The sequence below is a fragment of the Primulina eburnea genome, chromosome 4, assembly GCF_022965805.1.
Source record: "Primulina eburnea isolate SZY01 chromosome 4, ASM2296580v1, whole genome shotgun sequence".
Taxonomy (NCBI): domain Eukaryota; kingdom Viridiplantae; phylum Streptophyta; class Magnoliopsida; order Lamiales; family Gesneriaceae; genus Primulina; species Primulina eburnea.
In genome coordinates, this window is record NC_133104.1 from 38,842,811 (window position 1) to 38,986,006 (window position 143,196).

The 143,196-nt window shown below is 32.9% G+C and overlaps 17 protein-coding genes and 1 non-coding gene across 40 annotated transcripts; 10 read left to right on the plus strand and 8 right to left on the minus strand.

The window, feature by feature from the left end:
- Positions 1-894: 894 nt before the first annotated feature.
- LOC140831189 (putative aluminum-activated malate transporter 3) lies at positions 895-3,955 on the minus strand. Its single transcript, XM_073194998.1, has 6 exons — positions 3,442-3,955; positions 3,195-3,335; positions 2,844-3,113; positions 2,350-2,489; positions 2,103-2,249; positions 895-1,563 (listed from the first exon to the last, which is right to left on the minus strand). Exons 1-6 carry the CDS (start codon positions 3,737-3,739, stop codon positions 958-960), a joined length of 1,602 nt encoding a protein of 533 aa, XP_073051099.1. The 5' UTR covers positions 3,740-3,955; the 3' UTR covers positions 895-957.
- An 858-nt stretch (positions 3,956-4,813) lies between these two features.
- TRNAG-UCC (transfer RNA glycine (anticodon UCC)) lies at positions 4,814-4,885 on the plus strand. The gene has a single exon. It is a non-coding gene; the product is annotated as a tRNA-Gly (tRNA).
- Positions 4,886-5,084: 199 nt separating this feature from the next.
- LOC140831190 (calcium-dependent protein kinase 1-like) lies at positions 5,085-9,954 on the plus strand. Of its 2 annotated transcripts, XM_073194999.1 has the most exons (8): positions 5,090-5,984; positions 6,732-6,875; positions 7,071-7,223; positions 7,924-8,039; positions 8,116-8,283; positions 9,116-9,243; positions 9,329-9,428; positions 9,641-9,954. In XM_073194999.1, the coding sequence occupies exons 1-8, from the start codon at positions 5,327-5,329 to the stop codon at positions 9,722-9,724; spliced, it is 1,551 nt and encodes a 516-aa protein (XP_073051100.1). In that variant the 5' UTR covers positions 5,090-5,326; the 3' UTR covers positions 9,725-9,954. The 2 variants fall into 2 exon arrangements, with proteins under 2 accessions (XP_073051101.1, XP_073051100.1); XM_073195000.1 differs by lacking the exon at positions 9,641-9,954 and having other exon boundaries at positions 5,085-5,984; positions 9,116-9,253.
- A 4,882-nt stretch (positions 9,955-14,836) lies between these two features.
- LOC140829860 (glycosyl hydrolase 5 family protein-like) lies at positions 14,837-17,056 on the plus strand. The gene is made up of 3 exons (XM_073193140.1): positions 14,837-15,431; positions 15,744-16,335; positions 16,549-17,056. Exons 1-3 carry the CDS (start codon positions 14,853-14,855, stop codon positions 16,977-16,979), a joined length of 1,602 nt encoding a protein of 533 aa, XP_073049241.1. The 5' UTR covers positions 14,837-14,852; the 3' UTR covers positions 16,980-17,056.
- Positions 17,057-24,593: 7,537 nt separating this feature from the next.
- On the plus strand, positions 24,594-26,442 carry LOC140829861 (probable membrane-associated kinase regulator 2). The gene is made up of 2 exons (XM_073193142.1): positions 24,594-25,976; positions 26,066-26,442. The coding sequence occupies exons 1-2, from the start codon at positions 24,731-24,733 to the stop codon at positions 26,185-26,187; spliced, it is 1,368 nt and encodes a 455-aa protein (XP_073049243.1). The 5' UTR covers positions 24,594-24,730; the 3' UTR covers positions 26,188-26,442.
- Positions 26,443-34,295: 7,853 nt separating this feature from the next.
- LOC140830283 (late embryogenesis abundant protein At1g64065-like) lies at positions 34,296-34,970 on the minus strand. The gene has a single exon (XM_073193565.1). It carries the CDS (start codon positions 34,968-34,970, stop codon positions 34,296-34,298), a length of 675 nt encoding a protein of 224 aa, XP_073049666.1.
- Positions 34,971-37,679: 2,709 nt separating this feature from the next.
- Positions 37,680-38,611, minus strand: LOC140829862 (late embryogenesis abundant protein At1g64065-like). The gene has a single exon (XM_073193143.1). It carries the CDS (start codon positions 38,495-38,497, stop codon positions 37,832-37,834), a length of 666 nt encoding a protein of 221 aa, XP_073049244.1. The 5' UTR covers positions 38,498-38,611; the 3' UTR covers positions 37,680-37,831.
- Positions 38,612-40,662: 2,051 nt separating this feature from the next.
- On the minus strand, positions 40,663-41,265 carry LOC140830284 (late embryogenesis abundant protein At1g64065-like). The gene has a single exon (XM_073193567.1). It carries the CDS (start codon positions 41,263-41,265, stop codon positions 40,663-40,665), a length of 603 nt encoding a protein of 200 aa, XP_073049668.1.
- A 1,328-nt stretch (positions 41,266-42,593) lies between these two features.
- Positions 42,594-51,019, plus strand: LOC140831191 (uncharacterized). 12 transcript variants are annotated; one of them, XM_073195012.1, is made up of 10 exons: positions 42,594-42,846; positions 43,733-43,846; positions 43,939-48,986; positions 49,076-49,139; positions 49,454-49,914; positions 50,036-50,105; positions 50,189-50,205; positions 50,314-50,398; positions 50,621-50,725; positions 50,852-51,018. In XM_073195012.1, the coding sequence occupies exons 3-4, from the start codon at positions 45,698-45,700 to the stop codon at positions 49,114-49,116; spliced, it is 3,330 nt and encodes a 1,109-aa protein (XP_073051113.1). In that variant the 5' UTR covers positions 42,594-42,846; positions 43,733-43,846; positions 43,939-45,697; the 3' UTR covers positions 49,117-49,139; positions 49,454-49,914; positions 50,036-50,105; positions 50,189-50,205; positions 50,314-50,398; positions 50,621-50,725; positions 50,852-51,018. The 12 variants fall into 12 exon arrangements, with proteins under 12 accessions (XP_073051113.1, XP_073051111.1, XP_073051110.1 ...); XM_073195010.1 differs by having other exon boundaries at positions 50,314-50,725; positions 50,852-51,019; XM_073195009.1 differs by having other exon boundaries at positions 49,454-49,711; positions 49,776-49,914; positions 50,189-50,725; positions 50,852-51,019.
- Positions 51,020-57,012: 5,993 nt separating this feature from the next.
- On the minus strand, positions 57,013-65,121 carry LOC140831192 (respiratory burst oxidase homolog protein A-like). 2 transcript variants are annotated; one of them, XM_073195015.1, is made up of 14 exons: positions 64,149-65,117; positions 63,844-64,003; positions 63,436-63,484; positions 62,322-62,435; positions 60,558-60,980; positions 59,651-60,037; positions 59,472-59,567; positions 59,157-59,272; positions 58,735-58,902; positions 58,487-58,646; positions 58,217-58,414; positions 58,006-58,134; positions 57,801-57,879; positions 57,013-57,721 (listed from the first exon to the last, which is right to left on the minus strand). In XM_073195015.1, the coding sequence occupies exons 1-14, from the start codon at positions 64,813-64,815 to the stop codon at positions 57,612-57,614; spliced, it is 2,856 nt and encodes a 951-aa protein (XP_073051116.1). In that variant the 5' UTR covers positions 64,816-65,117; the 3' UTR covers positions 57,013-57,611. The 2 variants fall into 2 exon arrangements, with proteins under 2 accessions (XP_073051116.1, XP_073051115.1); XM_073195014.1 differs by having other exon boundaries at positions 58,217-58,646; positions 64,149-65,121.
- A 17,208-nt stretch (positions 65,122-82,329) lies between these two features.
- On the plus strand, positions 82,330-83,016 carry LOC140830285 (uncharacterized). Its single transcript, XM_073193568.1, has one exon. It carries the CDS (start codon positions 82,330-82,332, stop codon positions 83,014-83,016), a length of 687 nt encoding a protein of 228 aa, XP_073049669.1.
- A 2,829-nt stretch (positions 83,017-85,845) lies between these two features.
- Positions 85,846-86,933, plus strand: LOC140829863 (protein LURP-one-related 8-like). The gene is made up of 2 exons (XM_073193144.1): positions 85,846-86,212; positions 86,433-86,933. Exons 1-2 carry the CDS (start codon positions 85,916-85,918, stop codon positions 86,814-86,816), a joined length of 681 nt encoding a protein of 226 aa, XP_073049245.1. The 5' UTR covers positions 85,846-85,915; the 3' UTR covers positions 86,817-86,933.
- Positions 86,934-92,965: 6,032 nt separating this feature from the next.
- LOC140831193 (endoglucanase 20-like) lies at positions 92,966-97,680 on the plus strand. The gene is made up of 8 exons (XM_073195017.1): positions 92,966-93,203; positions 93,276-93,488; positions 93,942-94,142; positions 94,245-94,322; positions 94,723-94,875; positions 95,139-95,247; positions 95,554-95,720; positions 97,285-97,680. The coding sequence occupies exons 1-8, from the start codon at positions 92,976-92,978 to the stop codon at positions 97,678-97,680; spliced, it is 1,545 nt and encodes a 514-aa protein (XP_073051118.1). The 5' UTR covers positions 92,966-92,975.
- LOC140831194 (WRKY transcription factor 22-like) lies at positions 97,566-99,947 on the minus strand. 2 transcript variants are annotated; one of them, XM_073195019.1, is made up of 4 exons: positions 99,257-99,947; positions 99,047-99,160; positions 98,323-98,773; positions 97,566-97,702 (listed from the first exon to the last, which is right to left on the minus strand). In XM_073195019.1, exons 1-4 carry the CDS (start codon positions 99,661-99,663, stop codon positions 97,691-97,693), a joined length of 984 nt encoding a protein of 327 aa, XP_073051120.1. In that variant the 5' UTR covers positions 99,664-99,947; the 3' UTR covers positions 97,566-97,690. The 2 variants fall into 2 exon arrangements, with proteins under 2 accessions (XP_073051120.1, XP_073051119.1); XM_073195018.1 differs by lacking the exon at positions 97,566-97,702 and having other exon boundaries at positions 97,735-98,773.
- Positions 99,948-118,497: 18,550 nt separating this feature from the next.
- On the plus strand, positions 118,498-120,954 carry LOC140831195 (1-aminocyclopropane-1-carboxylate synthase-like). Its single transcript, XM_073195020.1, has 4 exons — positions 118,498-118,837; positions 118,943-119,074; positions 119,155-119,315; positions 119,634-120,954. Exons 1-4 carry the CDS (start codon positions 118,667-118,669, stop codon positions 120,631-120,633), a joined length of 1,464 nt encoding a protein of 487 aa, XP_073051121.1. The 5' UTR covers positions 118,498-118,666; the 3' UTR covers positions 120,634-120,954.
- A 4,571-nt stretch (positions 120,955-125,525) lies between these two features.
- Positions 125,526-131,600, minus strand: LOC140831196 (monodehydroascorbate reductase, chloroplastic/mitochondrial). The gene is made up of 17 exons (XM_073195021.1): positions 131,443-131,600; positions 131,158-131,335; positions 130,954-131,053; positions 130,097-130,174; positions 129,843-129,914; positions 129,234-129,352; positions 128,675-128,759; positions 128,492-128,581; positions 127,694-127,795; positions 127,434-127,523; positions 127,198-127,278; positions 126,810-126,881; positions 126,642-126,736; positions 126,480-126,568; positions 126,302-126,364; positions 126,172-126,212; positions 125,526-125,866 (listed from the first exon to the last, which is right to left on the minus strand). Exons 1-17 carry the CDS (start codon positions 131,450-131,452, stop codon positions 125,735-125,737), a joined length of 1,497 nt encoding a protein of 498 aa, XP_073051122.1. The 5' UTR covers positions 131,453-131,600; the 3' UTR covers positions 125,526-125,734.
- Positions 131,601-133,568: 1,968 nt separating this feature from the next.
- LOC140831197 (mitogen-activated protein kinase 4-like) lies at positions 133,569-140,160 on the plus strand. 9 transcript variants are annotated; one of them, XM_073195023.1, is made up of 7 exons: positions 133,569-133,910; positions 134,339-134,468; positions 134,598-134,735; positions 135,735-136,067; positions 136,594-136,777; positions 136,860-137,018; positions 140,043-140,160. In XM_073195023.1, exons 1-7 carry the CDS (start codon positions 133,738-133,740, stop codon positions 140,141-140,143), a joined length of 1,218 nt encoding a protein of 405 aa, XP_073051124.1. In that variant the 5' UTR covers positions 133,569-133,737; the 3' UTR covers positions 140,144-140,160. The 9 variants fall into 9 exon arrangements, with proteins under 9 accessions (XP_073051124.1, XP_073051127.1, XP_073051123.1 ...); XM_073195026.1 differs by having other exon boundaries at positions 133,570-133,910; positions 136,860-137,002; positions 140,043-140,132; XM_073195022.1 differs by lacking the exon at positions 140,043-140,160 and adding an exon at positions 138,864-139,402 and having other exon boundaries at positions 133,570-133,910.
- LOC140831200 (uncharacterized) lies at positions 137,030-138,600 on the minus strand. Its single transcript, XM_073195032.1, has 5 exons — positions 138,480-138,600; positions 138,266-138,347; positions 138,133-138,184; positions 137,955-138,009; positions 137,030-137,744 (listed from the first exon to the last, which is right to left on the minus strand). The coding sequence occupies exons 1-5, from the start codon at positions 138,598-138,600 to the stop codon at positions 137,566-137,568; spliced, it is 489 nt and encodes a 162-aa protein (XP_073051133.1). The 3' UTR covers positions 137,030-137,565.
- Positions 140,161-143,196: the final 3,036 nt, after the last annotated feature.

The following is a 143,196-nucleotide window of genomic DNA, read 5'->3' on the forward strand; positions in this document are numbered from 1 at the left end:
TATTATTTGACACTAACAAAATTAACATGTGTGCATATATCACAAGTCAAGAGAAGCTAGCTAGTTTTAATCAATCAAGAGTAAAAAGGGAAAAATAAAATTGAATAGCAGAATTTGTTTGGAACAGTTTGATCATATGTAATTTTGCAGACATGATAATCGGAGCAAAGTTCCGCAAGATTATGCTTTATTATGTGGGTCCGACGTGTCGACTGATGGTAAAAGGTTTTAAATTTAAATAATTTAGATAGGTTTTTTAATTACAACTAACTTTTTTGGGATAATCTTTTCTAAGATTTTAATAAGACGAGTCATCAGACGATCTTGTTTGACACTTCAGTTTTCTTTTTCTTATTTTTTTTTATTTTTATGTAATTGAGAATCCGCAACTACTATCTTTAGTCCGGACGGACACAACGAAAACTGCGTTAGTCAGACAAATTGTGTAATAAACTTGTCCGAAAATGGACGCTGGTTGGACAAATGAAACTCTTGGTAATTGGTTTACGTGCATCTGATACTTTCATTTTGTTCGCGAGTGATGTGTATTTCTTTGTATTTCTATAATTCTATTAAGTATTGATTTCTTTTTATCTACATTAATTTATAAAACAAGCTAAATTTTGGCAGAATATAATCTGGAATCGGTACTAAAATGCAAGTTTTTCCGTCCTATACATGACCAATATATAAACTTGGGTCAGAATATTGATTTTTGAGATTCTTTAATTTGTCAAAATTATTAATTTAGCAAACTCACTGATCGACTTATATCTCTTTAGATCGAGTTTTTTTTTTTTTCTAAAAAAAAATTTAAATACATTTAACACCCACTGCCATTGGTGAAACGAGATATTGAATTTATATATATTGTTTGTTTACTTTACGTAATACAAATTTGTGTATTTCATGAACCACCATAATCTTTTTTATAGTAAATATATTGCCTGAATATATCTATGCATCACCTTGTTTGAATTTAGCCATATCTGAGAGTTCATCTGCTGCTTCAACCAAGTGATCTAGCCTAGCCACAAATTCTATAAGCAACGAGGTAAAAGTTGCAAGTGACAGATTTGTAGTAGTTTCTAGTGCCTGCATTTTAGGAATCGAATCCTTGTTAATGCCACGATCGTCTTCGAAAGCATCAACTTCTCTTGATGGCCAAGAATATTTCCTTCTCGACTGCTTTCTCATAATCTCACGATACGATTCGACCTGCAAGCGTACCGTAGTTCCCAGAAGTTGATTTGGGGTATACAAATTTTGTTCTAAACTTTTCGTATCAAGATCAGAAAAGGTTGATGACGATGCATGAGTTAGCTTTGTTTGTTGCATAGACGAATTATCCGGTGGGTCGATGGTAGATGCTAGGAGATACGAGTGCATGTCAATGGCCCTTTGCAGTTTTTCTGTGGAGCTGTGAACCCGTTTAAGGAGGCAAGACTTGAGGCTCCATTGCATGTGGTCTATATCTTGGCCTAGGTATCGGACTAGCTCTGCTGCCACGCTTGATGCTTCTTGGATCTCCTTTTGGAATGTGATTCTAAGGTTATAATGGGCCTGATACAAAGAAAATAGTATGTATCAGACAAAGGGTTTTTTTTTTTTTTCGCGAACTTATCAATTATCATCTAGCTATTAGTGTTAATAATGAAATTTGCATAAAAGTCACAGCTTCTTACTACGGTTTGTGTGTAAAGTTCTCCAAATTTGGGTTTTTCCTACCAAGTATTACAAAATTTATATCTCTACTCTTTTCCGAATATATTCTTACCACTGATTCGTTTTTTTAATCTGATTCGCCTTTGTTATCGAAGTTGATTCTTTATGTTCTCAGGTAATTAGAAAGGCCTTATATTATGTTTCGGCTTTTGTGCATCATCAAAAGCCACTAAAGGTATCGCCAAAAGCAAAAGAAAAAGGAAAGCCACTAAAGGAGAATCATTGACATGATGATCATCTGTGTTTCTTATATATGGCAGGCCTGTTTCAGACATATTTTAGGTTTTAGGAATTCGTGTTGTATAGATTTGGCTCGAGCTCAATCATGTTCGAATGTCGTCATTATCAAAATTTACGATAGATGAATGTTCCGAGACCTGAATTTCAGAGTGTAGCACACCGTGAAGTGCCATGACCTCGTATGCACAATAGCGTAGGACCGCACCCACTTTCACGTATTCAGACCATGGATAAAAGAAGTGATTGAACCTTCCATGTGGTGGCTCCCATTTAGCAGAATTGGCCTAGACAGAAAACAGATGCAGAAAAAATCATGAGCATTTGCTGATTATATTTCTTTTAACCTCATCCATCCACAAAAGATCATCTGATCAAATATAATACCAAAGTTTCAAATTGTGAGGCCGAGTTCAGAATTGACCGGAATTTTCTATAGGCAGGTTCATCTGGAAACGCGTCCATGACAGTCTTTGTGAACTCGGGTTGTTCTGATCCATCTACTTCTAAGTATTTCCGAACACATTCTAAAATACAACGAATGCCCAAAGCATTAACGATTAAATCAAACAGCAATAACAAGTAGTAAAAGTTGGATTCTTGACAATTGGTAGGACGTAGCTGATGTTCTTTTATGAATGTATTAGGAAGGATTTGATTTCTTGATTCATCTTATGCCCAGTGTACTTGTAATTTAACTCTCTTTTACCATTAATGATTGTTTCATATAAAAAAAGTTGGATTCTTGACACCTTCTGTTTATAACAGGACAGACTCAACAAACGTGAGTAAAAGTAAAGGTATTTTAGGTTGCAAGTACGCGCGCGCACACTATTTGGATGTATATATGTATAAATATGGTGGTTCATAACTTGAAATACCTTCAAGTGCATCAGCAACTGAGGCAAAGTTGTTGACAAGTTCTTTGTGCAACTGTTCCCCAGCCCATATAGGAAAAATCAACAGATTAACTAATACTGCTACTATCACTCCAATGGCGATAGAGTAGAGCCGATCCATGGCTGTTCTGAACGGGCTTCCCATTCGATAACCAGAAATGATGATCAAACAGTAGGTGAAAAGTATTACTCGAAATCCATACTCGTATGGAACTAAGGATGGCCATAACTTCATGAATGATGTTATCGTTCCTACAAAATGTTAAAACAACGTTTCTTAGACTAATATACTCAGCGGCAGTCGAAGGGGATTAAGAGTTGAAAAATACTTACCAACAATGAAGATGCTAAAACCAATTATGATTGGTTCAGCAACTTGGCCGGTACTTAAAGCAATCTGAGCAACGGCTATAGCCATGACTCCAGCCAGAAGACTACCCAGTGCTCTGTTGAATCCTCGATTAAATGTGGCACCTAGCATTCATGTCAAAAAATGCATGGAATATGGTCAAATAAGTACTCAGAAAATAACAAAATTTGAAAAACTTTTGAGCTGGTTTTATGCAATGTTTATACACACCGACTGTGTATTCAAACATGATGGCAACAGTTAGGATAGACCAGATAATATTGGTGCCAAAAACTTTGTAAGAATCTCGACATAATATCAAGAGCGATACAGCAAGAACCGCGAGGCCGACTTTAAGAGAAAATGTTACTCTATCAACATCTTCTTTGCAGAATTCCCAAACACTCAAAATGAAGCTTTTGCACAACAAGTTAACTCCGTCTACATAATTTCTGTTAAAATCTGATATCTTATTATCTTTCTCAATGGGAGTCATTTCGATTTCAACACTACCCTTTTGGCCATTCATTCTCCAATGAAGAAGTACGAACACTTTTGAATTCTAACTCTTAGTCGACTCTTTTGTTCTAGTTCTTGATCTTCGTCGGCTAAAATAGAGGTGCTGCCATCTTTAAGGCACGGGGAAAAAGATGAAACAAGTGAGATGAGGCAAATTCGATTTAAAGAAGGGATATGGCTAAGTGGCTGATGCAAGTAGGATTAGAAAGGCATGAGCAGACAAGATTTGAAACAATGTTGGAGAAAGAATAAACAGCAATAATAGAAGAAAGAATGGGGCAAAAACCTTGGATAAAAGATGCTTAACAATAATGTGGAATGGTCAGTAGAGAATTAGAATCTAAAAATTTTACTGTTTATTCTTCATAATTGTTTCCCTATAAAATATCTTTTAAATTTTTTCATTTATAGAATGTGAATTTTTTCCGATAGATCACTATATTGGAGGTGAGATAATGACAATTTACTTTGATGAAAATTCTAAACAAAGAACAAAATTTATAAACAACAATATCTATAACAAGCTTTTGAATACATGTAACATGAGCTATAAGACCACAAATTTCATGTTATTTCTTGATCCTCACAGATGAAACTTCCAAATTCCATAACCAAAGCTTGCTAGTTCTCACATTTAATCACTTTCAGAAACGACACGTCTTTGTTGTGATGTAATATACGTCTAACATCGCAATTCCACACTATTAAGGGTTCTTTAGCGCAAAATCGTTGTTAGTAATATTTTAAAAACCGTGTTAGAAATGTGTTGCATGGCTTCGAGACAATGTTATGTTCTTCACCATATGCTAATGCTGGAATTGGATGCCTTGGAGTGCCATATCCCTCAAATGCTGTTTTAAAAAAAATGTGCCTGACCCACGTCAATATTCAAATCCGGAAGGGACCGTCCTCGAGCTCATTTGCTGGTGGAACCTTCTGTTGTTTGAGTACGATCTCCATTGAATTTACGTAAAATTAGAATTTCGACTGGAATGATACGGTTTTAATATAAGCGTAATTTCGATCTTTTAAAAAAACGAATGTTTAATAATATATAAATAACTAAATGAGACAATTGCAAGTCGCGTTTGTAGTCCAACGGTTAGGATAATTGCCTTCCAAGCAATAGACCCGGGTTCGACTCCCGGCAAACGCAGTTTTACCTTTTTCCTTTCGCTAACATGCCACAGGTGCATGAGAAAAATGTGTATATTTATTTATTTATATATTATTTTTTGAGATCAAAAGATAAATGTGAATAATTTGGATCCACACAGTGTCGATTTGAAGATTCCGAAGTAATACCACGCTACAAACGTGATGGATTTTTTAAAAAATTTGAGCTAAAATTGGATTAATGTAAAATTTGGGAATTCCATGGAAGTTTCCCCTTTTGTTAAAATAATAATCGAGCCACGGATTGATCTGCCAATCACGCGGCGGCAGTAGAGTCATTTCGTCGTAGATATTCAGACAAAAGCCGTAAAACAAGCGCAAGTTACCAAGAGTCTGAAATCGTTCCAACTTCAAGCTAGGGGACCTCTATCTCTCTCGCTAGAGAATTGTTTGACTTTTCAGTCAACGTAAATCCGGCCCAATGGGTAACTGCAGCAGCCTTCACACCACCACCGCCACTTCCACCGTCACGCCACCGGCCCAGGCGAACGGTGGCGGGGCAGATCCCGCCATCACCGTCCTGCCTTCGGACGCGCCACCACCTCCCCGCCATCCCCTCCCCGCCGGCCCTGGCCGCGTCCTCGGACGACCCATGTCGGATATCCATTCCGTCTACATTTTTGGCCGGGAACTTGGCAGGGGTCAATTCGGGGTGACCCATCTCGTGACCCATCGCGCAACGCGCTTGACCTACGCCTGCAAATCGATCGCTACAAGGAAGCTCCTGAACGCAGATGACGTGGCCGACGTCCGCCGTGAGGTTCAGATCATGCACCATCTCACCGGGAACCGTAATATCGTGGAGCTGAAAGAAGTATTCGAAGATCGGCATAATGTGCATTTGGTGATGGAATTGTGTGGCGGCGGCGAGCTCTTTGATCGGATTATTTCTAAGGGACATTACTCGGAGCGCGCGGCGGCGGGGCTTTGTAGGCAAATTGTGACTGTGGTGCACGCCTGTCATTCCATGGGGGTTATGCACAGGGATTTGAAACCTGAGAATTTCTTGTTTTTGAGTACTCTCGAGGATTCACCGCTTAAGGCCACTGATTTTGGATTGTCCGTGTTTTTCAAACAAGGTAGTGTTTTATGACCAAGTGATATATTTTTTTGTCTATGAAGATGTTTATGCATGGAAAAATGTGTAAGAGTGTTTTTTTTATCTCGTCAGATGATAAATGTTGCGAGTTTAGAATTGTGAAGGATTACATACTGAGCTATTTCACCTTCTTTGACGGGAAAAGAGCTCTTTTGGTGGTTTAAGCAATGCTGTGGTTGAAATCAATAGCAATAATGGAAATTTTTTTATCCTGGAGCTAGCTTGTGATTCGTGGATCTTAGTTTTCATGAGCTTAATCCTAGGTCTTTCATATCATTACTAGTTATGCGATAAAAAAATGTGCACGAGCACTATCATATGAAAATTCACTTGGTTAATTTGATTGAAATTTAAATAAAAAGATGGCTCTCCATATTTTCTTGATCACTTCTTGATCGGGAGTTAAGATAGAAAACAGACACTTATTTGGTTTTTCTTCCTTGTGCGAACAGAAAGCCAGCGTTGAATTTAATGTTTTTAAGAATAGTCTCGATCATGGATAAACACAGGTCTTATCGATGATAAGTCAAATAAACACCGAAAGACCACTTAAAAATAATTTATACGAAATGTTTAAATATTTTGTTGACAAAGATTCTCTTCTTATATTCTATTGCTTAATGTTTTGAATCATGTATCCAAGGCAAAACAGATTTGTAACGAAAGTAGTTCTATTGAATTTATTGCGGAAATGCTAAATCCTATGTTCACTACCTACCGACTGCAGGAGAAGTATTCAAGGATCTTGTTGGTAGTGCGTACTATGTGGCTCCTGAAGTGTTGCGTCGAAATTACGGCTCCGAAGCTGATATTTGGAGTGCCGGAGTGATACTCTATATTTTACTCAGTGGGGTTCCACCCTTCTGGGGAGGTATCATTTTTTATATATTTTCAGCCACTTTTTATTTAGTTATTAAAATAGGCTCATAAATCTGAAGGTAGAGGGCGCAGAATGGAAATGCTTGACTGACAAGTGAAGCACAAAACTAATTCATCTATTAGGATTGTTGTCAGGAATTCCTGTCTATTTGTGATATGTTGGTGATGTTTTCAATTGTATCTCCAGAGAATGAGAAGGGAATATTTGAAGCTGTTTTGCGTGGTCACCTTGATTTTGTATCTGAACCTTGGCCATTGATATCAAGTAGCGCCAAGGACCTTGTGAAAAAGATGCTACAAGCTGATCCTAAGGATAGGCTGAATGCAGTTGAAGTCTTAAGTAAGTGTCTTTCTTTGTTGCTTCAGAATGTTAAAATGTCTGTTCAGTGGAAATGGGAACCAAGGCTATTGTTCATCGTTTCTCGTATATTATAATTTGTACCGAAGATCTATAAGATGATGAATACTCGTATATCTCTTTCTTTGAAATATTTGAAATCCACCGTAGTCATGAATTGAGCTCAAAGTTTGCGATATAGACTATATAGAAAAATTCATACAAATCTTTGGTAACATTTGTCCGGTTATTTTCTGGAATATGTTATCGGAAATTAATTATAGAATATATTGTATATTTGAGTTTTTTTTTCAGTGAGCCATCTTTTACTTTATATGTCACAGTTGTTAGAATGTGAGGGCTAGTAATATCACATCGGATATGTCTGGTTTCTTAATGCTCTTTTGAGTAGCATAAAATTTTTAAATTTATTTTTTGAGCAGGCATTAAATAATATTTTTGGTAAATGACGATAAGGTGGCTGAAAAGTAATTATCAGGTCTGGAGATTTGAAAATGACGAGAAAACATATTTTTTGGGGAATAGAACAAAAATTAAATGGCAGTGATTAGTTTCAGCTCTAGAAATGGAAATTGTTCGGGATAAATGATGCAAAAGATAGCCTTCTGATTAATTATTCTTTCATTTCATTATCAAAATGGTCCCATACTTATATAACAACGTCCAACTTTAAAAATTACAGACCATCCATGGATGAGAGAAGATGGAGATGCATCTGATAAGCCTCTTGACATCGCTGTTTTAAGTAGAATGAAGCAGTTCCGAGCGATGAATAAGCTCAAGAAAGTAGCTCTCAAGGTCGAAATATATCCTTCATATACCAGACTGCACTTTTTTGTGCTTCCGACTAATTCTAAGCTGCTGCAATTTCTAGGTAATTGCAGAAAATCTTTCTGAAGAAGAAATCATTGGCTTGAAGGAGATGTTCAAATCCATGGATACGGATAACAGTGGAACCATTACTTTTGAAGAACTAAAAGCTGGTCTACCAAAGCTGGGTACCAAACTCTCTGAATCAGAAGCGAGACAGTTGATGGAAGCGGTACCCATCTGATTTTATTTATCAAAGCTATATAGAGGGCCATAAACTTCACTCTTGGGTTGCCGGTTGATTAACTTGTCATGTTATCTCATTGTGAGAGATAACTATTGAAAGTTGGTCGTGCATAGGTGCTTTACAATTGTTCAAGATTGAAGATTCGGTTTTATTAAAAGCTACAAACTTTGGTTAAGTGACAAATGTTGGGGTTTCAATTGCTATTAGAGTTAAAGTCACTTGTTCAATATGTTCTGTAAGTGGGAACAATTGTTGGGTAGAGTATTAAGCTCTGAAGAGAGAGACCATAATGGAGAAAATTTTGATCTGCATTATTCCTCAATGATCACAAAAGAGTCTTTATACACGAGCATAAGAATAAGATGGTTGCAACATCCACTAACTGAATCTAACGTTTTAACTTACTACTTAACTATCCAATTAAGTTCTAGTTGGCCAACTAAGTTCATTTAACTGGTATTTGATCCTGATATAGAGAATTGTTTGTTTTGGCAATTCTTCGTGTTTTTCTGTTCAGCTGCCCGTAGCATGATGATTCAATTGAGATGTTTAGGATGTGCTATATAGCTGAAAAGATTTGAGTTTTATTGTCAGTAGGTGCTAAGTCTTATTATCACTATTAGTTTGGGGTCACATTCAAATTTTTCTCGTGGTAAGTGAAAAAGAGTTGCAGACAACATTTTTGGGTATGGAATCTGTGGTGCAGTTTTGTGGCAATTTTCTTCTCTTCAGTATATTTTCTTGCAGTAAAAATGCCACATTTCATAATTTCTGAACATTGTAAGATGCTTCTTGATTTCATGAGGTGTGTTTCCAGGCTGATGTTGATGGAAATGGAACAATAGATTACATTGAATTTATAACAGCGACAATGCACATGAACCGAGTCGAAAGGGCAGACCATCTGTACAAAGCTTTCGAATATTTTGACAAGGACAAAAGCGGGTAACACTTGGTTTGCATCCACCTTTCTGCTTATTGTGTTGGATAGTAGCATTCACAATTTTCTAATACTTGCCTCTGAAATTAGGTATATCACGATGGAAGAACTCGAGCATGCGATGAAAGAATACAACATGGGTGATGCTAAAACGATTAAAGAAATCCTTGCAGAAGTAGACACAGACAATGTAAAGTTTTCTTTTCCCAAAAGTTTCTTTTCCTTCAATAATCTCTTATTTACACACAGGAACAAGTTTTGAGCTCAAGATTTATTTACCTCTCAGAAAGTTGGAAAATGACGAGAAAATTATGCTTAATTGTGTAGATATAAGAGAATATAAAGAATAAACTTTATTTTTATGAGAAAAATCATATATTAGTTATCATTGTCCCATGACAGGATGGTAGAATAAACTATGATGAATTTGTTGCAATGATGAGGAAAGGTAACCCAGATTTGGTCGCAAATAGACGGCGAAAATAGAATCAACACTGGATTCATGACCAAAATTATACATGTACCGAAGAGCTGGATCATGGATGGTTGCTTCAGTTTCCCTTGAAGCCACTGGAGGTTGGGAAATGATCTTTTTTTTGTCTGGTTTTTTCCTCTGTTAATTTTCTGGAAATTGTCCCACACTTTGATGATTTACTGGTGAGATTGATGTACAGGATGTGGTTGGTATATATTTTCCCAATGGGTCTTTTCTAAAAGCTCGAGTTAGCCTTGAACCGAAGGCTTCATGTGGTTAAAACATAGAAACTTGTACAATTAGTCGGTGCAATAACTTTAATTCTTTTTTTAAAAAATAAAATTAAATATCTATTTCATTTCATAAAATATTTTAAACAAAAGCTTTGAAACCCATCAAGACAAAACCAAATATGCTCCATCTGTTTTGACAAACCGAACCGAATTAAGAATTTCGGTTGGTTTAGTTGGTTCTTATTTGGATGACTAATTTTAAATTTTGAATTTTATAGTGAATTAATACATAAATGTTGTAATTCAAAAAAAGAAGTGGTTGATATTTTATAGAAATTGAGTGAACATTTTATTTGATTGTTGACTAAAATGATTATGAGCAAAATCATATATTAAACACTTATGAATGCTATAGAATTTTACAGCTTATAGAAAAACTAGACTTTTATGGTTATAATTATGTTTTTTGGACTAAAACATAAAACAAATAATTTATCAATGTAATTGGACTGTTACAAACTCACAAATAATATAATATAATCTAAAATCAAACAAAATAAACTTATATTCAAGAAAAACTTGTGTTATTTTGTTATAAGAAGAATTTTTATGTTCTTGGGATAAATATTAGCTAAAAATGTTCTTTTGTATTACATTTAAAGTTGTTGATATGAACTTTATGGAGGATTTGGAGCAAAAAAAATTCAGAAGTGGACTTTCTACAAGGCATGACTACGTCGTGGTCACGCCTTGTGACATTCTTCAGCGGCCTGTAATAATTGAATCTGGCGATAATTTCAAGCAGTGAAATTCGAAATTTGTGAAGATAATGCTAGATTTTAGACTCCTAATCATGTGTTTGACTTATGAAAAAAAATTTGGAGAGAGATTTTGTTATTGAGTGAAATAAATATAAGCTAGAGTTTTATTCTACAAGAACTCTATATTCTTTTTTTTTTTTTTATCTTTTTTTTACATTAAGTTTTCTTTAGTTGATGGATTTTTATCCTTTGACCCATTCAATAATCTACACATGTAAATCAAAAGTGGGGCATACAAAAATGAGACATAATTCCACGTCTTCAACGTGAAGATCAAGAAGAAGACGCAAGAATTTTTTATCTATTCTCAAGAAATCTAGACTAAGTTTTATTTATGATTCGATGGATATTTCAATCTTAACAATGTGAGGTTTTTTGTGCTTTAATTTAACAGTCTTGTTTTGTTCAAATATTTGTTGGTTTATGATTTATTTATATGAAGTTGTATGTTGATTAATCTGACATTTTAATTTGATATATGATTTTATATTGTTATCTATGAATTTAACGATCCGTAATTGTCATGACCGATTGGTATCTAAGTAGCACTAGATTAGGTGTTTTGTACTATCATAACATATTTAGTCTAAATAAATCAGCCAAACTCGATCTATCAATTGCTGCTATATCAGTTATTAGATTTTAGGATTAACTCTTTTCACAAAACGAAAATGCTATCTTGAATTAATATGGAACACTATCTTGCTAATTTGATTACTGATATGTTTTGACTTGATGCTGAATTCGGTCAATTAAATTAAGATAACACAAGTATTTTAGCGGTTATTCATACAATTCTAATGCTAATTATTTAGAACTACATGAGTAAATAATTTGTTAGTCAATTATCAATTGTACCATTGAATAGTAGAACACTATTAAATCATAATTTAGCAGGATTGAATTATCTCCTTTGTTAATAATTCATCGATGTTCTTTAATTCTCTTTTAGATTTTTATTTCTTCTTATTAGCTAATTTTAGTTTTAATATTTTAATCAGCTTTTATCCAAAAATATCCTCTTTTTATTTTATTTCATCGAAAGAAATAAATTTTTCGTTCCCAGTGGATTTGACTCTACTCACCATAAACTCATTTTATTTAAAGAATATGAATTTAAGTTTGGTGGCTCAACGACAGCTATCTTTTGAAATGTCTATAAATATTTATATTTTAACAAACGAGATACATGAAATTTAAATATAATTTATTTTATGTGCTACCAAATGATTCTTGGGTCCTACAATTTCACCTCATTGTGTCAAAAAATATTTTTATGTTTCAGTCAGCATTTAAACTTCGGATTTGATTTTGTTTCAAAATAATTTACTAAAAAGTTACAAAAGCATTATTCTTTATATTATTAGCAACACATAATGTGTGCTTCATTGCTAGCTGAAAGCGAAGAAATGAATGACATTAAGAAATGTATTAAAAACGATAGATGCAAATTTGACAAATGAAGCATTTAGATGAGAAGACGAGTTTTCATATGCGTTTTTATAAGAACGATGAGCTCCCCTCATTCAGAAATCATTTATTTTCACCGTGATCTGTACAAAACCGAAAAATGCTCAAGCAGTTAGAGTAGTTAGTTGGTACATGACGAATCCTGAACGAGAGCATTGTAATACAGTTAAAAGGATCCTTAGATATATTAAAGATACCTCAAATGCTGCATTATGTTTTGGAGGATCAGATTTTACACTCAGGAGCTATGTCGATTCAAATTATGCAGATGATCCTATTTAGAGAAAATATAATATTAGTTATGTGTTTATATCTGCAGAGGGAGTAGTAAGATGAGTTTCAAACTGCAAACAGTTATGACGTTATCTACAACGGAGACAGAATATATGACAGCGACTCAAGCTTGCAAAGAGACAATATATATTAAAGAGTTATTGGTTGAGGTCAAACACAAACAAGAGAAAGTTTATTTGTTTTGTGATAATCATAGTGCCTTGCATATCACAAAGAATCCTGCTTTTTACTCTATGACTAAACACATTGGAGTTCAATTTCACTTTGTTCGAGAAGTAGTAGATGAATGAAGTGTGGATATGCAAAAGATTAATACAAAGGTTAACATAGTTAATGTTATGACTAAGCCTATGAACACTGATACATTTGAGCGGTGTGGTACCTCAAGTGACCTAGTGGAAACATAAGTAGGGGGTAATGTCAACATTGGAGGGGCGTGTATAGATATACTTAATTCTAAATCAAATTTTCAAGTGGGTAAAATGTCATCGAAGAAATGAATGACAGTAGAAAATGCATTAAAGACGGTATATGCAAATTTAAAAAATGAAACATTCAGACAAAAAGAAGTGTTTACATAAGCCTTTTTACGCAGACAAAAATAAAGCTCCTATTATATAGTACACATTAAAATTCATCTAAAAATCAAAATGACCACAATACTTCAAATTGTTGTATGTTACGGTACCAATTAGGCGCACATTCTGACCACGTGTTATTCAATATTTCAGACTAGTGTTTTGACATTAACATCAACTGAATTTAGCCTTACATGAAGCACATTCTTTTCTAGTATAATTAAGGAATTCCGTCTCGCTCGTTACGACATATTTATAATCTTATGTTGGTCCACAAATCAAGATAATATGTCACTATAATATTCTGTGGGTACACCCTTTCTATATAATATTATAATAAGAATAAATTAAAATTACTTGATTTTTCTCTTGGTAATTGGAGAATACTACCTGATAAAATAAACAACAAATTTTTTAATGAACATTTCAATATATTAAGTTGCGTTTGGTTGGATAATAAAATAAATTAATGATTAGTATGTAAATGATAAAGAAAATGATTGTCGTAGAAATATAACATATGGTGTAAAATAATATTATGTTTGGTAAGATTTTTAAGTGTATGATAATTTTGAATTTTTTTTGAAAGGACAAAATTGCCCTTTTTTCTTTCTTTTCTCTTCTTCCACTCCGACGACGGAGGTCCGCCATTCCGACGGTGGTCCGGCGACGAATCCGGCAGCCAAGGTGGCAGCGACGGTCCGGCGGCGGTGGTACGGAGACGGCGGTGCGACGGTGGTACGACGACGGCTGCACGGCAGTGGTACGGCGACGGCGGTGCGACGTTGTCCGGCGGTGGTACGGCGACAGTCCGGCAGTCGAGATGGTTCAACCATGGTGAAGGAAGAAGGGTAAAATTGGAAAGAGAGTAGGGATAGAGGAATGATTAATAATCTTACATAGGAAGGAGTCAATTATAGAAGGGATTGAGTTGATTAAATAAAAATCATACCAAACATTGGATAAAATAATCTATCCTACTTAATCCTATTAACCAAACACAGTAAAAAGATAAATTTTGAGATGATTGAAATGATGAAATGAAAGTACTCTATCCATCGGGAGCTCGCCTTCGTATCAAAGCGCGTTAAGCATTTTCCTCTTTTTCCAAATTAAACTCGTATTTTGACCAGAGGCTGCTGATTAAATGTGAGCATCCATTCACGTTTGAAGTTCAGCTATTCACATGTTTCTATGGGTGTTATAACATTATATGTTACACTTATAAATAGGACTAGGTCTATTGTCATATCGTCTTATAGTTCTTTATTCGTGACATTGGTCAATCATGTCTATATTTATATAATAAAAAATAATACTTTCGATATAAAAAGTAATACTTTTTAATTTGTGACTCAAATAGAATATCTGTTTCACAGAATTGACCTGTGATACCGTCTCGCATGAGTTTTTGTGTTTAAATTTATACATCACTCTACAATTGATATATTTTTAAAATATATAATATATGTGAGATGTAATATATAGCTGTTCGCCATTTAATTTATGGGCTAACATGCAATAAGAGGATTATACTCGAAGTTGTATGATATGATAGTCCTGAATTAATTTTGAAACAGAAGACTGGTTTCAAGAAAAATATGATTTGACCTAATCTTCAATACTACCAACTTTTTTCATTTGTTAATGCACCTAACTTTCGAATCACACCCTTTGAATTCCATGTGCTATAAGTACGCAAAAATGCTACCCGGCCCATACAACACACTTCTTTGCAAAATCATGAAGTTCACAGAAGCAATTATTTTCGTGTTTCTTCTTCTGCAAACAGCGGCACTCTGCAATTCGGTCCCTCTTTCAACAAACTCCAGATGGATAGTAGATGAAGCAACAGGAAAGCGGGTGAAACTCGCCTGCGTGAATTGGGCCTCACATTTAAAACCAACTTTCGCGGAAGGGCTTGAAAAACAGCCCCTAAATTACATAGTATCACAGATAACCGCGACTGGGTTCAACTGTGTGAGATTCACCTGGCCTACATTCATGATCACAAGACCTGAATATGGTAACCTCACAGTTTCACAATCACTTGATAAACTAGGATTAAAAGACGCGAAAGCCGGGGTTGCTAAAAACAATCCACAGTTTTTGAACATGAATGTGATTGAAGTTCATAAAGCTGTGGTGGATGAACTTGGGAGGAATGATCTGATTCTGGTGGTGGATAACCATATCAGCGAGCCAAACTGGTGTTGCAACGGCGGAGATGGCAATGGATTCTTCGGGGATGCTAACTTTGATCCTAGTGAATGGTTACAGGGATTGGAGGCAGTTGCAACCATGTACAAGGGTAATCCCGCGGTGAGTTCATAAGAATATTCTGAATTTTTTAAAATATTTCCGAGAATTTAACTTTGTAGTAGATTGATAAAAGATACACGGGCTTATAGAATCCCGAATGTGCAATGCGAGTATTTTTATGTCTATATATTTATTTTATACTTTAGCATCTAATTCCATTTTTCTAGGTAAAATTCTTTTTCAGGAGGGATTATGTTTTGAATTTTAAAAGGCTATATATGGCATGCAATTTTCCCAATTGCGATACGAGCAACTTTGTCTGGAAGAGTTTGCTCAGATATTTAATTCTAAAAACGTGAATATATATTTTAGGTTGTAGCAATGAGCATAAGAAATGAGCTCCGAGGTGACAGACAAAACGAGCCGGATTGGTACAAGTATATGCAACAAGGAGCCGCCCTCATCAACAGAATAAACCCTAATCTTCTCGTAGTTATCTCTGGTCTAAACTATGACACAACCCTAGGATTTCTAAAATCGAAAAGATTTGGGACGGCTATAGCCAACAAAATAGTGTTTGAAGCACATTGGTACACGGTCGGAACCTCAGATGAACAATGGGAGGCTCAAACTAACTTAGTATGCGCAAATATGCTACAAGGTGCTGAGGACAGTTACCTATTCTTGATCCGAGGAAACAATTCATTCCCATTGTTCTTGAGTGAATGGGGTATAGATGAAACAGGTGCAAGTGAGGCAGATAACAGGTATATGAGCTGCTTCTTGGCGGCTATAGTGGAGAATGATATTGAGTGGGCATTATGGGGTATTCATGGAAGCTATATGCTTAGGGAAGGAACAGTTAATATGTATGAACCTAATGGGATTCTGGATTTTGATTGGGCTCGTCCTAAGAATCTTTCTTTCGTGAAGAGATTGCAACTTGCAAGACAGGTCAACCAAGGTATCATTCAAGTTCTTTAACCATATTCGAATTAATGTAAGTAATTAGGGTAATTGGTTGGTGTAACTCATATTTGACGAGATACTATAGAAAAAATTAATTAGAATAAAATAGTAACATTTAAAAGATGGTACATTAACATATGCATGTCAAATATAGTTCATGGTGAACATATGTCACGACCTCATCATCATTATAATTTCTAATTCCCAGATTCTGATCCAAAACATCCAACGTCTTACGTAATGTTCCATCCTTTAACCGGCCAATGTGTTCAAGTCCGCGAAACCTACATTTTTTTATCTGAATGCACCACTGCAAGTCGATGGGAACACCAAGACGATGGTCCGATCAAGTTGGTGGGGAGTCTACAGTGTCTAGTGGTGGCTGAAGATGGTTCTACTGCACATGTTTCCGACGACTGCACCAGCAATAGCAGCAAGTGGAAGATCGCTTCGAGGCCCAGGCTTCATCTAGCTGCCCAAAATCGCCAAGGGAGTTATTTGTGCTTAGAAAACAATGCAGCTGATGCCACAATTGTCACTAAGAAATGCCTTTGTCTAGGAGACGACCTAGCTGATACTCCAACTTGTGATAAAAATCCTCAAGTTCAATGGTTTAAGCTTGTCCCCATTAACGTGTAGACTGTAATGCGAATCAAGAAAATGGAAGTTATTGAGGTGGATTAATAAAAACGAATTTTCTTTTGGTAAGATTTACATATCTGTATGTAATTTAATTAAATACTGGGATCAAAATGTTCATGTTTTTGTTTGGAAATTGAGGTATTGTTAATTGAAATCCGTTAATTATTATTATTAGTAATCCAAACGCATGTATAGTTATATGAAATGTAGGCGTATACATGCAATGAATGAGTAGTGAAAATGTAAATTCACGAATTGAAGACTTTTGATATACATCAAGATATAGCTAGATTAATTGAATTTGAAATAAGAACAATATTTGTTTATATTTGAAACAGTGTTTATCTCAATTCGGAATACATTTAATTTATACAAGTACCTACATAGTAGTAGTGCATATATAGGTGTTTAAGCCCGCATGGGCTTAGCTCAGTTGGTCAGCAGCAGTGAATCTTGGAGCAATGACCAGGGATCGAGTCTCGCAAGCGGCAGTGTGGGAGTTAAATTCCCTCCAATGAGAGGGAGCTCCTTGTGCGCGGCGTAGCATAAGGTCTAGCTGCTGCTGGTTGACTGAGTCACCATGATTTACCTCCTCTCACATTCCTGTCGGGCCGGGGGTGAGGGGCGCCTAAGGTGAGCGATTTCACCTTTTTGGAGCAATATATAGGTGTTTAATATTGTGCAAATATTCTCTTAATTTAGATTTTGATTTTGATTTCATCCCAAGAAAATTGAAGGGGGGAAAGGTTATTAGCCAGCGTTTATTAACATAGAATGGATGGTAAAAACAATTATAGCAAATATATTTCGTTGATCAACATATAATGCAGAAATATTTGGTTTTACCTTGATCAAGCTCCATTGGAGTCAAGATGCAGATCCATCGCTTTAATTGCCGTCGCAGCTCATTTTCTTGATCAAGCTCTTCCGTGAACGCGTATCAAAACAAGTCATTAACACGACAGAATCATTGGCAAAGCTTGAAGTTGAATCCAGCCTCTTCAGGAAAAATGGTTTAACAAGTCATGCTAACATCATGATCAGTCAATCTGATGTTATTCGAACTGTCTCTGATCATGACTCGTCTCTTCGCTCAGTCTCAACTAAAGTTGAAGCTACAGATTCGAAACTTGAAACCATCGATGCCAAGATTGAGTCTCAATCTCAATCTCTTTAAGACCTTCATGATCGAGTTTCGAATCAAGCCCCATTTCTGGAGATGTTGAATGATGGAATTATCAATCTTCACTACAAGAAAAACGGGCTACGACAACGGATAAAATCCGTTGTCGTAGCCTTTTAAAAACTGTTGTAACTGAGGGTGTTGTTGAAAGTCCGTTCAACGACAACGATTTTTACCCGTTGTGGTAGGTAGCATTCGCGACGGTATATAAAACCGTCGCTAAATCCATTCGCGAAGGTTTTAATCATAACCGTCGCTAAATTTAGCGACGGCCGACGGCCTACATATAACAACCGTCGCTAAATTTAGCGATGGTCAGCATATAAAAACCGTCGTCCTCGTAACATTTAGCGACGGTCTTTAATCATGTATTCCGTCGTTAATTTGTTTCGAAAAATAAAAAAAATTCTTTTAATAATTTAATAAATCTAAAAGGAACTAACAATCGAAACTATAATCGTGTGAAAGAGAAAAATTTTAAGTGTTTTAAATGTAAGAGAAAAAAATTTTAAGTGTTGTGAAGGGATAAAATTGTGTATGAGAAAAATTTTAAGTGTTGTGTGAAGTGATAAAATTGTGTATGAGAGAAAAATTTTAAGTGTTGAAAAATTTTAAATGTTGTGAAGTAGTGAGAAAAAGTTTAAGTGTTGTGAAAGAAAATGGAGTGGAACGCGGGTATTATAGTGAGTTGGCGACGGTTTGTTGTTAAACCGTCGCCAAAATTTAAATTAGCGACGGTTTGGATTTTATCGTCGCGAAATTTAGCGACAGGTTTTGAAATACTGTCACATGTTTAATTTGGCGACGGTTGCAATTCACACCGTCGCGAAATATGGCGACGGTGTTTTAAAAACCGTTGATAAATTTAGCGACGGATAAAATTAAACCGTTGCTAATTTTAAACATGCGACAGTTTGATTTAAAACAATCGCTATAATTAACGACGGTTTATTCAAACACGTCGCTGATCTTAATTGAGCGACGGTTAATGTCAAACTGTCGCTAATTTTAGCGACGGTTGTTTGAAATTCCGTCGCTACATTTGACAACGTCTTCCCCTGCCGTTGTTATTTGTCCAAAAACCACGCTATTCGACAACGGTTTCTTAAAACCGTTGTCTATTTTCCAAAAAAATACGCTAATAGACAACGGTTCATAGAACCGTTGTCATTGACCCTAAAACCATTGTCTTTGACCCCCCAAAGACAACAGTTGTTTAAAACCTTTGTCTTTGGCCCCTCAAAGACAACGGTTTTAAAAAACCGTTGTCTTTGATCCCCAAAAGACAACGGTTTTGGCTAAAACCGTTGTTAAAAACTCTACGACAACGGTTTTGAATAAAAACCGTTGTCGTATGTGTGTTGTCGTATGGCGTTTTTCTTGTAGTGCTTACTGGCCGAGTGGATGATTTTCTCACTCTTTTTTTGCCAAAAAGGGGGAAGCAGTAGGTAGGACAGAAGAAAGGACAAAAGAAGGTAGATTTGAAGGACATAATCATGTAGAATCCTCCTTCAGAAACCAAGATCCTCATGATGAGAAAACTTTGTACAGAGACATTGAAACGGATGATTAAAACTCTCTACCGTTTTATTTTAAATTCTGTTTAACTGTTTAAATATCTATCGATTATTTGGTTATAATTGCTATATACTTTCATATTCATCGTTACTAACTTCTAGGTTTTTGCATCATCGCAAATGGGAAAATTGTTAGACTTAATTTAACTATGTCGATGAGAATCAAAACCATAGGAATAGCAATAACCAGAAGACATTATAAGAGCAGAAGCTATCGTGTCGCTTTAACAGAAGCAGAACTTGGCTTACACTAGTTCAGTACTTAAAGGCTTTTAGTTGATTGTTTCAATATTAAATGTTACCGTTACTTTACCTAGTACTAGTATTAATTGCGTCATTAATTCTGTACGAAGTCATTTAATACGTCTTACCATTTTTGGTATACTGATTAATCTTAAAGCTTTATGCAGGATCCTTTTTAGGAAATAAAGTTGTTTCTATCAGAAGTCAAAGGAGACGTTTTTGATTATAGACGTTGGATTCAAGTTTTCTATATATATGGATCAAACCCATATAGAGAACAACGCTGATTATTTTCAAGGAACAATTTATCTACCCAACGTTATTTTGAGCAACCACGAACCAATCGTTGTCCTCTAGCTCAACTTATAGAAAAGCAGTACACGCTTCATAATATGCATCTGATCTTCTGAGATCACTTCGTACTGATGTTTCTTCACCTCTTCTAGCTAAACACTTTACTATATCTTTGAGAAGAGTTTGTAATCTTGAAAAGAGTCTTTTCCAGAACTTTGTTGTATTGAATTATATTGTGTTGAGATACTAAGAGTTTCAGTAGGCAAAAGATAAGTCCTACTGAAGTGGGTGTGTACAAGTGTGTACATTTCAAGAATTGTTGTTATACGTTCGTTCCAACTCTCAACTCGCTTTAAAATTCAAAATCTTTTAGTGATATCGTTTGGAAACAGAAGAAGGGGAGACATATAAGATTTCGTCTTCGAACTTCCATAAACAACCACTGTCTACTGCCTACTGTTTTACTATTTTCACCTTACTTCATTGAATCGTTTCCCGCTTATATAAAGATCTACTGGACTTACATTCGAACAAGATTAGCTACAATCTCTAACAGAATTCTAGCACCCTTTGCAAAAACTATCAGTAAAAGAAAAAGTTTATTCGCCCCCCTTTCTAAACTCTATACCGATCCCCAACATTTTGCCATCATCCAATTGTTTTCGAATGGGTCCATTCAATGATGTAATCACTAATCAATAAAACACCGAAGTAAATGATACTTGCGCATAGTGGCGGAGCCAAGAAAATTGGGTTATCCGAGCTATGATTTTAAACTATCTAATTTTTTAATGTTTTAAATTAAACCATCCACACTAATATCAAATTAATTCAAAATTTTCTATGATATATGTCTCCCTGCCCTTGCTTGCACAAGATAATGAAATGCATATGCATACACAGTTGTATCAATCCATCAGTCAGCACACATTTATACATTCAAAACAAAATTAAATTTTTAATGCTTTGTTTTCATGTTCCATTTATCTGTGCGAAGTGTAAATCTTCTACCTAAGTTAGTGACAGACCATAGTTATTCCTCCGACCAAGAGGAAATTGTTTCATTTGCATGTGGTGATGTGCATGTACAGTTCTTTTTTCTGTTCGTTTAACACACACAAGAATAAAATCTAAAGAATTTTTGCGGAAAATTAGATGCACAAAAATCCCAATTTCATAAATTGCTTTTGCTGTCTAAAAAGAATGCATGATTTGCTCCTTTCAGATTTCCAGCGAGTTGGATTGCTAAAAATAAGCATTTAAATGTGTGAAATGTTTTTTAAAAAAATTAATGTTAATGTCTTCACATTAATGCTAACCAAATCCTAAACACCAAACTATTTAACGCACATGAAGAACATTGATTAATCAATATCCTCTTCTCTCGATTGCTGATCGGCCGGGATTCAGGAATAAATTTGAAAAATACTGCTAGCAACAATGTAACTCATATCTGACATCAACGGTATGAAATCACTAAATATATCAAATAACTTGTCAATATTTGGTTTTCATTCAATAACTAGGATTATTTTTTGCTTTCATCATTTTTCGTATGAAACTACTAAATCTATCAAATATTGTTTATTTTGAACTGATACGCTCATGCATGATAAAAAGGAAACAACAAACTTTTTTCCTCACATTTTGAAATAATGAATGTCGTTTTACTTTATATTTCCTTTTTGTTTTTGTTTAGATTTATTTTTATGTGTGTAATATAGGTTTATTCACTAAATAAGCTACACAAGGGGGTATCATTATCAAATAAACAATATTCAATAGGTTAGTGACTTTTTGGCCAAAATGACCTAAGTAAAAAAAAAAATCCAAGTTATTTGATTAAAACCAAATATTGACAAGTTACATGACTAAAATTCAAAATATGTCAAACTTACAAGACGAAAATTACAATTTCTTCTATCTTTAAGATTTCATGAATGTAGATGTAATAATAAAATTAACAAATGTCAGAATTATTTTCTTTAACAAACTAAATGAATTGAGGTAATTTTTTTTCAATTCTAACTATGAACTACCTCATTGGACGTCTAACCTAATACAATAAAAATTGGATACCCGATCCAAACATGTTACCTTTAGTATACGTAATTCGATCGATGTGAAGCTAAATTATTAATGAGCATCATTTTTTTGCTTTATTTCAATCGTACTGTTATGTGAGTTGCTAGGTTTACAGAATTTATTGATTCCTAGCTAGCTAATAAAAGCTTTGTCCTCCCCCATTCAGCATATTCGTTCATTGTTAAATTTGTAATAAATCAATATTGTGGTAGCTACCAACTCGCTTCTCGTACATTTATAGGATCAGACAATTGCTTTTTTTTTCCCTTTATTTTCTTTTTATCAAAAATTAATCAAATCTTTTAAACCGGATAGCAATTCAAGATCATTCATAATTTGATCATTCTCTCTAACAAGAACAATTATTATTACATCTCAAAAAGTTCTTTAGACATTCTTTGGAGAAGAAGGGGGAATGAGATTTTACAAAGATGAAAGTGTAAAAGAGATCAAATAAAGATACATGCAAGATATCACATATATTGTGTTGTGAAAGCGTCAATTTGGTGGTGTGTGAAATTAAGGAGAAATACGGAATTGTTCATTATGTGTCACATTGAGATGATGTTCTGTTAGTATCATTATATTCTTTCTAATTTCAAGATTTTCAATGTTGGTCGTGGATACACATTCAAAGATTGACGTCATTCCTCAAGAGAGAACAATCCTCACTTCGAAAGGAGTTCGAGAAAGCGTAATCAAAGTCGATCGGTGCTTGTTAAGTGAAGTCTATTAAACGTGTTGACCATAAAGACGTAGTAAAAAAACTGCAAGTCATGAATGTAACTTTTGAAATTTAATGAATTCAGTACTTTATACGTGAGCTTGACATATTGAATTATGATGCATTAACAAATTTTTTTAAGAAGAAGATGCATTAACGATTATCGTAATGTTACATTAGTGCTAAACTTATAGCACAGCGAGCCCCACGGCTATGTAAAAAAAAGCTCGTATATCTGTTATCGCTTTCACTACTTATTTCCTACTAAAGCAAAGACAAACTTGTACTCCTGTTCATTAAGGCTGTGTTTGGTATTACAAAGATGCTGGGGTCAAGCGAATTAATGAAAACTGTACAAGATTCAAAAAAAAATATCTTCCGATTAGGATACTGAAATCATTTTCTCAAGAAAAAAGGGTTTTCAAAAAAAATTATTGCTTTGAGGTAATTATATGTATCATTACTTCAATTATCAAGTTAAAAAAGATTTACTTTTTACTCTTCCCAGGTTAACCAAACAAACATATAAAATTTTCAACTCGATGTGGCTACATTCGAAATACACGATATTTGTAAATTTTCAAAGTATACGATAACTTAACTAGTAAAATGAGAGAGTATGAATTAAATGACATTCACGCAAAATAATAACTTCATAAGCATTGCGCCACGTGTATTATTTTCGTATAAAAGAAAAAAAAAAGAGAAGAAAATGTTAAAAAATTTCTTATGGATTACATTGGCCTGGGATGTATTTTAACATGAGTTTGAACTTACACCCTCCTATCTTGATAAGGTTTATATCATTGCACTAGGGATGATGACAAAACAAATATTAATGCATGATACTTTTGTGAGATTGTCTCGTGAGTCATTTTTGTGAGACATATGTCTTATTTCAGTTATATATGAAAAATTATTATTTTTTATGTCAAAAATATTATTTATTATTGTAAATATGAACATAATTGATTCATCTTATGAATAAAAATTTATGAAACAGTTCTCCAATGTTAATCAAGGGATGAAATCATGAAGGAATATCTTACATCTAATGATAATAGTCAACTTTTTTTAATGTAATTTTAGGATACTTTTTTTAACCGTAATGTTGATAGGCCTACTAGAAGAATTGTTCAAACGGGGGGTACCCTGGAATAGTTAGTTAGATTTATTATTTATAATAATTTACTATTTTAAAATAAAAATCTGATAAAAAAATAAAATAAATTTAAAATTTTTATTTTTAAACTTAATATTGTGCAATTGGCTAGGATCATTTATTAGGATTAAGAATAATAATTCGGACAGAAGTTATGATCGAAAACCTCTCCCCAAGTTTGGTGTCGTTGAAAAACTGTGTTGGATTTTCGAATTTTAGTTTGAAAAACTTCCCGATCCCCATTTACTGTATGGTCAAACATGGACTTTACCAGACACACCTTAGCATTTTTACTATTACCATCCCTGTCACCCGCTTGTCTGATCTGTGAGCCATCCCCATTAAAGCTCCACAGTTCAGCTTCCTTCCCATCTTAAAGTCGTTGTCTTTAAGTCTCTTTATACACCTTCAAAAGTAACTCTGTTTTCCTCTCGAAAGCTATTTTCACCCCCCTCCATCACTATACTGGCTCTACCAACCATGGAAGCCTTCAGTTTACTCAAGTACTGGCGTACCAGCGGTGGAAGTGGAGGCAGCGTCATCACTTCAGAAGCCACTATTGTCCATCCAAGCACCGCCACGAAAACCATATTCACTTCTACCGCGGCCGTAAGCCCTGACTCTTCAGACGGAGAGGACGGGCCGTATTTTGACCTGGAGTTAGCCCTGCCGGAAGATGAAAGCGAAACCGAAGAAGAATCGTCAGAAAAATCCGAGGAAATTTTTCAAAGATCCCCGAAGACTTCAAATGGAAACGAAATGGAAAGTGGATATGGTGGTGAAGAATTGTCAGAGAGTGAAAATGAAGATGATGATGAAGAAGAAGAAGGGGAGGTGAACATTTCTCTTCGTTCTGATCAGAATCATGACCTCGCTCTTTCCCCTTCGGAAGAACTTCTTTTCAGAGGGAATTTGGTTTCGGTTGAACCGACTGGCGTTATTTTGAATGATTCGGAAGAGAACTCCAGATTCCCTGTTTTTCTACTGAAATCAGCAACCAAGTTCCGGGTGCTTCTTCTGAAGCTCAAGAAGTCAAAATCTGTAAATGGGGTTCTTGAAAATGTCGAGAAAATGGAGAAATTTGAGGCTAATGGGCATGGAAAGTCATCTCCTCGGGAAGGTCAAGTGAAGCAGAGTACACTGAGCGGTAAGTTTCTCACCGTGATGTGTAAAGCTGAGGAAGTAAGAATGCCTCTTGTTTCTTTATTTACCAGAGATAATAGCTCAAAGAGTAAGCATGGCGAAAAAAGTACGAAGAATAATCAAGAAGATTCTGATTCAACGGCGGCTCCAGAAGAGAAAAAATTGACCAAAGAAATGGTGCAAAAGTACATAAAAATGGTGAAGCCTTTGTACGTTCGCGTCTCGAAACGTTATGTGGAGAGGTTGAAGTTTTCTGGGCAGTTGAACTTTTCAGCCGGAGCTTCCAAGAGAGACAGAGTTATTTCTCTGCCGGCGGCGAAAGGAGAGGAGATGACAAAAGCCTCGTCGTCGGGCGGCAGCGTGAATACTCACCCAAAACATGCTACGATAAATAACAACCTGCAAGCAGGGCTAAAAGTAGTGCGTAAGCACCTAGGCAAAAGCAGGTCAGCTTCCGCCATCGTAACGCCCCCGCATCCCGGGAATGCGGCTTCCAGCCGCCGTGATGACTCGTTGCTGCAAATCCATGACGGCATTCAAGGCGCCATTCTCCATTGCAAGAAATCATTCAACGCAACAAGAGGTAATTTCCAATTGACTTATCCCAAGCTCTCTAAACTTTTAGTTGAATTAATCAATTAATACCCTCGATATAATTAAATTACATTTCAGATGTGGAATCTTCGGCATTGTCTCGCTCAGTGAGTGATCCATCGTATGAGAAATCTGTAATTATGTCATCGGATTCTTCGTCTTCAACAGTCGTCTTCATAATTTTCTGGGGAAGAAACTAAAGACAACTTAGAATCATCTCAGCTTAGATAAAACAAATTAATAATATTATTATTATATTGTTGTAAATTATCCGTATTATATTTAGAATAAATAAAGTGTAAAATGTAAATTAGTGAGGTCAAAGACTCAAAGTGCTTGGAAGTAGGGAAAAAGCACGTAGGTTATGTCTGGTCTTTTCAGATTCTCTTTTCCCTCTATTTAAGATATTCAATTGAATAGGAATGATTAATGAATTATTATGTATGCTCGCTCTTTCTATTGAAACCATGTCAAAGTATTATAATATCACAAAATTCGAACGACAGAATTGATCTGTCTCACAAATAAAGATCACTTTAACATTATACTATATTTATATGATGATTCTATGTCTTGAGATTTTTATTTAGACTTATTTATTCTGCGTATTTACTGTTAGGAAGCTTAATGGGACATTATTAAAGTTTGAGCAGGCAGGAAGCGTGATAAACTAATGTACGCACAATAAATCATTTTCTTGTATGCTTCGTTGAACGCCAATTTGTCTGATTCGGACATTGTCACAATAATAATCTTATAAAATATACTTATTTTTTTGGATAAAGTAATATACTTTTTCAGCTTTATAGTACTGATTTGAATTTGATTAAATTAAATTTAATGATAACTAATGACAAATTAATACTCATTGACACGTGCTTTCCAATGTTAATTATGAAGAGTGATTGAAAGTTGAGATATGGTGTTTGAATTATTATATGATTTAAATATTTAAATTGTCTTGTTTATGAAGAACCGAGACAATCAATCATTTTTTCCTCTAATTATTATATATATATATATATATATATATATATATATATATATATATATATATATATGATTAAACTTACTTTTATAACTTTTTTATGTTTCAGTTACTCATTTTTTTATTATAAATTTATGGCACCGATACTACCATCTCACTTGATATCGAAACTATTTTTTTGTGAAACCCAAATAAGTATTCCTTTTCTTTATGTTCTATTATAATATTTTTTGCGATTTGTATCAAATCATCTCCTTAAACACTCCATATTCCGAGATGACAAAAGATTATGTTTTCTAAAATAAACAAAAATTTGTCCACCTCATGTCACGTTTTACTTTTTTAAAAAAACGCCTAATTTGGGGAAAAAATATGAATATAAAGCTAAAGCGGTGCAAAAAAGGGTATAAATATTTTTAAATGGAAATGCAGAGACGTAGGGAAAAGGTTGAGCCATGATTGAAAACAGTAGAAAATTAAATAACTTTCCTGCTCTTTCCCACTTCCTATTCTAGTATTAAATTTTTAATATTTTAAAAAACCAAGAAACTTTGATTATAACGATAAAGTATAGTGACATGATATAAATTTGATAGGAAAAATGATAAGAGTCGTGATTGTGTTTGGTTTTTTCTCGATTCATATTCATCTCTCTTGATGGTTCTAATATGCTCAGGCTTTGTTTGGTTACAGAATAAAATAAACTAATGATTAATATGTAAATGATTCTCGTAGATATGTAATATATGATAGTATGTTTGGTAAGATTTTTAAATGTAGGATAATTTTGAAATTTTTGATGAAAGGCAAAATTACCCTACCTCTTTTTTTTTTTCTTCTTCCACTCCGGCGGCGGCGGTCCGGCAACGGGTTCGGCAGTCGACGTGGCGGCGACGGCGTCGGTCTGACGACAGCGGTGAGTCGGCGGTCCGATGGCGGCGATGGCGATCCGGCGAAGGTCCGGCGACGGCTGTGTGGTGCGGTTCGACGTATGTCCGGCGGCGGCGGTCCGGAGGTCCGGCGGCGGCGGCGGCGGCGGTCCGACAACCGAGGTGGTTCGATAGCGGTGAAGGAAGAAGGGTAAAATTGAGAAGAGAGTAGGGATAGAAGAGGGATTAATAATCCTACGGAGGAAGGGGGTATTATTTTATCACACGTAATACCACCTAATCAGTCATAGGAAAGATTGAGCTTGTTAAATAAAAATCGTACTAAACACAGGATTAGGTGTGATAAAATAATTTATCATACCTCATCCGCCCAACCAAACTCTGCGTAACTATTATAAGGTACTTGTGTTTGTATAGTTAGTATCATGTCTTTTAAGAATAAAATTTAAAAGGTATTTTGGTGATGAAAAAATTTATTTTTTTTTAGGATCGAACGTTTATCGCTTTATCAAAACTATAGATGATGGTAAAAATGTAACTTAAATTTTTTAAACATTATAATAGCTCAAACACCAAGTTTTAATTGCTCTACCAGCTGGACAATTATTGCACCCAACAATCTTCCAACTAATAATTGTATTCCTTGCAATCAATGAAAATCCAACCAAAAATATTGATTGTAAGTCCAAAAAGATAAATTGAAAATTTTCAAGAAGTGTGCTAGAGACAAGATCTTGAATTTACCAAAAATTATAGCTGGTGGTAATGATGTAACTCAAATATTTTAAACAGTACAACAACTCAATCACCACGTTTTGATTGATTACTCAGCAGAAACAATTATTACACCAACAATCTCTATTCATATAATTACACTCCTTGCAATTAATGAGAATCGAACTCGAGATGTTGGCTCTGATCCCAACTAATAATTGTACTTCTGACAATCAATGAGAATCAAACACTTGACATTGATTGTAATACCCAAAAAGATACGAGTAATTAAAAAAAAAAGATAATGCAAAGTGAAGCCGTTCAATCACTGATATATTTAGAATGATTTATATTGTATCTTACCAACTTTCGAATAATAGAAATATGTCTTCATATATGGTTTGTCAGCTTTTTAAAAGCAATGTGTTGTCACAAAAGCATAAGGAATATTAATGAGCTTTTAATGATACACATGGAAATCGTAAAAGACATGTCAATTTTGTCTGGTAAACAATGCAGATGATCGTTGAAAAGCAAATTCGACCGTTGAAATTTTCCAACTATATATGTGTAGACTTTAAAGAGAAGCGATCACCGAAAAACTACCTAACTATTTGATTATTTTCTCAAGTCTCATATTTCTAAGAGTTTCTACAACACTTAAATCTTTCATATTTCAAGTTGCTCAAAGCACATGTATGGGGACCCGGACGCTAATTCATTTCGTAATCGTTCTTTGTAATAATTCAATCAATTAAGATAAATAGGGTCTAATTTTTTTAAAAAAAATACAAGTACGGAACGTAATGGAATCACTCTAATATAAACATCAATATAAAGTACAAATATTGTAAAATTATATTACAAACAAACTAGGGTTCAACTACTATGTATCAAGTGCTGAATCCTATTTACTTCTGATTCGGATCTCCACGCTAACTTGTCCTCTCTCATCCTCTTCTTGACCTCGATCATGTCCCATATGGTTGCCATGCACATACAAACACGACAATAACCGGATAACGCCGGTGAGGATATAATCCCAGTATAAACAATGTATACATACAATCATATAAAACATATATAAAAGCATGAAACAATTATCAATAACATGTATCAAATCTGAAAACATGAATCGATATAAAACTGTAAATCAACTAGTGACATGTCATCTCCGAATCGGACTCATCTCTAATCTAGGAATTCCGGTTCCTGGACATTGGAACATATATCGAATCTCAGCGATAGGAGTCGATCTACTCCTAAGCAACATCGATATTATTCAATCTTCCAGTGTCTTAGCATATCAGCTACAGACTTGGCATATCCGCCAATGACTAGGCATCTCCGCCCATGACCCATTACAAGCTTTGCTATAAATCAATAGACTAAGCATATCAAGTCTCATTCAGTTGCAAACATCAATGCAAGAAAGTAAAGTATGTGGTTTTTGGGAAACTCAAGTCCAATCTGACTTGAGTCGATATCCCGGATAACATTGATTTATACCTTTCTTTCTGTCAATCTGACTTTGTCGAAGTTCGAACTCAAAGCTTGTCAATACTCAATGTCCGTGTGAAACCGCTAAAACGAGGATCACAGAAATATATTTAGATCGAAATTCTGACGGACAGATTTTGCGTAACCTTCAAATTCCTAAAATAAAAGGCGTAAGGATTTTTATGAAGTTTTCTTCGTCTCTTCCAATTGAATTCTGAAGGAATGAATAAGATTATATATATCTTGTGCATGTCAAAGCCCTGTGGCTAAGCCTTTGTACTGCACGTCTCGCGCATATGCGCGACCCTTCTCGGCACATATGCGCGAGACCTACTGGTCTCCGTAATAATCTTCTCTGCAGCTCGCACATATGCGCGCACCCTCACCGCGCATATGCGCGAGGTTCTCTGGACATGGCATAATATCCCTGCACGTGCTCGCGCATATGCGCGTCCTCTCTCGTGCATATGCACGAGGTCCTCTGCCTGCCTCGCGCATATGCGCGCATCAGTGTCGCACATATACGCGAGGGGTACTGTCCTCGCACATTGAATCTTCTCATGCAACTCAAATCAAGTCTCGGACGATCCTTCATAATCATATCGATTCAAAATCAATAATCGTAGATTAATAGCAAAATAAATCTCGGACATTACAACACGTCTTAGACACTATATTATATCTTCAAGGATCAATATATGTTACATTACAAACACAAACCATCAAGCTGACTGCTAAATACATCAAAATATATTTTGTCTTGTACTCTTCATTTTTTTTCAACCAAGGGATGACACTTGAATCAATAGAGATCTAAAAAATTCTACTCCACGCAAATTTGTGAATTTGATGTCCATATATTTGATACATGAAAATGTATGCACATATTCTCAAAATTTGTATGCTTATGTACTATTTACTTTATTAATTACTTGATATATGTAAAATTATAATACAAACCAAAAATATTGTTTCACACTTACTTTCGTATTAAACTGGTTTAAGCTACTAAGCGTGACCCTGGATGTACTGCTGCTGTTTAAAACTGGAAACATATAGTAGCTTGCTTGCTATAGTGTCGTTCTTTCATCGAAAGATGAGTAATCAGCTCATGCATGCGTTTGCTGTGCTTTATATGTCCAACCAAATCTTTCATTCGCATTTATGTCAATCACGATCCATGTTTCGTGCATCTACTTTATTTTCTTTTCTCTTACGTGACCTTCATTTCGTAACAGGAAAAGGAAATATCTCTTTTTGGATTTCATTCACATTTCCTGTGTGCGGTCTTCATATTTTGAGAGTATCTCTCTTCTGAGACGGTCTCACGAATCTTTATCTGTGAGACGAGTCAACCCTACCGATATTCACTGACGTAGCTAAAAAAATGAGTCACGTAGACTGGATGGTAAACGGATCCACGTAGACAATACACAGTTAATTTGCGAGGCGTCACCTGCGTCACAAACACTCGTCAAATAGGCGTCGGGAGGGTTTCCGACGTAGGCACTCCGACGCTCAAGTCAGTAATCAGTTCAAAGAAAACTCAGAGAACAAGAGAAATTTTATAAAAATGATAGCATACCCTGAATTGTGTGGGAGTTTTTCTATTTATAGATTTGTAGGAGTGCTTAATGTGCTTAGGCTTTCGCAAGCACAATCCAAAATTTTGGGCCTAGATAATGTTAAAACTAAACAAATAACTGATTGAATTAATCTTATTAAATTGGGCTTATTCTTATTAATCCAACAAATAATTAATCGAGTTGGATTAAATAATTATATTGAGCTTGTACCCATCATTCACAATAAAAAGTAATACTCTTACCATAAAAAAGTAATATTTTTTCATGGATTACCCAAATAAGAGATCTGTCTCACAAAATACGACCCGTGAGACCGTCTCACACAAAGTTTTACCATATTTCCATAATTAATTTATTGTCAATATAATAGATGATAATCATTAAAAAAAATTAGAACGTGAACCAAATCTAACAGAACGATTCCAATTATCGGCATCAACAAACTATTATTAAGAAATTAATCATATCTTAAAATCCATAATAAAAATAATGCAAGTACATGTGAGGCAACTGTCCAATTATTTGAACTCACATGACTAATATTTGTGCTCAACTTGTTGGTTTGATATTAAATGTCTAATTAATGAATTGATTCATTGAGTTCGTCATTAAGACACCTTCTTCTACAACTTATATTTAAGCCATCCTTTGTCCTAACTAACCATTATTCGAATCTTCGTACGTTAACCTTAATTTAAATAATCGGTTAGTAGAAATTCGGTGAAGCCATTGCCTGTATATATTTGTTTGTGTTACTTATTTTTTAATTGTCAGAGAATCCATTTTTTGAAGAAAATAAATATATGTTTATTTGATAAATAATATACCGTTGATTAAAATTAAAAATGACTTTCTGTTTTAGAAATATGGTAAAAAAAATAGTTTCATTGCTTGTTTTGTTTTTTTTCGAATTTACGTGTGATACCGTTGAAATTAAATAAAAAAAATTAAACGGAATTAAATAAAAAAATGTGTATGTGGAAAACATGTGCTTAATTATAAGCTGATATGTTAGATAAAATGCTGTCAATAATATATATATATATATATATATATAAATATATATATATATATATATATATATATATATATATATATATATATATATATATATACATATAGAATTGTTACCTTGCACCTTTGAGCTGGCGCCCACGCGTGCGTTTTATTATTTTTTTTTAAAAATTTTAAAACAGCTGTGCACTTATTAGCGACGGTTTTTATTAATCCGTCGCTAATAACGACGGATTATTAAAAATCGTCGCTAATAACAACGGTGTTTAAATAACCGTCGCTAAATGTCTAAATTTTTAAAAAATAATCATACAGATATAAAAACAATTTTACGAGGAAATGGGCGTACTTTCCTTCCCCAAAATTTCTTGCGCCCAAATTTCGTCACCGAAACCCAACTTCGCAAGTAGCTTCAGTTTCCTTGCGGTATTCCGGAGATCTATTGCGGGTTATTTCGAAATCAGAAGGTAAATTTCATGTATTTTAAATTTCATATTCCCAAGATATTTGTAATTTAGGATTTGTTGATAATAGATCTTGTGTTTGAAAAACCAAGGGTCAAGCTGTTGGATTTTAAATGGGGTTTCGGTGGTTGTTCTGTAAATTTCATATTAAATTAAGAGAGAAGGTTGGCAAAAGGGAACACACGAAGCTAAAGATGAAAGAAAGACCATAGAGTTTATCTAAGCGATTAGCTGCGTCTCATTCTCGTGAAGCACTACAAAACTTTTTAAAATAAAAACAAGATTGTAGATTAGTGGTGAACATGTTTAATTTGTGAGTGCGTTCACGTCACCTGAATTTATTATTAATTGATTTATTGAAATTTTGCGGGCAACAATGGAACCCATGAATAAAAACCGTCGCTAATAACGTTGTTTCGTTGCATCCACATCGGCGCATGCACAGCTGTTTTAAAATTTTTTAAAAAATAAAGGTAAAACTGAATTTTTAACTTGATAATGTATCAATTAAGCTATTTACAATTGTTATATACTAATTTATCAATCATTCGCGTGCTAAAACGAATTTTACTCTTTCGTAAATACTTTCTTTTTGAAATATGAGCACGACTTATATAAAAAAAATTAAGTATGATGCATGCACATTTTCATTATTTGATAACAATTCAATAATGTATATCTCTGTCTCGTGTTCCCATTTTATAGAATGTCCCGAAGAGACTATGAGTCGTGTAATAGCTAGTGTTTGGGCCGTAGCAAGCTTCTTGAATCGCTAAAGTCCCAACCGACAAATTTAGAGTCCAGTAGTCTATTATCCCAGTCCACAAACCCTCCCCCGAAGAATTGAATTTTGTGGGTAAATGACATATCGTTATGTTGGGATAAAAAAAATGTCAAATATTGGAAAAAAATTTGAAGGAAAAGTACTAAAAATCAAGAAAAGAATCAATCTATTTAAAAAAACGAATGAAAACCAAGTGAATATATAATATACTAGTTAATCAAACCTTGGCAACACCACTATTTACATAGTTTTGACATGATGCTAACGCATTCTCTATATTTCAAGATTTCCCAAACGTCAGGAAAGACAATCACAAAACGAACATTCAAAGGGGACATAGTCATAAAATAACACTTAGTTTAGTTGCACTAAAATTTAACTCGAGTCTTGCAGTTGCGATTTTGAATCGCCTCGCTACTTAAATTCCAATTCATAGTACAATTCATTTGAACGAATATACGTTTCTTGAACACATCTGTAACCTTCACCTTTCCTCTGATTCCAATAAAAGTACTAACAGGCAAAATCCCAGCACCAAAATCGCTCCGAAACCGTGGCACTTCCAATACTTTGTCGACCAAGATGTCGATTGTGACGCTTGTTCGAACACTTTTTTTGGCCTCAACACGGCCTGCTGGACTCACAAACTCACCAATGACATAAGTATCATAGTACACACTTGTTGTAGCGTTGCTAAACTTGAATGATGCATAGTTGGGATTCTCCACTGAAATATCAGCTTTAACTGTCAAGTTCACGATTGGGGGTAAACTCGTATTTCTGAGTAGATTTAGCCCTTGAACCTTCATGGAGTTCATCTTCAAAATAGGCTCTTTAATTCGAAAGACGGTGAACATGAGGATTAACACGATCATCCCTAGGATCAAGAAAATAGCAGCGCAGCAGCCACAACATATGATGCAATTCCAATTGGGCCGCGACGTGTGTTCCACAGGGGAGGGGTTGCTTTCTTCTATGCCAATCTGGTCGGTTTCTGTGGCTAACGCCAACGGCTTCTCTTGCTCTTTCATATACTCAGCCATGGCTGATTATCATGGAATGTTTTTCGGCCATTAAACTACTTTATCTTATATATTTTATGAGTGTATGAGTTTACCAAATATGTAAGTCAAATTTAATTTAATATTTTTCTTTTGTCTTTGAGCACAACATTTCTATCCCTGTTTACACGTCTTTGAATTTGGACTTTAGACTTTGTTAAGTGTTAAATCAAGAGGAAGAACGTAAATAAAAAGTAATGGGTGGAGATCACAAAGTCAACAGACGAAGCGATACGTAGAAACGTGAATTGGGTTATTTGGATTGGGTTTTATGTCGATATGAGTTTAGCAAATTATAAAAACCAATCAATTTGGCCCAAATAGTCCACATATTTATTCCAAAAAAATTTGATATACATGTCTCGGGTCTGAGACCCTCTCCCCCATCATCTAAAGAAACATGTCAATAACTTGCATTAATCCGGGGTTGATCCAATATCTACTGAAATATAAAAGATCGTAGTTGTGGATTCTCACGTCATAAAAAAACATATTAATAATGTTAATCATAAATCATAATATCTACCATGAATACGTAAAAATTTCAAATTTAAATGACAAGGTTTGGGGTCCAACCGGTCACAGGACCTGCCCTACTAGATATTGGGCTTTGGGCAGATGAATATAATAACTTTGCACGGATCTCCGTAGTAGTTCGCGTAGGTTATAATATTACTATGTCCATCTCTGAATCCATATCAAAAATAATATCAATAATAAATTAATAATATTAATATAATAATAATATAATAATAATTTTTTATATTAATTAATAATATTAATATTATTATCACTAATAATAATAGATAATAATAAGTGTTAATTTGAGCAAATCTCCAAATCCGCTCTTGTGTTGTATCATTAATATTTTTGAAACAAATATCGAGACAAGTACGGAGAGGGAATGAAATTCGGAGACGAGGATGAGAATATGGATGACAAACTCACCGTAATGTCATCCCTAGTTGGATGCCAGTATTTTTTGGGGGACATGGTATGCCAATATGCCAATAATTTTAGCATGCTAAAAGATATTGATCTTGGCATACATATATTTAATTATTGTGATTAATTTAATAGTCAGTAGTTATAAATGTTTCTTGTGGACTTTGTATTTAAATTAATAACACTGGTATTTTTCTAAAGATAGTTAATAGTTTTAATTATAGTTTCTTAGAAGGACTTGTATTTATTTATTCAACACAAATACATTTCTAAAGACAATTAGTAGTAATAAATGCATCTAATTAGTATGCCAGTACGTACATGGTTTATCTATTTGATTTAACTTACATATTTTGTTTATATTTTTTAATCCAAAATTTTCAATCACCATATTTATTAAAATTTCGAACTCAGAACATATATAGAGTACACATGGAACTGAAATTGTTAGTTACTCCACATCGATTAGATAAAATCCCTGTGAGTTGCCTATAATGGCTTGGACAATCATCCTTCTTGAGATAATTTTTGGGGTTGAGTTGGTTCAAGTCACATTTTTAACATAATATCAGAGCTCATGTTACACGTTAGGTATTAGACTCCCATAGTTGAGACACTCGTTCTACACATAGTTGGGTGATTTGTAAACTTTACACTCTTATTCATTACTGGGTGTGAGGTGAATATGTTAGTTGTCTCACATCGGTTGGATAAAATCTCTGAGAATTACATAGATGGGCTTTGACAATCTTTCATATTGAGCTAGCTTTTGGGATTGAGTTATGTTCAAGTCTCAATCTTAATAAGAACAAATATACGAAGATTGCAATAATGATCAAACCCTGATTTGAAACTAATATTTGAAAATATGACTTGCGCTTCTTTATCATATTTTGGATTTTTAATATTTAATTGTATACTAAAATTTCAATATTTTATGTAAATTATTACGTTCCACCGTAACTTTGATGCATGACACGTATATTAAGTCCAAACAGTGAGTAGCTATGGTCACCAAATTTTGGAAATTACATTTTAAAAACTTAAGAGTATCTAAGTTCGAATTAAATCCTTATTTTAGCATATAAGTTTACTAATATTTCCGTATTGTTTCTTAGTTTTATTATTTTATATTTAATCGCAACAATTTATGTTACTTAAATCCTAAAATTGGACCACTTATGAGTTGTAATTATAAGGCTATAGTACTCGAATTAAATGGGAAAGTAACCTTCTAGCCACATTCGTAGCTCCCAACGAGCAAAATATCAAGAAATCCATACCCCGGTGATCATAGGAACCATTGTGTCAATGTAAAAACTTGTGTAAGACGGTCTCACGAGTCTTATTTGTGAGACGGATATCTTATTTAGGTCATTCACGAAAAAATATTACTTTTTATGCTAAGAGTATTATTTTTAATTGTGAATATTTGTATGGTTGACACGTCTCACAGATTAAGATCCGTAAGACGGTCTCACATGAGACCCACTCTTATGTCAATCATCAACTTAAATATATATAGGAGGAAAAATGTATATATAAAACGATTTAAAGTGTATTTCTCATTACTTATAAATCATATTAAACATACTATTAATTTGTAGACAATCTCTTTAATTTGCAAAAGGTAAACTTGAATGTGCATGAATACAATAGAGAAAAACTATTTGATTATATTTATCAAACTAAAATCGAATGCAAAGTCCAATTGATAGGCGAATTTGGTTGAGTATCGAATATATATATATAAATACGATCTATATTCCACTTCTCTCGAAAAAAATAAAAATAAAATTTTATCTTAACATAGGAAAACAGAATTTCAAGCAACTGTAATATTTATTTGAAATCGAAAAATGAATATTTATTATACAGTAAAGGAGAAGATAGATAATTTACTGACATAACAAATCTTGCACAGCTTGGCTCGTCAAATTCAAATCCATGCTACAACTCATAACCGCAGTGCGATGTCGATTCATGATCTTCATCACCTGAATTTCACCTCTCAGCTCTGAAAAACCGATCAATTTCAACAAGCCAGAATCGAAATCTTTACTAAAATTAGCATTATTATCAACAAAATCTCCCTTGATCACATCCATTGTCACGTTTATCCCTTCATGCTTCCTACTTCCGATTCGTCCCCCGTGAATACTAGCCACGCCAATCCTCATGTTCCCGTAAAGAACAGTCATGCTTCCGCCACCGAACTTAAAGGGACCAAAATTTTTGTTCTGGACACGGATTTCAGCGACCGCCGTCATGTACAGTGACGCTACTACCGGAGACGAACTGTAGTTAAGATTCTTTATCGTGACAGATGATAGCCGAATAGACGGAGTTGTGACCCGTAGCACGGCGAGGCCGAAAACTAGGAAAGCGATGCTTAGTAAAACGATTGCAAAGAGAATGTAAACGAAGCATTTGTTGCTACTTTCTTTGTGTTGGGGCGGTGGAATGTAGGGTTTACTGGTCTCTGGTTCTATTTCGTCACTTTTGGGATATTTTTTGGATGTTCGTTGGGATTTTAGCATGCTTTCTTCTCCTTCCTCCGCCATACTTTTCTTCTTGCTATGGTTTCTCTTAGGTTAGATGAAGAAAAAGAAATGTATTGCTGGAGGAGATTACTATATATGAGAGGTTTTTCAATTTGTAGCAGTCTAATTAGTGATTGGTATATGGAAGACTTTCCGTATTATGTTTGATAAAGACCAAGACCAAGAGCCGGGGCAAAAACTTGTGTGAGACGGTCTCACGGGTCGTATTTTGTGAGACATATCTCTTATTTAGGTCATCCATGAAAAAATATTATTTTTTATGCTAAAAATGTTACTTTTTATTGTGAATATCGGTAGGGTTATCATGTCTCACAAGATACCTACTCAAGACCCAACCAGTAACAACCACCAATTAGAATCAAAATATCCCGTTATAGGACAAATAGAACAAAGCCTTGAGTACATACATTAGCGACAATATTTCTGAGGCGGAGGATGAATCCCATCAATCCAAATGTAGAAATTCTATGATCTCCGGCGATGATTTTTCATCTACTTCGGCACCATTTGGGGCGACGGTTGAAGTTTTACGATAATTTAAATTAAAAATAACTAAATTCTTTTATCATTTCATCTTACGAATCAAACGATATATATGAGGTGACGTACCCATGCAAGTGTGGTAGTGGTTAATTGTTTTCACAAAAATATTCACGCCAAAGCAATAAGCATAAACGTCGGTTACCTATATATTTTTACCATGGAGCATAAAGTAATAGAATATTTGCTCAAACAATTCATATAAGAGTATATATTTGCGAAGCCCACGACAACACATAGGCCCGGTAAACCCATGTCCAAATGTAGGCCCAGGACCACACATATTTAGGGCCAGAAAACCGAGGTCCAAATGGAGGCTCAACAGTCAATTGGAACCTAAATCAGCTAATAATCATTACTCAATTCATTGCTGGATGAACAGGCAATATCTGACCATAATAATAATAAAAATGTGTGAAAATAGTTATTTTAAGACATAAATTGATTTAAATAGAATTTTTTTTATTTTAATCATCTATAAGTATTTAGCGTTGCATCTGCTGTATTTCTGTTTAAGAGTATTGAAAATATTACCATGTTTTATAATTATTTTATAGCATGTGGAAAAGTATATTGTAGGATCGAGCTCCTATAACTTTACAAAAAACTATAGTTTATGATAACAGTATAAGTCAAATCTTTTAAACCGTACAACAAGACATACGTCATGTTTGGATTGTTCTACCAATCAAGGTCAATTTTTGCACTCCAAGAATCTTTCTCCTAATGATTTGCACTCCTTATAATAAATGAGAATCAAACCCTCGTTGAAATTTTTTCTAAACTTAAATTTCTAATTTGCAAGGTAAATTCGAATCATTTTCGATGTAGATCATTTATTACTCACTTTGTTAAGGGTTAGCTTTTATTTATTCATTAGTATTGGTTTTGTAAACTTATAAGTTTTTATAGTGAATCTTTTATCATGAGGTAACACACAAGTGTATACACTTGTGCATGGTTTATCATGTCTTATTTTATTTATCAAAGTTTAATTGTGTGATGATTATATAATTCTGATGCATGTTGTGTTAAAGTGTTACAATACTGCACACAACATCTACATCTGATTCACACAATCTCCATCTATTTAATATTTTTACGTCAAACAACTCTTTCGATATATATAGTATACACTATATATAAAAATCTTGAAGTGGCATGTTATAATGTCTATGAAAATGACACATTTCGAAAATGGAACTGATATTTAATTTAGAAAATGAAAGTGCCATCAAAAAATACGAGGCTTAGATTTCCCCGTTCCCTTTGTTTTAATCAACAATTATGTGCCATCTGTTTTAATTTTCTTACACATAGGTTGAATTTCCTGTTCCGTTTGTTTGCTAACGACAGCGGAACATATAATCTCTAAATTAATCAACACATTGACAAATAATATATATAATTTTAGGTTAGTCGCGGTAAAGAGTTATTTATAATATAAACAATAATGTAATAATCATCATATCATGGTACAAAATTCTCCCAACCTCGAAACGTGCAATGTTAGGAGAAGAAAAAAAACATGAAAATCGGACAAGTATAGTACAAAACAAAATACAGAAAAAATAAAATCACAAAATGAAATAATTAAGATACATATACATCGAAGGCCAATGGTCTCACTTGCATGCCAAATCTTGAACCGAATTGGTGGGCAAGTTGATAGTCATAGTGCATAACATATCAGCCGATTTCTTCCTTTTTATTATTCTCAATATTTCCACTTTACCTCTTAAATTCGCCGCAATAGTCACGGCCAAGTTACCATTGGAATCACCGGTAGGTGAAGCTAAATCCCCGACAACCAAAATCCTTTTAGTAGAGCGTGCTCCGGCACGTGCCTCGGGGATCGCGAGCTGTCCGAGGACGACGCCGTTCACCGACTTGATAGTAGCCAAACTACTATCAAATTTGTACCGTCCATAGTTGGTGTTCTTAACCGTAACTCGAGCAGAAAAGCTTACAATATTGCCATTCCCTATATTCGCAATCGTGACTTGTTCCAATCGGACCTTAGGCGTTTTGAAGCGTAGGAAAACAACGCTGAACACGACGATTACGATCGTCTGAAGCACAGCAAAAGCAGCAATATAAGCCAAGCATTTCATTCTTTTCTTCTTCTTCATGGCTTGTTCGGACCGGTAATTCGTAGCTGATTCTTCGTCGCTTCGTGGCACTGTCGCCGGGGCCAACGGGTATACTTGTTGCTTGGGATCCGCCATATTTTCTGTCTTGATTTTCTTCTCTGTCCGATTGAAGTAAATTGGTTACAGGAGTAATGTATGTGCGGAAATGAAATTATGAAGTTGTATACAATATGTGGCTCTCTTTCAAATTATATATAGTATGGTAAAAACTAAGGCTGGTTCTTGGAAAAATCAGGTTTTGATTTGAAATTTAACAAAAATGATTGAAATTTTTGTGAAATTAACGCGTGGATTTTGTTGGGTTTTTAGACTTCTAGAAGGCAATGACTTTGTCTCTACTAGTTCATATATGCTGTGTGAAAATAAAGGTACAATACTTAACGCGACATTTCTTTTAAAAACTTTAGTTTTATTCGAAGCTTTTAATTTCTTTATTCACATTTATGTATATGAATTTTTGATTGTTTTGTTATTTAATTAAAAATATGTTTTATGAGAATTTTTGTGAATGCTTTATTTGATAAATAAATTAAAATTATACCCTTTTATTCGATATATATGTATATATATATATGTATATATATATATATATATATATATATATATATATTTCAAATGTTAACGTAGTACATCGATCTCTACCACAAAACGATCGAGTTGCAAAACTTTGACTATGAAATCCTTGAAGGAAAATTCCAAAGGAATCTACATCTAAAGTTAGCTGATAAGACACATCTAATATATTTTACAGGAACTTTATCAATTTTTTTAAAATTACGAATAAAATTTAAAAATATTTTATTTGATTTAGAACATATTTAATAAAGTAATTAGTCGAAGATCCCACTTTAGGCTAGGTTATGATTCAATTTAAGACCGCTCTCTTTCCATCTTTGAAGGAAATTTAGTAATAAACATTTTCAGTCGACCTACTTCTATATTTTGATATAAATATGAAACAACCATTAATCTATCTATACATATTATAAAAGTGTGAACCAGGGTCAAAGTTTTCCATTATGTATTGTCAACTTTGTCCTTTTTTTATACACATTTGAGTAATTTAGTGAGGATGTTTTAGTAAAATCAATTATTATGATAAGGTCAAAATTGACAAACTACGTGTTTGTTGGATAAAGATCAAGTTTGATGACATATTTTTTTTCTATGAATATTTTGATTTTTGTTATTATATATTTATTTATTTAGTTATAGATAAAATGAATCAAATTTGATTGAAATATCAAAATATTTTGATTTTTATTATTATACTTAAAGTTAATATATTTTATTCTAAAAAATGCCAAAATATTTTGATTAATGTTATTATATTTTGTATTTAGTTATTGAGAAAGTGAAAATATTTTTTTCTACAGAAATCTACATATTTGTTGAGAAAAATCTAAAAATTGATTGAAATAAAGAATTTTTGTAATTTTGAAAAAACATTTCTCTCTCTTATTATTATCTCCACTCTATCTCTCCAATAAAATTTCCTCCCCCCGTTGAAATTTCTTCTCGGCACAAATTCTAAATCCTTCCGATCGTTCTTCCCTCGTCATCCACCGCACCGGGCCTCCGCCGTTGCTTGGACTTGAATTTTCAAGGCATTTGGAGTTCGAAATCTTCTCCTAGCTCGAGTTTCATAGGCTGTCGGTGAGTGATTTTTTACCTATCAATTTAGTTCGACTTGTGGTACCAATTGTTATTGTTAGAGGGGGTTATTTCGATTTTCTTGATGTTAGTCACCCTTTTTCTGTGCAAAAATTCCTCGAAGGACCGATTGTTGAATTTGCCTTTCTCTGTTTTTCTGTGGAGGAGGAAAAAAATCATACAATTTAGGGTAGGAATGTTGTGCAGTATTTTGTTTCAAAACTTTGTGAAGTTATCCACAATGGAGCACGTATGAGTTTCTTGTGCTTTTCAGTGGTATGGCTTTGTTCCCTTAACATGTTACATCCTTTCTCCGATCCGGTGATTCTCGTTTTCTTGCTTAGTAATGTTAGTTTGGGTTGTACGATTATATCTAATGATTAGCTCTATTTGTCATAGAATTCTATTTTTACGTCCTTGTAAACAATAACCCTTCTAAAATTTCTCCACAAATAGGAGTGGTGGACGATGTAAAATTTTAAAGGTGATTTCATTTGGATGAAGAAGTAATTGTGAGCAGCACCTAGAGATTTAGTACCGAAAATGGTTGGTGTTAAGGGATAATAGTTTATCAGGAATCATCCCAAAAGCTTTGAGTAATTGCACAAGTTTGCAGATTATAGATCTCGGGCAAAATAGGCTAACAGGCAATAATCCAACTTGGGTAGGATGTAGCTTTAGAATGATTACTGTTCTAAGCCTACGCTCCAATGAGTTCACTGGCAGCATACCTTTAAGCTTATGTGGCTTAACTGAACTTCAAATCTTAGACCTCTCATCAAACAAGGTTTCCGGAGCTATACCAAATGAACCGGCACGGTCCGCACCATGAAGCTGTAAAATTGATTTTGGTACTAATATTTGATATTTGTTATATCTTTGGATGTAGGTACAATCGTTGCGTCGATTCGAGGTTTCGACAGAAATTTTAGTCCCTGTTTGTAGAAATTACAAAATTTCTATTTATTATGGGCAGAAAAGCTTCTTCTTCAAATTCGAAGAGGTATTGATAAAAAGCTATATTTATTTAATGTCATTCGCATATTTGATAATATATTGAACTAAAAAGTTGTAACTACTTGTGTTGCTAAACAGTAAGTTATTTGAAGCAACCAATCCATCAGTTGCAAATCGTACTGACCAAGGTACATCAATTGAAATTTTCAAATTTGTAGTATTTAATTGAAACAATATATATCCAAATTTGATTCCTAACAAGTTGTTTGATTTTTTTAAAATTACAGATTTATTGACATTTAATAGGTGTTGCACTTTCGAAAACAAATATTCGAATTTGTCAATAGATAAAAAACGTCATTACATTAATAATGTTGTGAATTCTAGAAGAAAAAAAAGATTAAACGAATGTGAATCCAGCACATCTACAAAATTGAAGAAGGAAAATACAGTTTGGTTGTTGAAAGCTTTGATTCATGAAGGTAAACCCAAGTTTAATTCCGTACACTTTTATAAAGTATCGGGAAACTGCATATTTGTTTTATATTTATCATATTTTTATATTTTTTTAGGTCAATCACTTGTTGATCTGCACGAATTGAAACCTATGAATATATGTCGCTACTGTGAAGCGAGAAAGTTTGAATTTGAATCTCCAACATTTTGTTGTGACAATGGTAAAATTAAGTTGGCAAACACTGTGATGCCGTCTGAATTGATAGATCTGTTCACTGGAAATCAATCTCAGAAAGCTGTTGATTTCCGAAAAAAAATTAGAGTTTATAATAGTCTCTTCTCTTTTACTTCTTTTGGAGTTAAAATTGACAAAGAACTTGCTTCTTTAAATCATGGAATTTACACGTTTCGAGCATTAGGCCAAATATTCCACACTCTTCCACCTATGGCGCCCGGTGAGGCTGGTCCATCTCATTTTCAATTGTATTTTTGGGATACAAGTAATGAGTTAAATAATAGAATGAATGTGATGGGCAATGCTGATATCGATGAAGAGACAATGAGACTATTAATGGAGGTTCTCAAAAGAAACCCTTACGCTCAATTATTACGCAGAATAAATGATTGGTCGTCTCTTGAGGAAATTAGGCTACATATTTGTAAAAATGCTGTTGTGGATCAACGATGTTACAATACACCTACAGCTGATCAAGTTGCTGCCATTTGGATCGAAGGCAATAATGCTAATATACCATATGATAGAGACATCGTAATTCATGGATGCAATGGTCAAAGTCATAGAATTAAACATTATTTTGGTTGTTATGATCCTTTACAATATCCGCTTCTTTTTCCGAATGGAGATAATGGTTGGCATCAAAATATTCCCAAATACAAGTCCATGGAAGCTAATAATCAAATTCAAGATAATATTTCCATCCAATCGAACTTTTCTTCTATCGAAAATATCATTCAAGAGGAACGACATGGTACATGTTTCTGTCTTTTTTTCTTTTCAATCTATATATATTTAAAGTAATAGATTTCATCACTTTTACAAATATTTCACTTCCATGATAGATGAAATAATTGAATCCACATGTCAAGACTTTGAATGTTTCAAAAGATTTCATTACCACTTATGTAATATGAATCTTATGTATTTTAGTTGCAATCACATTAAGATTATAAATGTATCAATGATGTTTTGGTGTTTTTATGCTTTGTGTATTTATCTAATTTGTTTGATTTAATTTAATACATTGTTAGACCTTTTACCAATTCACTATATAATATTTCTGTAATTTTTATATTTTAATGCATGGTTTTATTTGTATTAATATGATATTTATTTGTAAATTGTGAAAAATGTCATATTCTGAATGTGTACTTTTTCACTTTTTAATATATTATCATAGTAATCAACAAAGACAAGCAGAAGATGGTTTCTTGTCGAGAGTACTATTGTTACAAATTCCAAATAAGAGATAACATGCCATCGATGCTTTTATATGCTGGAAGATTGTTGCAACAATATGCAGTTGATATGTATATTAAGCTTGAAACAACTAGATTGGATTACTTTAGAAGGAACCAAGCGGAAATGAGGTCAGAACTTTATCAAGGTATCGTTGACAGCATTATAAATGGAGAAACAAAAGGAAATGAAATTGGAAGAAGAATAGTTCTTCCAGCATCGTTTATCGGAGGACCAAGGGATATGCGTCGTAGATATCTTGATGCAATGGCATTGGTAAGAAAGTTTGGAAAACCTGATCTTTTCATTACAATGACTTGTAATCCAGAATGGAAAGAGATAACAGATAATTTGAAAGAAGGTCAACAACCTCAGGATCGACCTGATCTAACTACCAGGGTATTTCGAGCTAAGTTACAAGATTTAAAAAATCAAATAATTACCAAGTCAATATTTGGAGTGGTTGCTGCTTTTGTTTATGTGGTGGAATTTCAGAAGAGGGGGTTGCCTCATATGCACATGTTGATTATTTTGAGGCAAGATTCTAAAATCAATGGTCCTGAAAATTTTGATTACTATGTATCAGCAGAATTACCAAACAAAGACAAAAATCCCAACCTTCATAATTTTGTTGTGAAGCATATGATGCATGGTCCTTGTGGGGATTTAAATAAAAAGAATTCTTGTATGATTGATGGGCGTTGTAAAAGCAACTATCCACGCCAGTTTTGTCAAAGTACAACACAAGGAAAAGATGGTTATCCAATTTATAGAAGAAGAAATGATGGGCAAATAGTTGATATACGAAAGGCAAAGCTAAACAATCAATGGGTTGTTCCTCACAATTCTTACCTTCTGTTAAGGTATGATTGTCATGTTAATGTCGAAGTATGCTCTGGATTGACGGCTGTCAAATATCTTTACAAATATATATATAAAGGACATGATAAAGTTGTTGTGCATATTGCCTCCAGCAACAGTGATACTGTTGTGGATGAGATTAAGAACTTTCAAGATGCAAGGTGGGTCTCAGCACAAGAAGCACTGTGGAGAATATTTGAATTTGATTTAAACGAGATATCCCCGGCTGTAATAAGTTTGGCATTACACTTGCCTAACAAACAATGCATCACATTTTGGAGGAATCAAAATTTGGAAAATGTCATTCAACACGAATTGACCTCAAAAACGATGCTAACTGAATTTTTTCATATGTGCTCAATAAATTCTAAAGCAAGATCTTATTTGTATGCCGAATTCCCAGAACATTATGTATGGGACAAAAGAAACAAGTGTTGGTATGAAAGGAAAAAAGTAAAAGTTATTGGACGTATAAATGGTGCAAATCCTACAGAAGGAGAAAGGTATTATTTAAGATTATTGCTCAATCATGTAAGAGGACCTACTTCTTTTAACTATTTGTTAACGGTTAATGGAAAGATTTGTTTCACATTCAAAGAAGCAGCACAGAGAAAGGGGTTGCTTGAATCAGATCAGAGCAACTTTGAGTGTTTGCATGAGGCTATGAGCTTCCAAATGCCATATGCTTTGAGAAGACTTTTTGCAACAATCTTAGTATATTGTGAGCCATACGATGTCAGAAAATTATGGGACACTTACTTTGACGCGATTTCCGAAGATTTTAGGAAAGAAAATGATGGCAACAAGGAATTTTTGGTATCAAAGACATTGCAAAACTTGAATTTTATTTTGGAAAGAATGGGAAAAAGTATTCATGTTTTTGATTTGCCAAGAATAACTATTGAAATAGATGACTACAATGATAATATTTGTAGAGAAGCTCGAGAGGAAATGTCTATTGAAATCTCACCTGACGACTTGTTAGCTCAATCCAAATTAAATGCAGGGCAACAAAAAGCATTCTCAACAATTCTCGAGTGCTTAGATTCCATTGGAAGTGGCCTTTTTTTTGTCAATGGACCTGGTGGAACTGGGAAAACATATTTATATCGTGCTTTGCTAGCAAATGTTAGGCAAAGAAATATGATTGCCCTTGCTACAGCAACTTCGGGAGTTGCAGCTTCGATATTACCTGGTGGTCGAACAGCTCATTCCCGATTTAAAATCCCAATTGATTTGCATGAAGAAAGCTATTGTACAATATCAAAACAAAGTGGACTTGCAGAACTGTTACGTGTAACACGATTAATTATATGGGATGAAGCACCGATGGCACAGCGGATAGCAATTGAAACTGTTGATAGAAGTTTGCAAGATATAACGGGAATCCAAAAACCATTTGGTGGAAAGGTGGTTGTTCTTGGAGGAGATTTCATGCAAGTTTTGCCGGTAGTTCCAAAAGCCACAATTCAAGAAACAATTAATGCAAGTTTAGTAAAATCTTATTTGTATAAACAAATGCAACATATGACTCTAACTGAAAATATGAGATCAAAATCTGACCCTGTTTTTAGCGATTTTTTGCTACAAGTAGGCAGTGGGATTGAACCTACCGATAGTGAAGGCAATATCAAAATTCCCGATGAAATGATTATCAAGTATAGCAAAAATGATGAGGAGTCTTCTGAAGAAATGCTAATAAATCACATATTCCCAAATCTAAAAGAAAATGCTGAATCAACAGCATATATGACAAGTCGAGCAATACTTACTTCAAAAAATGAATATGTTGACAAGTTGAATGAGAAAATTATTCAATTTTTCCCAGGTGAAGGTAAAACATATGCAAGCTTTGATGAAGCTGTTGACGATACTCATAATTTTTATCCCCAAGAATTTTTAAATACCTTGACTCCAAATGGAATGCCTCCTCATCGTTTGGTTTTGAAAAAAAACTGTACAATTATGCTATTGAGGAATTTAGATCCATCTGAAGGCCTGTGTAATGGAACCCGAATGGTTTGTAAGGAATTTGAAGACAATGTCATCCATGCAGAAATAACTGTTGGACATCATGCTGGAAAACATGTTTTTATTCCAAGAATACCTTTGTCTCCTGCTGAGAACGAGGGATATCCTTTCCAATTAAGAAGAAAACAGTTTCCGATTCGTTTGTGCTTTGCAATGACAATTAATAAGGCACAAGGTCAAACTATACCAATTGTTGGTATATACCTACCACAACCTGTGTTTTCACATGGCCAATTATACGTTGCATTATCTAGAGGCACTTCAATGTCCGCTACAAAAGTCTTGATAAAGCCAAATTCAATCACAAATATTGATGATGCAAGAACAAAAAATGTTGTATACAAAGAAGTTCTTCGTCAAGGTTCATAATTTCATTAACTTATTTGTCAGAATAATTTTGATATTGCATGTATGAAATTGATATATTTACTAAAAAATCTGAATTTGCAGACCAGGAGACGGCCACAGTCAAGGGGAAAGAGTGGAAGTAAAAGAGAGTACGTCGGACTTGAAGGTTTTATCTTTCGTTCTGGTTTTCACAATTTTTCACAACAATTTCCAGTTGGCGTCGAAGAGAATCAAAATCCATTTTCGAATAAATAATTGAGCAAATAAAATAAAGCTCACTATTTGAATTGTCCTACATCCTTAGAATAGCTTCCTACATAAATGATGTTATATGTTTCTCACGTATTTGTGTATGTTTTTAAGTTTCAATATGAGATTCGATTACTTTAGTATTTGGAATAGCATATATACATGTTGCAAATGAATCGGAAGACGTATAGCAATAAGGCTATCCTGATATTGTTTTCATAATTGTGACAGTCTGCAGTGATGATCACTTGCAAGATTCCGGTCGATGAGCTGAAAAATGTGAAGGATTACCGGAATTTACTATCTGAATCCATGTTTTTTCAAGCTCTGAACCAAAGGTTCTTTAAATTATCTTGTAAGAAAGATCCACCATACTTTTCATGCTCAGCTGCTGCAGATGTTCTGGTTCATCAAACAAAGGCCTAGATAATGACTTCATCCTGTAAACAAAATGGGATCATTGAAGCATTGGAATCAATGCTGACAGAGGTTTTTCTGTTATCCCATTGTACGAGCAACTTAGTTGTCCAGATCACTCATGCAACTATTTTAGGTTGCAAGGGTTCGAACACATGGATTTTCTGAACGTGAAATATCTTTTTGCCCGTGCTTTTTTACTGTTGGAGATTGAATCTGCATATCTAGAGAGAGATCAAATGCAATCCACCAATTTACGAGATGAATAAATGCAAGTGAGTCATGTTCTCTGACTCACCACCACTTCCACTCTTTATTTTTTGCATTATTTAAAGTTCCATTTTGAGTATACAAACAAACTCTTGTGTCATGTCGACCTTTCTATTTTGTTTGCAGCATTTTCTTCGAAATGAGCCTGTTGTCAGGATTGAGCGCGAGGCTCAACTTCACGAAACTCTTTTACCTTGTGAGCATTTGACAACTCTTTACTTCTGGGCTTGTCAATAGCATAATGTTGCAGTATTGACTTGTTTTATTACGTGATGGTAGATGTATCGGCTTCTGAGGTATCCAAATATGCAGAGAATTTTCATACATCATGTAGCTGTGTTATAAAAACAATTGAGCCTCAATCAACTGCTAAAGTTAATGATTTGTGAACTGTTGTTTCTCAGGTCAATTCTTTTGAGGAAGGCCAAAGCATTTCCCTGGATGAATAACACATCCAGAGGAAATTGTTGGGGCAAAGCCAACTTCAAGGTAAGCTTAAAACCCCTTAGCAGCGAAGCAGGATGTTCCTAGAGCTTGTAGTCCAAGTTAAGTAGCTCCTTTTTCTACTGATTCATCATTGGTTCCAATACCCCTGCTCATATCTCTTATAGGAGAAAGTGTTCTCATGAGTATATCGTACATAGGAGATGCAGCAACTTGGCAATTTTCAGTTTCACAATTGTTTGATTTTAGATTTTTACTTTTTTCCAGTCATGTGGCACATCAGTTTGAATATCCTGGCATTGGCGCAACTGAGTTATCCTTTCTAACAAAATGCATATTTGCTATAAATGCACGGACTTCCTTGACGACGAGGTAGCGTTACTTTTGCTTGACCTGTGTTTCAGGCTGCATAAATTTACTTTTGCTTGACCTGTGTTTCAGGCTGCATAAATAATAGAATACAATTTAGCTATTTGAGCCTGTGCCTTGTGGATGTAGGTCTTCGTAATTGAATTGTTAGCTTGATTTATTTTCAAAGATTCCTATGATATTTGTCGGAAGTTTGAGCCCTTCAGTGATGGTTTACACTTGACGGAGGCGGTTTACAAATTCTTGGCCCAACGTATAATTGGAGGGCAACACACTGTTCCTCATTTCAATTCAATATGTTGTTTCACAATCTGTACTAAGATTGGTTTGATGATATTTTGTATTAAATGAAAAGAAGAAAAATTTTAATTCGAGAAAAAAATATTTTTAGTTTATAACAAAACATAATGATAATTTCTATTAAATAAAAAGAGAATTTTGTAATTCGAGATAAATAGTATTATTGATTTATCAAAAATACTATATGATATCAAATTTAGTTATTCTACATCTTTAAACTTTCATATATATATATGTGTGTGTGTGTGTGTGATAATTTGTATTAAATAAAAATATAAAATTTTGTAATTCGAGATAAATGGTATTTATGATTTATCAAAAATACTATTTGATATCAAAATAATAAAATTTGATCAGCTCCAATTATAATTATATTTTAAAATAAGCATTAAAGGTTCTGAAAAACATAAACTTATTTTGACATGATTATAACAATTTGATAAGTAATTATAAATAAACTTATATTATTTTATTAATTGAGTTTCTATTTCGGTAGAACTCTAGATGAGAAGGATTCTTTTTGACACGAGATAAGAACTCTAGATCAGAAAGATTTTTTAAACACAAGATAAGAAGAATTCTAATAAAACTCTAATATTATATTAATAATTATATATGTAGTGTAATTCTTTCAATCGAGAAAAAAAAAGTATTTTTGGTTTATAAAAAAATTATACGAGATGATAATCTGTAATAAATAAAAAGATAAAAAAATTTAATTCGAGATAAATAGTATGTTTGATTTATCAAAAAACATAATATGATATCAAATTTAGTTATTCTATATATATTAAAAAAGAGATTAGCAAAATTGATTTGATTTTTCTTAGATTTGATACGTCATCGCTATAATATATCTACTTCAAACTTAATAAATGATCGACTGATTGAAGTAGGACTACATAGGTAATTTTATAATCATAAATTTTCACATGCTCTAATTATAATTAAATTTTAAAATAAGCATTAAAGGTTATGAAAAACATAAACTTATTTTAACATGATTATAATAATTTATTAAGTGATTTTAAATAAAATTATATTATCTTTATTAATTGAGTTCTTATTTCGGTAAAACTCTAAATAAGTAGGATTCTTTTTAAACACGATAAGAACAACTCTAGATAAGAAGGATTTGTTTAACACAAGTTAAGAAGGATTCTATTAGGACTCTATTATTATATTAATAATTATATATAGTGTGTAATATTTTCAAATGTTTTCAACAAAAATACACAGGAATTTTCTCTACAAGTTGCATAAACGCGTTTCGAAATTCGGAGAAAGCTGGGAATTTGGAGGTAGGCTGGATATTCATTCAAAGTTGAAACTCCTTAAATCAAAATTTGACAGGTTGTCTTTAATCTTCGTGTGTTCTATTAAACGTATTTGTGTTGAATAGAGTCGATGAATTGAATGAAAAACATGGTGAAATCAAATCATCGACTTTTTTAACCCAAGGTTCCATTGCTTTTAAATAATTGTATTTATTTCCTTTTCCAAACATTTTGAATTAAGAACCCGTTCGATTTGTGTATCATGCCAAAATATCAATGTGGTAGACAAATATCTATCAATTTCTATTATTTACAATATACTTATTATTTATTTACATTATTACTGCAGTTTAATATATTTCTTTCTCAAAAATTTTTTTGTCATGCCACTTATAGAGTTCAAAATCATATAGCTCGAATGGACACCTTGCACATATGTCCTATCATCTCGTTGCAACCGAGTCAAAACAATGCTTCCATAAAAGTTAAAGTAGTGCGACAGGGAAACCAAATACCCGCCAAATCAAATTCGAAGCCTATTAGGAAACTGATCTTCGTGGACGAAGAGGTAATTTCTTCCATATTCATGTATATTTTAAATTGTTGTTAAAATAATAAAAAAAACATTTTCCGTTTTCATTGAAGGGAACAAAAATACATGGAATAATGTTCTCGAACACAATAGATTTTTTTCAAGATCAATTGAAGATAAACAAAACTTACATCATCTCCGATCCGATTATTCAAGAAGTCAACAATAACTATCCGAATGTCAACAAACGGATAGAACTGATTTTCCAAACAAAGACGACAATTGACGAACTACAAACTCAATTCACTTGTTCCAATGTGACTTCTGGATTTACAATGTTCAATGATGCGAGGAGAGATTCACATACTAATGAAGATATAGGTATCGGTTTATGCGAACAGTAAATACTTTCTAGATTTATGTAATGAAATTATCAAATGCTGTAAAATTTTTGCAGATATAATTGGTGTCCTGAAGGAAGTTCGACTGCTTAATAAATTTCACAAAAAAGATATGAACATCATCGGATATAGAAGAGAATAATACTTATAAATCATTTGTGAGTATTTATTCTATCTATATGTCTTTATTAAAAAAAATGCAAACTAATATTTTTCAAAGCATTATTTTAGTATTAAAATTTTATGATATATGATTTAATGCATATAGTTTTAATGATTTCAACTATTTTTTCCTCTTCTTAAAGGCTAGATACTATAACAATTACTTTATGGGATGATCTTGCTATTAACGAAGGACAATTTTTACAAGAGATAGAGATGGATAAACCGGTTATAGCATTCTGTAACTTGAAAAGACATATCTTTGAAGGTAAATTTTTTTAAATTTCATAATACATATTTGCTAGAATTATTCATTAGCATTACTCACCACTTCTCCTTATGACTGAAAATAGGAAAGTTTCAATTCAAATCAACAACAACAACAACAATGTTCACAAATCCATCTTGCATAGAAAAAGAAACATTAAATATATGGTATGATTATTTTCGATTTTTTTAACAAAACTATAATATTGATATTTATTCTTTTCACTATTCAAGTTTGTAAATATCTTTATGTTAATCATTCTACTACAGGCTAGGTAACAACTTCAAAGATAGAAGTCTAGAAGAATTATGCATGACACATCAAATTAAAGATGCTGAAGAAATTACTTTGGGGCAAATTCTCAATCAGATTAATATTCTGCCAAAGGTTACGTATCATTTATTATTCAATTTATTTTTATTACTTCACGGTTTTTTTTTTCTAATATTTACTCATTGGAGAACTTATTTTATAATTGATATTTATAAAACATGAGATAGGGAATCACAATTTGATATTTAATTTGACTTGATGTATCTCACTTATTAACAAATACAGAACAAATTCTATTGCTTCAAGGCATACATACATGAGATAGAAAATAAGGCGAATCCATGGTACGAAGCATGTAGTAATTGCTCAAAATCAGTCAACAAAACAATGAAAACCCGGAGCTGTAATAACTGCATAGACTTCAATATCAATATTGTGTCAAGGTAAAATTACATTTAGATATTATATCTATAAGTTTACATGAGTTGATAATAATGCCTTACATTAAATTGTTATTGTAGATATAGAATAACGATGAGCGTAAATGATGGCACTGACACTGCAAGGGTTACATTGTTCGGAAATGTCGCAAATGTTTTTATTGGCTGCAGCGTTGAAGATTATATCGATTCCATTACTAAGGTATACAAATAATGTTTTTTTTACAAAGAATATATATATTTATCAATTACTAATAAAATATTCTTTATCTATAGGATGGCAACACTTCAATATACTACAAGCATTTAGAGACACCAAATAGAGAAGAATATACATTTTTTCTCAAAATGGACAAGTCGGTTGAAATAAAAGACGGAACATTAGCATTTGTAATTGAAGGCATTCAAAATCCAAGCACAAATTTCAACAACAACAACGATGCAACCAAAAAGAGATCAGTAGATTTCGAACAAGAAGAAATTATAAAGAAAAGAGGATGTCTAACAAATATCATTAACGATATTGGCAAACAGATAATAGAAGACAACGACATTACAAGGATGGAGATTAAGGATGATGAAATTATTGCTTCTCTCGCAAGGAACGATTTTCAGCATAAAAATATTCAAAAAAAGAGAGGTCGTCCAAGAAAAGATTCATCAAAAAATAAAGATATGAAATTGCATATAATTGATGGCGACAATCTCACAAGAATTGTTATTGAAGATGATGATGATCTTGCTTCTTTCATGAAGAAGAAAAGACGTATGACAAAGGACAAATTCGTGAAAGAGAGAAAAGTCAAAAATATAAAATAAGATAAGATTGGCACAATTTTTTGATTGAAGGTTTTAAATGCATTATCTACATTATATTTTATTTTTCATAAATTAAATAAATAGTGGTAAAATAATGTGATCAACACTATGGATTATATTTTTTCTTTATCTCATTTTTATTTTAATAATTTTGTTATGACATCAATTCTATGTTATATTTTAAAGATTGATTACTAATATATTTTGCAACAATTATAAATTCATTTAGATTTGTAATACACAACAATTTTTGAACAAATAACATTTTCACTTTATAATACATGTTGCATAAATTATACTACATTATTTTTTACTGTCTGACCAAATAAAATAGATTAAAATCATTAATTAGTTTCAAACTACTAATCTCTTCTTAACTCATTTATTTATCAACGTTTATCAACATTTATCAACATTAGAGATGTGTTCTCACGTGCAACGCACGTGTATTTTCCTAGTAAAGTTTAAAAGTTGCCGATTTTTTTGAAAATATGCCATATTTTTTCATGAAATATATACATGCTTGCTTTTCGACAAATAACTTGTAAAAAGAATGTTTGGAAAAGTATTGTACTTTATAAGAATTTTTTAAATGTTTCTCATCGTAATTCAAGTGAACTTATATTTTTTTTTAACACGAGAAACATATTTAAATGTGTTGAAAATTGAAATGTTGACAACACAGTGTTGCAAGATATATCGAACGACAAAGTACAGTAACTTTCATAAAAACCAATGAATCTAAATGGTGAAGCAAATACAGTAGAGCAAAGCTTAAAATAAACCAAACCGAGGCATGTACGAAGTACAGTGTCCTTAAAGCAAATTCGTCTCCTTTTGTGTGTTTTTCGAGGATCGTCATAGACATCTGTTTCCCGGATACAACGGAACAATCAGCAGCGACTTAACACAAGACACTACTACGGCGAACTGAAAATATACATTTACTTTATCAACGAGATTTAACGGATGTCAAATGAAAAGTTAACAATATGAAATGCAAAAGAATACTTGAAAGAGATCTGATTTGCATATGTTTGAAATGATAAAATGAACACTATTTATGCATATGTTTGAAATGATGAAAGGAACACTATTTATAAGCCCCAAAATGCACACCCAGAGTCATGAAATATTAATTAACTCAATTAATCTTTCCATTAATTCAAGAATATGAAAAGTCAAAAGATACTCCTACATTCATGAGACGTAGTTTTTATTCAAACTCTAAATTTGATTCAAATTTCCAACAGAGCTCGTCTAATGTGGTTCATCTGATTACGTAATTTACAAGCTATTGCGTTAGTCCAGAGTTTATCCAGTTCGCACCGAAAGGTAACGAATGCGAAGTTCTTATATCATAAAATAAATAAAACAGGGTAAGTAAAATGTGTGTTTTTTATTTTAAATTTTTGTAATGTGTTTATGCAGGAATGATATCTCTCATTAACTTATAAATGATATTTATATCTTTATTTTAAAATACTCGAGTCTAAATATTTTTTTATCATATTTTAAAGTAAAAGTAAATTCATAAAGTATTTATACATTCCCCGTATCTAAGCTTCATTCTTTTCACGCTTTCTATAATCATATATAGTATGGAAACAGGTCTTTTTCTGTCGTTTCTTACTACCTAGCCTAACTATTTTTCAAATGCCTTTGTATATACAGAAGAGACGACGTGACGCTTTCAAAGTTGCAATAACTCTTCTTTACTATGAATTGAGAATCTTCAATTTTTTCGAGTAGACATAAAGAAAATCTTTAGTTACAATGTACATATATATGCTTCTTCTATTCTAACATGGAAAATAATTATAATAAAGCTTCAATATCATAAGCGGGAAAGATTCACAGCATGACCTTCAACAGCCCACCTCAGGATTGATACAAACTGCTTGAAATTGTCACTCTTGGAACAATTCAGCAAAATCTAATTGAAAATCATCATCCCTTCCATAAATGTCTGTTCTCTCCAATCCCAATTGCAAGTAGGCCAATTCCTTCATATGATTTAATGAACTTTCACATTCCATGTTATCAGATGTGGCGACGCCAGCTGCCGATTCTGTCACGCACGTGATGCTTCGTGGATGTCATTACCACTCCCTATCGAACCATCCGCAACCACTTTTCTTGTTTGTGTTGGCTTAAGAAACTATTTTTTGAATCAAAATAAATGACTTTTTGTGTATGTTTCTTCTGTATATCTATCTTTCCTATCAAGGCTATTATATATATACTCCTGCCACTTCTATTTCTCCTTTCTTGTTATTCTTACTCGATTTTCGCCATACTCCATGAAATAATGGAAGTTACATATGGACTTTAGGAGTAGCCAAGAGCAGGACGGAATGTGGAGGATTGAGCGTGTGGTTTTTAATAGTTATGTATGTACTTAAATTCGTTGTCTCTCAGAAATGTTCCTTGTGGAATTCAAATTTGGTTGAGCCCTTCTGATTATATTCGTTGCAGAGCTGGTTGAGTTCTTTTGCCAAAACTGGTGCCCCACAATAGAAAACTCCTGTTCCAATTGTATCAAAATGATAAATGTTGTGTGTTATTGATCAAGAGCTTCTTAAATATAATGTTTGCGTGCTAACCTATCCTCGCATTAGCATGCTTGGTGCTGATTTTCGAGAGAACCTTTTTCCAATTAGGCCTTGCAAAGTGGGTTCTAACCTGTTAAAACCAGAGGTCCAATAACGAAAAGGAGTCATTTAAGATAATGGAATTGGCTAGTCTAGAGCATAATATTTGTTGCAGAAGAACCATGATGTAAAATTTATGAGACAATGGCAAACTTACCCTCGTGCCTGATACAATATCAACCCCATTCTTGGCATGGTTAAGAGCCTGAACCATGGTGATGAGAGCTGAACGAGCATCCCCTTCCTCATATACACTAGTTAAATAGTTGTGCATCTCAATGACACCCTGCAAGTTTATGACATACACTTTATAAACAGCATATTAAACGATATCAGTGGCGGAGTCTGATGCTAACATGGTATCATACCCTCTGATCAAGTTCAGCTACTTCATTCATGACTCCTTTGAACCAATCGAACGAACCTTGCTCTCTAGTGACCCAATAAAAGTAAGCATTGGAGGTTCTAAGAGGTTTCTTTCTTTTTGGTGAAACCTTGTTAAGAGAGGAAGGGTCGAAAGATCCTCCACTCTGATCTGAATACCTGCTGAAATCTGAAAGTGAATCCTGGAAAGAGTAACCAAGTTTATCAATGGTTGAGCTGAAAATGAGGACTCCAACAAACAAACTGATACTTACAGCCTGCTCCTCCAGTTTGACAATATTGTTTAGTAAATCTTTTAGGATGCTTATAAAAGGTGTCGCTCCTATCCCAAGGCCAACAAGTAAGAGGACGTCGTATTTTCTATAGTTTTGTGCCGGAGCTCCATAAGGTCCGTCAATTAGTAACTTTGGCAAACTGGATTTTGAGGCAATTTTCAGGTCAGTTTGCAGATTTGTGAAGAGAAAAAGGACATGTTAACGCACTAGCCCCACAGGAACGTTACCTTTTCTTGGTAGTTTCATCCGCTCTAAGTAACCCACTCTTTCCAGAAACTGGTGCCTCGCATGCCTCAGAAAACACCCTTCTAAGTTCGTGTGTCCAATCACCTAACTGCCGTATGTGAATGCTAAGATAGTCATCACCAGGCGCTGAGGTAATTGAAAATGGATGCCTGGATATTTTCCAAATAGAGCAGTGCTAATATTAAACAACAAAGAATTTACGGTTGGTTATTAACAAGTGATGCCGAATAATGTTGGTACATTTTGTTCCACAGATGTGTAAATCATCTGAGAATATGGAAAATGGCCAGTACCAAGTTCTCTGCTAACTTATGAAGTTTAAAAGGTCATCTAATTTAGGACTATAAGTTCTTGGTGTGATTAAACCCTGTCTAATAGATACTGCAGTTATTATTATTTTTACCATTCAAATGGAGAAATGGCTGGACATTGGACAAACATGTATTGCCCGCTCTTGTATTTAAATTGTGGAGGCTTTGACATTTGCAAGCTGAGGACATTTCCTGGATAAATAGCAACCTGAAAATGACAAAATGAAAAATGAAAAACTTTGGGGGGCATTGGTATGGCTTATTATCAATATAATTCACAAAAAGCCTAGAAAGCCTTGATTGATTTTTCAAATCATAAATGGATTGTTTTCTGTGGAGGGTTTTTTCAACATTTCTCTAACTGATCACACATTTTAGAAAACAAGAGCTGTCATACTCATGCTCACCTTCAGAAGCCGGACGCTATAGAAACCCGACCGGAAGAATCTGAGTATTCTTTCACCTGCATAAAGAAGTACCGGAACTGCCAGATACATCCATGTCTGTTATAACCAATGAAAAAATGCAAGATTGTTAAGCTCCAAACTTCTTCATTCCAAACCAAAAATCAAGAAAATTTACTCACCGTCTTTTTGTACCAGACATGCACAAGATAAAGACAGGTGCCATGGATGATAAGCAAGACGTAGACTAAGACAAGCAAGTGGTGTGAATACCAGAAAGCATTGTATCCTGTAAGCCTGTCGAATGGCTTCGGCAACTTGATTAGACTCCTTCTAAACCACCGTGTTGCCAATATAAAAGCAGTTATCATGAAGATCAGCATCAAGATTCCCGTCACACCCTCAACTCCTCCAACAAGGTCTGGGTATGTGGGCCTATGATCGCCAAAGTCGTCATTAAAATAAAGGGTATAATTGGTATCGGATACGTGTGTAAGCCTTGGGAAGTCGCAGGCAAGGTGGTTACCAACATGAAGTATGACACCAACTACAATAGCAGCAGCAATGGTCTGCACATTTCAAATTTTGAACAAGGAAATATAGAAAAAAATATGTTAGTAAAAATATTCCACTATCTTATTTCGATTTCGATTGATAATCATTATTCATGTTTTGATTTCATTAGATCTAAAATTATTATGTGAATTTGACTTGTACATTGGCACAAACATTGTTTCCTATAATCCAATAACTGGGAACTTATTTTACCAAGCGCTTTGGTCCATATTTTTCATTTAAGAACACAAATGACATGATGTATGGGACATTAATTAAGATATTTTTCGAAACAATATCTTTTCTAGTATTTATAAGCGTAATCCGCGTCCTCACGGGCTATTTTTACTAATAGACAATAAAAACAAGTTGGGACATGTACAAAGCAGAAAATAGCAAATGTCAAAGTTTTCCGCTGATATCAAGTTGAATGCGAATACATATCAGCCCATAATAAGTGATAATATGAATGCTAAAAATTCGTATTATCGAAAAGATATTCAGCTTGAGCTTTTTAATATTGTAAGGGTGTACCTGGTGAAAGTTGATATTGTCATCAAATGGCACAAAATAAGCCACCTTAGAGGATCTCAGCCAAGTAATGGTATTCCTACACACAGGCAATAACACAAGAGCCATGTTGAATTTCAATGTTTCAGCTGCACCTTTAGCCGTGAGAAGACAGTATCCCATGATTTGGTACGCATTTTTCTGTTTGTACTGGTAGAACTTCCAAGTGAAAAGCCCTATCATGATCATGATCCAAAGTATTGTCACCCAAATTCTCTTCCAGTTTTCTTGGACGAAATAGAGCAACTTGTTGCTCAATCTTTTGATCCGGCCTCTGTACCTAAGACCATGTAGATTTTGACTCATGGCCTGGCTCGTGTAGCTCAGGGCTTGACTGTAATTTAAGTAAGTGTCCTTTTGTAATAATAGTGTTTCCAGCTGCCATAGCTGCATCATCATATGACAAAATCATCATAACCGACATTCATGAGATATGATCAGGAAAGATGGAATCGTGCGCTTTAATTTGTCCTTAAATGGGGTCGATGAAATTACTGTGGACCATACTGTTTCGATGTTCGTTTGTTTGAGTGCTGAAAACACGCATTTGCTGCCCTTTAACAGAAAACTCCACATGGGAAGGATTCAGTGAGCTCAAAAGTCGTCGTGGTCACATGAGAATATTGAATGATGAAAATGTTGAAGTTCAAGTTTTTGGCCACAAGTACTTCTTGATTAGAAAAACCCCATGATTTCTCGACTCCTTTGAAAACAAATTAATTTTTATTTCCAAACATTTTAAATATCTCCTTTGGATTAATCTTAATATTTTAGTGGCACATTTATTTAAAGAGTCCATCAACTCATTTTAAACTTCAGTCAAGCATCTTAATTACACATAGATATGCATATCCTTAGATTCTCAGAATTTACCAATGTAAAACATGACAGTTGTCTTAATTAAAGAAACTTCATTAATTCGCCTAGGCATGAGCATGACAAATTAATTAATGAAGTTTCATTTAAATGTGTTTTTCATATTATGATCTGAACCAAGTCTTCTCTTTGAGCTCAACTAACAGGAATTAGGTAATAAAACCTTTATTCAAGAAAGCTACTGCTGCACTACCAAAGATTTGACCAAATTTTTATAAACTCTAACCAGTCAGTTTCCTCATCTGAACTTTATTTATCATTAACATTTAATTTGAAATCTACACCCAGATTTTTATTATTATTATTTTATAATTTTTATTTAACTCTAACCAGTCAGTTTACTCATCTGAAATTTATTTATCATTAACATTTAATTTGAAATCTACACCCAGATTTTTATTATTATTATTTTATAATTTTTATTTATGCATAGCATATTTTTTTGATATCTCCACTTTAGGTAACTTGAAAATTGAATTACCAGCTATTAATATATAGTAGGTATATGGTGCTTAACAACAATAGACTACTTCTATCTGATTATATATGCTTTTATTAATTTCCTTAATCTTTTAAATTTATACAAATTTATTTGACTAAAACAAAGGAAATGACGACTTCAAAGATCAAATATTTGAACTTGTTTATTATTAATTAAAAAAAATTAATCATGTATGTAAGATCAAGTCAGTCATTTGTCATCTAACGACCAACTTTATGGTGAGAAAAGTGAAATGTCATAATTTTAGTTGTAACCATTTTCCATTCAATGTTAGAACAAGTGTTGTGGTTGTGCATAATTAGAAAACTCATTTAATTAATTAATTAATTAATAATAATAATAATGATCACCTCAATGTAGCCAAGTCTCTCTGGGTCCAATTCTTCCATTATTAAAGCTGCATATTCTTCTGCTTGTTCTTTTAGTCTCGATAACTTGTTTGCAGAAGCACTGAGCATAATAATCTACAATAAAAAAAATAAATAAAATTAAAAACGTGAAAATTGAAAAGAAATCAATTGCTTGGTCGAATTATTGGAATTATAGACCCACCAACCCCTCAAATTTGAGGAATATTTAAAGATACGTTTAGTTTCAACGTCAAATAAGTTGACAAAGACAACCAAATAAAAACTAGTGTTGTGCACTAATGCACGCACTTTGGAATTTAAATTTTAGCCACGACAGATTACGTGTTGGACAGAAAAATAAAATAAATTTTGAGATTTGGACAATATAAATTGGAGTTGTTACGACCAAATTTTTTTTTTCTAATACAGTCGCCCATCACGTCTTACCCCCTCCTGCATATTTTAAATTCTCAAATTTTTTAAGAATATATTTGTAAAATCTATTGTTTCAAATGATTAATATATTTTGTTGTTTGGATTTATAGCGTGTGGATATAAAAACAAAATTCATCTCTGATTTTACTATCCTTTAATCTAGAATCGCGTTATTTACAATTATTTACTGTTATTTTATGAAATAGATATTTAAATTATATCATTTTATAAAAACAATATTATTTTTATATCAAAAATATTATTTTTATTTATAAGTACGAGACAACGAATTTAGTGTCACGTCATATTACTCGGGCCAGTAAATTTTTTAGACAAAAACTTGTATGAAACGATCTCATGCATCATATTTGTGAGACGGATCTTTTATTTGGGTCATCTATGAAAAAATATTATTTTTTATGCTAAGAGTATTACTTTTTATTGTGAACATGGATAGTGTTGACCCGTCTCATAGATTAAGATCCGTGAGACGATCTCCCATGAGACCCAGTCATTTTTTTATGGTGAAGAATCTGCCAGACTGTACGTATCTCAAAATCATGATTACATTAATTAATTTATTTTTAAAACAAAAAGATTAATCATTACCTACTTTTTAGTAGTACTGAATATGATTTATTCATTAATTAATCAAATCAGATAAAATAAATCACGTTACCTCCTTGACTTCCGTTTCGGTGATCCGACCATCCTCATTCTTGTCTACCCTGCATCAATATATAAATAAATAATAATAAAGAAAATAACAATAATAATAGATGATTCTCCAGTTCCACTTTTGCCGTAGATTAATCAATTAACCGGTAATTTTAATTAATTAGTTTTGTTAAGATAATATCTGTCAATTTTAATATTTGATTATTTTACGTGCATGTATTATATATATTATCGTTATTTAGATATGGAATTATAATAAGTTTTTTTATAATAAAGAAGAAATTAAACCAGTTGTGAATTCTTGCAATGTAAGTGTACGTATATGTATATGCTCTCCTGTTTTGGTAAAGGGAGTTATTTAAGGAAAAAGGAGTAAGTTTTAATGGGAAACAGCTAAATAAATGCATACATGTCGAAGAAAATCTGAAGCCTGGAATCGAAGCTTTGATCTGTAATTTGCAACCAAAATTCGTAAAGCTCGTCTCTCGAAATCTTATCGAACTTCAATCTCCTCCTTCTGCTCAATGCATCGAATAATTCCAACCCAAATTCATTGGAATCTTTCATCCCTGTGAAAGTATATAGTCCATCACTGAATCAGATCGAAATTTTCAGCTTACAAACAATTATATATTAATTAATTGCATAAAGACTCTGGAATTAATTCCAAATTTTGGAGGGTTTGTTGCCAATATGAATTTGAAAACAATTAACCTATGCATTGTGCGAAATCTGCGCGGTAAAGAAAGCAGTCCCTGGAGAGCTTCTGGAAGTTTTTCTCGACTTCTTCCCAGGCATCAACGCTGTTGTTCTTGCTTTTGCTGATGAATTTCAAACCTCTCAGTGCTTTTTGAGTGCCTGAGCGGGTGCGATCCAGCTGCGCACGTTGGCGACGCATCGCCCGCGCAGCCAGCGCAGATTCCAAACCGTTACCGCCGACCCCACCAGCGGTAGACAGTATACGCGACGCATGCCCGTGGCTCCAGGAGAATCGCCGCAGCTCCGCTTTCAGCTCCTGCGAGAAATGCTTCGCCTTCGCCACCGCTTCGGCCTTCAACTCCTGAGAAAACTGAAACAGTCTATTAGAAGAGCTCCGGCGCATTGTGGGCGATCTCGAAGTCGACGAAGGCACCGGAGTTTCAATCCCCGCTATCCCAGCAATGGCGTCATTGCTATCGATGGTAATAACCGTGGCCGGCTCAACACTACGCAGTATAATGGTATCGTCATCCTGAAGATCAAGCGTCACTTCCACAAACTCCTCGGCCGAGTGCGTTGACGAAGCTCTAGAATACTCCACCACCGGCGAAGACCCTTCCGAATTCCTGGCGCTCACAGATTCAGAATCCCATCGGCTATCATATTTTCCGGTACCTCCCATTTAACCAGAAAATGGGATCAGTGTGTTGGGTGAGAAGAAAGAGTAAGCAGAGGCATATATGGATTTAAAAGGAGTGGAACCGAAGCGCGTCGAGAATCTGTGTAAAACGACATGCAAAGCGGAGCTAGGTGGTGTTAAAAAGGGAAAAAAAAAGAGAGAATATATGGTGCAGAAGAAAGGGGGACCTGAGACTCAAACTGAGGTTTTTGTTTGAATTTCGGTGTGAATTAATATAGTTTTTTATGGAAGAGAAAGCAAAGTGGTTAAGTTGATTGAGAGATTTAAATCTACGGGTGACACATATGCTAACGGGGTTGATGAGCCACGGCAGATGGGAAGCATATCCAAATTTTCTATTGTATATATATATATATATATATATATATATATATATATATGTATTATGTTCACTCACCTTATTTATCTTATTCAGTTTAGCGTCAAACACTTATGTGACACTCATCTATATGTATGAATATATCTAAAATTTATATACAACATATCAATGTCATATTATCAGCAAATATAGATGTAAATAAGGCGGATATGAGATGAATATAGTTAGACCCAAGATGACCCATTACGCAGCAAACTTTGACTCATTATTTGCCCCATTTCGATTATATATTTTTCGGGCCAACGCCACTCCGAATACAAATGGAGCCGGTTAGACCCATGATACTCGATTTTTTTTAATAACAACAGTAATTTTCTTCTCACATGACTGAGTTATAAAACAAAGAAGCTTCTAAATACAATACAATAGAAAACTAATTCATGTCTTCGATCGCACTTAATAATGATAAACAAAATATATTCACGACACAATGAATTACATAAAAAAAAAAAAGTTACTAGCTAACTTTCCAAAAAGATATTGACATCCAAAATAAACATTTATAAAACTAAAATCCTGAAGTATTTATATACATATATATGAGCCGAGTATAAGACGAGTATTGTATGACTCATGACCCACCCCTTATGTCCAGACAGGTCCTAAAATTGGACCCTAAATCTGTTTCATGACCTATTTGATATGCTCAAACTTGCCCCACACCAGGCGGGTTCATTGTAATTCTAAAAGTAAGATGGGTGGAAAAACATATAAAACTATATATATTATAAATGTTAAAAAATAATCGACTTTCTCGGTTAATTTCCGCGTCTCCTCCGATTACCTACATCCAATGTAGTCAATTCTATGGGCCCGGGTCGTTGTAAAAATTTTTCGGACGAATGAGGAAAATTAATTGTTACTACGAAGTAAAAAAAGAAAAGAAGAAGGAAAATTCTCCCAATAAAAAATGAAGGAATTCCACATTTGTTCATTCAAAGGTTCTGTTTTTCAATCAATCGGTTATTTTATAGAAATTTTTTATTATTATAATTTTTGACTTACGAACAACTGATTAGATGTTCAAATAAAATAAAATAATATATTTTTAAAAATACTTATATAATTTGCATTTGCATTTCTTTAATTTATGCTAATTACCCTATTTCCTTGCTCGTTTCGGTCAGTTTACATGTCAAAGTAAGTTTTTTGGTGCTTTAATTACTTTTAATTAATTATAATTAACACAATACATGCTAAAAATATTGGAACATAGCTAGCTCCCATTTTACTTTTAACTGCAATTGTATGAACAGTGATTGTTGTCATATCAAAAATTATAGGTAATAATTATAGTATAATTCGATATTTTAAAACTGTATAACGACTTAAACGTCGTGTATCAATCGCTCTCGTAGCAATGTCAGTTATTCCACTCCAACATAGTTATCTTAGAACTCGAGCCAAACACTGAATGAGAAAAAATTGTAAGAATCTTATTTTATGAAATTGGATTTTTATTACAGAATCCAAATTATATTTTACGAGTGGCTGTTATTGTCAATTTCAGTTACATGAGATGTGTTAATTTTTGACGAAAATTTGTATAAATTTTAAATTAAATTACTTCTCCCACAAGAGAACACCAAGTATAGAAAATTAGGTGGGGAATGTGCGCGCTCATTCAACAACTCCTTTACTAAATGCTAACTGCCAAAAGGTCTAATTGCCTCGTGGAAAAATGTACGCGATAATTAGTCATTAATTATTACATATTTAATTATCTCACACGTGTCATGCACAGATTATATCCTTGTCTATATAATGTGAAATTTTGTCAGCACAAACGTAAACACAAACTAATTTGATGATTATTAATATATATGACGTGGGAAAATAATATTATTGCTGGGTGAATTGCCTTCTCTAATTTAATGAATTTCGATATTTTTGTTATGGTTTATGTGATTTTCAATTTTTAGCAGATTTTTGTTTTTCAATTTATCACTTATCTCTTTTTATAAAAAAAATATATATATATAATTATAGACAATATATGCAGAAATCGAAAACACTCATTTATCATTTTGGAATATGTAGGAGGTAAACGAATCAAACCGTTTGTGAGTTATTCGAAGCTCGATTCGATAAAAGCTCGTTTGAGCTCGTTAAGGCTCGTTAAGATAAAAAAACCAAATTCAAGCTTTACGGTATTCGGCTCGTTAGCTCGTGAACATGTTCGTTGGTAAGTTAATGAGTAATCTTTTAAATGAAAAAATAATAGTTTTGATATTTGATTTATTGATTTTACATATTAATATTTATGAAATATATAGAAAAATCTATTAAATTTATTTATTATAATAAATTTACAAATTTTAATAAGACTAATATATATTTCTTTAAATATATAATTTACTTTTTAATTAGCTTGTTTAGGCTCGATAAAGGCTTCAATAAGTTCGTGAGTCATGCATATATTCGTTAAATAAAGCTCGAGCTCGGCTAGATTATAAACAAACCAAGCTCAAACATTCAAGAGTTCGGCTCGGCTCGACTCGATTACATCCCTAGGAATATGCAAAGTACAATTACCTAGCTACGATTTATTTCTTCAGAAATTTAATGACTAATTACATATTCACCATAGATTATATATTACTTTATAGTTTTAATAATTTTGTTTGGGCGGAAAGATTAAAATTATTCTTTTTTTATTACAGACTTTTTGCTTTTATACATAGATGATGCTGGTGATGATGATTTATTATTATTAGTACTACTATTATATTAATGAAGTCATTAAATTTGTCTGTAAATATTTTTGTGATCTCAATCATTTAATATTTTGTCTTACTATTTTTGGAATGTGAATTTGGGCTTTAACATGCTTTGTATTTTATTTTAGTAGACTTTCTGTTTTTATATATAATAGATTTTTTATGATTGTGAGGACCGACCACTCATTTTCATTACGCACTGCTTATTACTCTCAACTTAACACTATTAAAATCCCAACAAATTAATAAGGTAAATTACACATGACAAGTTCCGTGAGTAAAGCTTGGAGAGAAATATTGGTTTGGAAGAATCGAACTCCTAATATTAGTCAAACATCCCTCTTACTAACTTGAAACACTACTTTTATACTTATTACTATCAAGCCGTGACGCGTTAATTTGGAACATATATTTGCAAAATAAATATAGTTAAATTCATATTTATGATCTTATCTGAAACGAGATAAATTTAATTTGTTTGAGTATAGACAAAAACTCATGTGAGACGATCTCACATGTCGTATTTGTGAGACAGATCTCTTATTTGAGTCATCCATGAAAAAACATTATTTTTTATACTAAGAGTATTACTTTTTATTGTGAATATGGGTAGAGTTGACCTGTCTCACAGATTAGGATCCGTGAAACAGTCTCACATGAGACACACTCTTGAGTATATTTAGCAATTGATTTTTCTTTTACAATGAATACTTATATTTAACGGGGTCGAATATAGCATTGACAAATATAATGTTGTCCCTCGTACTTTAACGTGTAATTAATATTTTTTTAGTGAATATAATTTGGTGATTATTTTGATGCATTTTCTCGCATCTAAGATACGTCGAAATTTTAAAAATTTTGGTTTTGGTATTCAAAAACTTGACTTAAGTGTCATATGATTTATAAATCCATATTTAGATATTTAGATTATTTATCTTTTGCGATTAATGCTCGTCTCCAACTATTCCGAATTTTAAGTGAAGATAGCTCTTTTCTAAATATCTACGAACATAACTAGATCATATTTCATTATTCAATCGCCCTATTAAGCTCACAATCGAAGAACGTGTTCCTATTGTAATTCGCACTAGAAACTATATAACAAGTTTGTGTTGAGAATCAACAACCAGAAGACGCCGGAATCCGATGACGGTTCAGAGGTTGGGAAGCGACGCCGCATAACGGTGGAAGGTAGGTTCTCGGCCATGGATACCTTCACAAGGAGGGGGTGGTCGAGTTTTTGGAGAGGAGAGCGAAGAAAGAAAATATACAAACTTGATTGTATTGTGTATTATCGACTCTTGAGAATATATATTAAATGTCCTTCAGTTGTACATAGATCATTCTAGAACTAAGAGGCTCTCCATTGTCAAATCTCCAATAATTATCTTATCTACTTTTGAGAAGATTTGATAGTATTAGATAAATCTTTATATATCCATGATATTCTAGAACCTTCTAGAATTCTCCTTCGATGATTGGGCAAATTAGAAATTCACTAACCAATGTTTGACTTGGAAACTCCAAGTTTAATTAATCACACAATATATGATTATGGTTTCATTATATTCTCAATTGACGATCAAACATTGTCGATGTGAAGATGGCATAAAACTCATTATGATGCAAAGTAAAAATTTCAAAAATCAAAAATAAAAAATCAAATTCAATTATTTGAATTAAGCTATCTAAACTTTATCACAAAATTCAATACTTGTGTAATCTCAATGGTTCATGGATACAACTATTCGTGAATTCACAACTCATATGATTCGAGATGACATTTATCTCTCATACATGCTTACTCATTTTAGCCATATTTTATGTGATCAACACATTGATAAGAAGAACGTCAAAATTCAAGTCTGATTACACCTATTGGATCATAGTAAAAATGTCAAGTAGCATCGCCCATGATTCTCCAGGTATCATTGATAGTTCCTGCAAGAACCAATAGATTATGGTTACCGTCCACTAAAATCCCTTCAACTTATATATCCCGATCGAATCTATAACCATTGACAAATAGATAGTTGCATATGAATTCGATAACGATGTGATTTATCTTTGAGTAATCATAATGACATCGTGTGTGTAACTAATGAAATAATTTTCCTTGAAGCACAACTCATACTCTGTGTTAGGATCAAGCGTTCATCCATTAGGCCAAAAGCTATAGCTGGTTGTTATGGTGTAACTCAAATTTTTTAAACCGCACAGCAGCTCAAGCACCACGGTTCGATTGCTCTACCAAGCATGGACAAACAAGTATTGCACACAACACTTTGGCCAAAGTTTTCTTGCTCTATTAAATCATCATATCACATATGATATTAACACCTGTAGTTGAACGGTGAGTTCCCGACTACAATGCATCGGCTCTTATAAATGTCGAAACTACACTCAATCTCACTACCTGGTTACCCTCAAGGAGTTGATAAACGAGTCAAAGTGCAACAGTAGTACGTAGAATCTCTATCTTGTCCCAGGTCAAATGACTAATAGTCTAAAACCATAACCACATACTTAATTCACTCGATAAGTGATAACCACTTGAAAAGTCCGAGGAAGAGTTGTTCAATGACTCATCATATGATCACTCATTTGTATGTTTCGATATCTCTATGTCCATGACAATGAAACATAACTTTAACAGCACATAATCTAGTTTTGAGTGCAAACGATCTTTATTCTTATTTTAGACAGTTATATTGATTATGAATAAGTTTAGAATGTATAGAGTACGAGTATAATGAATTTAATGAGTTGTGGACCTTGACGTTGCCGCTTCACCCCCTCTGTGCCTCATATGGTACTAAAATGTATTCAGTTACTTTATCTATACCGCTTGTGTGAGTATACAAATAAAGTAAATATCATAATTTGATAAAACTGTACAATATTATTAAAATAATGATTGCTTTTATACAAGATTCAATAAAACTCAAGTCATAAGTTAGCTTGTTGAACACCTACTCTAACATATACATGTATAATAAGTGCAAGAAATAAATATATGATATCTCGAATCTCTTTAAAAACATATTTTTACCACCAGCTCGCACATCTCAGAAATAACATTTTTTAATGGAAATATTTTGTAAAATATAATTCTTTAGAATTATTCAAGATAAAAACAAGTTTTTCCATTACACCAATAATGATAAAGTTTTTTTTGAAAACTATAACAAAATTATAAATTTAAATAAAACATATTTGGCTACTCCTATCAAAAGTTATCACCGTGATTCGTGTATCACAGATAAAAATCCAGAAGTTTTTTTGAATATTGTTTCGACCAGAAGGTCTCGAACAAAGTCGAACTTGCGACCATATTCATATGCAATACAAGTACATGTGAAACTCTAATTATAATACTAAACGTACTCCATTTAACTTTCATAATTTACCAAAATGCACCATTGATTTATAAAATAAAATATAAAAATGTTTTTTAAACAAAATTTAAAGATAATTTATGATCAATAGACAAATATGAAAAATTACTTTTACGTCATGAATTGAAATTATCAGACTGTGAGTAGGTGAGTGGACTTCTAGAACAAAAATCTTTTTTATGTTGAAAATAATAATAATAAAACAAATTAGGCCCACTATTTCAAGGACCCCAGCCGAAGCTTCTGAATCCGCCTCAGTCAATTTGCCACCAACTCCCGATATATCGTGCTTGACCTGCATGCATTACCGCGTGAGTTGATCAATCAAATGGAACATAATGTGTCACGTTTAAAGACCAGCACAAACCAATAATTCCAAATTAATTCGGGGGGTTGGTAGCTAGAGTTACAATTCAATACAAATTTCGAATTAAAGCACCAAGAATCGTCGCTTCTCTAACAATCGGGACGGTGGGTGACCCATCCAGTGCCTAGGTGGTCTAAAGCGATGTCTTTTAGAACACTAAGTAAATCACTACATATATAAAGGATTTAGAAAAAAATGAGCAAAAAATATTATTTTACTATGTTTGAATATTAGTTTATTAAAAATAAAAAAATTATATTCCCATGTTATAATCAATCAAAGAAACGTAGAATTAAGTCAATGCTGGCTCCAACTCTAATTGAGTGTGGTGTAGAATGAAGACTAAAATGCATGTGAGACAAATTTTAACCTAACAATCCAACTTCAACGTCACGTTGATAAAGGTGGGTGTACATGGAGATTATATTTGCACTCTACAAATTATTAATACTCCAGTTTAATATTTCAATCAGTTTACAACTTCTACAACATAATCAATCATATTTCACATTTCGGAGTAGATCTTTTTTTAGGATTTGTGATATTTTATTATATTTTATTATTATTTGGATCACAATGATATAATTATAATAAATATGTAATTTAATTTAAAGAAAGCGGATATTAATTAGTAGAGATAGTGTGAGTTTGAATTTATTGATAGAGATATTTTCATAAAAATCAATTTGTGTCACGAAGCCACAAAAATTTGTATGAATACATACATACATACATATATATATAGATATATATATATATATATATATATATATATATATATATATATATATATATATATACACTTATACAGTCTACTAAATTGTTGTAGATATACTGACAGATATGTGCAAGATAAAAAGTTCAATGAAAGCAATTTTATGTTGTGTGAAATAAAGATACAATTAGTTTTAAGAAAGGAAAATCGTTTCACGGCTATTGGAGATAGACATGTGGAAATGACGACGATGGAAAGATGAATGAGATGAATGATAATGTTGTTGTAAATTTACATTTGGTTATAGCAGACGCATTATTGTCAAGTATTTCTGAGATAAAAACAACAAAATTATTTGGGATACAATGACAAAAATGTACGAGGTTAAGTCACTACACAATAAGATTTTTCTAAAGAGACGAATTTATACTCTTCAAATGGCAGAATTCTCATTGATGATTGACCATATCAACATACTAAATATTCTATTTGTCCAACTCACTTCTATGAGGCATAAAATAGAGGAAATTAACACCCTCTAAAAAAAATAAAGGAAATGAATGTGCAAAACTTCTACTTCAAAGTCGACCAGATTCATTTGATCAACTTATCATCAACATGACAAACAATATTTTTATGGGCTTTCTAAAATTTGAAAATGTCTTAAGTGAGGTTCTCGGAGGAGAGAGTCGGCACAAGAACAAGGAAATATGTTGGTAACATTAAATCAGACAGAGGCTTTACCAATGATAAGAGGAAGATTTATGGACTCCAGTGGGAGTCAAAGACGAGGTAGATCAAAGTCGAGAAGTAAGAAGAAAAATATTTAGTGCTTTAAATGTGGCGGTAAATGACACTTCAAGAAGGAGTGTACGAGTATCGAAAAAGGTTCTCAAGGAAATGTGACCATTACTTCAGGCAGTGATGAAATATTATTCAGCGAAGCTGCAACAGTTGCAGAAGGTAGACACAAATTTTGTGACACATTAATTATAGATTCAGGAGCGACGTGGCACATGGCGTCTCAGAGAGAATGGTTTGATCATTATGAACCAGTCTCAGGAAGATCTGTATTCATGAGAAATGATCATGCATTAGAAATCGCTGGGGTCAGTACTATCAAAAATAAAAATGTTTGATGATATCATTTGCACATACATGAGGTATGACATGTGAAATGATTGACAAAAAATCTTTTGTCCTTAGAAAAATTGGATGATATCGGATGCAAAACCTGTATCGAGAACGTGATCATGAAAATTGTAAAGGGTATGATTGTGGTTATGAAAGCAGAAAAAGTTGCTGCAAATCTGTATGTACTTTTCGGACCACCAAGAAGAGCGCTCTCCCTTCATTCTGAAATCATCTCATCATCGAGTTTTCTCTCATCTTATAATATTTGAGTGCTTATTTCTATATTATTTTTGAGGTGTTTGTTTTCCTATATTCAGAGATTGTGTGTTCTATTTGGAAACATAGTGAATGGTTTGTATACCATAAAATATTATAGTTGAATTCTTTTCATCTTACCCGTGACTTTTACCCAAATAATTTTTAAGGATTATATATAACACAGTGAGTGGTTTGTATACCATAAAATATTTAGTTGAATTCTTTTCATCTTGTCCATGACTTTTACTCTACTAATTTTTAAGGGTTATATATAATACAGTGAGTGGTTTGTAAACAATAAAATATTATATTTGAATTCTTTTCATTTGAAAAATAAATGATCTATATTATTATTGGTAATTAACGACATATTGTGATATGATGTTATTAATTAACGATAGAATATAAATTATGTCGTTAAATCAATTATAATTTATTTTCTCCAACTGTAACGATCCTTTTTTTGTTGTTCTTTTAACGACAAATAATATTTTTGTCGTTAATTAACGACAAATACTTTATTTCACTAAACATAAAAATATGTTTATTTAAACTTGTTTGAAATTGAGGACGGAAAGAATGATTAAAAAATTTGAATCAGAGATTGATTAAATAAAATCAAAAGAGAGTATATAATAATGTGCACTAATAGTGGCATTTAAATTTGAAATTAAAAAATTATGACAAAATTAGTGCCAAATTACATGGAAGTTACATCGAATGGCACGGCGCGTTTGCTTAAGATGGATAGTGCAATTCAAATTTCAATTCGTAACATATGTTACGATTTTTGTATAAAATTATATGTTCCACTAACATCATATCTTTCTTACACGATATATTCCGTTTGACTAAAGCTTTCATTGCATAATTTAATTAATTTCTTACGGAGTGATTGTCATAGATTTTTTTTTTTTTTAAAAAAGTGATTGGTTTATAGACTACGAAGAAGAATAGAAATATAAAAAATGAATAGTGTTTGAAAACATAATGAAAAGTTGAAAATCAGACGTGGGTAACATTTGAAAAATAAATTATTTTAATTAATTTGTTACTATAATCAATTTTGTAAAAATAGAATCAACATCTTACCAATTTTTGGATTTCAATTAAATTAAACATTAGTTAACAGAGAATCGGGGCGAAATACACAAAATTATTTTTTGTCCAAAAACCAAGAATCATTTTTTTATCAAACACCACCCAATATATAGTTTTAAGTTTTATAAAAATAATTTGAGATATTTAATTACTACTATTTAAACCCCGAATTTTAGATTTATAGCTCAAGCTAGTCTCTCCCTATCAAAACTAATGAGTTAAAGACAAGTGTACTGTTAAATAAATTTATAGCTTAAACCATATTTAATGAACTAAAAACCGCGCCTCTTGCATTTTTCAATTTTTTGGGAACGGTTAGTTGTCTAACATTGATTTGATAAGATTTTCTGGGTGTTGCATACATAGACTTGGACAATCGTCTTTATTTAAGCTAGCTTTTGAAGTTGAATTAAGTCCAAGTCTTAATCTTAATATGATATCATAGCTCAGTTCCACCGTTATGTGTTAGATTGCCCCTATTTGGTCCAGCCGTTCTCTCCATAGTAGAGTTATATGTAAACTTCAAACTCTAAATATTCATTCCTCACCGTGACAGTTATGTGTTGGATTGTCCACAGTTAGGTCACCATTCTGCCTATAGTGGAGTCATTTGTAAAATTCATGCTGAGCAAATGTTCAATATTCCTAGGGTAGAGGTGTGCTAGTTGTTCCACATCGGTTGGATAAAATCCTTGTGATTTGCTTATATGGACTTGAACAAACTATCTTTTTTTGAGCTAGATTTCGGGATGGTCCAAATTTCAATCTTATATTGAACAAGGAAATGAACAACACATTGAAGCCTTAGATCATATATAAACTTGTAATGGATATTGTAATGTCGAATTTATTTTTAACCATACAAAATGGTATTTATTAGCTTGATAATTATTCACATGGAAGTTTAAACTACAAAGTTAAAATTTTACATAATTTCTGGCTCATTAATTTATCATATTGAGTTTTAACAAAAAAAATTTTAAAAAAATTGAGAGTGGTTTCTGCCATGTATCCCATATATGTACAAGGATATCAATAATTTCATATAGAGAACTGACGTTAAATAAAGTAAAAATTACGAGGCCAAATTAAATTCACTACATAAAAAGAATAGTTTGATAAATGATTGGACGCCACACTTTTTTGATAAAATGTTTCAAAATAAGGAAATTAGTGCACATAAGTCAATGCAGTGATGTATCGATTATAGATAGTGGATTGGTTTAATTAAGTTATCATTGGGAAAAAGATTCAATTCATTTGAGATTTCGTTTTCTCGCACAACCTCAGATTGAGATATTTAATTATTTTTAAAATTAAAAATGGGAAAATAATGCAAAAAAAAAAAGTAGGGACAGGTGGTTTTCTCTTTGCCTCACGATTTCAAATGGCAGACAATTCATTAACAAAGACACACTTCATTTGCACGCCTTCTATATTTGATCACAAACAAATTAAGAGAAACAAGATTAATCTTTTTTTGTTTGCTTGACATATGAAAAGTATTTGTCCGATAAATTTACTTTATGGATACAACCAAAGTCGCCCATTAGAAATACAACAGGAAGATAATGAGTTTATAAGATGAAATATATCAATATTCATCGATTTGAAGCCATATTGGTTAAGTTATAAATAAATCGAAGACTTAAGTCCAGAATAGATAATATCATATCAACGTGGAGATACGTGAATTCTACGACAGTATATAATTTGTTTTGTACTATATAGCTCTGTTTGGTACGTGTGATATGATAAGTAAATGATTAATAATTAAAGTGATTAAAAATGAGATATATGAATCAATAGTATGGTGAGATAAATAAAATTGTGTTTGGTATGATTTTAAAATGATGGATTAATTTTGTAAATTTTATTGTAATGACCAAAATGTCCCAAATGCTAATTAAATATAGATTCTTAAAATAATTGGATAGATAATTAAATATTTATAATTATAATTTACATTTATTAAAATTAATTTAAATCATTAAAAAAATTAGAATTGAAAAAATATTTTTTTTTCATAAAAAAATAATTAACAAGATTACAAATTTATAAAAATTTAATTTAAGATAGATTTGCATTACAATTTATTTTTTTTTAAAATGATCGAAAATAATTAAAATATATGAAATTAATTTATAAAAAAATATAATAAAAATTTAAATATTATATTAATTATTAAATTTTCACTAATTTTATTTTTTATATTATATTGAAGAAAACAATTCAAGGGTATTATGGTCAATATACAATCTTATTATGATCATTATTCAAAAATTATTAATTATCACACCCTTTGAAAAGGGATATTTAATCACACAGATAACATGAATAGTGTGTGCTTTCAATCATAATCAAAGGTCTATAGATTAATAAAAAACGAACCAAACGCGAGATAAGGAAATGATTACTAAAACGCTTGATGAAACAAATGGCCCACAAAACATTAGTTGCGGGCTCAGTTACTGAAACTATATTTTGGGCTTTCCACGGGCCCAATAGAGGTGGACCGGAGGACAATGATGGCTTCGAAATAAATTTCTTTAAAAAAAAAACAAAAATCCAAGTTGAAATGCCCAATCAAAATTTTTGGGTTTGATCAAACTCTTACTAAATCCAAGTTGAAATGCCCAATCAAAATTTTTGGGTTTGATCAAACTCTTACTGTCAATGTCGTCAGTAGTTCGAGGTAAAAAAGAAAAATATATTCATATGATATTTCAAGAATCGATGTATATATTATGTGCAGCTAGGTTGCAGAACATGTCTTTTGTGATACGATTTCACCAATCTTTATTTATAAGACCGGTCAACCCTATCGATATTCACAATAAAAATTAATACTCTTAGCATAAAAAATAATATTTTTTCATGGATGACCCAAATAAGATATCTGTCTCACAAAATACGACCAGTGAAATCGTCTCACACAAGTTTTTGTCGATGTTGCATTTGATATGGTCGATAAGAGAACGATTTATTATCGTGAGACTGTCTCATCGATAATTTTTGTGTTTATTAATTACATGTATCTCAAATTTTATAATTCACATTACACAATCATATCTCCGATTACACCAAATCACGTAACAAACAAGCTAAAGCTCACAGTTGCACGAAAACATAAACTGGTGACATGATATTTCATAATTGAAATGACAGAAGCAGTGCTCGAGTCAACCAGACTTCTAATTCATCGGTTATTCAATTATATATAGTTTTATATAAAATGGCCTTCGACTCAAATTTCGATATATATATTTAAACGATCTTTTGCTGCAAAGTACTGCAACTTCATAAAATATATAATCAATTTAACGATTGACTTCTCAATATAACGTGACTGAAACTCATTCAGGTCGGTGGAACAAAGCTCGAGGAACTCAACGAATCGAAGAAGAAAATGACGTGTGGCATGTATGTGTGTGTGAACAAGATTTAAAAAAACCAAAAAGCCAGATAAGTCTTAGAACTACGCACGTGCTAATCTGGTGTTTTCGAAACATTGTAATTATTCGATTCCAACTTGGGTTACTGAATGATTTATATAGACAAGAAGATAACCTAATTTTTATAATGCCAAGTTTCGCATACGTGTCTATTCAAGATTTACTCAAGTTTTGATCTTTGCATGTGAAACCACGTCATCACAAATATCGTGAAGCCTATCTACAATTTCTCACGTCGAAGGAACATTTCCATTTTTTATTAATAAATATTTTCCAAGAAGCAAAAATCACTTTTTGTGATGCCTCAAACCTAATCGCCAATTGTGTTACCCAAAATTTGAAACTAATTGTCTCAATTTTACTTCGATTCAATAATTGATCAGTTTGACCTCAATATTTACCGACAAAAACAAAATCCTCTGTTGCATGGCTTTGTGTGTTCTTTCGCAATAGACATGTATGTACATATGGAAACATCATTTCAATTATATGCAAGATTTAATTACTTGCCAAATAAATCACCAATTGGAGCGTGGTCAAACCTAATCCGACGAACTAGTAATATCTCAATGAATTGTTTAACGTAAATATACTTGCGGAATCGTGTGTTTCAGATTTAAGTGTTGAATGTGGTGTTGTAACACCTAAAACTACATTCAGCAGAATAATTTACCATGCAAACTTTACTTGAATAAATCAAGAAGCAAATAATAATGCAACACATTTGTGCGGTGACTGAGAGTAAAAGGTTTCCTAGATAAATTGTCAATTTACACACGAAAAAATATTAGTGAATAACAAGCTAATTCCCTTAACACATCAAGAGAGCAAATCACATCTTAAATTTCTATGACCAGAAATAACCAAGCACCATGGATGCAAATTCTGTGAAACCATAATTAAGTTGAATAAAAATTCTCTATTAATACTTTAATTAAGTGTCGTCGTCGAATGTCTTCAATACTCCACTACAATACATCAAAAATATGACGAGACTTAGGCCATCTCCAACCCAAAACTCTATTTTAAAGCAACTCTACTCTAAAATAGTGCAGTTTCTACACCAAATACAATATTCATCTCCAACCCATATACTTCAAATCTTACTCTAAAAAAGAATATTTTCGGAATATTCTTTTTTATTTTATTTATTTCATTTTTATAAGTTATTAAATATATATTTTTTATATTTAGTGATATAATTATAATTACATTTTATATTGAATATATTTAATATTATATTTTTAATAAATGTGATAATATTACAAAAATGATTATTTTAATTATTTTAAATATATTATTGAAATCTATATTATACGAATTGAAATAGAAATAATTTCAATTGGTGAAATAAAATTAATACATGACATTAAATTAAATAACATATTACAAATACAATTTCAAATATTTGAACGATCATATTCATCCCATAATGATCAATTAAAGCATTTCGTAATGCATAATGAACGTCTTTCTCTTTTATTTTTTTTATAACGAGCAAGAAATTCTCGAAATCTGATATGCTCATTGACAACCATTTCTACCAATGGAGTCGGTGCTTCCCTAGCATCTTCAATCGGTGCACTAAGATCACGTTCATCTTCGATTATCATATTGTGCATTATAATACATGCTTTCATTATATCATTCAAATGATTTTTCTTCCAACCACGTGCTGGAGATGCCACAATCGCAAATCGTGATTGAAGAACGCCAAATACACGCTCCACATCTTTCCTGCATGACTCTTGTTTCATCGCAAAATACTGCTTCTTCGGACCACGCGGATCATGTATAGTTTGCACAATAGTTGACCATTTCGGATAAATAGTATCAGCTAAATAATATTCGGTGTCATATTCTTTTGATCCAATAGTATAATGAGCTGGATGAGCAATTTCTTGTGCAAGATTGGAAAATAGACTGGAAGACTCTAAAACATTTATATCATTATTGGTTCCAGGCATACCAAAATATGCATGCCATATTCAAAGATCGTAATCAGCTACTGCTTCTAAAATGATTGTTGGAGAACCACTATGACCTGCATATTGTCCCGCCAAAGCCGTGGGGCAATTTTTCCACCTCCAATGCATACAGTCGAGACTTCCCAACATTCCAGGAAAACTTCGTTGTTTGCCAATATAGAGAAGTCTGGCAACATCATTGGCAGTAGGTGATCTCAAGTAATAATCCGCAAAAACTTCCACTATAGCTCGACAAAAGTGTTGCATACACTAAATTACAGTAGATTATCCTATTTGGATGTATTTATCAGTAGCATCCGCAGGCAAGCTATATGCTAGCATTCTCAATGAAGCAGTTGTTTTTTGATTAGTCGATAGACCGAGCCATCCCAAACTATCACTTCTTTGTGTGAAATAAACATCGTGATTCTTTACGGTATCTACTATCCGAAGGAAAAGATTTCGAGACATTCGAAATCTTCGTCGGAACATTGCTTCATTATAGACTGGATTCTCAGCAAAATAGTCGTTAAACAACTTTGATCAGCAATTTCACGTTCGCGTCGGATGACTATGTGACCTGGAATTGACCCTCCGTGTGTGAATTCTTGTTCTTGTTGAATGATGTAGGCAGCAACTAACTCTTGTTCTCGAGCTATAGTTGACAGTATTGCTCTTCTTCTATTTTCAAAGCTTTCAACAAATTGAATATCATCTTCATTATCTGACAATGAAGATGAGCTATATGAGTTTGCATCAAATAGAGTATGTGGATTCATTTTTATGAAATATATAGTTTGTATGAAAGTATGATAATATAGTTACATTATATAGATGTCTTTTAGATGCATATTGGACCGGTAGATACGTTTTGATTGGTAGCTGAGTTTGAATTGGTAGATATGTTTGAATGGTAGTTGAGTTTGGACTGGTAGATACATTTTTTACTGGTAGATGCACTTTGGACTGTTAGATACGTTTTGAATGGTAGCTGAGTTTAAACTGGTAGATTCGCTTTTGACTGGTAGATACGTTTTGAATGGTAGCTGAGTTTGGATTGGTAGATATGTTTGAATGGTAGTTGAGTTTGGACTGGTAGATACATTTTTGACTGGTAGATGCACGTTGGACTGTTAGATACGTTTTGAGTGGTAGCTGAATTTAAACTAGTGGATTCTCTTTTGACTGGTAGATACGTAATGGTAGCTGAGTTTGGACTGGTAGATACGTGTTTGACTGGTAGATACGTTTTGAATGGTATCTGAGTTTGGACTGGTAGATTCGCTTTTGACTGGTAGATACGTTTTGAATGGTAGCTGAGTTTGGACTGGTACATACGTGTTGACTGGTAGATACGTTTTGAAGGTAGCTGAGTTTGGACTGGCAGATTCGCTTTTGACTGGTAGATACGTTTTGAATGGTAGCTGAGTTTGGACTGGTAGATACGTTTTTTACTCTAGATACGTTTTGAATGGTAGCTGAGTTTGGACTGGTAGATACGTTTTTGACAAGTAGATGCACTTTTGACTGGTAGGTAACATTCCCACTATAAATAAACTTCTTATTGGTTGATTAAATCATAAACATTACAATCTACAACAAAAAAATCTCATTGTCCAAAGAAATTCAATGAAATCCATTTTCCGAACTACCAATTACGCTATTGAAGAAGATAAACTCATGTGTCATGTTTATCTTGATGTTTCGCAAAATCCTATCATCGGTATAAACCAATCCAAAGAACGATTTTGGAGTCGGATTGAAGAAGCTTTCAATGCCGGCAAATCGAATAACATGCAAGTACGCAATATCAGATCTTTGCAATGTAGCATGCAAGTTATCATCCGAGCTGAGAAAATTATGTGGATGTGTTAGCATAATTGAAAAACTGAAGCCGAGTGGAGCATCTGAAGAAGATATTGTAAGTATTTATTATTATATTCACATGAATAATCTAAGTCTATTTTTTGTACGAGTAACATATTTTTTGCAGTTGAACATGGCAAATGATTTAATGATCCAAGATAAAAATTTCACTAAAGGATTCAAGTTTGATCATGTTTGGCCTATAATGAAAGATATAGAGAAATTTTCGGCCAACGCCAGTGCACTGATACCAGTATCCAAACAACATGTCACAAATTTGGATTCATCACAGTCGGATACTCAAGAACCAGAATCTCCAATACCAGGTTCCCCTACAGTAAATTCATTTTCAATTAATTTAAGCAGTGATGAAAATGCAGGTGGAACTCCGTCTCAACGACCTCTTGGAGTGAAAAAATCCAAATCAAAGAAAAAAAGAGAAGAAAATGTTTCAGAATTAATTTCTACGATGAAGGAAGGACATCGCGAGCTTATCAATGTGTTGCAAAAAAGATCTACAGATATGCAACAAAATTATGATATTAAGCTGTTAGCATTGCAAAATGAACAAAAAAAACTAGAAATTCGACAACAACAAATAGAATTGGCTAAAATTCAGGAGGAAAATAAAGTTTTGTATATGGATCTAAGCACAATTGGCGATCCAGAAATGCGTCAAATTGTTCAAAATGAACGAGCAAGAATTATGCAAAAAAGAGATGCAGAACGTCGTCAACATGAGAGCAGCGCATTTGGAAAATATTTTGGTGATTTTGGAGGATCGAGATCTAGATCTGGATCCGATTTTCCAAATTATTGATGATTTAGTTTGTTTATCCTTTATTGTATTTGCATATAAATTATCTGAATTCGAATTTATATTTTTATTTTAACTGTGTACTTGAATGTTTAAATATTATTCAATAAATTTATGTGTTAGATGTTTAAATATAAATGATTGTAAAATATATTTGTAAATTTATATAATTAAATATTTTAATTTTTATAATTTTATATTTAATAGATATTATCTAACTATTAAATTATATAATAATAATATTATAATATAAAAAATATTTAGAATTTTTAATATAAATATTTATAATTAAAAAAACAAAAAAAATTTAAAAAAAAATAAGAAAACACTCTGCGCCACATTTGGCGCAGAGCTAAAGGAGCTGCGCTATTTTGCAAAGAGCGCAGGTCCATTGGAGAAGCCCAAGCAGCATACCCTTAATCACTCGATTTTTCCGAACCAACACACAGATTCTCCATTCTTCCTTAGCTCTCTCTCTTCGTATCTCTTCGCACTCCACATGCTCTTGTAGCCTCCATTTTTCAATCTATATAACATCTTTAAACTAGATATGATTTCTTGATTAGATAGCAATACATAGAAAATAGAGTTTTATTAGGTAATAAACTTTCTTAAACACAAAAGATAATTTAGATATACAATCATCAGTTTAGAAAGACAAAATTCTTTTTTGATACAATCATAATAAAAAAAGGAAAATATAAAAAATAAATAAATTTTGAATTTAAATATTTTTCTTTTCTATCAATGTGACTCACAAATAACCAATGGATGAAATGAAGATCAAATCCATAAGTTTCCCAGTCTCTTTATTTTAGGAAGCTTTTACTTCCGGCATATTTCGTTAATCCCTTAACATAATTATAAATCACTAAGGGATATAAGAGAGCACCAACATATAAACATATACCTGACCCAGAAACATGGACCTAATAGAGAAATTATAAGACTGTTCTCTAAGGAATATAAGAGAGCACCAAACATATACCTGACACATGGGCCTAATAGTCCGACATGGGCCTAATAGTCCGTCATATTAGCACTCAAGTAGGTGTAAACCGCACTGCCATGAGTATAATGAAATAAAGTTGTACATTGACTAAAAACTATAGTTTTTGGCATAGTGCTAAGCATTTGATTCTAAAAATTTGTTTCAAATCGATGTCATGAGTTCCAGGTCTCACAATAAACATTTTTATAAACTTCTAAGAGGGATAAATGTTGGGTTAAGTGTATGATTAAGAGTAGTACTGAGATGAGTGACCCGCTAGGAAGTTCTTGTGCTTCAAGCTGCTAACATACGTTGTGCCGCTTGATATGATTGACTAGGTGGTTCATAAAAGAGTGACACAAATATTAACGAGTAATACTATCTCTGTTAGGGACAAGGTCGACGATAGAGAAATAGTAAGACCGATCTCTAACAGAAATGAGACATCACTAACAGATAGACATGCACTTCCTCAGAATCGTGGGCAAAACAGCCTGACCTATTAGCACCCAAGTGAGTGAACTTTGCGCTTCCACGAGTATAATAAATAAACTTGCACATAGGCTAACAAGTATAGTTTTTGACCGAGTGTTAAGCGCTTGATCATAACAATTAATATAAGAGCGAGGTAATGTGTTCAAATCTCCCAAGAATCATACTTATATACTTATAAGAGGAGAAACGTTGAGTTAAAAATGCATGAGTAAGAATAGTATTAAAATAAGTAACCTCTTGGAAAGTTCTTATGTGTCAAGCTGTTGACGTTGTGCTTCTTGATCTAGTTGGCTATGTGAGGCGTAAAAGAATGACATTAAATCTTAAGACATCAAAATAATGAGATATAGAACTTTCCAAATACCATCTGCGCCGCACGTTGTACGAGCCCAACCAAGACAGGTTCTCGAGCAATTAAATGTCATAAATTTTATTTGGACAACAATTTTAAAAGAGTGAGTCTCATGTGAGACCGTCTCACGGATCATAATCTGTGAGACGGGTCATTAATACCCATATTCACAATAAAAAATAGTACTCTTAGTATAAAAAGTAATACTCTTTTATGAGTGACCCAAATAAGAGATCCGTCTCACAAATAATATCCGTGAGACCGTCTCATATAAATTTTTGCCATTTTAAAAACATTGCAACGATCTCTTCTTGTTTTTTTTCCTTTGGTTATTATATTATAAAAAGGAATGCGAAGAATAGAGATAAACGTCGTCGGTCTCTCTTGGTATTACTAATTACTAATATTTCATTAGATTCCTATCATTAAGTTTTGCTATTTATCATATTGCATGAGCAATTGTTAAATTATCATATTCTTATGACGCAAAGATCTAAGAACTGAATTTGATATATTAATCATAATATTGAAAATACATTTTCTCCCAAAAAAAATTAATTCAAACGTCAAAACTAATGTAGGTTATGTTGCAATATTCTAAGCTAGAGTTGAAAAATTGCATTCTATTAATAAAAAAAAGAACAAATAGTCAAATGATAAACAAAACAAAAGCGTTGAATTTCAGACTTGAAAACATATACTCTAGAATGCTTAAAATTCCGGTCCGGTTTTCTGAAATTATAGATTAAATATTAGCTAGGGTGTGCTCAACCAGATTTACGACCAAAATCAAACAATAAAATCCATTTTTGAATTAAATATATTTGAATAATTACTCAGTTAAAGTTTAAAAAAAATCTATTTAATAAATATTTTATTTAATTGATAAATCCACACAACTAATAATTGTCATGTTCTTTATCTTTTAACCACATATTTCTCGATATATACGTCAAATATAATTTCGTCCCCTCCCTATAAATATACATGTCTACACACATCAAAACAGAAAACACAGGCCCTCGATTTATTCTTCAGAAACGAACGAACGAATTCCTAGAGAAATGCTCCTTTTCTTGAAATCTTCATCAAGAACAGTCCACCATTATCCTGATCAAGAATCGAGAATAGAGGTTAACAAATACAGGCACAGTGATGATATTGATGATAATTATCCAGCTGGATGCTGCACATCGCTTACTGTGTGGAGAAAATCACTTCTTTTCGGCTGCAATGGCTTCACTGTAATTGGATCAGATGGGAGTTTAGTGTACAGGGTTGACAATTACTCTGACAACCCTAATCAGATGATTCTCATGGATGGATCAGGCAATCCCGTTTTCACCATTTGTCGTCGCAAGGTATATATATATTTATTACTACTGTATATACAGTTTGGAATTTTCTGCTTAATTTCTTTCTTTCTTTTGGTATAAGAAAGGTGGGAACATTTGATAATGTGGACATTTGGTGCTTTTAATGAATGTGTTTTATGAAATCAATTTGCTTTAATTTACTAGAAGATTCTTATTTTAGCATTTTGGCTTACGCTTTCTTTTATTTTGTTTTGAAAACTAGCAGAAGCTGAGGCTAATAGATGACAACTGGCTAGTCTACAATGGAGAAATGGGCAAATATTGCGATACATCTGCAAGAAAACCAATCTTTTGTGTGAAGAAAAACGTACACATTCTGAAAACAAAACAAAGTGCTATTGCATATGTTTATAACGACGGAAACTCTTCTGCTAAGGGATGCGCGTATATGATCGAGGGATCGTACAAGCATCGGTCGTGCAGGATTTTGGATGAATCAAGGCAAGTCGTAGGTGAGATCAAGAGGAAAGAGGCGTCAACAGGAGGCGTATCGTTCGGTCTCGAAGTATTTATCCTCGTGGTGAATGCTGCATTTGATCCTGGATTTGCCATGGCAATTGTATTACTTCTTGATAAAATGTTTCAGTAATTACTTTTCAACTCATATTATTTGCAATTTAAGGGTTGTTATTTGCATTTTAGGTTTTATAGATTTTATTTAAATAAAATGTAAATGACAAATTTAAGGTGCCAATATTATTCAGTTTTCAAGTATAAATATTATAATATTAAAACCCATTGATTGACAGGATAAGAGAGCCACAATAGTATCCAATTAAGCCACCTATCGCTATATCTCGGGGGTTCACAAGGGAGCTCCTCCCATCCACATTTAATTTTATAAAGTAGGTCTTTGTGAGACTGGTCTCACGAATCTTTATCTGTGAGACGAGTTACCGTATCGATATTTATAATAAAAAATAATATTCTTAGCATGAAAAGTAATATTTTTTTATGGATGACCCAAATAAGAGATACGTCTCAAAAACTACGATCTTTGAGACCAGTCTCACACAAGTTTTTGTCAATGTTAAAATAAGTAGGTTATGGTTTGAGCAATAGAATAATGGTCAACTTAAGAGTAAATCATTATAGGATTTATTTTATTTTTAGTAAATCATTATAGGATTTATTGTAATTATTAACCAGAGTTGTACAAATAAATCATTTACAATTCATTTGCATCTTCTTGTTTCCATATTCCCCCACTTCTTATCATAAAGCCAATGACGGTGGTTGTTAGGATCAAAATATGTTTAGATGAGATGTGAATATACACCTTAAAATATCTTGTTTTTAAAAGATTTTCAATAGCTCGTTCTTGAAATGTTAAAAAAAAACTGAGCATGTAGAAATTTATATTGAGTTCCATTCTAAAAAGCACAAGAAAAACTCAAAATAGCCCTTAAAAAACCGATTAAAAATGTTGTAAATGATTTGAAAAGAATGCAACTTGAAATAATAAAAACAGTTTGTTGAAGCATGTTATCAAACACTTTGTATGCAACATGTTGGTATTTGAAAGAAAACATCAATAATACGCCAAAGGCTATTCTCAAACATCTGGTATAAGTATGGATTATACTGAGATATTTAACTCAGTGGTTAAACCGATTACTATTCACATTATTCATGCTCTAATTGTATCCAAGGGTTGTTTTCTACAATAACTTGATGTTAACAAGGCATTCCTGAATGGCACTCTCTCTAAAACAATTTTGCATGGCACCATTTTATAGTTTTGAACAAGGTCAAGGTGACACTAAACTTGTGTGTAGACAAAAAGGTTGTCTATGGTTTGAACAAACTCCGCATTCTTGGTCTCATAAGCTTCTATCTTCCTCGCAACATCTATGATTTGTTGCCTCCAAAGCAAATGTCTCATTGTTTATTAAATATATATATATACTTTTTTCGTTTGTGTTCTCGTATATGTTGACGCTATAATTGTTCATACTCTTATCAGACGTTGCCTTCCCAGTTTTCTCTCAAGAACTTGGGGAATTATCTTATTTTTTGGGCATCAAGTGTCTAAAATCTCTGATGCACTCTTATTTCTGTCACGAACAAGATATGCTCAGAATCTTCTAGCCTACACGAAGATGGACAATGCCAAATTTTTGCCCACACCTATGATTATAGGGGCCCGGGACTGGGTTATGACACTGACGTTGTTTAACAACTACACGATCGAAAAACAACCAGCATCGTAGTACAGTATAAACCAAAACCAGTTTATTAACATAAATTTTTTCAGAAGTTCACTGTCTTTACAACTCGATAAAATAGAAATACACGGAAGCGTTTACAAAAAAAAAATTAAACGACGAATTGATGAACTAATATAATTCTCGATTTCACCAGCCCCAAAATTGATCATGTTCCTCTTCCTTGACCTGTTCTTTTGATTTATCTGGGGAGGGTAGAGTAAGGGGAGTGAGTGATATGGTCGTCACTCGGTAAGCGAGGGCCGTTCGAGCACAACATAAATTTATTTACACACTTTTCGAAAATGACACATAAACATATTATGCTTTTCATAACATATCATCATATTCATATCATAGCAGCACTACGATTTTTCGACCTTCTATGGTTTACTGATATCAATCTCTAATTTTTAAGTATCTAAGGGGGCGAGGTCATAAAACAGGTTCTATCCTAGCGTGGAGGGCCATATATTGTGATTCCAACCCATTTTCAGTGAATCATCACAGTGCCAACACGTAAACCTACCAAAATCGCACAAAAAAACGTTGAAACAGAATGATGGTGCTCGACCGAATTTTTCGAAAACAAGAAAACACATAACCGAAATTTAAGTATTTAAAACAAGCCACTTACCTTAGACCTGGAAAAAGCATGAAGAGTTCGAGAAACATAGAAGAATCATGCAACTGACACTTAGAAAACGCAGCAGCACATGGCCCGGAAAATCAACCTCCTTGTACAATTCCTTGCGCCTTAATTAACTGTTGGATCGGGCTCAAACTTGGACAGTACGTTCATAAGTACTTCAAATAAATTATGAACGGTGGAGATCGAATTTGGATGTCATTTTAACCTGTTCATAGGCGAAAAACCTTAGGTAATGTTGTTCTCGCCTAGAATCTGAGCAATTTTCTTGCGAAGGCTAGAAACAAAAAAATATCCGTTGGATTTGGCCGAATTTTGGATATGTTATTTGAAACATATTGAATCATATTCTGAACGGTCGAGATCGGATTCCAAGCACATGAGAGAGAGAGAAACGGATTTCTGAACTTTGAACAGAATTTTGATGACTGCAGCAGAATTTTGGAGAGCAAAATTTCGAAAGTTCTTGGGAGAGATTAGAGAGAATTTTTGAAAATATTGTATAAATGATGTGAAATTTGAATGAGAGGGTCCTCTTATTTATAGCGGTGAGGTGAAAATATTACCATAATTCGATTGATATTCTTACATAATTTGGAGATACTCTTTCCATAAATTTCGAGATACTCTTTCATAACTATTGATATGCTTCTTTGTTGAGAAAAAATGTCTTGTATGTAATATTTCCTCCCAATTAGGTGGATTTTCACCTTAATTTATTCGTGTGATCTTGCACTTGTTTTGAATTTCATGTAGTTATTGGCTGAGAAATTTTAAATAACATGTATTATTTTCGAATTTATTATAATTCTAAAATAAAAGTCTTATGCATTCTATAATTAAGAAATTATACTTCCCAAAAGTTGGGTTCTCACGGGCCAAACTTTATGTTCATGCAAAGGAGCCTTTTGGTGATATGCAGCGGCCAGGATTCAAAAATATAGGCCTGACTCCGCCCATTAATAATAATTATAGTGAGCATTCGGCCTAAAACATAATTGAACTTTATAAATTCGAATGTCGACACTAAACTAAAATACACCAAATTTTAGGTCGTATAGAATGAATCAAACACAAAAAAAATCCATTATTTTCGACCTGAAACCAATAACCGAACTTATAAATTTTTTAAAAATATATAAAGTTTAATTAATAAAATGTAAGATAAAAATTGAAATTAAATTAATTTAAATTTTATTTATTAAAAAATAAAATAAATAGTTGGGTTTGGAGCTCACCCTTAATAGCCTACCGGCCTAATCTGAGGATGGCTCCACCCTGTTGCTATGACACTATCCAAGCACCTTTGGTAGCTTCAGTATTTGACCTCGATCTTTACTTTCTTCAGGAGAAGGTCTTATCTAGTATGCTTCAAGCTCGTCATGTTCCCTTCACCGATAAGACTGATAAAATTTTAGCCAAACCACTATCAGCATTTCTTTTCATCTGTTACCGATCCAAACTCAGCGTTGGCTTAAATCCCTCGCTAAGCTTGCAGGGGGCAAGTTATGTCACATTTGATAATTTGCATCTTCTTGTTTCTATATTATTCATTTTTAAAAATAAAGATAACATATTAAAATTGAAATTTGATAATAGAAGACGATTACAATCACAAATCACAAAAAAATAAATATATAGGACCAACATATAATTACGCCCATTATATCTGTTGTCATAATTTTTTTTAAAAAAACACTTAACATCCATTTTCTTCAAATTTTTTAAATTATTCACTATTGTATATTTTCTTTCTTGAACATCGAATACACCCTAATATTTCAATGAAATTTTTAATAATTATAAGTGCCATCAAATTTTTTTAAAAAAATTTAATATTTTTATTTGAAATGAAATTATTCAAGGTTTAAGATTTATAAAAATTCGTATAAGTTTAGTATTAAATAAATAATGATAAATTTATTTAGACTAAGCAAAATAATCGAATCATATATTTTATATGCTAAAAATAAAATTGAATTTTCTATTCCAGAATAATGTAACATAAAATCTTTGAAATTTTAACATAATAAGTATGTAGCATTAAATTCGAGTTTAATAAATAATCAAAAATAATTTCCTCTCTTTATACTCTCCCAGATAAGGCATAAATAAATTCTGGTAAGATGGATTTATAAGATGGAAGTGGGAGCCCAACCCAGGCCAATATTAAAAAAATATCTTGTTCAGATTTTCTGGTCCAGGCTTCCAAAGTTAGCGGGCCGTATTGATGGCCCGCCAAGTATGGACTTACCCATTTCAAAGTTTTTCGTGTACGTGGCATGTTGTACACTCTAAAATTTATTTAATTTGAGAAAGTTTCGTTAAAATTTCCTTTTTTATTTTTTCGAGTAGGTGAGGGGTTGTTACAGTATCGAACTCGAGATTATTTCAATTTGAAACTTTGGTGTCATATGTCTCACCCCGCCAGATTAACTGGCTCACATCCCCAAGTTCAATTCTCCTCTCCGCGTGTGTTGTAATACAAAAGAAAAAAAAACTTTGGTGTCATATGAGTTATTAGTGATCGCAAAAATTTAGTTGATTTGACTCGACGTGGTATATAGCCTTGTTATTTTATGACATTTCCTCACGTAAGACATTGTGGGATGTAAAATGACAATTGCCCTTTCCCATTCTTTACAACATAATAACTTGTAATTCTTTCATTCGATTAATGAATGACGTTGAGGAGTGGGTTCATTTCATATAATAGAATATTATTACATCCATCTTTGGAACTTCAATTCAATTTTATAATTTATGGCATGACATTGTTCCCACACCTTTTCAATCCCTCACGCCATCTCCATTCCACAACTTACACTAACATGCAAATTATTGTCTCGTATGATTACCTAGTTTCCTCCAAAAGTTCTATAATCTTGCTTACAATCTTCAAATATCTCTTAAATTTATATGTGCGCCCATCCCCTCACATACATTTAAAAATGTGAAAGGCAAAAGTTAGGATTGGCTGCAATGGAACTAGAAATTAAACATACCGTTGAATTTGGTGCTTTATGTTATCGAATTTCAGTCTTACTTATGCATATTTTGATTTTTGGAAATTTTAGTCATTTTTCATCGGAATTATTGACTTAAATTGCATATGTTAACGTCACATCATCGACGCATTGCTGCCGGATCAGAGCCACACTGGAAAAATGATTAAAATATCTTTGAAAAATAAAGATAGTAGATTAAGATTGGAATCTGACAAAATAGAATACTAAAATCACAAAAAAAAAAAATACATGACAAAAATAAAATATTCTCAATTTGAAAATATAAATTTTTCAATAAAACTAGAAAAATATTGTTTCTAATTATATAATTAATAAAAACATAGCATTTAATAAATGTGTTAAAATTGGATTTTAATTTTTAGTAATATCTAATTAATTAATTCCAAGCTACATTTAATTTAATTTTATTCAGCTCAAATTTCGTCATTGTCCTCCATTCCGGACATTGTACCAACCCAAAATTTTGTTAGATTGAGATTCGAATCTAACTCAACTCCAAAAACTAGTTCAATGGATGGATGATTGTCCAATTCCATATGTACAACTCCCATAGATTTTTCTCAAACCGACGTGGACAACTAACAGATTTTATATATTAATCGTTTTGCACATATATAATCCCAAAGCGTCGATCAAATTAAGGGGATAAAAATATCTAAAATCTAAACCAAGTTCAAGGATTATGTAAAATAATAACTCAAGCAAGGATCCAAAATCTTTATCTAAACTACGTACACTTAAACTAAGTAAATGGGCGTTAGACAAACAAGCACGGCAAGCTAGTTCCCATACCAATCTGTGGATCTATAAATGGGTCAGACAGTAAAGGGTTCACAATAAGAAGTTAACTAAGTCCTAAAAATATGACTTCTCATTTAGTAATCTTGTTTGTGATATCATTATTTATTGGTCCGATTGCAAGTACAAAACCTATTACAGATCCTAGATTTCGCTTGGATGCTAGAGATTATAAGGATGCTTTGAGCAAAGGGATTTTGTTCTTTGAAGGCCAACGTTCGGGTAAATTGCCGTCGAGCCAACGAGTGAAATGGAGGGGCGATTCGGCTCTATCAGATGGAGAACTTGAAAATGTAAGTTCCATTCTATGATTCTATATAAACAAAAATTATTTGGATGGCTAATGAAACATGTTGATCTTGTAGGTAAATTTAACTGGAGGATATTATGATGCTGGTGACAATGTGAAGTTCGGGTGGCCAATGTCATTTTCCATGAGTTTGTTGAGTTGGGCTGCTTCCGAATATAAGAATGAGATCGCTTCAGCGAATCAGCTTCGTTACCTCCAAAATGTGATTAATTGGGGAACACTCTTCTTGCTCAGAGCTCACACATCGTCGACCACACTCTACACTCAGGTCACTGCTGCTGCTTTTTCTCCCCAAGGAAAAAAGTTGTAAAAATGCTTTATTTAAAATTGAACGATTTTTCCTTTGACTAACCAAGGTCTCAAGTTGACACGAGGTCTCGAGTTGGAGCTTAAATTGTAACAAATCATTCCCCTGACTCAAACAAATTAAAAAAAAAGAACGATTTTCGCGCGGCATAGTTCACAGTGCTTATTGTGACTGATTATGCTTACATGGGATTTTAATTTAGATTTTCAACGTAAAATGAAATGTTCTATTGCCATATTTTTACGGTCATGATCAGTTGATCAAAAATGCTTAATCGCTTAATTCGGTGCTCCGATCTTCAGTTTCACGAATTCACTTGACAAAATGTAAATAATTTTTTTTTAGTAATTCTCATTCATCGGATGAGTAAATTCTATAGTACTCGCATGCAGTATTTTCTAAAATAATTAACAGGTAGGGGATGGGAACAACGACCATCAGTGTTGGGAGCGGCCCGAAGATATGGACACGACGCGAACACTGTATAAAATCAGCGCTTCTTCTCCCGGAACTGAGGTGGCTGCCGATGCTGCCGCCGCCCTTGCTGCTGCATCCATTGTTTTCAAGGAGGTTTCTCCAAATTATTCCGCCCGACTCCTACGCCACGCAAAATTGGTGACTATATATATATATATATATACATTTTTTCACATAGTCTGAAAAATTAGTATATATGAGTAGAAGTGTTTAAAAATATTAAACTACAGTTGGTTTCAGTTGTTTCAGTTTGCAGACAAGTATAGAGGATCTTATCAGAAGTCTTGCCCCTTTTACTGTTCATACTCTGGTTACCAGGTAATAAAATACCAAACGGCACCATTTTATTCTTAAGAATACACCATGCCCGTACTATGATAGTAATGCTTGTAAGACTCTATCATATTCTTCTATAAATCTATTAATGTTTCAAGCCAACTAGAGTTCAATAATAGACCGAAGCTTGTCCGGATTGAGCTGAAATTTATATTACAGAAACTCATCACTACAAAAATATTTTACTTGAGTCTAACCATCTGATCTCGAGAGAAGAATTGAGTATGAAGTCGAGAAGTACAATAAGATAAGAATCTGAAGCCACAGTTGGATCGATATATAGATTTTGAGCCAATCATGCATGCACCCACGTTATATTAATGTAAGACGAGGGATGATACACAAGGGCTGAGAATTTTGTTTTATTGGCTTGATTATAAAGGATGAGTTGCTGTGGGCTGCTGCTTGGCTATATAAAGCAAGTGGAGACAACACATATCTAAATTACGTAACGAGTAATCAGGGATGGAGTCAGACCGTTTCTGAGTTCAGTTGGGATAATAAGTTTGCTGGGGCTCAAACTTTACTAGCCAAGGCAAGTATACGTTACCTCGAAATCTAATTTCCTATATTTAATCATAGTAAGTACAATATTTGATGATTAATACTAGTATCGGAGTAGAAAATTTTACTGTCTCATCTTACTTGCCTCATTGTTAAATATGTCCATTCATGGTATGTCGACTTTGTTTCATTTGAAATGATAGAAGGGAAAATTGAAATTTTTTACATTTGTCTACTTCTGATTTTAGTCTTGTATGTTGTCGTAGTTCTTTAACGGGAGAGATTTGTTATCAGGAATTTCTTGAAGGAAAGTCAAACCTGGCAAAATACAAGGATGGGGCTGATTCATTCGTGTGTGCGTTGTTGCCTGGAAGTAGCTCTGTGCAGATCAAGACAACCCCTGGTTAGTCAGACAATCATATTAAATTAAGACAACCCCTGGCCAGCAAGTATCGTCGAATTATTACCGAAATATGAATTTCTCACCGGTCAAAAAATCGTAAAAACATCCCCCGTGCTTTATATATTTTAAAACATATACACACACATAATTTTTCATCTTCTTCTCTATTATGTATAAAGATAAATGACCCATTTAAATTAAATAAAAACTTGCTCAAAAGACACATGTAAATCATGCTTTATTGTCATTTAAACTAATAGGTCGTAAATAAATTAATAAAATATAATTGGAGTAGTTGGTTTGCAGGTGGACTTCTATTTACTAGAGACAGCAGTAACCTACAATATGTGACGAGCGCCTCGATGATACTTCTTGCCTATTCCAACATCTTAAGCGCAGCTGGTGTAGAGGGAGTCCAATGCGGATCGGTCCATTTTTCCAATTCTCAAATCAAAGCCTTTGCAAAATCACAGGTTAATGACATGTAATTATTTTACCAGACGACTGCTTATTCTATTGTTAAACCACTACGCTACTTAATGGTTCGGTACGCAAAACCTAAACAGAGCGTGCAATTTGCTTTAAAAGGGCATCTAGCAATCAATTACGCTAGGTTATTAATATTTTCAAAGGGTTAGCGAAATTCAAGCATAAATAAATGCTTAAACCACAAATTATATCCTAGAAATGTAGGATAGCAAAGTACGTAGGCGAGATCGATCTGATCACGTATATTCTAGTTTGGCATTTTCTTCAAGGTTTTAATTACTACGAAATTAGCTTCATCTTAGTTTCCACAGTGCTCTCCAACTTGGTTGACAATTAGGGGTGTAAAGGGAAGGAGCTGGTTCGCGAGATTGTCGAACTGACTCGAAAAATATTTGATTCGTGTTCGAGCTTATCGAATTCGATCCGAACACCCGAACTCGAAATCAAATTATTTTGTTCTATAGTCTACAAGCTACTCGCAAGCTTAATATTTAATTAATATAATATAATTATATATTAAATAAATACATTTCGAACATTTTGATTACTTATTTTCGAACAGTAATTCAAATAATTCGCAAACATGTTCGAATCTTTTGAGTCGAAATCGAACTCGAGCTTTAATTAGAACTGAATTCGAGATAAAAGTTTTAAAATTTTCAAACTTCGAATAGAGCTCGAATTCAAATAAAACTAAATTTAGCCGATCCGAACTTTCAAATTTTCTTTATATTCGATTCATTTATACCCTATAGTATTCTAATTAATCCTATCCTCATTAATTAATTAAAGTTTGACTTTATTAACACCCTGCAAACACGATTATGTGTATATGTGTATTATATATATGTACAAGATTCTGAATGACATGATCAATTTGAAAGTAGACAATTTGAACATGTAATACTTAAAATTTAATATTCCTAATGTGATCCTTCTAGATATTAACACGTGTATTTTAATAAATTTAAGAGTATAAGGACCCAAAAAATAAATTTGTATTCTTTTGATAATTCCAATACAACATTAAAAAAACCAACACACACACACACAAATATATATATATATATATATATATATATATATATATATATATATATATATATATATATATATATATATATATATATATAATCACTTCAGCATAAAAATTAGACTTAATACCTCAAACACCCTACTTCTTTATTAATTTTAGGGATAATTACCATTTTTTTTTACAATTTCCATATTTTATAATCAATATAAGTTTTAGTCTTGTATCTTTCCTTTTTTATATATAATTTTGATAATTTGTTTTTCAATTTTATTCTTTGTTTATATGGAAGTGTTTACGAGGTACTGGGAATTTAAAAAAAAAAAAAAACAGTGGATTGAAATTGCATTGGTAAACATTAAAGGTCCAAATAAAAAAGAGACAAAAATAGATAATCAAATTTATAGTTTCTTTTTATTTTACCATGAGAGACTGTCGAAAATTATATATTTTCACCATTGCTATAGAGCTAATGACTATCTGATCAGCATGAGATGTGGTTTCTGGCTTCACAGGTGGACTACATCCTTGGAAATAACCCCAAGAAGATGTCATACATGGTTGGATTTGGCAACAAATCCCCCTCACAATTACACCACAGAGGTGCATCAATTCCCTCAATCCATACACATCCTGCCAAAGTGAGCTGCAACCAGGGGTATTCAGACTGGTATTCATCTTCAAAGCCAAATCCCAACACACATATAGGCGCCATTGTCGGAGGGCCGAATTCGAATGATGAGTTCACAGATTCAAGATCGGATTACTCACATTTAGAGCCCACCACATACATGAATGCAGCTTTTGTCGGATCTGTGGCTGCTTTAGTTGGTGGCCACACTGATCAGCCTTGGTGCTTGAATTTGCATGCTAATAGAACCAAAGATGCGGTCCATGGAGAAGAAATATAATGGGAGCTAGCTACCTAAGTTTCTGATCAGTGTAAATATAAATTAAAATTACATAGAATTAAGGGTTTGTGTTGATGTGTGTTATATTATTAACTATGAACTTAATAAAAATTTAAAAATGTGAGATTTTTATGAAATAAATACTTATACTCTACATTATATGATTGATTTTTGTTTATTTATTTTTTTCACGCGTGGGTCTCAGTTTGTTAAAAAAAAAAGTCAAGTTTGGAGTAGAGATGTGGGAAAATCAATTAATTAATTATACCTTGAAATAAATGATGTGACTATTTCATTAATTATATTATATGTAGGTATTATTTATGAACGCATATTTGTGGGAATTGTTTAGATAAACAATTTTGAATGCATTGGGTACATACAAAACAAGAAAGACTAATCAAGAATGTCACTGGTAATATTTTCCACTATACTAATTAATTTTCATCAATTAAAACGGAAGTGCATCATCATTATAAGTAACACATGTACCATGGATAAGATCGTTAAAGTTTCTTTTGGAAGCAAAATATTGTTTAATAATCAGAATCTTTAATTAATCTTACATGTTCGATCTATGTAACAGTAACATGGTCGCATGTTCTCAATTCTTGAAATATATAATCAGCTACATGATCTTACCGGAAACTGTGGAGAAGATGTATGTGAATTGCCCAGTTCTGAAACAAAATCATCAAAGTCTTCCAAACCCGAAAAGAATTCACCGTTCAGTATCAAATCATCGGACATGTTGAAATCATCAGCATCATTTATATCAGCCATTATTATTTTTCCCTCTTGTTTAATTCTTGGATGAAAATCTTCGTCAGTTGACGAAAAATGTGTATGGGTTTTTGTCGAATTGGGGCTGCTTGGTTCCTCGTCTTTTTCTTGCTTGACAAGAGGCATGTTTGGTGCTTTTGAAGATGGAAATTTTTGCCGGATTGTACCGGATAAGGAGTTTCTCCGAGTAGGCAAGCTGTGGCTGTGCTCTGCAGTGTAGGTTAAGATAAACATTCCAGGATCATCACAGCTTTGCTCCACTTGTTTCCGTGCCAAACAGCCCTTTGAGCTGCTACACCTATAATAGCTCCTGTTCATACATATGCATAAACTGGTTAGAGTAGTGAAGTAGATTTAGCCCTTAGCATGAGTTTAAAGAACCAAGATGGTGATTTAAGGTTACCATGAATTTAGATATTTTATTTAATATATATGGTAAGTAGAAAATTCAAGAAATCGACCTTTACAATTCGAAATAAGTTAAATATGCAGTGATGCAGCGATCTTTTAGTTATTAGAACAATAAGATGGAGGAGCAACAACTTGAAATGGAAAGCACTTATCATGGAAGAAATATTCAGACCTTGGATATGGTGAACCCTTGATAGGTTTTTGGCCATACTTGCGCCAAGCCCACTTATCAGAAGTAATATCATCTGCAGAAACTTGAATCACCACTCGTTTATGCTGATTCTTCCTACATAAAGTACAGGAAAATAATTTTTAAAAATATAATAAAAACCAACCTGTTAATTGAAGACATAGAATTAAACTCAAATACTATTCTACAAACCTTCTCTTGTATTTTGGGGTAGAAACAGCTTTACAAACGCTTTCAGCATAATTATTCCCTGATGATTGATCAGATTCTTGATTTCTCTTATAGTCCTCCACACCAGTTTTCTGCTCATTTTCTTGAAATCGAAAAGAACTCTGTGCTGCAACATGGTAAAATGGCTTGTAAAGCTCCTCTAATCCATTCCTCGAATCCATTTCCCTATCGAAAATTCCAGGAAAACTAGCAAAAAACTCATGATCTATGGACTGATAACCACCGGAAATGAAGTCCGAAAACAAATTGTCATCATGATAACGATCACATGTATCCATATCCGCAATCTTTGACAAATCACCACTTGATCCTCGAACTATTGCTTGCAAACTCCAATCTTCCATATCAGCTGCTGCAGATTGAGCCATGAAACACGACGCTTGAATAAACTAAATATATACCCAATCAGGCCTGATAATAGCCGTTTCTTTGACTATTCTTCAGTGTGAGGAACGAATATTTTAAAGGGATGTACCAGATTTACCGACGTCTATATCCACACCGAAAAGATTGAATTTTTTTTGTTGTTGTTTTTTTCCATATTGCTTGCGTTGAGTTTTTTCTTAATGTCAAAGTGCTCATCCCCAAGTGGGGAAATCTAAAAGTGTCACACGCTTTCACCGATATGAATCGCCATTGTGTTCTCACTTGCTGACGATAAGTTGGACTGAAGGGTAGTGATGTTGAAAAAAGGTGATATTTGATCGTTTATATAATATATATTTTTGATGATGTCATGCAAACGATTGGATTACTCATTTTTTAAAATTATCTCATCTTTGTATTTACTTACACTCAATTATTTGGACGAATAAATATTTAATTTTTTTTAATTGACTTTGAATTAGTCAAGAAATTTAACACTCTTTTTTTATTAGGTAACCTAGCTCTTAGGCAAGGCCATTGAAGCAATCTAATAATTTTGCTAGGTTTTTGTGAGGGTGGGTATGTCTATTATACTTTGTATTTATATATTAAGCGAAAATAATTTTTTTTACATCTTGATTCATTAAGTTTTCAACGTAATTTTAATGCACGAACTTTGATTTTTATTTTATTTTTTTCTGATATGGCATCAAAATGACATGAAATAAAAAAAAAAAAATAGTGGCCTGACATTGGTGTTTGTCTATACCACTTCAACAATTAGACAAAAATAACATATAATTATAAATTAGTGTACAAAAACTAAATTTTGAAAACATAATGAACCATAATCCAAAATCAGATAAGTTGGTGGACCAAAAAATTAATTTCTATATTTTATATGAATTTTATCTGATTTGAGTTAAATATATTTTAGATAGTGAATTTTTTATGAGCATGTTACATAAATAATTGTATAGATATGCAGCTATACATGCCGATTGGCCCAACCATAAAAGGCCAAACCTGTCAGAATAAATATTTCAAAAGGTTTTATGTTTTGATATATAGCTTATCTAAGGTGATAAGACATGGTTCAATTTCTAAATAATGATAATTTTAATCTCTGCTGAGGGTAAATTAATTAATAATTAGTATTATTACCATATTACCTACATATTATAGCATTTCTTGTCTATTCTTCCCTGACTTGTGTAAATGAACAGGTCAATTAATTAATATTTATTACCAGATATCCACTTCTGCCATCGTATGCAAAATTTTGGTGGCAGATCGAGGCTAAACTTACTATTTAGAATGGGAATGTTATATATTTCATATATATATATATATATATATATATAGATAGATAATATATGTTAACTAGATATTTATGGGCTTTACTAATTATAATAAATAAATAAAAACATAAAAACATAAATAAATGTGTGAAAGAAACAAAACAAAAATGGTCCATCTACCAGAAAAAAAAAAATAGGAAAAGGAAATTATATATTATTATAGATGGAAAATGGAGGACCGATTTTGTGTAATACAATTTCAACGCACCAATGACGGTGGCGGAATTAGGGGGCTTAGAGGAAAATTGATGTACCAGCTTGCAAGTTGATTATAAGCATTAACGTGAACTTTAGGGATTATAGAATATAAATGACTACTTTAATTTTAGTTTGGACTACACACAACTCTAGTTTCCATGCCAAATTTATTTGCCTTTTCCCATATATACACGCTCCTTTATTATTCTCCCTATTTTTCTTTATGTACAATTAGGATATACAATGTATCAATCACGAACACGATCGGGATTTGACTTCTACTATTTTAAATTAAGTTATATATTGATGCCCTAATAATTCTTTGGGCATAACTAGGACCTAGACGAAGTTTTTGGAACGAATTAACTTGGGAAAGTGATGTCCGAGGAAGAGGAATGGGCTTGGAGGTCGAGATATATAAAGGGTTGAACTCGGACATTTTGTAACTGAGTTCCAGGAGTTATGTTATAGTAGGCGAAAATTGGGTTCACAGCGAAAAGTGAATGAGGAAAAAGGTACGCCAAAGGAGGAGGGGTTGAACACACTGAACAAGGTACCGATCGAAGAGATGAGTTCGGACACTTGATGACTAAACTATAATGGTTTGAGGTTACGTAAGCAAAGATTTGGGACTCGGTTTCCGAGCTCAGAGAAGTCGTTAGCTTGGGCATGAGCTAAGGAACTCAGTGGTTGGGAAAGCACCATATTGAGATGAAACGAACGGGAATTAGGCCCAAGTATAGGTGCTCTTGTCTCATGGATGTAGGTTTTGATCCAGATGATCTGGAAAGCAATATTGGACGACGTTGTAGGGGTCAAAATAGTCCACAGTTATGTGTATGTCAGCCGGCACACGGATGGGCTGAAATTGACTTGACAAAGCTAATGATAAGACGGATATCTGGGTGAATATAACCTTTAATGTGGTATTTAAAGAAACATTTAAAGAAGCATTTAGTGGAGCATTTAATGTAGGAGTAGAATGATGTCTAGTCGAAGCAGACTTGTAGATTCTGCGACCGAGATCATCATTAGTTTATTCTTACAAATACCATATATCGCATTTTGGATGTATATTTATACATTGTGAGTTTCGTTTTCGTGAGCTCGATAAATGAATTGAGTATCAGAGTGGTTATGTCGAAAAAACTTCTAACGTTCCATTCACAAATTTTATTTTTTTAGCGTGTGTAAGAGTTGCAGCTAAAAATATTTCAAGGAGCTCGGCCTTTAGGCTCAGTTTCTGTCAAAACGTATTCCTGAGAACACAATCATTCTGTATCGAGCACCAGTCATAAGGTTACTTTCGGCTCCGGAAACAGACACCAACTACACATTTTTTTACCGAGTACACATACAACATTATGAAACTTTGTCATTTGTGGATTTTAAATCTATTTGATTGGTTTAGATATATTTATGTTGTGTGGATTTTAAAAAATATATATCCAATTCTAATTAGGTAGATTTAATTATAATTATGAAGTTTTTGAAATAGATAAAAAATAATAATGTTATTTCACATTTATTCCCCAAATTTCTCGCAAAATCAAATATTTCGCAACGAATGAAATACATCAAATCCAAAAGTTATAACATCCAATAGGTAGATATCACTTCATTAATGGACACATACATTAACATGATTGGTGGACAGAATAACAATATATATATTATATATATATATATATATATATATATATATATATATATATATATATATATATATATATATATATATCATCATACATGAAAGGAATATTTTATTCCTTTATTATTTTGTTAAATTGATAATATCAATTTAAGATTTTGCCATTCTAGACTAAAAGATTTTATTTACTTATTTCTAGATTATGAGATCTTTCTTGATTTATTTTTAGATGATAAGAACTTAATTGATTTACATCTAGATATTATATGATTTGTTTTTATCTCCAAGATATTTTATCTTTGTTTAAAAGAGTTTTATATCTAATGAAATCTTGTTTCCATACTTTTTAGGACTCTTTTGTGGGATGATAATTAGGTCAAGAATTGTGTGGAAGCATATATATATATATATACAAGTGTGGTGGACGGCTACTGAGTGTGCTTTTAGAGAGAGAGAAAAAAGGCTTTAGAGTGAGAAGAGGCTTTTGGTGAGAAGAGGCTTTTCAGTGTGTTGGACAGTGTGCTTTTCACATAGAAAAATCAGGAGAGTACAACATTTATTTGTTCTACAGTTTTTTGTGTGATCGTGTGATCACTTTGTTGTGGAGAGGAGGTGTTGGAGTTTTCAGAGTGCACATAAAAGTCGGCACAAGAGTTCTTGCTTAGAAGAAAAATACGAGAGCCGAGCCTTTCCTTGTGAGAAGTTTTCGTGCGATCGGTTGATCACTTTACAGCGTAGGAGAGCTGCTGGATTTCTCTGAACACACACAGAGTTCAGATATTGAAGATTTCCGTGTTGAAGATTTTGTGTGATTGATTCGCATATACAGTGTTGCCGATTGGTGTTGCCAACACTCAAGAACAACACTGACGCAGAGTGTTGATCGAAGAGTGGTTTCGTTTGGTTTTAAGCAACACACTTTTTTATTTAATGCATCTAGTTTTTATGTGGTTTGTTTTGATGCATTTTTAATCCTTGGAGTGTCAAGGAATTTGGTTTTGTTTTCTCACTAGTATTGTTTTGGTGTAAACGATTTACATAATTTTTCTAGTGATTTTTTTGCCATGAGGCATCGCACAAGTATTCGTACTTGTGCATAATTTAAATCTGGTGTTAATTTATTAAAGTTATATTTGTGTGTTAAATACTTAATTTTCGCTGCCGTGTTGTGTGCCGTGTTGACAACACCGAGCACAACACTAACTTCTGATACACACATTATAATGTCTCAATTGATTTCCTGTACAACAATTCCTTACAATACATACATATATATATATATATATATATATATATATATATATATATATATATATATATATGGCGCATAACAGTCTAATCTTTCTCTACCGTGTTGGACGGTGGCATGTGAGTTTGTATTTGAAGGTATTCTATAATTTTAATTTGTGGCCACCTTTCTTATTTACGCATGTGTAGGATGTAGTCAGACGTAGAATATGGGAAAGCCGCGAACAAATAAATATCAATGGATGAAAGCTGGCTGATTGGCGATATATAAAGAAAAACCACATCATGTCGATCGGTGGGTATATAATCAAAATTTTAGGCTGGATTTTCAGTCAAATAGCGTGTTAATCAATTGTCCAAACAACTAATAATTAGGATAAGAAAGTGAACAAAATCTCAAGATCTACCTATAAATTTTATTTGTCAACACAAATAGTTCCATATTGTTTATATTTTTGGAAACGGGAAAGATTGGGACGAAAGTAATTTGTTTGGGAACCGTACAAAAGAAATAAAGATTTCCACATGCAATTTTATAATGATTTCATATCCTTTGGTGATTCGTAGATTTTTTGCAAACAAATATTTATAAAACGTTTTTATAAATATGTTTCATAATTTTTTTTTATAAAAACTTGTAGAGTTATAAAAATATGTGATTTGATAATTATTCTATAAAAATTTTGTTACAGTTAAAAAGTTTTTAAAAGTTATACGAACATCAAAAAACACCTCTCAAATATTCTTAAAAAATATACTTGAATAACAATTTTTTTTAAAATAAACCATTTTTATGAAATATGTATATAAATATTATCAAAACACATATTTTACGTTTTTAAAATACTTGCTCAAACATAACTCAATAACGCAGTTACTATTTTTTGTTCCTAATTTGTGCAAATAAACACATGTGTTATATATTACATTCATTCAATTCTTTTATATTTCTTTTCGGTGTTCGAGGACCGCAATGGAAGCTATCGATTCACTTTAAAATTACAATAATTACTTTGACTGCAGAAATAACAGGAATTTCAAAATGGTTCATATCCATACACGGGGTCCATTCCCTGCAACGAAAAATTGGCCTTCAGTCCTCGACTATCGTTTTTTTCGTGTTCAGTCCTTGAGTACTTTTTTATATCACATTTCCACAAAAAAGTATATCACATTTCCACATGAAATGTATCACATTTTGTATGACATAGTACCACAATTTTGTGGATAGGGAGTGAACTCAAAAAAATGTTTTGATTGGGGATTTTTCACCAACTTCTCCCTCTTGCAAATGATATAGTATAAAATAATAAAAATAATAATAATTTAACCATCGTATTCAATTCTTTTTTCTATCTCATTTGTTTGTAAGCTTTTCACCTATACTATAAACATCAATTTTGATGTCTCATATAAATTTGAAATTTTTTATGTATATTGAACTGTAACATTTGTATATTTCCATTGCAATTCTATGAATTTTGATTTCAATTTTGCGAATAAACTTGAATTTTTAATACATTTTTAATATAGTAATATTTTATGTGGTTATGTTTCAAAAGTGTTGTATGATAAATTTAAAAATTAATAAATGTATATATTAATTTACTGACTGACTGAGTTGTGATATTAAAATTTTTATATCATTCCCATGTTTTTCAGTTTTTATTTCCGTTTATCTGGAATTCATGAATGATCGATTGAGTTTGAATAGTTTTGTTCGACTTATTTAAGAATTACTCTATTTTCAACATACTTTATATAGGTTCATTATGAAAAGTAAGAAAATTGACTGTGCTTGTTTTTCGAAAATTATTATGAAAGAACTATTTAAAATTTTACGGGAGTCTTGACTTATTATATCATTATCATTTTTAATTTACAATAGTTGAAGCGGATATAACATTTGATTTTATAAAAAATAACTCAAAATACTGGTCGTACGATCTCGAACGAAAGACAAGCGTAATTTCATGTTCTTGCTAAACAATATTTCAATTTTCATAAATTCATTTTCTACTCGAAGTCGTGAAATTTTGTATCTAAAATTTATAAATAATAAATAGAAGAAAATAGATGTTAAGTCTTTAAAACTTTATGAAAGAGTAAACTGAGCTTATATATTTATAAAAAGTCAAAACATAATTTATCTATATAATATTTCAATATTAGATGATATGTATCAGCAGTAACGTATCGTTATAATAATATCTTGTGAAGTGAAACACAGTGATTGTTTAGAATTCCGAAATGAATATTGTTGGCTAAAGAAGCAGCTTCCACAACCATTCGGTGTAATACTTTTCACATGTACTCAAATAAGATCGTACAATCGATCATTTAAGAGCCAATGTGAACTCAAATTTTTGGACTAAGTTCACATTGTTCAGATGAATCATGTACTCCGGTTAAAACTCGTAGCTCATTATACTCACTTTTCGGGACGAAGCCACATTGTTTAGTGGACTGAAAATCCGATACATAGATCATTTTCTCAACCATTAGTTCAGTTAATAGCATATCGGTAATCAGTTAGGAATCAATAAAATTTCAGAAATCAAATAAGTAGAATAATATTATTAATAAAATGTGACATGCACAATACGATGCATATACGAATAAATCAGCAGTTTTGAATGTTTACTGTATGTTTCAGGTCAAATGCCAGAAGAGTCATAGTTGAATAAAACCGGTAGTTAATTCACGGTAGAAACCTTACCTCGGTAGCTTACTTTTTCTTATTGGTTTCGATCCCAATTCAAGATAATTTCTTATAATATAATTTGAGTGATTGTATATTTGCTAGAACCGGTAGTAAAACATTTTAAAATCATTTTCATGTCAAATTGATGTCAGTTAAATTTTTTTAAGGCTTTAAAAATTCATATTAATTAAAATATAAGTACAAAAATTATCAAGTTTTCCAAAATGCCTAAAATTAGTGGAGAAATGGCTGGAAAATGAGAAAACAAAGAAATGTTGAGATAAAATCTTTTTTATATATACATTTATACACATCATTTTGATTATGTTGATTTATTTTATTCTATTTTAATTCCTATATTTAGTATTTTAAATTATTATTATTATTATTATTTTGGGAAAATTAGTACTAGTAAAATTTAGAATTTTCAATTAGTTTTTTAGCTATGCATCTAAAATTTTTGGGGTTTTACACTATAGCATTCTGATTTTTTTAAAAAAATATCTTGAAAATTAGACAAAAACTTGTGTGAGACGGTCTCATTAATTGTATTTTATGATACAGATATCTTATTTGGGTCATCTATGAAAAAATATTACTTTTTATGCTAAGAGTATTAATTTTTATTGTGGATATCGGTAGGGTTGACCCGTCTCACATATAAAGATTCATGAGACCGTCTCACAAAAGACTTACTCCTTGAATTATTGTTTCTGTTTTTTTAGATTCCATTGTTTTAGAATTAGCTTAGTATTGATTTCTATGAATATGTATCATACTTAGTGAGTATTGTTTATTCATATTATATTTTAAAAAATTTATCAATTACTTGAGTATTGTTATTCATATTATATTTTAAAAAATTTATTAATTACTTAGTTCAGGAAGGAAAAAAAAACGTCCACTTCGCGAGATGTAAGCCGGATTATGCATATTTCATACATTCGACAACCACATTCCGTGCACCCATTCGCCCCTAGACCTTTCCCCAACAAACAAAGGATGAAATTCGTCAAGCCCAAGACCAAGCTTAAGCTCAAGCCCAAGCCCAAGCCCAAGCTTAAGCCCAAGCCCAAGCCCAAGCCCAAGCCCAAGCCCAAGCCCAAGCCCAAGACCAAGTTAGCAACCAAACATAGGCGTAGCATAACCCAATTAGACATTAGTGCTCAAATTACCTCATTTCTAAATTCTCTGGACACAAAGGAGGTATTTTTATAGCAAATCTAGAAATAAAACAAAAAATACACAAATTTAGGGGGAGGAGAAATTAAAATTTCAGTCATTTATTGCGATTTTAATCTCTTTTAGTTTTAATATGATAGTTTTGTTTGTTTTATAATTACAATAATTTGTTTTGCAATTTTTTGTCTTAACATTAATTATCGGTGATATGACATCAAATATTGCACATATGTTCAGCACCACAGTTACCAGTGCTGACGTATCTTGCGCTTTACTAATTTTATTACTCAATGAACTAGAAACATTTAACAAATTTCTCAATTTGAAAATAGAAAAAAAAAAGAAAAAAAAAAGATCGATCTTGAAATATGTGAGAATTGGAGCGTTTCATGTGCTTCAACGATTTGTACCCAGAGGCGGAGCCACATGATTTTTTAGCCGGGCCCAATTTTTTTTTTAAAAAAATGCATATGTAAATTTTGGAATAATATGATATTAGTATGGATATATCAATTTAAAATATTAAAAGATTTTTGAGTTCAAAATTCCAACCTGGACGGAGTCATATTTCTGGCTCCGCCGCTGTTTGTACCACAACCAATCATCAACTGTTATGCAGAGCGAATAAGAGAATCCAACCTAGCTAGAATTGAAGTAGACCATTTGTTTCACGAGGCGGAATGGAGCGAAGCGAAGCTTCCAGCGACTCCAACATATGAACTGGCCGTGATTATCCAAACCAAAGCGCTCCTCTTTCTGTGAAATCTCTCCGCCGTGAAAGTGATTGAGGGCTGCGCGCGGCATATATGACGGTTCAGATTTCAAGTTTTTCAAGAATCGACGGCTGAGAATAGATGGTAGTAAGCATGCCCACGTTTAAAATGCAAATAAATTAAGGTAATAATTATTTTCATTTTATATATAAAATTGCTAAACTTTTAGTTTAACTTAAACTATATATAATAACCTTGTAATATCACCACGAACATAAGAACTATATATCCTAAAATTTATTAAGTACGAAGAACTATACATATATACACATATATATGTATATATGTGTGTGTATATATATATGCGTGTGTTGGAAATCTTTTGGGTCACAACACACTATATACAATTGTTCCAACTTCTGATCCTCATTTATGATTTCTATCATGCATGCAACGTGTTTAACATTGCCAAGTAGTGTCAATTGTGTAGTTGTTCCTTTCATTTGGCACGGTTGTCAAATGTTTTCTCTGTCGTTATTCTTCGATTCACACTAGGTAAATTCTCAGGTAATGCAATAACCTGCAAACCAAGTTAGTCTAATAATCTAATTGAGCAAGCCATGTGCAACATGCTAGCTCGAGCGTGTGTTGATAAGAAGAATCGAACTCATGATCATTAATCATATATTCACTTATTCGTCAACTCGAATACCCAGTCAGAATTTGTCAAATGTTTTTTAATTTACATTATTCTTGTTCACTTCAACAACAGAAGATTCGATGTCGGCTTCCGGGTACTAGGCCACTTTCTAGCCTATGTTTTCCCACTTTGATCAAGGCTTATATATATATATAAAACATAAAAATACTAACAACATTATTATTTTATTTATTTTATAATAATGTGTTACGATATTTAAAAAATATTATATATCAATAATCTAATGAAATTGTCAACATATTTACGAAAAAATATACAAGGTAGAATAAAAATTAACTAAATTATTTTGAGTGGGTTTTTTGGGAGACGGTCTCTCGGATCTATATCTATGAGACTAGTTGACTCGGTCCATATCTCGAGTAAAAAATAATAATTTTGACTTAAAACAGATATTTTTTCATAAAGCAGGTTGGGTAAAAGATATGTCTCACAACTTGACTCATTAGACGGTCTCATAAAAGTTTGTAAATTAGTTTTTATTATTTTCTTATATTAATTAAAGAAAAATGTATAAAAGATATTGTATGTTTATATCAATATTTTAAAAAATCATTTGAGGACAGATTAGATATTTTAGGATAAATAAATAAATATAAAGTGTTTTTTAAAAAAAGTGGAGTGTAATTTCATTTAATTTCAGTTATTGTTTTGAGTTTTGTGTTATATATATATATATATATATATATATATATATATATATATATATATATATATATATATATATATATATATATATATATAAATTTTATATAATATTATACTTTTCAACTTTTTAGTGAAATGTCATCGTGAATTTTTGTTATATTATTGATCTAACCAATGATATTTTTATTTTTTTGAAAAAAAAAATTAATTTTAATAGACAAGTAAAACATGATTTTTAATATATATATTTATATATTTATTTATTTATTTTTTTTTTATTAGTACAATTTGTACTCAATCAATATATCAAATACAATGATAAATATTTCAATTTGACTACATGTTTGTTATCCTTATGTGAATATGATTTCAAATAGTATTAAAAATTAGATAATAATTAATTAATTCATTATATAAATAATTTTAAATATATGTGTTTGATTAATATATTTCGTTGCATGTGTGAATATGTGCTACAACATCAGCAAACAACATCTAATTCGAATACACGTTATCTTAGTTTTTTTTTATATATATATATAAACAACCACCCTGCGTTTACCACGTGATCAACAATAAACAACACTCATGCGACCCTAAAGTCTCATCAACATCCGCACAGATAGAGTCTCTCCATTATTCAAACAGATTGGTCTAAAACTTTATATAAAATTAAACTCTTCTAAAAAAATCAAAGGTTTCATAAAAATATATATATACATTGAATAAAACTAAAAATATTATTATTATTAAAAAAAATACTGAAAATAAAACAAAACATAACATTCAATACTTGTCCAGTTACCAAGTTACGTTACTTAACCTTTTATATATCAAACGAACGACCAAACTCTATGACCCACCATTTGAAAGAGGAAGTCCGACAAGATATGTTCCTTGCTCAAATTAAATTTGGATTCTTTTTGAGGTTAGACCGATTGTTGACTTTTCAATTCCAACGTGGCATACTGTTTATCTTAGAATCACAAATTTTGAGCCAACCATTACAATCAACCAAGACATAAAAAGGGACAGACACGATGGCTTGGAAAATCCCCAAGCTGACACTGCAAATGTTTGCTGTTTCCGAATGTTTTTCCATTTCGAGAATGTTTTTTTTTTCATTTTTTTCGCGGCTTTTTTATATTCTTCACGACCCCACAAATCTTATGAATTTTGGGAAATATAAAATATTTGTTCTAAATAATAAATTTACGTACACGACCGAATTCTCTTTTTTTTCCCCTTAAAGATCAACGTATTCATAGCCAATAGTCACGAAAATTTAAGTCAGAGTTCTTGAAATTTCAGAACGATAATATTGAATCAACAACTTACTAGGAAACTTCTCAAATATCATCAAATCTCCACACAATTACATATAGCAAAAATGAATACTTTCTCGGAGATAAAGGTAGTCTGAGATTATTACATTCTAGTCTCTATCGTGGACGATGCTTCTAGATGTTAGTAACAGAATACTAGTGCTTCTAATACAAGTTTTCAATATTATTTTAAGCTAATTTTACTATATATAATTTCTATTTTCTCAGGAAAAAGCGAAGACTTTAAAATTAATTACATGCAATTGGGTTTCAGTCCTTCACATGTCTGATCATAAAATAAAATCAGTATTATTTTTATTTTTTTTTCTGGATGGGTCAGGTCAAAATATTGTTCGAAGACAGAGATGGATCAATAAATTTTCTTGGCTGCCACGGGGAAATTGGTTGCACGATATTTAATGTGTTTGACTGCAATAATAATTAATTAAAACTTCTAGATTTGTATTAGGAGAGTAATTGGTTGGGCTTAAGCTCTCACGTTTTGACTTAATTCTTTTTTTCCAAAACTCGTGGTCATATATGTTAATAGATATATGAGTCAATGTTGTTAATTATATTTTGAAATTATTATCTATGCACTAAATTTTTAGTTATATATAAAATTCTATTACTTATAATATATATCAAACTTGTAAGGTAAAGTGAAGCCTGGGTAACTTGATATTTAGATATTACTCTTTTTTTTTTAATTTTTTCCCTTACATTAGACGGGGGTGGCTATAAATCAAGATATTCGGAAATTATATATATATATATATATATATATATATATATATATATATATATATATATATGGAAACCTCTATTAAAAAAATTTGTCAGTTTAGAGTAAAATACTAATTATTTTAGAAAGGAGGTGATAAACAATAAATACAAATCTAATGCTGATTCTTTGACAAGAGAATCCATTGTCGTCATATTATATGATTTGACTAGATTATGTTCGGGCTCACTTTCAAAGTCTTATATTTGACTACTTAGAATAACCGAATATTTCGGGATAAAAATTAAGAATGAAGCGCGATAAATTCGAATTCAGTCCCATTTGTCTTAATATTCTACCCACCGGAAATGTATTGTTTCAAGATCAATATATTCTTGCACGAGAGAAGAAATTGTAGTTTTATTTACATAAGTAGGTCTATTTGAAATTTTATTCATATAACTTGTCAAATTTTGTTTTTTCATGTAGTAATTGTATTTTTTTGTCTTGATTTTGCTCAAAATCACTAAATCCCCGGGTTATTCTTTATTGGACATTGATGTTCTCGTAAGAATAAAATTTATATTTTACATATTAAAATATATATAAATAAAAATAAGAGATACAACAAGTGTTTTCTCACATTTTGAAGTATTTGAGGCCATTCTGATTTATTTTTCGGTTTTTTATATGATGATTTTAATTTGAGTAATATGAGTTTTATTTTCACGACATGTATCATGCAGAAGAGAATTAGTGCCAAGTAAACCATACTTAATGGATTTAGTGTTTTCGCGGAAAAAAAAAAGACAAAAAAATCAAGTTATTGTATGAAAAACAAATGTTAATAAGTTACAAGACTAAAACTCAAAACGGACTAACTTACATTATTAAAATTGCAATTTTTCCCTACAATTGATGTCCGAGTTGTTGGAGTGAGTGAACATTTGTTTAATTGTCAATTGTTTGACTTTTCTTATTAATATTTTCTTGGTCGAGTCTTTCGTACAAGATCTGTAGTGTGATTTATATGACTAACATGATTTACAAGAATTACGATATCTTAAGAATTTATCTAATGTACACAAAAAAATAGTGGTTGTTTGTTTCATCTTCATTAAGAAAACCAAGATATATTCTATACCATAATATTCAACTCAAGTTCTCTTCCATAAAGATCGGATTTATTCCTTGTTTCCATAAATAAATTCCGAAAAAAAAAATAGGGCATAAAATAAATTTTTAAAAACATTAGATGAAATTTATAGGATCCTTTTTCAAAAATAAAAATAAATCCTCTTCGTAGAGAACCGACAAATTGGTGTTGGAAATCTAACCCTTAAGGCACTGTTTGGTACATGGGATAAGGGTGAGATTGATAAATAATCCGCCTTATCCCACGTTTGGTACGTTTTTAAAAAGCCCATGATAATATCATGAGGGCAAAAACTTGTGTGAGACGGTCTCACGGGTCATATTCGTGAGACGGATCTCTTATTTGGGTCACCAATGAAAAAGTATTACTTTTTATGCTAAAAGTATTACTTTTTATTGTGCATATAGGTAGGGTTGACCCGTCTCACGGATTATGATCCGTGAGACGGTCTCACATGAGACTCACTCTATCATGAGCCCTTGATAAATACATTTTTAGAAGGATAAAACATCCTTAGTAAAAGGTGTGATAGTTTTAATCTAATGATAAAATATACTATAAATTATTTAATTACCCTCATTTATAAAAATCCAAAACCCCTTCTCTCATTTCATTTGGTATCTCTTTGTTTAAATAATTTAAATGTATTTAAGTTAATGTTAAATGTTTTTTAAATACATACATATATACAAATATATAGATACATATATATACACACACAAATAGTTACTAAGCCCTTTCGATATGAAAAAGATTATAAAAAAATAAAGAAAAAGACAAAAATAAAATTTGACCGATGATCACCTTTGAAAAAGGAAAAGAAATTGTTTAAATAATTTCAAAAATAAGACGAAAGAAAGTGCTCTCCCAACATTTGAACTCAGGACCTCCAAATTAAAGTACCTAGATTCTTTAAGTGTTGGTGCCAATTCTCAGGTCTCGGGTTCAAGTGATAGGGGGCGAAAGAAACCACTTTTCAAATGTGAAATATTTTATGAGTGATGGTATATGAATATGAGTTACGGCTCATAACCAATAGTGATACGTAAGCATGAACTGAGTCTCACATTGAGACAGCCTACGACCATGGTCGTTACATTCTACATTCATAAGACATTGATGATAAAATTGGGATGGCAAATTAATTGTTTCACAAATTAGGGAATATTTAAAAGAACAAGAAACTGAGTTTAAATCCTCCAAAATTAGTTAAACGCGTAAACACAAATTGATCACATTTTAATTAAGGCATACATATACATCCTACCTAGCCATCTATTTCAACTAATTGTTGGCTCAATAATTGTCATCTATTTAATGTATACTCGGTTTGCTGTCGTTGAAACTTTTTATTTGAAAACTTTTGGTCTGTGTTTGGATTTATTTTTTAAAAAAATCATTACCTAATTTTTGCAATTATAAACATAAAACTATCATTTCGTTTTTATTTTCTTTTCAAAAAATCTTATTTACATATCACCCGTTTTAATTGAAAGTGGTAATGATACAACTCAAATTTTTTAAACTATACAGTGGCACAAATATCACGTTTCGATTGTTTTACTAGCAGGAACACTGATTGCACCAAATAATATATCTCCTAATAATTGCACTATTTTATATTCATTTGGAATCGAACTCGTGATATTATCTCTGATATCAATTATGATACCGAGTATTTGCCCCTATACAAAAATATATATATGATAGTAATGTTATAACTTAAATCTCTTAAACTATACAGCGACACAAACATCACGTTTCGATTGTTCTACAATAGTGACAATTATTGCACTCAACAAATTTCATTAAAAACTTGTTATTTTTATGATACCTCATAAGTTTTCTGTGGTGTTTGTATAATTACTTTGTAAAATAAAAACAACATGGTAATTTTTTTTTAGAGAACGGGAATTTTGATAAATTTAGTTGAGGGCATACCACGTTCCAAAATTGTTGGCACTCTCATTCGTTTTATGTATCATAGAGATAGATATTATAGTAGTTACGTTCGGTTTGTATGATGGGACAAGAATTAAATGTTTGGTTGGATATTTATGCATTAATAATTTCTCATAGGGATGGCAATGGTTCGGGCGGGGGCGGGTTTGTCATTACCATCTCCATCCCCGAATTCCATCCCCACCCCCGTCCCCGCTCCGATCCCCGCTTTTTCGGGTTCGGGGAACTTCGGGGATCAACTTCCCATCCCCGTCCTCATCCCCGTTTCAAGAATATTAATATGGCAAGGCGATGACGAATTCGTAGATTTTCTCAAACCAAAAGTTATTATTATCTATAATTATTAGAGATAATATTAATATCAATATCAATATTAATAATAATAAGATTATTAATATTTTAAAAAATATATTATTACTATATTATTAATTTTAATAATACTATTATTTTATTATTGATAATATTTTCGGGCCAGGTCCGGGGATTTGGGGGATGAGGATAGTAATCCCATACCCACCCCGAAATACATCGGGGATTTAAAAAAATCCTCATCCCCGAACCCAAACCCGAAAAAATCGGGGATCCCCATCCTCATTTCGGGTTTTCCCCGCGGGGCCCCAAACCCGTGGGAAAAGTTGTCATCCCTAATTTCTCACACGTTAATAAAAAAATTATTATAAAATCACAATATTATCCTTCATATTTTTGTTTTATTTATATTTACTAATTATTAAAATAATAAAATTATAATTTACTATCTTATCCCAAATTTATTCATTTAAACTAAACATATTATTAAATTTACCAACTACTATTCCACATCCAGTTCAAACTCAAACATTTTAGTAATTACACAATTTTAATCATATCCAATCACATTTATCCAAATAAACGGACCATTAACATTATAGTATCATAACGATTTTTAGCTGCCCACATAATATTTAAAAATACATTATCTAACAAAAATTTACATGATAATATACTATAATAAACTTCTCTCTATACCACAAAACCACGAGTAGGTCTCTTATGAGACGGTCTCACCAATCTTTATCTGTGAGACGAGTCAACCCTACCGATATCCACAATATAAAGTAATAATCTTAGAATAAAAAATAAAATTTTTCGTGAATGACTCAAATAAGAGATCTGTATCACAAAATACGACCGTGAGACCGTCTCACACAAGTTTTTTTCCAAAACCAATTAACCAAGCTTTCATTTCATTCTTCAATAAATTTGAATAACATACATGACGTGTGACACATCGATGAATTTGAGTTATTTTAAGTTTGATATTTAAAATAACTAAAAAAATAGCGTAATATATAGGTATTGTTTGACTAGTACAGAAATCGATTCTCTTAGGTTGTATTTATATCGATGGGTTTTAAATGTATTTTTATTGTTTAAAGAACTAAGAGCATAAACTTCCATTTATCATTTAAATGTTTATAAACATTCATATTAATTAAGATGAATTTCAAACGACATCATTATCCGATATTTATATTTTGTTTCAATAGAAAATTTTGAACTTGATTATTACTATTTTTCTAAAAAGTTATTTAAGTTTTGTCTCTTAAAAACATGAGTAGGTTCTCTTATGAGACGGTCTCACGAATCTTTATCTGTAATACGGGTCAACCCTACTGATATTCACGATAAAAGTAATACTCTTAGCATAAAAAGTAACACTTTTTCATGGATGATTCAAATAAGAGATCTGTCTTACAAAATACGACATGTGTGACCAGGGGCGGAGCCAGGATTTAAAATTATCTGAAGCTGGCTCCGTCCCATGCTGTATTTAATAAAATAAACAATTAACTAAAAAAATTAAAATAAAAAATATGTAAACATTGATTTCATGAAAACATAGAACAAGAGTATTTAATATTTAATACCTTCAAAAACATGGAGCTAAAACACTACTGAATATAAATTCGAAAATCTCATTTACATAATTCTGAATTTTTCCAAAATTCCATAAATTCGCATTTATATTTTCTATAGCATCTAAACATCCAAATAATAAATAATATATTTATTTTGGAGCAATAAATAATCAACACTAAAAATCGACAATACTCAATATAAGATCTGGAAATTCGAAATAATGCTCAAATAAATTCTAAAAAATTATCAATATCATCAATCGGCTCAAAATAGTAACTACAATAAAAAAATTTAATATATATCAATGATCGGAATTAAAAAAAACCAAAATACCCAAATTTTGAAATACTAAAATCTGAAATTACCTGTAAAATTCGAAATCTAACGAAGAACAACAAGAATGAGCGGTAGAAAGTTTAACATTAAGATTTTCTCATATTTTCGGTGAAAACGACGACCAATGGGCGACGGCTGATTTCAAGACGACAAAGAAACTTCGAAAATTTGGTATTATAAAAAAGCTTATTCCGTGGGCTTTCCGAATCTACAATCGATTTTTAAAACTGGCGACCGATTATGAAGTTACGGCAATTTGAAGTAATCAAAATTGTGATGATTTGAGAGAAAAGAATAGAGAAGTTAAAAGAAGAAAAAAATACAGATTGGGGCTAATCAACAAATTTTTTAAAATAAAACATATTTATTTTTAAAAAAAAATTAGGGGGGGCTGGAGCCCAACCCAGCCCCCTTAGTGCCTCCGCCCTTTTGTGTGACCGTCTCACTCAAATTTTTGCCTAAAAACATTTATCTGGTTGGGTTTCCATGATTTGATTTAACTCGGGTAGGAGAATTGCTTTTGGAAAATAATTATATTCTTGGATGTCGAACTTAAAATCTATCGTAATTAATTGTGTCTCCTAGTTTTTTGTAAGTAAATAATTTGAAATTTAGTATCTAAATTAAACTAAGCCATAGATTTCAAATCTATCTATTCAAAACACGCCTAACATCTTCAAGCCATCCAATTCAACAAAATTCTTGGTCCGGCCTTATTTGTAACACTTTTTTTCTCTTTTTAATTACATTTTTTACCTTTCAAAGGTAAGATTCAAATTAATTCACGTTTAGCTACATGATATAATCACAGAATAATTTGAGTCTAAAAAAAAAAAGTTAAAAAATTCAAAGCCGCCTAAATGGTTTCCAAAACAGAATTCCAGTATTGGAATCTGATTCTTCATTTAATGTGAGTAATTTAAGTGTTCTTCGTATGAAGCTTCATTCACAGCGGTCTTCTTATTTGAAGAATTTATAAATCACACTTTGATTCCCACGACTATATATATACCTCTGTTCTCCAACCTTCAAAACCATTGCACTCAAAGGAGAAAACATTTGACAACTTGTTTCAAATATTTCATAACTTTCATTCTTTCATTTTCTTGGTTCATTATTAGTTCATTTGTATAGTTTCTATCTAACTTTGCAAATTGAACTTTTTTGGACTCGAACGATGGAACATATTTCAAGCATTCAAGAACAGATTTTATCCAAGATTGCAACTAGCGATGGACATGGCGAAAACTCGGCGTTTTTTGACGGCTGGAAGGCTTATGACCTTGATCCATATCATCCCATAAAAAATTCAAATGGTGTGATCCAAATGGGATTGGCAGAAAACCAGGTACCAGATTTAAAAATTGCAGGCAAAAACTTTGCTTTACAGTTTCTGCAAAAATGTTATGTGACATTAAGTTTTTAACTTGCTTTCTTTTGTAATATCTTTCAGGTCTCGTTTGATTTAATCCAAGAATGGATTAAGAACAATCCGAAAGCCTGCATTTGCACTGCAGAAAGTGCAGAAAAGTTCAAGGACATTGCGATTTTTCAAGATTACCACGGCTTGCCAGAATTCCGAAATGTACTTGAAACTCAATCCATTTGTGACTTTATTTTTGACAGATTATGGATTCTGATCTTTAGTTAAATACAAATCTTCAGGCCGTTGCAAGATTCATGGAGAAAGTTCGAGGAAATCGAGTCCGATTCGATCCTGACCGTATAGTAATGAGTGGAGGTGCAACTGGAGCTCAAGAAACGCTGGCCTTCTGTTTGGCTGATCCTGGGGATGCTTTATTGGTTCCAACACCTTATTATCCAGCGTAAGAATTCAGCTGCCCCTAAATCCAAGTTTCGGTTCTGTCCATGTTTAAGAATAAAATTTCACACGGAACCTCCCATGGATTTCAGTTATATCCAGTCTCACATCAATCATTGCATGTACAATCTACACAACAAATTTCTGTAGCAATATTTTAGATTAATAATTTTCATAAAATAATCTTAAAAATGAAATAATATTAATAAAATGTGTTTGTATACAGTCAGATTGTGTGGGCCAGAGCGGCACGTCCCCCCTTGACTTTGATCATCTAATTGCAACAAAAATTATTGTCCTCACACTTCTCAATATTATGCAGAAACGATCGAGACTTAACATGGCGAACCGGGATACAGCTCTTACCTGTCGTTTGCTACAGCTCGAACGATTTCAAGATGACACGCCATGCCTTAGAATCTGCATACAAGAAAGCTGAAGAATCAAACATCAGAGTAAAGGGCTTGCTTCTAAACAATCCATCAAATCCATTAGGCACAGTTCTTGACAGGGAAACTCTAACAGAAACATTGAACTTCATAACTGAGAAACAAATCCACTTAATCTCCGATGAGATTTATTCCGCGACGGTCTTCAGCCAGCCCAGTTTCATTAGCATTGCTGAAATAGTGCAAGATAACATTGAAAAATGCAACCTAGACCTGATTCACATAGTCTACAGTTTGTCCAAGGATCTTGGATTCCCTGGATTCAGAGTCGGTGTCATATATTCTTACAATGATGCAGTCACAAACTGCGCTCGTAAAATGTCCAGTTTTGGGCTAGTTTCTACTCAAACACAGCACTTGATAGCTTCAATGTTATCAGACGATGTTTTTGTCGACAGATACATAGTAGAAAGCTCGAAAAGATTAGGCAACAGGCACGCCGTTTTATCCAGGGGACTAACTGAAGTTGGGATCAACAGTCTTAAAAGCAATTCAGGACTTTACTGCTGGATGGACTTGAGAAAACTACTCAAAGATCAAACATTCGAGGCAGAAACCGAGCTCTGGAAAGTGATAATCAACGAAGTAAAACTTAACGTCTCCCCCGGTGCATCCTTCCATTGCTCTGAGCCTGGATGGTTTCGAGTTTGCTTCGCCAACATGGACGACGAAACAATGATGGTTGCATTGAACAGGATACACAAATTTGTTGTACAAAACAAGGGGATTGAGGCGGCTCCACGGAAACAATGCAGGAGGAGTAAGCTTGAGATTAGCTTATCTTTTCGTAGATTGGATGAGATCATGATGGCTCCTCACAAAATGTCTCCTCATTCACCAATGTCTTCGCCTCTCGTTCGAGCCAGAACTTGAATATATGCTACACTGGAGGAGATTCAATACAATATATACTTCCATGATCATTATTAGCATATATAGCACTATATCTCATGCATCGTAAGTTTAGAGAATAAAAAGAAAGTTAAGATTGGGATTTCACCTTCGTAATATCAGTTTTTTCCCATTTAACATATGCAAATTATTATCAGGAGAAGCATGTAGTTAATGTTTCTGTTTTTTCCTTTTGTCCTCGACTGGAAAAGGAATTAGCTCCTCTTGTAATCTAAGCTGTTAATTTTTTTCCAGAAATATGAAAACCTGTGTTGTTCTATTTACCATACGTATTTGACAGCGGCATGCAACCCTGTTTCACATTTGCAGATTATAATAATCATATTAACATGTAATAGTATAACCAGTAATTTTTTTTTAGTGTTGTCATTTCTAAATTTAGATTCCAGCCATTATTTCTTTTATGACTCTTCATTCATTTTTATACGGTAAACCCCATTTTGTTTGGTTATATTTTCTTTAATTCCAATTTTTCACACTTGAACTGACAAAAATAAGGTAAAGCTACAATAATAAAGCATCCTGGTTTTTATTTTTACGGAAACAATTTGATATTAAACAATATGAAAGAACTTGAATGCAATTAAAATATTGAGCAAAGATGAATAGAATTTTGAATCCAAAGTAGAAATTTTTATTAAGCAATATCTCAAACTACAGGTATTGGTTGTACCCAGTATGGAGCCATCGTTCTTCAGAGTATAGCATGAAAAACTATTTTACAAAAGAGAATGGTCCTCTCTAATCTATGGTATATCAAGTATTTATATAGCAACAAGTGAGAATAAAATGAATCTTATCTATACTTCAACACTACTCGTAACCCAACTAAGGCGCTTGACTCCTAATCCAATCAAGACTCTTGGCCACTAACTTTTTATTCTATTTAATTAATTAAATTATTGAATTTACAGTCACAATTTCTGTCAAACAAAATTTTAACAATTTTCCCACCACTTCAACTTGTGAAAATCCAAAATCTGTTATTGTGAGATGAGTTGTAACCGCTGGTTTAATGAGCATTTGACCATCATTTGTAGCCACTAAATGCCCTTAAAACCGAGATTAACAGCCACTAAATCAGCATTTTGACCCAGCTTGCAACAACTATTAAAATCAAGAAAGAAGGATCCAAAATGCAGCTCAAAGTTTGGAATTCGAAAAGGCATATGCAGTTGTTAAGAGTGAGTTGTAACAGTAAATTCAATGGACCTACTCATATTGGCCTATAAATAGTGGCCTAAGACTAGAGAACTCACACTACAAACCAAGCACAAAAGTTGTCCAACTTTGGAAGCATTTGCAGCAAATTTTCAAGTCCCTTGACAACAATATTTCAGCAGCATCTTGGAGCTATATCCAATCTAAGTTGCTTGTCATTTTCCGATCCAACTTACTGTCAAGTTCGAGCTAATTCCTTGTCCAAATTCGTAAGCCTTGCAGCAGTTGTTTTCGAAGCTATAATCGAGCAGCATTCCTTCTCGCAGTCTAGATCAAAGTTTAGTTCCAACTCGAGCAGCCTTCCCTCTCACAGTCTTCAAGATTTACAAACGATAAGTGGGTGTTTGCTATACTTTTATGTACACTTTCATTTCATAAGTATACTGTTTGATATATATATATATATATATATATATATATATATATATATATATATATATATATATATTGACATACTTGTTCTTCATAAGTATGTTCATGTTTGCACAAAAATAAATGATGTATGTGTTTTGAAATTCTATAGACATATGTTATTCCTTTGATTTGCTAAATGATATTTGAGAAAAATATTTTTGAAGGAACAGTTACGATTCACATTCGAAATGGTCAGGAAATTTTGAAATTTGATTTGATTTGGCTCTGCAGTGGGATATAATAACCGATACTATGGCCTCGTCCCCTTAGCCATGTAAAATAAGATAATTTTCAATGCCATTAGTTTGATTTACTATGGCCTCGTCCCCTTAGCCATTCGTCTGATTTAATTTTGTGTGTGTGTGTATATGTATATGAGTTTGTTATCAACTATTATCGATTGGTCCCTACTTGCTGAGTATTTGCCCAAATACTCACGCCTTACTTCCTTCCCTCAGATAAAAAAAGGAACAATTGAGGAAGAAGAACAAGAATATTTCTGGGTAGGGGTGTCCAACGGTCGGTTTGGTTCGGTTTTAATAAACTTCGGTTCGGTTTTTCGGTTTACGGTTTTTCGAATGCCTAATCCTAAACCAAACCATTTAATTCGGTCCGATTTGGTTTTTTTGTATTACGGTTTGGTTATTACGGTTTGTGTAATAAATTTAGTTATAAATAAGTTGTACGTTATAAATTTAAAAAAAATATATAATAAAAAACCACAATCAAATTGTTTGATTATATTACAAAAACCAAAATAAAGTAATCAAAAATAGGCATAGCTATCATTCGTGTACCAATTTGTCAAGTATCTCACAAACATCAAAATAATAAAAATTACAGCAATGACAATTATAAGCAATTTGGAATTTGGATATATTGATAGTGAATATTCCAGCAATGGATTTATCAACTCTTGCAATAAAAATTCTCATGTGTATGGAAATTAAAATATCAACACATTATAAAAAGAATAAGTTCATATAAATTAGATCAACTTAACAAACCTGATTGCAAGTCACAACTATATATCAATAATGCAAGAATCTCTTCCATCATTGATAAAATCTAGAAAAATTTAAAAACAAGTATCATCAACCGATAAAGAATAAAATAATTATAACATTAAAGATATGAGATATATAAATTAGAGAGCAGAGAACTACCAAAGCAACACATGTTTCTTCTTCTCCAATCTAGACTTGTGTTGTTGGTTTATTGAAAAGGAAATGTGTGAAGCAAGGCACAAGCACAACAATTCAACAAAGGTGTGCGACTGCGGCTGAAATTTTGAATGTCAAAACCTAAGTTGGGACATGTTTGGTTTATTTTTAAGTTCTATTTTTAATTTTTAAGTTGGGACATGTTTGGAGTACAATATAATAAAAAAAACAAATAATTCTCATATATTCGGTTTTTTCGGTTTTTTTTAAAAAAAAACCGAAAACCGAACCGGAAAACCGAAAATGCGTAATATAGAAACCGAAACCGGTCAAATAACCGAAAAAACCGAACCGTAAAAACCGAATTTTACGGTTCGGTCGGTTTTTTCGGTTTTAACCGAAATTTGAACACCCCTATTTCTGGGGATAGTAAAGAAGGTAATTCATACCGAGAATAGCCATGTTATATCGTTTTTTTTTACGCTTCCGTATTTCAGTCAAATTTTGTAAAGACATTGATATGATTTATGAAATAGACTGCTTTTGCATATTTGATTACTACGAAGTTTGTTGTTAATATTCACGTGATTATTGACAACGCCGGAGGGCGTGACACAAATGGATCAACATCTCCGGCAAATGTTAGTTTCTTGTCCTCTTCGTCCACATCTATGTAAACCAACCCTGCAAAAATATGATTAAAAAGTAATACTGAAAATGTCCCATAACTTATTTAATGTTAAATATGGTCCATTTTATATTACTCGCAACTCATTCTCGAAACAAAATCACATTTTTTTTAATTCATAAAGTATAATCCAAGCTAAGTCATCCAGAATAAAATACAAGTAACTTCAACTGATTGGATTGATTTAACCGGACAGTCAAACTAGAATGTTGTTTTATTATATAAATATTAGTACAATATAATAAATATATATTTTAAATTCATAATCTAAAATATGTATATAAATAGAAAAAAATATATATTTACCAAAATATAAAAACTAAATAACTATATGCATAAATTTAAATATAAATTATAGTTATATATATTTTTTAGAACAAAAACAATATATTAAATAATCTCTAATAGTACTAAAATAATATTTTTAACAAATCGAAATCTAAATAATCATGTATATATATAATCAAAAATTAAATTTAAGATTTTTAAAATAAAAAAATTAATTTTAAACCGGTCTCACCGGTTCAAAAATTTGACGGGTCAAATGATTTTTACGCGATGTTCAGACCAGATCCGTGATTGGTTTTGGTCGAACCGATTGATCCGGTTAAGTCCGATTTTGATTCATCATTCTTTGAAAATGACTTGTTAGACTTGAGGGAGAGACTAATTAACTAAATTAAACTATCAAAATTAGTCAATGCAAACGTCTTGGATACGGCAAAGAATTATATATCGATATATATAAAAATTTATATATATAATTTTGAATATGTGACTGTTGCGTTCTGAAAAAAATGTGACTTTGCTACTAATAGTCTTCCAGACAAAATAAAAGACCCCATTTAATCATCGTAAAATTGTAATATTAGTCGACTGTGAAACAATAAATATAAACCAAATTCTAAAATAGATGTTAGAAAAATTTTGTAAAAAAAAAACTGACAGATATGGAGCAAAATATTTTGAAACATGTCAGATTGTCATCATCTTGAATTTTTTATTTTCGAGTAATGGATAATTCAGATTGTAATATATCGTAACAGTGAACTCCTAAAAATTAATGTGATACTTCTTTTTTTATTGGTAAAAATAAAATATTAGTATAGTTTTGCCAATTTTCATACGTTAAAGTTTTCTCCAACCATATCAGTTTTGGTTAAAGAGTAAAATGACACGATAAATTACTAAAAGGCACCAAAATGATCAAATATTTAACTTATGAAGGTGAAATTAAATCTCTTTATCTCATCTCCAAGCATACTTTTGCTAAACCTTTACTAAAAGGCTTTTCTGTCATACACTAGCCTGAAGTGCCCATTTGGAAGCAGATAAACTTTCTTCTACACATAAATCAATCGATTCAGTTAGTTTAAAACAGAAGATTTATTCTCGATTGAGATCAACCATTGCTTCGTTATTCTTCTTGTTCATACATCAATCGATTCAAATTGCATCATCTGTGTACAAATTAACGATTTCCACGATTATCCTCGGTGATGCTTTATTTGGATATACAACCAGAAAAGAAGTTCGAAATATAAGAAGCTAAGCTGAAGTCCAATAGAGCGACAAGCTAAGCCGCAGCTTCAAATTGCAAGGATGCTCGGGCGATTTCCAGTGCCTCCTCCACTGAAGATGCACTTTGAATTTTGGCTTTCTCAACAGAAGGCTGCTTTCTTGCAAGCTCAGGAAGCAGTTGGAATTCCTAAAAGGGATTGGGGAGGTATCAGTGTGGCAAACAGAGCACAGTACAGCCGCCAATATAATGCTTGTAACAATTTTGTTAAGTCACACAATGAATTAAAACATCATTAGAAATCTCACTTCTGTGCTCTCAGATTGAACGGTAATTACATTTTAAACATGCCTAGACAATTTTCTATGAAATTTGTCCCGTTCACGCCAAATTACAATATTGGAGGAACGATCAAGTATATTTATGCTGTAAATCTCTGACCATGAAAGAAATAAGTGATAAAATAGTCCAGTAATTAGTTAAAGAAGTTATACCTCAGGACTTCCACTTTCAAGAAAAACTCCTTTCAGTTTACCTTCAAAAAAATTTCTATGCAGTCAGCTTCTACAAAAACGGATTCACTCAATGCTTATATTATACATCCCCAGATGGAGAGGGAAATACCAGAATCTATCCAGAATGTTGCGACTTTTGGATCAAATTTCCCAACTTCAACAGTCTCACCAACTGCATAAGATTGTGAAACAGTTATTCTCAAAAAAATAAAAAATTCAAAAAATTGTGGAGACTTGGAGGTTGAAGATAATATGTAGCCTGTGCAGAGAGCAACACATATGCTCACCATTGTCTCCAAAAAACTGCCACCATACTTTCCTCGGGCAACCTTCATATTCAAACACCCTCGAGTAGAAATAAGGGAGATAGTCATACCTAAGAAAGATGAAGCGGTCAAGCTAGCTGAAGTTTTATGAATAAAAAATCGGTACATTTTTGTCCAACTTACGTGTCAGTATGAGCTGTTAGTAGTGCTTTAACACAATGTTGTGCAGACCGACGAGCATGATCAACATGCTCAACCCGAGCACTTCGGTTGTAAATCTACAAGATGTAAACCCCATCAATTTCATCTGGTAAAATTATTGCTCAGTTCGATTGAAGACATAAGACATACCTTTAAGGGAAATGCTGCTACATCCCCAATAGCGAAAATTCCTGGCACACTTGTTCTAAACAGACCATCAACCTGAGATTTAAATTTTAAAGCAAATTATGTTGTTTTCTACTTGCTGAGCAAGTGGAATTGCGAATCACATCGTCAATGGAGAAGGTACAAATAAGTGAAAGATAATTTACATTATTTAGTAATCACAACCAGTTCAACCCATAAAATGTAAATGCAAGAGAAGCTTGAATATCTGTTGTTTTATGTTCAGGAAATGGTTCTCCTATTTGTTTCCCGTAAGAAGAAAAAGAGTACACACGGTTGAAGTTCAATCAAGCATGCAACATTTTCCGGACAAGAAAAGGACATGCCCAACAATAATAATAACATACAGTACCTGTATTCCACCCAGATTGTTATTCAACCCAACGCTTTCAAATGGAGTGATAACTGGCTTCGCTCCAATGCCGACAACCACCTGTGGGCCAAAGAACAATGTTAAATATATTTCCTTCTCCACCTTTAAATTTAACCATCAAGAAAGAAGCATTTCTCAATCATGCACAATAATTATGGTTTATGTGTTGGGGAGCTTAAAAACATCTATAATAAAGAACAATTTTTCCGGATTACCGTGTCTGCTTCTATGATCGAACCATCCCCAAGTTTAACACCAGTCACATGCCCATCAGAACCAGCTTCTAATGTCTTTATGGAAGCACCCTGGAGGAATAAATTTATCAAATGTTACTCTTAACCTTTTTTCACTTTAAATAAATAAGATAATTTCTAATTCTGCTACCCTTTTTTCTTCTTCTCTTCCCTAATTTTTCTTTCAGTTCTTTTTGTTTGGGTGGGGCGGGGGCAGTTAAGAAAGTGGAGATAGCACCAACCTTGACAAATTTGACACCATAATCACGATATAGTTCTTCATACTTTTGCGCTAGAAAAGGAGTAAACAATCTTGTCATAAGATGGTCTTCAGGAAATATGATCTGAAATCCGAAAACTATGCAAGTAAGAATATGATACAAGAAGTAACTAACACAAAATGAAATTAATCCATAACTGAGTTGTAGAATCTAGACAAGCTGAAGTGAAGATGTCATACTCTTTTTAAGGAACCAAAGATTATGGTTATCTTTTTGGTGTTTCTGAAAAAGATTTTCAGAAAACGAATTGGGAATTTGATGTATGTTTGGTTCTATTTCCGCAGAAATATTTTTACTGTAACTAGTATATAATCTTTATAGTGTCATATATACTTTTTAACATTACATTATTATTTTAAATTTGAAAATATTGTGTTTTAATAAATAAAAAAAGTAGAATTGTTTTCAAAATTGATGAAAAATTAAATATTAAAACTGATTGTATCGGAGAATGTGAAAATGAGGTGAAAACGTAAAAATAATCAAAAAATGATGTGCTTGTGTTTGTCAGCTTCTAGGAAATCAATACATTTCTCCAAAACATAACAAATATTGCCCACACAATCATCATAAACACTTCTTAGGCAAGAATAATTATTATATTTTTACTAAACAGATTATTACATAAAAATAATTATAGCTGAAGTGAATGGCATATAGAACAAAAAAATTTCGAGCTGTTAAATGTAATATCGAGTCCTTCACCAATATATTATTAGTTAAATACAGGGAGAGAGCTTGAAGAAGTTGATCACTTACAGTAGTATCAAGATTCCACCCAACTGCTGCCGCTGCTACTTCCATGCCAATATAACCACCACCAACAACTACAACTTTCTTTGCTTTTTCCTGAGAAATGAATATTTCAAAGTTAATCATGCACAATGAATAAGACCAACTTGACTACCGCCAATCATAGTTATCACAATAATCCAAAATTACCAAAGATGATATTAGTGAATTGGCATCTGCAACATCCCGGATATAATGAACGCCTGGTAAGTTTCCTCCAATTTTATCTGGAAACCTGAAGCCAAGGAACACACATTTCATATTATATGTTAAATATCTTTAAGAGGCAGTCGCTGAATAAAAATTGTGAAGTTCTATTGTTGAAGAGAAAACAAAGATTAAAAACCTACAGCGATAAAAAAAATAGTTTAATACTAAGCTAGGTGCATATGCAGGGTAAAAAAATAGAAAAGAAAGTAACTTGCTCCAAGTCAGAGTCAAGGAGAACTTGGAATCCTGTGTTACATGAGTGAAATTTCTATACATGCATTTAAACATTTATTGGGAGTTGGTTTTTTATTCCTTTATTGTTAACAAGGAATGTCAAAGCCGAGCATTATTTCTTTCTGGTAATATTCAGTTGGATGCACGTATCACAATTGTCCAAAACACTAAAGAGCAAATATAAGACAATTCAATGAGTATAAAAGTAGCAAATACCTAAGTTGGAAGATGATATGCAGGACTTAGCAGATAAATTGTGTGATACCTGGAGGAAGTACAACCAGTAGCAATTATAAGTGATCCATATTTAAGCAGCTTTCCTGAATCAGTTCTTAATGTTTGCTTCTCTATATCAAGGCTTGTCACTGGATCCTCAAGAAGCATCTGTATGAAATGACATTTTAGGGATTCAACTGTGAACATCACTGAGTTGTACTTGCACCACAATGATGTTACTCAAAATCAGAGGCTCAAAAAATTGATCTACTAAATGTGATAATCACACTAAACATAACCACCACACCAGTAAATAATCCACACTGAAAAAAATTATAGCTGAAACTAAAATCATTTATAGAATGAAATTTGGAATCAAATTCAAATGGTGAGTATATGTTCGAATGTTTTTCTCGAGAGCCCTATAACATGCTAAAATGTGCGTACAATGTGGAAACTAGATACACTAGACGCCAGAACAGCTAATAACAAAATCAAAATGCACAGCTTTAACATATTATAAAGTTCAATATTGACAAAGACAAAAATATACTCAAGTACCCTCAATATTCTTTTTCAGATTTCAAGTATATTGTCCATAAATATACTGAGATCAAGCGGCAAACAAGAAGAGAAAAGAGGAGAGATTATTCGTTACCTCTATCCCTTTCTCCTTGTACCATTCAGGTGTCTGCCTTTCACCCCCTGAGCCAACACAAGTATGGAAACCCTGAAAATGCATAACACCAAATCTATTCATGATATTCCCAACACTTTTATATGTATGGTTGCAAACGAAAGAATGACACTGATAACCAAAGCCTAACACAAGTGAAAACATGATTCCAAAATAAGCATCACTAGCTGATTTCAAAAACAATTTATGCAAGCTATCAATGACATCATGCTCACGGGTAAACGAGCTGGCTTTTTATCTGTTGGGAACAAGTAAGCCTTTGTCAATGCTGGACGCTCATAAGGTGCATATGCCTGTGATCAAAGAAAAAATTGATTGAAGCACAGCCACCACCAAATACCATATTATCAGCGACGCAAATTTAGATATCAGAAAAATGTGATTATTAATTTGCGATGGGAACACAAAATACAGTTTGTCATTCTGATTTCTAATATGTTCTTGTTCGTATTCCTTGAATTAAATCATTATAATCTCTAGAAAATGTTTTGATCACCTGAAATCAGTTCTGTGACTCCTACCATCATGATTTTAAATTGGACACCAATTCGTAAATGCGAAATCTGGTTTTTACAAGTGCGGATGACCGCATGCTGCTGTGGCAGCACAATACACTCATCCTTTTATTGGAGAACTATAAATGCAGCGAAAATTTCAATATGTGATGTTCAGTATAGTGCCACAGCCAAAAACATTGCAAAGAAAGGTCCCAAATTTTAAGGATATTCCTAGTAGAATCCTCCATCTCTCAAACTTTTCCAATCATGAGAAAGTGCAAGTGAGTTTTTGAACAACGGAGGTTGCTAGCATTCATTGTCTACCTCTAGTGGTAGACCCAGGACTTCAAATGAGGAGGCGCCTATGCCCACCGATCTTGAGGCAAAACTTGCAGTTCTCAACAGCTCACCACATAAATTTCAATTTGTTTTTTAAATTTAGGTTGAGAGAAGTTGATATTTCGTTCTTGTTGGGTCGGCTTGTGACGACGCTTCTTAAGCATGATTGACTGAATTTGTATGTAAGAGACGATGTTGATTTGATGCAGAAACATACATGGGAACTAAAAAGCTACCTCTTTGGAAACAATGCAGAGCTTTCCATCAGCCATCCCATGCTCGACAAAAGTCCGAGCTGCGTAGCCTGCAGCATTTCCACCGCCAACTATCACAAACCTGCAATCACAGATCAAAACCCAGAAAAAATAAATATAATTCCTAAACAGAACCCCAAAAAATGAAGATCAATGTCAAGAAGTTGCAGCTGCGCAATAGCTTACTCTCGATTATCGTTGGCGAAAGAGGAAGCCGAAACGGTGAATCTTCTCCGGTAACTCGTGAAACCGGTAGAAGAAATCTGAGAAATTTGATTGATGGAACCTGATTGCGGACACCATAGTGAAATTCCGTGCTTCAATGATATCATATTGGATGTGCTCGCCATCAGCATTCTACGAGCTGCAAGCTTTCGCAACCCAAAAGAATGAGAAACAATGAAACTCAAAGTGCAGAATAGTAATGAACTACTGCACAAGAAAATAAAAATGGAAAGAGAGATGAAGGACCTGCAGTCATCAGGAATCAAGAATTATACAGTAATTTGTTGTTTATATGATAAAAGAGAGAAGTAGTAGGGTGAAGGGTGAAAACAACAATTGAATTTTCTCAATTGACTTTTGTGAAGGCTGAAGAGTCAGATCGGATATGGCAACGGCTATTGGCTGGGTAAAAGACACGTTCGCGTCGTCGCGTGGCAACATTCTAGGAACTTGAGCTCGAATACGATGATGCTAAAATTTTAATGTTGGTGAGCAAAAATTATTCTTAGTTTATTACTGGAGAGAGGGTCAGGTTGAATGAACAAACGTTATAGTACATCGGAAGTCTTTTCGACTTAGTTATTATGCTCAAATAGCGAAATGAAGAGTGCAAAAATAATGCCGTTAATTAATGAGTGAAGGAAAGATATTTATAGAGATAGAAAAGTCAGAGATCGAACTCCGATTAATTTATTGGACCTCAATTTTGGTCTTGAATGTATTCAATATGAGTATCATTTCGACTCATGGATTTGACGTTGATCGGGTTGGCCAAATCACATCCGGATCGGATCAGATCGAAAATATAAGGATATCATAATATATGTATATATCATTCCAAATCAATTTGATTTTCCTCGCCTTCCTGTATGACTTTGTTCCAATAACAAAAGCTGTGCATTGTGGTACGAACTTCATTAGGCTGCAGTGTATACAGAATTTTGTGTCGTGGGGGCTAAATTTACGATAATAATATTATTGACAGAAAAAACAAGAGAACCAGATATCTATTACTGACAAAAAAAGCAAGAGGACGAGATCTCCATATACTATTACGGTGCATTTGGTATGCATGATTAGGTAGGTTTTTTATGATTTTTAAACTCACCTAAAACTCAATATCTCCTATGTATGATTAGGTTGTATTAGGTGTCTTCCCTCATAAGATTATTTATCATTCCTTTATCCCCACCCTCTTTCCTATTAAACCATTTCTCTTTCACCAACGCCAGATCACCTCCATCGCGGGACCGTCGTCGAGCCTCCGCCGACCGCCTCCGGTCGTCGGACTACCTCACTCGCGGCCCGCCGCCGCCGACCTCCGCCGGCCGTCAGACCACCTCCCAGCGCCGACCAAAATGGGACAAGCTATTTGGATCCCTAGTAAAGGCGAAGAGTCAAATTTTTCTTTAAAAATACTTTTTTTTATTATAATTTACGTTTGATTTTTTTTTAAAAAAAAATTGGACACCTCACCCCTTCGATACATAAGAAGTACTCAGGTAATCCTATAACTTGGGCCGAGGAGGGGTCATAACCATGGTCATCTATAACTCAAAGCGAAGATAAGAGCCAGCTAGGGGCCATCCCCGGAATTGTAAAAATTGGAGAAGATAATCAGATCAACATAGGCTCAAGTGAGGTCAGGCAGTATAACATGATTTAGGAGATTTAGGGCTACGTCCTCATTATCGCACCACGATCATCTGCCTGGATACCTCAGTACATGTGTCGTTTCCAAGTCCATAATATGGGATTCCATACTTCGGAATCATGAGTCAGTCACTCAGCGCACGCTGGGATGATGTAACTAGACTAGAAGCAGTCTTGGTTGTCAGAGATATACGTGTCAGAAATCAGGACATGAGCATCAATCTTGCCATGAATAGCAACCGAACACTGAAAACAAGGTCATCATTAATTATATTTTCATAAATAACAAGGTTTTTTGTATTGTAAAACATTCAATTCACTTACCATTTCTCATAAACTTTCAATATATATTTTATGTATTATATTTTCTTTTACAAAAAAACATTTGACTAACTTGAGCAACAAAGTGGCCACGTTCGAAAACCTCTCAACGCCCCACTAACGTTCTTTTCTCTTTAAAATGTGCAGACTAATTAGCCCGGATACTCTCCACCTGATCTCCAGTGTGTCCGAGAAAAAATCTAACCAACTCGATATAATCGTCTACTAAGCTCAATTTCTCCTATATCACCAATTATATCTTATATTCTCCCATATCATATAAATTTTATATTAATTCATCAATATATATCAAACATATATTTTTAGCAATAGATCATGGGCTATAGCCTGAGAGCCGTGTGACTTGATAAATATGATGATTAAAATTCATAATTAATAATTTTTTTCCACACCATTGTTAAAGGAGTCAAAGAAGGCAGAGCGATAGACAGAGAGTTGATGAGTCCATTTGGACATGGTCCTACCTATCTTCTGTCTACGTCCCTCTCCTTCTCCTTTCCCCGCCGCCGTGTCCCACGATAGCCATTTCTCGATAATTTTATCCCCATGGCTCCAGAAAGTAGCTCAGCCTCAGCTTCGAGCAGGTCAAACATTGATGGAGTGCTGACACATGGTGGTAAATACGTGCGGTACAATGTGCACGGTACTTTTTTCGAGGTCTCCAACAAATACGTGCCCCCTCTCCGCCCTATTGGTCGCGGCGCCTACGGACTTGTCTGGTAAATTTTAGCATTAATTCAATTGTCAATGGTCTCGTGAGAGATCTTTACTTACCTAATCAGATGCACCAGTTAATGTATTCTACTGAAGGCGGAAACTTGCATCGAAAATTGAATTTTTTTCACGTCCCTTGAGTTAAAGTTTCAAAACTTATAATATCTACCTGTCTGCTCCTTGTACGGCGCGGCGCGGCCCTTATTTGGGTGCGAAAGGTCGTTAGTGCTGTCATTTTTGGCTTATGAGCGTATAAGAAACATAAATTTGTATGCTTTTCTTTGTACGAGAGAGAAATTTTGTGCATGGAATCTATTGTTTGTTAGAAGACATCGTGGGTAAAATTTTACAATTCTAGGCTGTGCAGATTCTTGCTTGCTCATGCAGCTTTGATGTGTACAAACTTCACGTTTCTTTTCATCTTTTTATGTAGTGCTGCTATCAATAAGGAGACTAATGAGGAGGTTGCCATTAAGAAAATTGGCAATTCATTTGATAACTGTATAGACGCGAAAAGGACTTTGAGGGAGATTAAACTTTTACGCCACTTGGATCATGAAAATGTAGGTTGAATTGAACCCATTATTCTGCTAGCCTTTGCAGTCTTGATAATTCTCGATAGCCCGAGCCTGATGCTTTTTTGTTTTTTGAAAATTATGTATCACTTTTTAATTAAGCTTTATTCGTTTCAGATTATAGCTATCAAGGACATTATTAGGCCACCAAAGAGGGAAGCTTTTGATGATGTCTACATAGTATATGAATTGATGGACACAGATTTGCATCAGGTTATCAGATCCGATCAAGAATTAACAGATGATCATTGTCAGGTTATACTTTTGAATACCATTTATTTTTACAAATAGGTATTTAATTTTCAGTTCAAATATAGCACTTAAGATGAATCACTGTGATTCCAGTTACATTAACTTCAAATTTAGCAATGAACTAGAATATCGAGAGTGAAAGCAAGAAAGAGCTACTACTAAAATGAATTGGTCAACTGAGAGTTTCATGTGCAAATGTTACATCAAAAGAGTTCTGTGGTTGGAGTTATTCGACGAGTGATTAATATATTTTCTGTGGATTGTACTGGGGTATTTTACTAATTCTAAACAGATAGACTCTTTTCCCTTACATGCCTAAATTACCTCTCTTTGAACACAGGACAAAAATGGTTGCAGAGTAGATTGTGTTCTTATCGCTTGATTTTTTTTTTGCTATTTCCAATTGACATTTAAAATTTGTGTTCAAATATAACGTGTTGATAACCAAATGAGTACGAGAAAAATGCATGAGTGGATCCAGCAAATTGTCGGTCACTCCCTCAAATTAAAAATATTAAATTCTATACATAATTTTCTGAAAAGTCATGTTTTGCTCACTTGAAATCGTTTTAGTCTCCTTTCTTACCTAGTCACACTCCCCCTCATCATTATTCCTGAATCCTCTCGTGTGAATTACCAAAATATTTCAGCACCTAGTCTTGGTAAGGAATTCACTGTAAAATGTAACTCCCAGTATCGCAGCATTTTGTGGAAAGGAATTTGATGTCATTGGTCTACTGGAACTACCTGCAAGTGGTGTATTTCTTTTTTGAATAGTCCATTTTTTGTGGAAAAGAAACTCGAATCATGGAAATTGCGATGTTGTAATAGCCTCTTGTAGTTTTGCTGCCGCTGTTGCATATCTCAAGTTCCTAGTTCTTACCTAAATCTGCCCTCTCGAGTTGAGTATTTTGGCATAATTCATGAGAAAAGTGTATTCTTTTCGAGTTCCTATAATTATTTGTGAATTATGATCTTATTTATTTATTTGACAATTTCCAGTACTTCCTGTATCAATTGTTACGAGGGCTAAAATATATACATTCTGCAAGCGTCTTGCATCGTGACCTTAAGCCAAGCAATTTGCTTCTCAATGCGAACTGTGATCTGAAAATAGGAGATTTTGGTTTGGCAAGGACAATATCTGAAACGGATTTCATGACTGAATACGTTGTAACACGTTGGTATCGAGCGCCTGAATTACTCCTTAATTGCTCTGAATACACTGCTGCAATAGACGTGTGGTCCGTTGGTTGCATTCTTGCTGAAACAATGACTAGAGAACCTTTATTCCCAGGAAAAGATTATATTCATCAGCTGAAACTCATTACTGAGGTATTCCTTTTTAACATCACTCTTCTGGGATCATTAGCGATCCACCAGGGTTTGGAGGGACAGTTTCCAATATAATGAAAGCATTTCAATAATTTTATTTTTATTTTTTCTAAAAAATGCAAGTTTCGTATTCTAAATGCATTCAGTCTCCCCACTTGTACCCTCTTCCCAGTTCACCATCCTCCCCTGAATATCTGGAGTTTTCTATGTTCGGGATCGAAGTTCCATGATTTTCGAATTATGATTTTGTGGGGTGACATTACGAATTGAATTTTGTACTTTCTCCAAATTTAGCCTAAACATATAAATTCTGTGTATGAAAGATGAATTGAAATTTCAATGTGGTATCAAATCCAGCTACTACTTAGTGTTAGAGGAGCTTGAGGGAATGAGGAGTTGAAAAGATAACCGAAATGCAAGAATGGATAGTTTGGATTAGAGGTTCACCAAGCAAAGTTTCCCTCTGTATGTCTAAATTCTGTTCTATATTATAAATTTGTAAATCGTCTCCTTTTTTGCCTCAAAGCTATTAGGGACCCCTGATGAGACGAGCCTTAAATTCCTAAGAAGCGACAATGCCCGAAGATATGTAAAACAGCTTCCTCAATTCCCAAAACAACAATTGTTGACTAGATTTCCGAACATGTCTCCTTTGGCACTGGATTTACTGGGGAAGCTGCTTAAGTTTGATCCCAGCCAACGTATAACTGGTACATTCAGCTTCTTTTTAGATTTCATCTCAATAGTTAATCTTGTTAAATTCAGCTGATATCAAATTTCTGGATTAAGCAGTTGATGAGGCTCTCCGTCATCCATATTTATCATCTCTTCACGATATAAATGACGAGCCCATTTGCTCCATGCCTTTCAGTTTCGATTTTGAGCGGCCATCGATAACTGAAGAAAACATTAGGGAGCTTATTTGGAGGGAATCAGTTGAGTTTAATCCAGGTCTTGTTAAATAATCATCTTTATTTGCAATATTTCTTTTGTACTGTTTGGTAAATATATATTGTTTCTCCGTGGATGAATCTTCCTGGACATATATTATTCTAACCACTGTTTAAATTATCACAGCTTGTTATGTATAAAACCGAGTTTACTATTAGAAGTTACCAAGTTTATTTAGGATTACTAAATATTTATTTCAGGTTTGTTAATTGTTACTGTGAAGCTAGATGTTATTCTAATTCATTATAGCTAAGATAGTCGATTTGTGCCGTGACTTTAAATTTGATTTAGATGCGATCTTATTGGGATCTCTGATTTTTTTCATGATAAAATACACAAATTTTTATCTAAAGTTGACATATTTTATTAGATCCTATACATCTTATAAATGGACAAATAATCAAAAAAAAATATACATTATTCATGTACCACAAATTCTAATATAGGTAATTCTTATAATAATATGTCTTTATTCCGTCGGTTTAGAATTGTAAATTATGGCTTGTTAAAGCAGCTCTTGATTAGTCGATAGGGGAAAAATCAATATTTACAATTTCAAATTCTTGGAGAGGTAATATATTATTTTGAGGACGAAGCTGAGAATGCAAGCTGCAGATTGCACGACTTTAATGTACCATGCTTGAAATGGACTTATGATTGGCTGTATAGTTATACTGTATGTCTTTAGAAGCACTTGAAATATGATGTGAGATCTTTTCAGGAACCCTGCATTAGAAAATGTAGTTTTATCAGTACCCTGTGTGTTTCAAACCTATATATTTTTGTTATATCATATATTATATTAATTAGATATTTATTGTTCGATATTTATCTCGTATTAGGACATTCAATCAGTATACCAAATGATGATACTCTAACTGGAGGATAATAGTTCAAGGGAAAAAAAAGCATTAGTATATATGGAAGCTCACATACATTCTGTAGCTGCTGGGAATGCATCAAATAGCGAAGTCACAATCTTGAACATCGTCTATTCTCAAGGAAATGCAAAAAAAAAAAGGAAAAAAGGGCAAAGACAAATAGTGACTAAACACTTGAAAGATTAAGTAAACGAGGTGCTAAAAAGATTGACAAGGATATTTATTTTTAGTACCAGCGCTACACGTCCCAGTTTGATAGGTGGCTCAATGAAAACTCGAACTTTCCTGCATGGGGTTGTGAAAGAAATTATCGCTATCTTTCAATTAAACATGATGGGTTCGTTCAAAAATTATCTTTATGCATACTTGATGACTAGCTTGTCTCCATCTGCTGATAGTGAGTAATAGCTGCATCCTCTGGTTAAAGGGACTTGTATATTATCCCAATCTGCATTAGCAAAATAGAAATCTTTAGTGTCAAAGAATGTAAAATGCTATTCTCTATGTAAAACGATAATTCTTTTTAAAGGTAGTGTGTAAATCATTCAAGATTGGTGAGTGAGGTGATCGCAGAAGATACCTAAATGCCAACTGACTGCAGCGGTGGAGTCATTCCCTTCGCATATATGATCAATGTTGAACTGCATATTTTGACCCATACACGAAATTATTTGCTCCAAGAAATGCAAAACCTCCTGCATTGTTCAAGAAACAAACATGTTATTTCTGAACAAGGCAACACAAACTTTACTATAAACACATGAAAGGCGGCAAGTTCCTCGTGAGTTGGGTTATTGATATTTTAAAAATTTTAATGTGATTTAGAGATATAATACCTTTTTTCCGTGGAACGGTTTAGGGAAAGAGAAATCTTCAAAGAAACAATCTTCTGCCATCAATTTGTCTAGTTTCTTTAACTTCTTCTCATTAATGGCAGAGTAAAACTGCATAATTGTGTTTGCAGGAGAATCTGCGCTTATTTTGATGTTAGAATTGCTAGATGGAATCGCAAATAGTTGTAAGGATTTGCTTTTGATGCTCTTATTTAAATGTATCGGTTGGAGCAGCGTCCCAATAGCTGGTTCTTGAAAGCCGCATTGTCTGTTTAGAAACACAGAGTGAAATGAATGCTTCACCTCTGGTTTGACATTGAACTGGATACTCTGCATTGTGACAGCATTGCTAAATCTCATTGAAGCAGCCATTGTAGAAGGATTGACAAAACATGCATCTGACATATGAATTTGAGTGTCGTGATAGAGCAAAATGGGAATGTTTGTTCCTTGGAACATGGAAAAGGCATCACGGTTTCTAGGCATTTTAGTTTATTTATGTGGCTTGAAATGTAACCAAAGAATCGATCCTTCAGACATTCCAAATTCTGTGATAGATACTCTTTTGATTTGGTCAAGAATTGATACCATGATTCACCTTGAAATGGAAGCATTGTGGGACGTTTTCTTCCCCAAATTCGAAAAAAAGAGGGGAGAAGTACTTGCTTGATTATTGCATCAAAGTTTTGCCGTAGTTGGTACCATCATGCATACAAGATTTTACCAAATACCGTGAACTAAATCGAGGTATGTGGTTTAATGCACATCACAACATGTAGCAAATAATAATGATGGTCTAAATAAACATTTATGGTTTTTATAATTTTATGGTTTTTGAGCAACCAATCTGTATAACGTGCCTTATTTGTTAAGGAAAACACTTGATCTTTCGAATCAGACTACTTCGACAATGTCATGTAAGAATGCAGCCACCAAAATTTTTTCAATTCACAAAAACGAGTACAAGAAAATGCAATACAAGAGTTGTATACAACATTTTTCCTTAATACTGGGATTTTTTCCTAGGTGAACTCAGATATTGAGCCGAGGATATGAGCGAATGAAATGCTTTTGCTGCTATCCTCATTTTGATCTGTCCTCTCTGTGGAATTAGTCTCTGCCTCTTCAAATTCTTGTCAAATGCAGAATTAGTAGCCGTTGCATCATTTACCTTGGTTCTCATCTTTTGTCAAGGTGTTTGAGCCGAGAACACTGTTTTTTTTTTTCTTTTTGGAGTGATTTTTGATCTGATTCTTGATACTTGAGTACTTTGGATTGAATAGAATTATAAGCTGGGGTGGTTTATATAGGGTGTTTGGTTTTGGTGGATCTGGGGAGGACAAGTGAGGGTGGTAGCAAGGGTTCTTCACTAGGCAGGGGAGTGGGGAGACATGCCAGCTATAATGTTTAAACCTCAAAAGATTCTGTAAGTGCACCAGTTATTTTATTTTATTTTTGTCGATCAATACAATATATGCTCTGTGCAGATGTAAGAAGTAATTCTGACAAACATGTGACTAATATGTTTTTTTTTTTATGGGCGACACCTTTAAGTTTTTAAAAATAACATAAAAATTTGAGAAAATTTACTTTTATCAATGAAGCGGCTATATTTAGCGTCACTTGCAAATGACGCTTAATTGAAAATGTAAAGTGGTAATTATTGAATTTATGATTCTTAATAAAATAAAATGACTATGGTTTTCCTTACTTCACGAGTTTATGCAATTTGTTTCCTTTCAGACTCAGTTGTCACCAAGAAAATGATTGTGTACTTTATATTATATTGCTCATGGTGGCAGCCTGGCTTCTTCACCATGTGCAAGTTTCTGTAAACATGTATAAATTGCTCTATGGTGTTCCCAAGGTGATGCGATCCCGCCTACGATATCTTTGATTTGTCCCGATCTTTGAAACAAGTAATCGATAGGTGTGATAATCGCCTCTAGATCACGCGGTCTAGCAACAATTAATCAACAATAGGAACAATCGCGTTCAAGAGAACCTCCAAAGAACCCGTCCTTGGCAACCCTCGTGAAAATCGATCGACAAACGCCACAAAAGATAAATCTTTTGATAAGTTTGATTTGATACGACGCAAAAGTTATAACGAAACTTAAGCTTGTTTTTTAGAGAATTCTCAAAGAAAAGTTTTATAAACTCAATCAATAATGAACAAAAGTTAAAAGTTTACATGGTAGTCTAGCTTATATATAGGTAACAAACCCTACCTATAGAAAATTGCATATTTAAAGATATCAAATCTACTTGCCAAAATAATTAAAACACTAAACTAGGAAAATATTCTCGTCCAAACGAAAAGGGCACGGACCCCGTGTAGGCCTTCGGGTGAGGGTCCGTGTAGGCTCTGTAAATCTCAATCTCGAATGTATGAGACACGGACCCCGTGTACAGGTGCGTGTACACGTCCGTGTAGCCTCGGTCAGCTTCTACTTGATTGTGATGCAACCCGAACCCTTCGAGCCTTGTTTCCAAGCTTTCATTGGTTGGATGAAAGACAACATTCAACATCTTCAAGCGTCCTTTCGAGATTGATTCTTGGAACGCATAGTGGCCGGCTAGATTCACATCACAAGGTTCACAGAAATCTACCAAATATCCATGGGAGAATTTCCATCCCAAGCACGAGTTCGTGTCCGTGTTCCGCCAGCAGTAAACATCGCTCAGATTTATTGATTTTGGGTCATGCAATTGGATCAATCATAGAATAAATCTTCTTTAAAAATGTCAAATTGTCATACAAGTTGGGGAGATGGGAATCTTTGCATGGTTGGACAGTCCTCTGGCATGTCGACGAAAGAAAAATAGACTTGTTTTGGGTCGTAAAATTGGTAGGAGACAAGGTGAGATAGCTGAAAGCACGAGTAGGGGATGAAAAAAGAAACAACGGCAAATCAATGCTGGCAAGGTGGCTTTGTCTCTTAACCTCAAGCCCATCTAAAATAACATTTTTCTTGTCCACAAATCCAATTTTCTTCAGCCTTGATGACATCTAGCGTCATTGTTGTGCCTGTAAATCTAATATAATATAAGCCAAGACTTAAAAAGAACAAACAAGAAACCAAAAGCTAGAATTAGCAGTCAACTTTTTTAACAAGATTTAAGGTTTTCAACTGAGAGTAGTTCTTATTGAGTGAAAAGATCATAACCTGAAGCCCGAAATGGACGATTTCGCTGCTGCAGGAACCAAAGGTTTCGGGGAATTCATCATCAAGAAGCTACTACTTGAACTATCGGTTATATAGTGATTGAACCTTGAAATTTAAACATTTTAAAAAATTATGCAGCCTTGAATATTGCAAATATCAAGGTTTGAAGTTGTCATCCAAAGCGTGCAAAAATAAGGAGCAAACAAAACTATCTATTTTTTGTCGCAACAAGAAGATGAAACAAGTTTTTGTCGGTGCCAATTCTTTCATTCTGAATTTCAGATTTCCAGTTGTTGATGTTACACTCCATTCGTAGCTTCGTGAATTATTTCTTGAGAGAGGAAATTATTGTTCTTTGTGAGAGCCGGTCGCAGTGTACAAGAGAGTTCGATTGTAGCGATATCAAAGTGATGGAGTACTCGACGATAAATGATAAGTTACTAATACCAAAAGACGACACAATTTCAACAACTTTAACACCAAATGTACAAATTTTTGAATTCTTAAAAACGCTATAAAATTAATTTTTGGTTACATGCTAAATTTATTCCTATCATCTGTAATTGTGTATCTATGTATCTATCTATCTATATTATAAATGTGTGTAAATGTGAATAATGCAATATTTACTTGAAAAATGGAGAGCCCGTTATCTATTCATATCCCACTCTGAAACTGGAGTTCAAGTAATAATCTAACATCTATGCAAGGAAAATATGGAGAAAATATATTAATAATCTTTATTGGGATAACAAAATTTTCAATAAATTAACATCATAATACTTTTTTTCTAAAAAATTGTATAAAACTCAATGATAACATCCATATAATAAGCTCGTATAATTTTCCAAAGTTATTAGATACCATCATATCTTTTTATAGTATGAATATATCGTTATATATTTTTATACAAAGGAAAAATGGCAACTTTGGTTATGTAAGTTGGATTTTTTTTTTAGTTTAAATCTTGTAATTCGTCGATATTTGATGACTTTGATTTTTTTTCTTGTTTGGTCATTTTAATCAGAAGCCGCTAAACTCGTCGATCATTTTTTTATTTGATATTGATGTTCTTCGACGTAGTATATGTATCATGAATAAACTTATATTACACGAATTAAAATAAATCTAGACAAAAACAAAAAGGAAAAAAATTGACATCCTGTTGCAAATATTGATCAACATCCAGTAAGCAGCTCAACTTAGAAGATACGGTCAACCAAAAAATCAGTAGTGGATGGTTTATTATTGAACTACTTGTAACTTATTAGATAACTAATAAATGAGTTAGTTG

Coding starts and splice junctions, on each gene's coding strand:
- LOC140831189 (XM_073194998.1), bottom strand. CDS start 3,739: ATGAATGGCCAAAAGGGTAGTGTTGAAATCGAAATGACTCCCATTGAG. Junction 3,336..3,441: donor CATGTTTGAATACACAGTCG/GTGTGTATAAAC, acceptor CATGAATGCTAG/GTGCCACATTTAATCGAGGA. Junction 3,114..3,194: donor TTTTAGCATCTTCATTGTTG/GTAAGTATTTTT, acceptor AACATTTTGTAG/GAACGATAACATCATTCATG.
- LOC140831190 (XM_073194999.1), top strand. CDS start 5,327: ATGGGTAACTGCAGCAGCCTTCACACCACCACCGCCACTTCCACCGTC. Junction 8,284..9,115: donor CGAGACAGTTGATGGAAGCG/GTACCCATCTGA, acceptor GTGTGTTTCCAG/GCTGATGTTGATGGAAATGG. Junction 9,429..9,640: donor CAGAAGTAGACACAGACAAT/GTAAAGTTTTCT, acceptor GTCCCATGACAG/GATGGTAGAATAAACTATGA.
- LOC140829860 (XM_073193140.1), top strand. CDS start 14,853: ATGAAGTTCACAGAAGCAATTATTTTCGTGTTTCTTCTTCTGCAAACA. Junction 15,432..15,743: donor TGTACAAGGGTAATCCCGCG/GTGAGTTCATAA, acceptor TATATATTTTAG/GTTGTAGCAATGAGCATAAG. Junction 16,336..16,548: donor TGCAAGACAGGTCAACCAAG/GTATCATTCAAG, acceptor TCTAATTCCCAG/ATTCTGATCCAAAACATCCA.
- LOC140829861 (XM_073193142.1), top strand. CDS start 24,731: ATGGAAGCCTTCAGTTTACTCAAGTACTGGCGTACCAGCGGTGGAAGT. Junction 25,977..26,065: donor ATCATTCAACGCAACAAGAG/GTAATTTCCAAT, acceptor ATTACATTTCAG/ATGTGGAATCTTCGGCATTG.
- LOC140830283 (XM_073193565.1), bottom strand. CDS start 34,970: ATGGCTGAGTATATGAAAGAGCAAGAGAAGCCGTTGGCGTTAGCCACA.
- LOC140829862 (XM_073193143.1), bottom strand. CDS start 38,497: ATGGCGGAGGAAGGAGAAGAAAGCATGCTAAAATCCCAACGAACATCC.
- LOC140830284 (XM_073193567.1), bottom strand. CDS start 41,265: ATGGCGGATCCCAAGCAACAAGTATACCCGTTGGCCCCGGCGACAGTG.
- LOC140831191 (XM_073195004.1), top strand. CDS start 45,698: ATGGTTTCTTGTCGAGAGTACTATTGTTACAAATTCCAAATAAGAGAT. Junction 48,987..49,075: donor CAAAGAAGTTCTTCGTCAAG/GTTCATAATTTC, acceptor CTGAATTTGCAG/ACCAGGAGACGGCCACAGTC.
- LOC140831192 (XM_073195014.1), bottom strand. CDS start 64,815: ATGGGAGGTACCGGAAAATATGATAGCCGATGGGATTCTGAATCTGTG. Junction 59,273..59,471: donor ATAGCGTCCGGCTTCTGAAG/GTGAGCATGAGT, acceptor TGTCATTTTCAG/GTTGCTATTTATCCAGGAAA. Junction 58,135..58,216: donor TAGCTGAACTTGATCAGAGG/GTATGATACCAT, acceptor ATAAACTTGCAG/GGTGTCATTGAGATGCACAA.
- LOC140830285 (XM_073193568.1), top strand. CDS start 82,330: ATGGCAAATGATTTAATGATCCAAGATAAAAATTTCACTAAAGGATTC.
- LOC140829863 (XM_073193144.1), top strand. CDS start 85,916: ATGCTCCTTTTCTTGAAATCTTCATCAAGAACAGTCCACCATTATCCT. Junction 86,213..86,432: donor TCACCATTTGTCGTCGCAAG/GTATATATATAT, acceptor GAAAACTAGCAG/AAGCTGAGGCTAATAGATGA.
- LOC140831193 (XM_073195017.1), top strand. CDS start 92,976: ATGACTTCTCATTTAGTAATCTTGTTTGTGATATCATTATTTATTGGT. Junction 93,204..93,275: donor CAGATGGAGAACTTGAAAAT/GTAAGTTCCATT, acceptor TTGATCTTGTAG/GTAAATTTAACTGGAGGATA. Junction 93,489..93,941: donor CGACCACACTCTACACTCAG/GTCACTGCTGCT, acceptor AATAATTAACAG/GTAGGGGATGGGAACAACGA.
- LOC140831194 (XM_073195018.1), bottom strand. CDS start 99,663: ATGGCTCAATCTGCAGCAGCTGATATGGAAGATTGGAGTTTGCAAGCA. Junction 99,161..99,256: donor ACCCCAAAATACAAGAGAAG/GTTTGTAGAATA, acceptor TACTTTATGTAG/GAAGAATCAGCATAAACGAG. Junction 98,774..99,046: donor AAGGGTTCACCATATCCAAG/GTCTGAATATTT, acceptor ATGTATGAACAG/GAGCTATTATAGGTGTAGCA.
- LOC140831195 (XM_073195020.1), top strand. CDS start 118,667: ATGGAACATATTTCAAGCATTCAAGAACAGATTTTATCCAAGATTGCA. Junction 118,838..118,942: donor TGGGATTGGCAGAAAACCAG/GTACCAGATTTA, acceptor AATATCTTTCAG/GTCTCGTTTGATTTAATCCA. Junction 119,316..119,633: donor CCAACACCTTATTATCCAGC/GTAAGAATTCAG, acceptor AATATTATGCAG/AAACGATCGAGACTTAACAT.
- LOC140831196 (XM_073195021.1), bottom strand. Junction 131,054..131,157: donor TTCGCCAACGATAATCGAGA/GTAAGCTATTGC, acceptor CTGTGATTGCAG/GTTTGTGATAGTTGGCGGTG. Junction 126,213..126,301: donor AACATTCTGGATAGATTCTG/GTATTTCCCTCT, acceptor ATTTTTTTGAAG/GTAAACTGAAAGGAGTTTTT.
- LOC140831197 (XM_073195022.1), top strand. CDS start 133,738: ATGGCTCCAGAAAGTAGCTCAGCCTCAGCTTCGAGCAGGTCAAACATT. Junction 133,911..134,338: donor GGCGCCTACGGACTTGTCTG/GTAAATTTTAGC, acceptor CTTTTTATGTAG/TGCTGCTATCAATAAGGAGA. Junction 136,068..136,593: donor AGCTGAAACTCATTACTGAG/GTATTCCTTTTT, acceptor TTTGCCTCAAAG/CTATTAGGGACCCCTGATGA.
- LOC140831200 (XM_073195032.1), bottom strand. CDS start 138,600: ATGCAGGAGGTTTTGCATTTCTTGGAGCAAATAATTTCGTGTATGGGT. Junction 138,185..138,265: donor GGAGACAAGCTAGTCATCAA/GTATGCATAAAG, acceptor AACCCCATGCAG/GAAAGTTCGAGTTTTCATTG. Junction 138,010..138,132: donor AACTGGGACGTGTAGCGCTG/GTACTAAAAATA, acceptor CCTTGAGAATAG/ACGATGTTCAAGATTGTGAC.